The sequence below is a fragment of the Strongylocentrotus purpuratus genome, unplaced genomic scaffold (genome assembly GCF_000002235.5).
Source record: "Strongylocentrotus purpuratus isolate Spur 01 unplaced genomic scaffold, Spur_5.0 spur5_scaffold_6, whole genome shotgun sequence".
NCBI lineage: Eukaryota > Metazoa > Echinodermata > Echinoidea > Camarodonta > Strongylocentrotidae > Strongylocentrotus > Strongylocentrotus purpuratus.
In genome coordinates this window covers 39,848,677-39,981,575 of record NW_022145612.1, presented here as the reverse complement: position 1 = coordinate 39,981,575, position 132,899 = coordinate 39,848,677, and the positions used below count along the sequence as shown (strand labels likewise).

General features: G+C 37.3%; 8 protein-coding genes across 12 annotated transcripts; 6 read left to right on the top strand and 2 right to left on the bottom strand.

The window, feature by feature from the left end:
- Positions 1-25,485: 25,485 nt before the first annotated feature.
- Positions 25,486-28,096, bottom strand: LOC586966 (ubiquitin-like protein 4A-A). The gene is made up of 4 exons (XM_786722.4): positions 27,794-28,096; positions 27,209-27,314; positions 26,511-26,709; positions 25,486-26,084 (listed from the first exon to the last, which is right to left on the bottom strand). The coding sequence occupies exons 1-3, from the start codon at positions 27,845-27,847 to the stop codon at positions 26,636-26,638; spliced, it is 234 nt and encodes a 77-aa protein (XP_791815.2). The 5' UTR covers positions 27,848-28,096; the 3' UTR covers positions 25,486-26,084; positions 26,511-26,635.
- A 4,812-nt stretch (positions 28,097-32,908) lies between these two features.
- Positions 32,909-41,376, top strand: CBF-A (CCAAT-binding transcription factor subunit A). 2 transcript variants are annotated; one of them, NM_214520.1, is given in 9 exon segments: positions 32,957-33,037; positions 35,556-35,656; positions 36,280-36,422; positions 37,124-37,191; positions 38,233-38,362; positions 39,022-39,094; positions 39,375-39,442; positions 40,290-40,291; positions 40,294-40,475. In NM_214520.1, coding segments are annotated over 8 exon segments (591 nt in total). In that variant the 5' UTR covers positions 32,957-33,037; positions 35,556-35,565; the 3' UTR covers positions 40,310-40,475.
- A 2,239-nt stretch (positions 41,377-43,615) lies between these two features.
- LOC594000 (pre-rRNA-processing protein TSR1 homolog) lies at positions 43,616-69,768 on the top strand. The gene is made up of 22 exons (XM_030999899.1): positions 43,616-43,748; positions 46,448-46,518; positions 48,000-48,083; positions 49,470-49,585; positions 50,149-50,341; positions 51,778-51,848; positions 52,425-52,581; positions 52,977-53,165; positions 53,632-53,785; positions 54,872-54,990; positions 56,006-56,116; positions 56,483-56,550; positions 57,719-57,811; positions 60,349-60,493; positions 60,973-61,024; positions 61,807-61,865; positions 62,822-62,884; positions 63,607-63,690; positions 64,827-64,929; positions 65,484-65,624; positions 66,434-66,508; positions 69,174-69,768. Exons 1-22 carry the CDS (start codon positions 43,646-43,648, stop codon positions 69,347-69,349), a joined length of 2,427 nt encoding a protein of 808 aa, XP_030855759.1. The 5' UTR covers positions 43,616-43,645; the 3' UTR covers positions 69,350-69,768.
- A 2,988-nt stretch (positions 69,769-72,756) lies between these two features.
- Positions 72,757-79,378, top strand: LOC575873 (peptidyl-prolyl cis-trans isomerase-like 1). The gene is made up of 3 exons (XM_775020.5): positions 72,757-72,884; positions 76,499-76,653; positions 77,522-79,378. The coding sequence occupies exons 1-3, from the start codon at positions 72,841-72,843 to the stop codon at positions 77,809-77,811; spliced, it is 489 nt and encodes a 162-aa protein (XP_780113.2). The 5' UTR covers positions 72,757-72,840; the 3' UTR covers positions 77,812-79,378.
- A 1,968-nt stretch (positions 79,379-81,346) lies between these two features.
- LOC577441 (EKC/KEOPS complex subunit TPRKB) lies at positions 81,347-84,080 on the bottom strand. The gene is made up of 4 exons (XM_030999901.1): positions 83,846-84,080; positions 82,667-82,789; positions 81,852-82,025; positions 81,347-81,468 (listed from the first exon to the last, which is right to left on the bottom strand). Exons 1-4 carry the CDS (start codon positions 84,014-84,016, stop codon positions 81,382-81,384), a joined length of 555 nt encoding a protein of 184 aa, XP_030855761.1. The 5' UTR covers positions 84,017-84,080; the 3' UTR covers positions 81,347-81,381.
- A 489-nt stretch (positions 84,081-84,569) lies between these two features.
- On the top strand, positions 84,570-94,772 carry LOC577505 (methylglutaconyl-CoA hydratase, mitochondrial). 2 transcript variants are annotated; one of them, XM_777728.5, is made up of 9 exons: positions 84,570-84,843; positions 85,638-85,705; positions 86,269-86,356; positions 87,753-87,932; positions 89,228-89,284; positions 89,963-90,150; positions 92,382-92,432; positions 93,233-93,280; positions 94,307-94,772. In XM_777728.5, exons 1-9 carry the CDS (start codon positions 84,690-84,692, stop codon positions 94,382-94,384), a joined length of 912 nt encoding a protein of 303 aa, XP_782821.1. In that variant the 5' UTR covers positions 84,570-84,689; the 3' UTR covers positions 94,385-94,772. The 2 variants fall into 2 exon arrangements, with proteins under 2 accessions (XP_782821.1, XP_003723843.1); XM_003723795.3 differs by lacking the exon at positions 87,753-87,932 and adding an exon at positions 87,480-87,659 and having other exon boundaries at positions 84,572-84,843.
- A 5,191-nt stretch (positions 94,773-99,963) lies between these two features.
- LOC577570 (aminoacylase-1) lies at positions 99,964-118,763 on the top strand. 3 transcript variants are annotated; one of them, XM_011678036.2, is made up of 15 exons: positions 99,964-100,166; positions 104,382-104,446; positions 105,170-105,274; positions 105,753-105,824; positions 106,623-106,645; positions 107,426-107,502; positions 108,308-108,397; positions 109,753-109,809; positions 110,619-110,692; positions 111,403-111,452; positions 112,501-112,564; positions 113,426-113,506; positions 113,987-114,055; positions 115,673-115,749; positions 116,542-118,763. In XM_011678036.2, exons 2-15 carry the CDS (start codon positions 104,408-104,410, stop codon positions 116,753-116,755), a joined length of 1,092 nt encoding a protein of 363 aa, XP_011676338.2. In that variant the 5' UTR covers positions 99,964-100,166; positions 104,382-104,407; the 3' UTR covers positions 116,756-118,763. The 3 variants fall into 3 exon arrangements, with proteins under 3 accessions (XP_011676338.2, XP_003723844.2, XP_782880.2); XM_003723796.3 differs by lacking the exon at positions 99,964-100,166 and adding an exon at positions 100,243-100,434; XM_777787.5 differs by lacking the exons at positions 99,964-100,166; positions 109,753-109,809 and adding exons at positions 100,243-100,434; positions 109,514-109,570.
- An 8,415-nt stretch (positions 118,764-127,178) lies between these two features.
- LOC100891260 lies at positions 127,179-129,003 on the top strand. The gene is made up of 3 exons (XM_031000256.1): positions 127,179-127,296; positions 127,733-128,015; positions 128,357-129,003. The coding sequence occupies exons 2-3, from the start codon at positions 127,733-127,735 to the stop codon at positions 128,827-128,829; spliced, it is 756 nt and encodes a 251-aa protein (XP_030856116.1). The 5' UTR covers positions 127,179-127,296; the 3' UTR covers positions 128,830-129,003.
- The last annotated feature ends 3,896 nt before the right edge of the window (positions 129,004-132,899 follow it).

Sequence of the window (132,899 nt, the reverse complement as noted above, 5' to 3'; positions counted from 1 at the left end):
CATGCATAAAGCATAAACATTATTTAAAGCGCATCTGTACTAGTGTACAGGAGGGATTAGACTACCCTGCAAGGTCACTGGACATGTGGCTATCTCATCAAATCAGCTCTCAATTAACATAAGAAAAAGAGGGTCATGGGGGACCAATGGTCACCGACTATGGATTGCTTATTATATAGAGGGCGCAAGTAGCTATAAATAGGACAACTTCTTTCAATTTTAGTAGCACGCACAAACCTTCATTTTGGATGATGGGTAGATAATTATTTTTTCAATCTGCCGATTGTGGGTTTTTTTTCCAAACAAAATCGTTACAGTATACATGCCACATTATCGTCAAGTAAAGAAATTAATATTTTAGTTTTCAAACTAATTTCTAAGGTATTAGAGGACATGTGTTTTGCATATGTATTTTTTACGAGATATAAGCAACAAAATTTAGAAATTGATAAAGCTAAAAAAGAAAATTTCGAAAAATATATTTTGTTGTGTTGATATCGTTAAAGTAGGTTTTTGCACAATTTATCCCTCCGCTTTGATGTAATGTATGTTTCAATCAATACCTTAAAATAGTGAAAAACAAACTTTCTAGGTTATGGTAATAATGCTCGCTCTCGTTTTCGTTTCGCCCGTGTTCAGATGCCCCCAACGATAGATAATATGTGCAGTATTTGTTGCTTACGCAAGAGGAGAAAAAGGGCCCCTGTATGGACAGATGCGAAACTCATTTTCACACTGCCATTGCGGCCAATTGGGATGCAACATGATGAAGTATGAAAATGAAGATGAAGATTAAACTTGCTGGAGAGGAATGAAATGAGATTTTGATGGCGTGATCATCCTAGTCTATATCCCATTTTTAAGAAGTCTAGGTTTTGCCATCCTGGTTTGAACGGGATAACAATAGACCGTTTGCGGTAATATTGACATGTTTTGCTGTCCCGTAGCTCGATTGGCAGACACTTAGGAGCTACCTTAACAGTGTTGGTGCTGGGGGCGTCCTTCCAGTTCAAAATTCATTTTATTTCAGCTTCTGGATACATCACTCCTGTCACGGTACATTATCATTGGACTAAACTCTGAAACATTAAAAAAAATAAAAAATAAAAAATTCTGCATTCATGTAAGTTTACAGTTTTTCGATAACAAAAATATAAAGAACAATAAGTATTTTACTGACAATGAATCATAAATCAGCAAATACATATATATATATATATATATAAACTGTTATTTTCATTATAACACATTATACAATTATTTGTGGAAGAAGGACTGTCATTGCCAGCAGATTGCTTGATAATACGACAGCCCCATAATGGATGGATATAAGAAAGGAAACAACTTTTCTTTTTTGGGACTTTTAAAATGGATTGTTTGAAGACTACACATACCTTGAGATAATACAGAAAGATTGAAGGTTTCACTGATAAAGTAATGTGGAGATTGAGTTACATGTTCAGTTTCAGTTAGAAGTGGGATTATTTGCAATTACTGTTGGTAAATTATCAACATTAAAGGTAGTGTATCCCTTTTGCAGCCAACATCAAACTCTGTATAACTTTGCAGTAATTATGAATATGTCAAGAATGTCCTATATGTGAAATTTAAATGTTAGCAGTGTCCTATTATTCAAATTATGCAAGGAAACCGTTTACTTGCTAGACTTCACTGTCAGACACTATTGAGTGACTTACTGACTTCTTCTTTTTTCTTTGGTAATAATATACATAAAATGAGCTGTAAAGGTACATGAGCATTTGTCTACATCAATAGCACACTTCTTGTAATGCCCAAAATTAAATTGATTGAATCTTTGCGCAGCACAAAACGTACGACCATTCGGTACAAGAGTCTGGAAATCAGACTATTACTAAAATGATCGCAATCTCTAAAGTCGATACGACAATTAATGCTCGTTAATTTCCCACTAAAAGACATTTTCAAGCCCTTTCGTTTTGAGGAAAGTTTTAAATTAGTATTATCTTTCAAATGCCGTTGGAATTTAACCTTTGATGTTATTTGTCCTGCAAATGGAACATAGTACATTGTGATATTTTTCTCAATTGGTATTCCGAAGGGTTAATATGTTTAATGATAAAATCTTATATGTGAGCCTGTGAGGTATCAAGGGTCTTTATTGATTTGGAGAAAATGATGTTGATTATCAGAAGATAGTGTTTAGAAAAAAAGAAACTGTAAAGCTTGAGATGGCCCACAAGTTTCGATTATATTGATTAGCAGCTCTTTCATAGAATTTCTTCATACACAGTTTGTTCAAAATATCGTGCATTGCTTGATAATGTTTTTTTTTAGAATAATGAATTTACACTCTGTTTAAGAGCAAAACTATTCGAAAACCTCTCACGTTTGAAATAGACACTCATATTTTGATACATTTCGCTGGGAAAGTTTAAACATTAACTTTCGAGTCACAAGTGCCTCCCAGTTACTGACATTACCAATGCCTTTTTACAGTGGCGGATCCAGTTTTATCAGAAAAGGAGACTGAAATGGAGTTTTCCACCAGAAATAATTTTCAAAAGTCGCGCTCATTCTCTGAAAGTCGTTCGGCGAGGCATGAATATTTTTTCTTCTTCATTTTTATTGTTTTCATCCGAAGGGTGGGATCGACCCCTTAAACCCCTCCCCCTCCTTCACACTCTTTGGATACTTTGCCTCTAAGAGTCTAGGATGACACCGTTATCGTTTCACGGAAGCGGTTGTCTTTTCACCAAGACACCTGCGCGTGTCTCCGTTTAGTATCAGCAAGATAAACTGACCCAAATAATTGCACATCAAACTGGTGCTTTGTCTGTCTCAACGAATTCCCCCATTTTACCTGAGATCTAATTGCAACAACTTCACACTCCCTTAATACCATATCTTGTTCACGTTTTCAGAAAGCACATCAATTTCCGGGGTACGGGGATTCTTGGAAATGCTATTAAACCGTAACCTTAATAAATGAAGTCAAGTCTATGAATAAAATGAATAGGATTGGTGAGTTTCCAATCGTCGGCTACCCGCAAAAGATATTTGTTATGATTTTGTTATGATTTTGTCAATGAAAACGCGTAGCTTTTACTGCTTTCTTGCGCGTATCTGACAAAATGCAGTAATTCTCATGGGACTTTGATCATTCGTAGTAGGTCCATGCTTTGATGACAATCATTTTCTTATATCTTCTCCTCTGTATGATTATGTGGTGATGGTGGTTGGTTATTTTACCTGACTGCTAAGAAAGCATAATTGCTCGTTAGTAAGCAATCAGAGGACCGACGACTTTAGGTCCTCTCCGAGGGACCTGGTAATTAGGATAAAAGCCGTATACCAAAGGGCACTAGCGCATCGACTTGGTTTCGAACCAGGGTCGCTGGATTACTAGACCACTGCTACAACTGAGCTATCGCGCCTCCTCTTGTTAATCTTTGTTGGTATTTGCCTCTTATTCTTTCATTTTCCGTTTACAGGTGTTTCGTTTATTGCCCTTTCTCCCTCCCATTTTCCATTGCTCTTCCTCGTTTTCCATATTTTCGTTTCGTCTTTTATATATTTCATTTATTTATCATTTGTTGTGATCACTATCTTATATTCCCCTGTCATCATTGACTCTCTCTACCTTCCATACTACTCTCATCTTCTTCTGATCTTCCATACTTTCCCCTTTTCCTCACAGTGGTGGCAGGAGGTGGTATTTCCGCCGGTCTCACAGCCCCCCCCCCCCCCCCCCCCCCACCTCACCCACAACCCACACACATACCAACAAACACAAAATCTCCCTTTTAACATTTTATCCAGATGTTTATGACGGTGTTTAAAAAAAAAAATTATACCCCGAAAAGGGTACTGCAAGAATTTGACTGCTGATTTTTTTACCCCACCCAACTGAATGGGTCGTGAAATGACTTATCCGATTCAGGATCGAGAAAAAAAGTCCCTCCCCGATACTTTTCCTTGACATCAGTGTGCCCCCCCCCCCCCCCCCCCCGTCCCATTTTGGAATCCTCTTGCCGCTACTGCAAAGTCATCCATTTTTGCAAGCCGTCTTAATCTCGACCAGTGCTCTTAAATCTAGAAGGAAGAATTTTATAAATAGCTCAACCTATACCATCTACATCATGACTCTTCTATGAGTCAAGACCTGTCAGAAACATTTTTCAGAACATTTAGAAAAATAACTGATGAACACCCAAAGGGCGGAAGATTTGACATCATCACCTTCGACTGCCCCCCTCGACTGCCCCCCTCGACAGACCTTCCCCCGGTGATGGAAGATGAGTCATCAGGTCTGTCAATAAAAGCTTCCATCCCATGTCCTCGTGATCCTTTCTCCCACGACCTGCATTCCAAATAATCTCTCCCTAAAAAGCGCCATGATTAGCCTCCTCTTCAGACGTTGTTGCCTAGTGCTATTGCTTTTATGGCATATATTTATGTTATACGTATACATGACTGTGTAAGGTTGTGTGGGTGTGCGTATGTGTATGTGTATGCTGCACATGTTACAATGCAGGTAGGATGTCTCATGAGGTTGTAAAGACTCTCGTATTTTTTGACCTACATTGTGTAACACAACAGCAACGAGACATTACACACACGTAAACACACTCCTACATACTCAAGGATGTATTACATTTTCACAATTTAATCATTAATACACAGTTTATCGTAAAGATCAAATGTTTTGCTGCATACAAAGTAATTAATGCACTTTCATGTTAATTGTATTAATTATGAAATAGTTCGCAAAGGTTTAAACAAAAATTCAGGCGTTTGGACGGAAGGCCATGCACTGATGCTAAAAAAAAAACTGCCCCTTTTTATGCTAGCTTTCGTGTCGTTGCACTTAATATCAGTTCGGACAAATTCATTTCGATGTCCCTAGTGACCGGAGAGGCGAGCAAGCGAAAAATCAAGCTGTGTGCATTATCAACCATGTAGCCAGGGAATACGACCACTTGCCACCAAGCTAAAATTGTTGATCTTTTTCCTTCGCACTTGTGTCCAGTAGATGGAAGCTTGTTTTGAAATTTAAGACTTAGGGATCTTGTGTCTAATGCGAGAGATCGTGGCAACTGTAAGACTTAAATAATGATTTAACATATTCTTCTCACGTGTTATAACATGTAGTCCCTCCTCCCAATATGTTGTATGTTAACTTAATCATTTTCATGTTAAGCATCATTATGGGGGACGTCGTGGTTTAATGATTTTTTTTCTTCAATTAATTCATACTTCTGTTCGACTGATGCTGTTTATTGAGAAATATGAAAGCTGAGGACTGAAATTGAAGTTTGTGAATAAAAGAGAAAAGAAGGAAAGAGGACTGAGCTTTTAACACGATCAAACTGCCTACTATCAAAAGGGATGTTTTTTTTTATTACCGAATTGATGTTTTGATTTTTGACTTGATTTTTATTTCTGCATTTTTCCACATATAATAATTGAATAACAAAGAACAGTAAGGTATAATATATTACAAAATATACAAACAACGATAAGTTCATGTCAAAATGTTTTCTTAAACATAATTATAAACATATAATAACGAAACTTAATATTTCTATACCATATTATTATAAATTTAAAGTATTATCCGAACTATCTTTAGAAAAGTGCAGGAGACCGCAATTATAAGCGATGCATGACTATGATGGCGGCCTCAAAAAAAAATATCTTAAGGTAAACTTTAAAATGAAAATGTGATTAAACGATCTTTGTGAGTTAGTTTGTGAGTGTGCTGTGTGAGTGTATATATAGTGTGTGTATGTGTGGGTGTGCGTGTGAGCATGTTCGTCTTCCTTCTTTGAAGCTTTGTGTTTATAAGGGAGAGAGGGAGACGCTAGAACAACATTAGAAACCATAATTATGTTATATTTTAATGGAAACCCATACACGAATTCCCCTTAGTCATGTTAATAATTTAAATCATGAATCGAAAAGTGTAATGACGTTTGTTTTTATCACTGTCACGATTCATCGTTATTCATGGACATTGCTTCCAGATCACATTTTGCTTACCAATACAATCCCCTCTGTCTGTGTATTCTTATAATCTCTTTATTATTTTCTTTTCCAACCATTTGTTATCCCCTTTCATTTATTATTTAAAAAAAGATAATCTACATTTCCACCTTTTTCAGACTCAGTACCAGAATGACTTGCGAGTAGGCAAGCAAGCAAGCAAAAACAACAGCAATAAAACAACAACACCTTTACAACAACCAAATAGAACAATCGGAAAATGAATAATTAGATTCGTAATGGAAAATGATTAAAGATAAACTTGAGTTCTGGTAATGCGATTGCATTGTAAAAGAAAAGGTGTGGAATGGATCAGAAAAGTTGATCATATAGCATGTAAGTAATGGTGTGTAATGCAAGGTTCTGGAGTCATCAAAATCATCATAAATTTGGCAGAGTCTTGGTAAAGTAACAATCACTTACACAGAAAGATGTATATGGGACAACACACATGGAGTCGGGGCTAGTACTACCCTGATTTCCTTATCATCTATGCTCATCACTCAGCCAGTATACATTTTCTTCCAAAATTGTTTGGCATAAAACATTTATTTGTAATCTTGAACATTCAGTGTAAGTTTCGTTAGATTTTGTGAGAATTCATTTTCTTTTTTTTAACCAGAACTCAAGTTTATCTTTAAGCTTGAATCCTACAATCTCATGATACAGAAATCGTTCAAAGTTTAAACGTAGATCTAAAAGAGAGTGGGATAATCTGTTTGACGTCAATCCAAGGACAACCAGTATAGCGGGTCTTAGAAACTGAGATAAACATATTTTTTTAACAAAGTGTTGTTTTGAAAAGCCCTTGAAAGAAAAGTTCGGTTCAGTTTATAAATAGGATGTGCTCTATTACTATGAACTTTAGCGTTTGAAGAAAAAAACGTGGAAATTTGTTCATTAATTGTTTAAGTCAAATTTGTACCTAATTATAGGCATATTTATTTTCTACTCAGAATGGGGCATATTGGCATCTTTTCGCGAAGAGGGGGCGTTTCCAAACGAGCAAAAGACGGAAGCGACCAAACGTTTTGACACTTTGTTTATTTTCGCGAAAGTGTTTCATGTGATGACATTATTTGTATTGTACTCTTAATCGTATTAAAATTGATTCCATTTTATGGTGACTCGTATGGTTGGTTTAAACTATAAAGGAATTGAGCACTTTGCGTCATGCTTCTTCTATACCAAATAGTATTAATCTTTTTTTCAGATTCAAGTCCGATTCTCTCTGCAGATAAAGTTTTGTTGTCCCTATAACAGCTGCAGAAATTAGTATACCATATTCCACCCGCATGCATTCAAATTCTCTCACGATACAATAGACCTAATATTCTACGGCATATACTGCAAATTGCAAGTTGTCTTTCTAACAAGTATTGAAACATTGTGTGTCGTATTAAAGTCCTGGTACAGGTCACATTGTGCGTGGATGTTTACTCCCCCCCCCCTCTCTCTCTCTCTCTCTCTCTCTTCCCCTTTCTCTATCTTATAATAGACTAATATAAACGCTTTATCCTATTCGGGCGCATCCCACATTGATAATCTCTAAGCCAATACTGTCGTGTCCCATGGATTCACTTTAAACGTGCCAAACCCTACACAATAAGAATAAATTATTATTGGCGTATAGTTTTGCCGCTCTCTTCAAACTAAACTAAATCTTAGACGAATCTTAAAAAACAAAGTAATCGTATTGACGTCATATCCTTCACCCAGGAGAAACCGATCATCAGAACCCACAACATAATCGATCGTAGAAACGTGCATAGGTGTACTAATCATAATTATAAGAGCACGGTATAAGCCACATCAATAACCCTAAATACAAATAAATGATTTAAGCGAGTATCTCGATTAAACAATATAATCTACACATTAACGAGCAAAATCTGATATTTTCAAACGAAGAGACTCAGATATTGACAGCCACCCGAGGAATGGTTGTATTGTGTGAAGGGACTGGACGATGGCCTCTATCAGTACTACAATGCCGCATATTTGCATGATGTCATGATAGAAAATAAAACTATAGGCTATGCTTTTAAAGACATTAACCTTTCATATTTTGATATGCCTCTAATATACACCCCATCCATCTCCTTCGTTTAGTCAATGATACAAATATAAGCTTATTGCTCCGAGTGACAACACCTTATTGTGAGAAACATTATCGTGATGTGGGTGTTTAAAAAAAAAAAATTAATTGACATGCAGCAAGATCTCTGTATTTTCCATGAAAAGGGACATTGATTCATTCCAGTATGACGCCGTCTTCTATACCAATGGGCCATGGGAATCCAAATGCATTCATTACGAATGCTTGCATGTCGTCTCCTCATCATTAGGGACTTTTAGATTCTGCACGACGAGAACGCGGACTGCCCTTTTAAGGCAATGTGACGTCACTGCCAGTGCCTTAAAAGGACGTCACATTGCCTCAAAAGGGCAGTCCACGTTCTCGTCGTGCAGAATCTAAAATTCCCTATTATCATGTCCTAACTGACAACGTATCCAAAATAAGAACAACATTACCTCTTCCCAGGAGAAATTTAAATGCAGATCTGATGTTTGAAGAAAACAATTATTATAAGTCGTGCCTCGCTGTACGTATCTTTTATTCATGCCATTGTATCTTTTTCAATAATCCGCTACCAACAACTCTGAAGGATTGAAAAAAGTAGGAAGCTACTACACAGGGGATCGCCAGAGGGAATGTGTGAGGGCTGGAGTGGGGGGGGGGGGGGGGGCTACTCCCATTCAGAATGCTCTGGTTACGCTCCTAAACATCCAGCAAAAGTAGTCTTGTTTCCAGTGTTTTGTTAACTTTCTCATCTACGGTAGATGTAACCTTAGTGGCGAATAGTATTAAATCAGGAGAAAATGGAAACCAATTTTAAAATGCTTAAAATCTATTGACGCGACCGTCATTAGAAATCGATCCCCTCTCTGCATGCAGAGGAAAGGGAGTATGGGGATGGGGGTGGGGGCACATGCACCCTGCACCATTCACAGGGGCGAAGAAAACGCAAAAATATATATAGGGAAGAAGGAAATAAGAGAAATGTCAGATATTATTCATTATTATCTCGCCAAATATTTCTTCAAGATTCATAAAGTTTTGCGTCCTAAAATCAAGGGGCATCATTTCATATAGGATTTTTTTCTTTTTCAATACTGGTTGCAAATAGATATGCTAAGCTTTTTTTATCATAGGTTCCTCACATATTACCCTGTGTGTAACCTACCACTTAATACAATTAATTTCGACGTCTTTACAAAGAACTGATTATATAATGTCATCTGTTTTGTGAAATGTGAAACGAAAAAACTTGAAACATGAAATACGAGATAGTTAAATTTTTAAATCAGTCGGTAAGTCTAGAATAGTTTCAGAGAATTTGTTTTCAAAACGCAACAGTATGCTATACCCCTTTAATGTAATGGATTAAAGCATGGTACTGATTGAGTTTATCCAAAGATTGATGAGTCGGTAAAGGTCTCATCGGGGGTACAAGCACGGCATAGCAGTCGATTAAAACGAGGTCAATAGATCTCCAAAATACAATAACCAGTATTTTAATGCGGTCATGATCCCATCACGCGCGGTCGTAAACTAGAGCTCATAATGGTTGTAAATAATTATGTGCAACTGTCGGATGCGAATCATTTAACACGTTTTGCAATGTGTATAGGAGAGGCAGAATTTGTATTTGAAATGTATACAACATGTAAATTATGTAAAAGTATTCAAGATATTGCATGGACATTTGGAGGGCAAATTGATGTAAGCTTATAGTGATAAATAATTAGAAGAGAGGGGGAGGGGGAGAGGGGAGGGAAAGTCAAACAGAGCATGAGAGAGAGAGAAAGAGAGAGATTGAGAGAGATGGAGATAAATATACAGAACAAGAAAGAGAGAGAGAGAGAGAGAGAGAGAGAGAGAGAGGGGAGGGGTGGGTGAACGTGTGCAAATCAGCATAGAGAGAGGGCTGATTTCCTATTTGCGGGAAACACGAAGAGTATTCGAGAGAATGTATATGGAAATCTGGATGAAAAATTTATCATAAATATATATATACTTATAATATATAATTATATATTTATGAAGAGAGGGAGAGGGAGAGAGAGAGAGAGAGAGAGAAAGAGACAGAAGGAGAGAAAGAGCAAAAGAGAGAGAGAGAGAGAGAGAATAACAAAAAAAGTGGGAGACGAATCCCCATAAACGGATAAACATAATAGAGAGAGGGCTGGAATTCCTATCTTTCATGAAACACGAAGATGATAGTTACTGGAAAGACATTCATATTAGCCTTTTTGCATGTCAAGGAAAACAATCTACGCCTATATACGAAGATTAAAAAAACAAAAATATCATGCCAAAGAATGTGGAAATTTAGCGAAATGGTAATCAAGAATAATGTGCCAAATAAAAAACAATGAAATCAATCAAAATGTTACTCTGGAGGATAATAAGATATCCCAAGTTAGGCACTTGGAGACGAAAGTGAGTGTAAAAAAAAACAATTACACTTATATAACAAACGTCAAAAATCTCAGAAAATTCGGTAGCCGTTTTTATTCTCTGATAACCGTTTTGTCGATCAAACAATGACGAAAATCATTCGTTATGCGGTCATGGCGCAGTGATCATTTTCGCTTTCCGAGAAATGAAATCGAAGATTTTTCGCACGATACTCTGTCGTTTTCTGATTTTGTTTTGTTTTAGTTGCCATGTTGGACTTCAATGTCGCTATCCTATGCTTTGTATTGGTTTTCAAAATGCTCTCCAAATGCCATGCAAAATGGACATTCTATCCATGTAAAATATTGAAGCACATGAGGTAATATGGGTCACTATTACTCGCACTTTGGCTCCATCAACTTTGGTACGACGGGTACGGTTGTGAATTATAAATTGCAAATAAGAGAAAGAGAGAGAGAGAGAGAGAGAGGGAGGGAGAGAGAGAGAGAGAGAGGAAAAGGGAAGGGTAGACAGAGAGAAAAAGAGGGAGGAGACGGGGTAAAGAGAGAGAGAGAGAGAGAGAGAGGGGGGGGGCTATTACAACGAGAGAGGGAGAGAAATTCCGTGCTTTTGTCTCATAACATGATTGTATGTAACGATTTAATTTGTTTTACTGACTCCAAGGATGTATTTCAGCGTTTAGAACCGAATATGCAGACAACATAATAGACCTCGCTTAGCTTTACGATATGAACAGGGTTGGATAATTGTCTATGAAATCGCAGCTCTCCCCCAGACGACACAACATTCCGGAAGTGTGCCTTCATCATCTATCTTTCTTCACTTCGTCTGGTTCATAGTCAAGGAGGGGTACCCCTTTAGATATAGTGTTACAGGGGGGTAGTGTCGGGAGGAACGCTGTTGAAAACAGTTCGTCTGTTAAAAGCCAGAAGGCTGTTAACTCATGTATTTAATACGGGTAATTAACGCCTGTCTGGCTCTTAAAGGGGCATGTTCCCCGTATTCCAGAGGGCGTTCAAAATACGTACCCGCTGGCGGACGGTGCTAGCTGCCTATTGACACCAACAGAATACGGCTCTTACGCAGATGGCATGTTCCGAATGCCCGCACAATGCCGATTAGCGCATATACATTTGCCGAAGTAATACCAATCGCAGTTCGGCTCTAAAATTCGGCAGCTGTTTCCGCCCACTTTCGTGACGTCACGATCGGCAGCGATCAGCTGGCTTGGCGAAGGCAGGCTAGGACGCGCGTACTTTGATTGACAGCTGTATGCAAATTAGAAGTCGATCTTCGGAACCAAGATGGCGATGACTAGAGCAGCGATAACTACACTGGCGGGAACGTGCCCCTTTAAGCAATTTGCGAATAGATCAATGAGTGTAGTCATATTAGTCATGTTAACTTGATTATCATTGTTATAAATTAAATTAATCCAACAATGATTGGTTTTGAGTCATGGTCAACTTACTGACATTTTTTTAGAAGAATATTGATAAGAATTCATTATTGTTTTGTCATAATGCTCCATTAATTTTGTGTCCTCGTGACAATTTCAGTTATACATGGTATGTACCAATGTGTATATGGCACAACAATAATATTTATGTCTAAATTATGTCTCATTTGAAATATACTTTATTCATCGAAAGTAAATTTAATGCATACAACATCTTTGTAGAAAAAGAGATAAAGCTGTGAAATAGAGAGGGGAGCCTGGGAGAAAGAAGGAGAGAAAGAAGAAGAGGAGAGTGAGAGAGAGAGAGAGAAAAAAAATGGAAGATACAGATATAGATAGAGATGTAATATGGTCTCAAACTCCCACATTCGCGTTCTTAGAAACAGCTTTGATCAATTTAGAAATAAGGGGAAAAAATCGGCACGTTAATAAATAGAAACACTTTCGCTGGATCTTTAAGGGGTGTAACCAGAACATTCTGAATGGGGAAATCACCCCCCCCCCTCCTCTCTCCACACCCCCTGTGGCGACCCCAGTGTAAAGCTGTCCACTATTTTTTAAATCCTTCAGAGTTGTTGATAGCGGATTATTGAAATTATACAGTGGCATGAATAAAAGATACACACAGCGGCGATTCACGACTTATAATAATTGTTTTCTTCAAACATCCAATCTGCATTTCAATTTCTCCTGGGAAGAATTAATATTGCTTTTCTTTTGGATGCTATGTATAATTATGTTAGAACATGAGGAGGAGACGACATGCGAACCTTCGTAATGAGGATTCCCACGACACAATGATATAATAGAAGACTGCATCATAATATAATGAATCATAGTCCTTTTTCATGGAAAAGACAGATATCTTGCTGCAAGTCGATTAAACAAAATGCAAGCAGAGATAAGTTGGGTGTTTTTTAGGGGGCTATCAAAATATAAAAGGTTAATATCTTATATTTAGAACTCTATCATAGATAATTATATACATGATCTTTTAAATCTTTTAAACGATGATATATCTTATAATTTGGTATAATGACTCGAAGCTAAGCTTATAGTTGTATCATAATTCAAGGAGATGGGTGGGATGTTTTTTTAGGGGGCTATCAAAATATAAAAGGTTAATATCTTACATATAGAACTCTATCCTAAATAATTATATATCATCTTTTTAGTCTTCAACGATGATATTCCTCGGGAGTGGACAAAATCATAAACATTCCTATGAAATTCGAAATTCATACTCGGACCAAATAGTTGCCCTTGACATTCGAATTTGTTTTTATTCACCCACATTATCCTGATTATTATCTAGAAATAATTGTTACGAATTATTGATTGTGTGTGATTAATATGTCATCGCCGATACAAACGATCATTCAAAGAGGCTTGGCGGGAAAAGACTTGGCAGGGAAAAAATTGGCGGGGAAAAAAATGTTACTCAGTGAAAAAGAATAATCAACCATGAGTGGATTTTGTTGTCATCTCCAAATCCGTCTGCCTCAATCCATATGATTAACCAGTCGTCGAGTGGAGTATAGGTTGCTGAAAGAATGATATTTATCAATAATTTTAATCATTATTTCGTTGGTACACTTCTTTTTATTTCAGTCACTATTGGAAAATATTGGATTTTCAAGTTCCCCATTTAGGTTTACTGTAAATTATATATTCAAATGCTGAGTCGTAACTAAGCCTGGGAATTTTTTGCAGATTGATATTTGAAACTTGAAAGCAATGATTTTCGTCAATGAACGGTACACAGAAAATGACCAAAGTGCATATTGTTTCAAAGAATAGCTGAATAAAAATGAAAATAGACTCTAACATTGCATAAATATTTGTGACTCGTGGACTTTTTATGTCACAAATTCTTTTTATCTCTACAGCCATATTTATAGTTTAGTTGTTCCAGCCAAAATGTTACGAATGATTTATTATTTATAATTTCTATTCCATTAATTCCCCTCGCATGATGTTTAAGATTATTTCGATATGTTGGGGATATATCAGTAAAGCTTGTACAGGGACCCGTTTCACGAAGCCTTTTTTCAATGACAAATGACAATAATCAGTGAAAAATCTGCTGATAACTAATCCAAAGCAAAGATTTCACTAGCTTATAACAAAAACTGTCATTTGTCCCTGATGACAAGTTTTGTGAAACACTCCCCAGGTCTCAAGATTAAACTCGTGTATGTTAACAATAAATAATGATTAAGCAAAACGATAGGGAGTAAGTAAATAATCATGGGGGGGGGGTGGTTGTAGAATCCTCTGACCGGGCGACACAAGAGCGACGAGCAAGCGAGCAGAACCCCCCCCCCCCCCAACCAAAAAAAAAAGGGAAAAAGAAAGATATTTTTAAGTTCCATTTTGTAAAATGTAAAAATTGCTGCAGGAGAAGAGGGCAACATTTTAAAATTGGGGGGAACTTTTCTTTGGGTACTTCAATAATTAAGTATTCGAGTAGAATTTTAACCTTAATATGTGAATATGCCCAAGGTTCCGTTTCTGCAATTCAAGGGGTGGATTTTCCATTATGTGGATCCATTTTGAAGTGCATGCATACATTGAATTGTACAGCAACCTCCTCTTTCTTTTTCTACACGGAATCGCCATCCACTCAAGAGAATAATATCAGTTTTCAGAGATATTGATATGTACGTGCTTTCGCCGTCAAAACGCTGAGCAACTATCAACAAAAAAATGATTGAGAAAAGCCTATATAAAACCGACAATGACCAAATTCGGTGAATGCTGGTCCATTGTAAAATGTCCCCCAGAAGGCATTCACGCACTTACCCTTTTGCAATTAACCCAAATTCCAAGAAACCGTAAAAATAGCTGGTGTTATCAAGATAGAATGCTGAAGTAGGAATCAAACGCGGTGTCTTCATTACTTTCGACGCCGCCAATTGAATCGTAATACTAGGTTAAAACATGTATAAACTTCTTGACTCTAGGACTACCTCAGAAGCATTTACATGTGATCTATTCAATGCGCATTTTTAATTCATAATCATCAAGCCTTATACTGAGGAGAAATTTAAACATAAAGAATTTTATTAAAAGTTGAAGAGAACAATAAGTTTTTTTTAATGAAAGGTGTCATAATGATGATGATAATAATAATAATAATAATAGGGAATATTCATTAAGCGCATAATAAATTGAAAATTTCTCCATGCGCGTTACAATCATGACAAATTTGAATATATTAACAACATAATAACTATGTTCATTAATATCTGAATAAAACAAACAAATTGAAACTATGCTTGTAAGATACGGATTAAGGGACTATCTTTGCTTTATCAATGTTATTTTGTCATTCTATAAATTTTTTAATTATGTTTGAAAGTGTTCTTTTCTGGTTTAATTGAGCACGATAATGATTACTAAAAATGCTAGAAAGTGTTTGAGCGGTTGAAATAATCATTGATAATAAACATACTTTTAATTGGATCATTGAAATGGAGTTAGTCTTCTTCTGAATGGCTCCGTTTGTTTAGCAATTGCAACTATACCTCCTGGGACCCCTTTCACAAAGCCGTTTTTCAATGACAAATGACAAAAAATAGTGACAAATCTGCTGACAACCAATCAGAAGCAAGGATTTCCGTAGCTCATAACAAAAACTGTCATTTATCACTGTTAACAAGTTTTGTGAAACACCCCCTGGACTCTTACTCTGGACAGCTACACTTTCTTGGACAACTACGCTTTCGTGGACAAATACCAGCGGAAATACTACCCCTAGGACAATAACCCCTGGGCAACAATTCCCTAAAAGGAATTACTGCCTGACAGCTACTACAGCCCTTGTCCCTTGTCGTTGGCTAAGGCTAATCTGGTAAGTTTTGCATGAAGTATTGGGGGTATTTTACATTGGGGGAGGGGGTGGGATGGTCAGTGGCGGATCCAGTTGGGGGCGAGGGGCGAGGGTCCCCTCCCCTAGGAAAAAAAACAGGTAAAAATACGTTAATTTTACCTTGTTTTGGAGATGGGCCCTCTCCCCTGGCGGGGGGGGGGGGGGGGGGGGGTGCGATTTTTCAAATTTTTGAGATGCAAAAATATCAATAATTTTTACTCACTACCCCCCCCCCCCCCCCCCCCCCCCCCACCCCCACCCCCATTGAGCGAATTATCGGCTGGCGCGATTTTCAAATTTTCGGTAGCAAAAAAAAACAATAGAAAATAAGTGCTCCTTACCACCTCCCCCCCCCCCCCCCCCCTCATTGAGCGAATTATCGGCTGGCGCGATTTTCAAATTTTCGGTAGCACGAACTGGGCCCCTGACGCGGGCTGGATCCGCCCCAGGAGTTGTTATAGATAGTCCAGGGATTAGTCGTTCTGATACGCTGCGTGTCAAAATATGGCGTTTAATAATTTAATATTTCATTTCTGTAATGAACTGTTTCACCTCGTGTTTGATTTCATGCTTATTGTATTCTTTTAATAAACGCCTCGTATCAATATTGCGTTCATTTAGAATGTCAACCTGTGCCTTTAAGAGATGTTATGACACCAGTCGTGTAGAACTACATTTAGTTTCACCTGTTTATGTCTATCATCACTATGACATCATTGTAATTATATAAATGGTTTTGCTGATGATAATATCCTGAACTACGATAACATCTGGCGCAAGTGAATTTTATTTTGATACATCCAGTCAAGTTACAATGTGAAGTCACTGTCTGTACATGTACAATGAGGGTGTGCTTGTTTCTGTAAATTAAAGTAGACAGGGCGGATTATTATTTTGCGCGGGGAAAGATGTAGGATGAGGGGGGAAGGGGGAAGGGAATGATATCGGTGCATTCAATATGATGATCATGTTCAACAGTATATCAGTGTCATTGGTCGCTTATTGTCGTCTTTATCTTGTATCTCATTTTTCAAGTTCAATGTTGATGATAATATTATATATATATATATATTTTTTTTAAGTGTAAGAAGGTACGTAAAATGAAAAGTGCAACATTTGGTATCTCAACGTAATATCTTTGATATCATCGAAGTGTTCATTGTTATTGACCTTTCTGCAAGTTTCTGCTCCCAGACATTCATGTGAACTCATTTACTGCCACTGTCTTATCCTATAACACGTCGTGTACTGTCAATCCCATAACATATATACTGCCACGTCTGACATGCTGTTGGTTGACAGGCCTGTCACCTCTCGCATTCATGTCATTCGGTTCTGATACAAGTGTGCTGCTACCTGTGACGTGCGCACGAAGATAGGTGTCGTCCGAGTTTACACGCCATCGATTGCTTATATTCAAGTGGATGGCGGCATCGGTAGTATGAATGGGCATGCAGGGGCAGAACTACACCACCGAGAAGCCTTGCTGACGTCATCGAGACGAGAGATGGTGACGAAGAAATGACAAAAAAAGGGGGCACTAGCGTAGTCAAAAGGTTTAGGGCAAGGGGGCATCGCGAATGTAACATAATCCATGAACTGCATAATTATTAGGACAACCCAGGTCCCCAGGAATCTTCACAAGACCAAAGGCCAGAGATTGGGACCCAATTTTCGGTCCGAGGGGTAAAAGCGCCTGTGAAGGGCCACTTAACCGAATATTTCGGTTAAGTGGACCTTCGGTCGAACTGATTTTTAGATAACTTGTTATCACAATTCGTAAATGATACCAGACACACTGTAGTGTATTCAAGCACACTCTTATGACATAATTTTAGAGAGTGAAGAGGTTTTGAAATGTCGTAGAGAAACATTATAGGCCCACTTGACCACTAAGAAAACGGATTCAAGGATTGTACGCTCACAATCTATCTTGACTTGGTTTCGTCATGAACATCATGGCATAAATTATGGGCCTACAAAGTGGCGGATCTTAACCTTTGTTTTGGTGGGAGGCAAACATCCGAGTCCATGGCAATCTGTGACTTCAATTTCAGCTATACTTCTTTGGGTGACGGACGTACCTTTAATCATATTATTCGTCAATTTTTCTTAATGTGTTAAGTTTTATTGTATGGTTTTAATATTTCCTATTCATTTAAATTATTCATTGTGCTGTCATCAGTAACAGCTAAAGAATTTAAAGCTGTTTTTGAGAGAGCAAAATTGTTTAACCATATTTTATTTTGACAGTTTGTTGTTGTTGACAGGGAGATATCTTTTTTGTCATGCACAATCAAACATTTTGTCTATTTGGAGATATTAATTTTTATATATTTTTTTAAGAATAAATTCCAAATTCCCTTTTTCCTTTTCTCTACATTATGGAGTTTGGCATCAAAGCCTATGCTTAAAGGCAAAGACCAGTTATGGTCATGCGATTGCATTGTGAAAGAAACGTTGTGGAATCGATCAGAAAAGGTTGATCATCTAGCATCTAGCATCTACAAGGTTCTGGAATCATCAAAATGCTAAGAAATTGGCCCATTCTTCGTAAAGTTACAAGCACTATACACAGAAAGATGTATATGGGACTACCCTATATCTCTCACAGACCATGAGAGAAACAAATTTACCAAATATATGAATTAGTAGGCGATTTCCCGGCAAATTTTGTAACATCATGTATTAGTCAAAACATATTCTTTCACATGATTGGTAATGAGAGCTTCCATTTCATTTTTTGAAATTGGGGCGTTTCCAATACTGGTCTTTACCTTTAACTATTTTAAGTTCGAGGTCGAATTATGACCTAGCAGAAAAGAATAATATCCATAATTTGGTAAGCTTCAAAAATAATTTTATACTGTGAAATAAACCCTCAAATGATTAAAAATTCTTCCTTGGTTTGTAATTTGTCGGGAGGTGGGGTTGCCCCAAACCTATGTTTATTTGGCCCGTTTCCATTAATCGAAAAATCAGGCTTGAAATCGTTATTTTCAAATGGGTGTAAATCTGTTGCCAACTCTGATCAAACCAAGTGCATATAATACAAAGTTTTGGTATGGGGTCATCTTGGTTCAGATGAACATATTGGAAGCATATGCGATCCTACAATATTTCAATGATCGTTGTCGCGGTTGAAATCGTGTGATTTTACAATGAAATTGTAAATAATAGACTCTTCGTGTTGTATAGCGCCCTCTCAAGACTGATATCACTTTAGCTCTAAAACAATGTTTCTTGACTACAATCAACCGATTTGCTATTCCCGTTTGGAAATTGTATATCGGAACTGCATATCATGAGATTTTCATGGTCGCAGCTACCCTGGAAAGACCGTAGGCGTTATTTGAAATATTTGAAATTTACCGGGAGCACCGGTAATTTTTGATTATTCAATTTCTCGAAAGCAGAAGTGTTTTAGGTGCTAATTTTTCTAGTGCTTATAATACATCCACAGGGGGCATCCAAGTATATGAAAAATTGTAAAGAATCACTATCCATCCAATTTATTTTAAATTCCCCAAACTTTGCATTACCTTTAAAGAGAAGGTTCATTGATTTAAAAAACTAACTAATGTCATCATTGCAAAGGTGACACTTTGATTGGCCAAGGTTATCAAAAGCCAGTGCTTGGAAACATTCGAAGTAATGATTATTAACAATTACAAAATGCTTAGATACAGCCCCGCCATAGCACCTGAAAAGCTCCCCGGTCGCTGCTGAGATATGACGTCACATGTTGAACATGATGTGCACAAGCAGACGATGTCCCATGACATCTCACACAATTTCAGTGCCTGTTTTGTTATCTTTTCTTCAGTTATTTCTCTTACTTCAATACCTTCAGGCAAAATGTTTAATCTATTGCCTCACTCTTAACCCCGTGCATGGTATTATTTTGATGAAAAAATGCAAGGATTACAAAAAAAAAGGAATCCGTCGCTTGTAAACAAAATAAGACGCCATTGTAATTTCAGCTGTATACACCGCGGCAGGTTCGGCGTTTCAAGAGGGAACAATAATGACGTCCAGCTATCATTCCGGAGGTTTCTTAATTTGAAAGTGTGGTTTCTTTGATCGTTCATTAACCCATATCCTGTGTATTTCCAAACAAAAGAATTTAGTTATCAGAATGGGGGTCATATCCCTTTTTGAATGGTGTAAAATTCCATCACATTTATATACACTAAACTCATTATAATTTGAGAAATATAAACATTGCAATTAATATGTTCATTCTTTATGGGATGTCGTCTGCTTGGGCAGGGTTGGTTCATATTGTGACGGCATGAAAACTTTTTTTTCCGGCGAATCTCTCACATATCCCAGATGCTATGGAGGTTGTTTTATTTGTATTTTTATAAACCACCCGATATGTAGTTGACCTAAAACTTGCATAATAGCCATCTAATAGCTTACCAGTTTCTAGTAATACGCTATTTGCCGTATTTGTGATTTTCTATGAACCCGCACTTTAAGAACTGATGGTCACATTGGTAGGACTAGTAGATAAAATCTTGTTGAAATGGAGAGGGAGAGAGTTGGTTTATAGAGAGGGAGACATAGAGAGAGAGAGAGAGAGAGAGAGAGCGAGAAAGAAAGAGAGTGAGAGAGAGAGAGAGAGAGAGAGAGAGAGAAAGAGAGAGAGAGAGAGAGGTGGAGGAGGGGGAGGGATGAAGAACTACTATTTTACTCTGTCAATATGATTACATCCAATATCTTTGAACAATCACCAACTGTCTTATAAATAAAAAATGATGGGGGGGGGGGTTAAACTTTTTAAGTGAAAATCGACGTGAAAGAGCTTTAAAAGCATACTGCATTCCCCAGTTCTCCTTGATAGATTCCAAAACCATAGAGCTACCCACTCAGTCTAAATAAAACTAGTAAATACATGAATGAAGAAAGAATGTAGATGGAGAGGGAAAGAGAAAGAACTAGGTTAGAAAGAGATAGAGGGAGAGAGACAAAAAAGAGGGGTATACAGAAATCTACATAGTATTTAAAAAACAGGAAATTCATAGGAAAACCGTAGTAATTCCAAAGAATTGTATTTTTTTTCTCATGTAAATAGAACTTTTCAGTACTAGGCCTTGACAGATAAAAAAGAAGAGGGCGCCATTTCTCAACTCCAGCCACCACAGACACGCATTGTATCCTGCTCATGATTTCAAGTACATGTTCCACGTCGACCTGGAGACACTTCGTATCGCAACAAAAGAGAGACAGTGCTTTTTCATACATTTTGGTATTTATTTTGTTACATAAACATGTCAAATATTTAAACAAAAAATGAACTGAATGAGATAAGATTCTAGAAAGAAGTTAGGGTTAAGTTGACTTTATGAATAATTTACATCAACAAAACTAAAATATAATTTCATAAAACATAGGAAGGAAACAAAATTATGTTGTTCATGTACCTCCACGTTCAAGTTACTGCCATACAATATTACCCCTCGATTATAAATGACAACATATGTACGCCTATTCCCAACCTCATTCTGCAAGAAAAAGGGTGAATTTTCAATGAGAAAATATATTAATATGAAGAAGCCATAAGTCAAATCAGCAGTTCCTTAGTCACACTACCAGACCAACTCCAAACCAACTAAAAACTGACCAATTCTTTTTCATTCAAGGTACGGTAATGTAATTTTTGTTCAGTTTGATGTTGGTTTGGTTACAGTCTCGGAACTCTTGTTGTATGCCGAGGGTATAAGATCTGGGGGCGTTTCATGAAACAATCAGTCGGGGGTTTTCACCGACTAATATCATGTTCACCGCCAATTTAGTCAGCGCCGGCTAAATTTGACCAATCACAGGCCTGGAAAATAGTCGGTGACAAAAGAATTGTCGGTGAACATGATATTAGTCGGTGAAAACCGCCGACTAATTCTTTCATAAAACGCTCCCCAGATCATTTTAACAAATATTACATTGGGTTTCAATGTACAGCCTTTTGAAGGGTCAATTTGTCAAAACACAAACAAAACAAGTTTGGAAAAATAAAAAATACTAAAAATTTGAAATGTACACAAAAGATAATGTTTTGTTAATTGTTTACACTCAAGATACAAAATTGATATGGCAAACCCAATTAAAAAACTGTGCAGTATCAAATACTATCTCAGGTTAGTGTCCATCAACAATATATTAATTAGAAAACAGGAAAGAAATTCTAGAGGAGTAATATGTGCATAATGATAACATGTCAGATTGTCAGGGCTCTGTGATATGTTTATAAATCAAATAGGAAAAATAAAATGTGCTAATCATATTAATTTTTCAGGAGAACATTTTAAAAAGTCGTTCTGACATAAGAATTAATCTTAGTAGGAACTAGGGACTAATAAGTATTTTTTTATCGACTTCTTTCTGTAAGACTTTCTGAATTGTGAGGACATATTTAAATCAAGAATGTGTATCATGTGATCTTTTAAAAATTCAAATTACAAGTACTAGTGGTTAATGAATCTGTAAAAATAATGTTGACAATATATATATCCAGAGGGAAACACACACTATGAACATGACAGACAAAGAAAGCGGTCAAAATATACAGTTCCTCATTCTACCCTCAACAATTGCTATGGTAGACAAAGGAAATCTCTTCACTGCTATTATGTAAAAATGTGTAGAACAGGTGAATATGCATGTGCTGTACTACAGATTTTTACATAATAGCAGTGCAGGGATGTTCCTTTGTCTACCACAGCAATTGTTGAGGGTAGAATGAGGAACTGTATATTTTGTCCGCTTTCTTTGTCTGTCATATTCATAGTGTCAAAGAACCCAGGTCCCGGCTTGTAGTATGAACAGATAGATCAACGATTGCTTAGCTAATCTTATTCTAGAGCCAATAAACCATATGCTTGAAGCCAGTTCCAGCAGATTTGAATAGATTTGTGCCCTATGATTACGTCACTGATTGTATGTCAGACGCCTTACCTACAATGCATGTAAGGGCATGCAGTAAAGAAGTTAATGCATAGATATAGAGGGACTTTTAAGCTGTTTGGGATCGATTCACTCTAGGACACATCATTTTTATGTATCTACAAACTTGGTACCAAAATAAATGGTATTCTACCGGAATGAGAGGGGAAAATACAATATAAATGTCATCCTGACGTCTTAGTGGCTGAAAAGTGATGCAACATACCTTAACTCTAAATAGTGAAGAATATGGGATGAATCTGCCTCCCCCTCCCCTCCTCCCCCCCCCCTAAAAAAATGAATTAAAAAAAAAATGATGACAATTTGAAATTGCAGGTCTTGAAAAGTACTGAAAAGTTCTGAAAAGTACTACTTGAATTTGTTTCAAGCCAAGCGACAAAATTCATTAAACCTCCTCCTTTTTTGTTGGCAAGGCCTAAGATACATGATATAAAAGAACGTGCCACCCAAAGAAATTGAATTCACATCGAGAAAAGGCATTGCAGCAACTTGGTTAGGAATCAATCATTTTATGGTAACAAAATTACTTCAAGTACAGGCCTATCTAAACTCTTCGGTAAAGGTGTTTAAAAAAGTCATTCTATCAATATAAATACGGTCACTTCACAGTAATTAAAATATTTGTTTAATTAATTGACAAACTTGTAATGAAATGCATGTAACGGTATAATACTAAAGAAAATTGATAAAAATAATTGAACCTGGGATGTCTCCGATGGAACTTTGTATTTTGTTGTGAAAAAAAGAAGATTTCTGTTCAGGAGAATAGACCGGTTTGTTCACATTTCTACATGTATACTGTACTCCAGATACAAAGATGCAGAGGGTGCCTACATGTACTCCTTTCTTGTATGATGATGTTTATCATAATCTCCTAAAACAGAGGTCAAATCTTTGTTTGCAACTAGATTAACGAGGATTGGCCTTGCGTCCTTCATTTGTCAATGGAGGCTCAAAACAACAAGAAGTGAAAGGGAACAAATAATTTGGATCCTAAAATTTGAAGCACAGTACAATAGAAAAGAAGATCTTGACACAAGTCATCTAGCGATAGACTGGTTCAATAAAATATTCAAATTCATGGATGTTTCTTTCCTGGGGACCTAGTGACGAATGAACTACAATACTTGTGGAATCCAGTCTGCATACATTATTTGTCACTTTGTCTGACAAGCCTTGAGCAAGCCTTCAGGTTGCCAAGAACAACCTTTGTTTAAAAAGTATGCATACAATTTGAGTATGATAGTAAACCCATCTATTATAAGCTAATTCACTCAGGTACTTGCATTGATTTTGGTATTCCAATTCTGGCTAGCACAGCATCAATATTGCAGAAGCCCCGCCTTAAAAAAAAATATTGAGCAGGATTACCCCTCGTATGAAATGAATAATTTATTTAATTTAGGAGGCTGGATATCATTTCGAATGAAACACATTTTCTCTCCAAGCTATTTCTGTTCACTAGACTGTGACCCAACCCACCCAGAGGACATACCTTGTGTTATACAAAAAGGCTATACAAAATTTAAACAAAGAAAAAAAGAAAAGAAATACAATGATATATATCTGAAATCATGAACCCAAACCACATATATGCCTGGTCTAAAATTGCCAAATAGGGTTACACATTTTGAGGGTATTAAAGGGAAAGTCCACCCCCAAAATAAGTTTGTTTCGATAGAGGCAGAATAATAAGAAAATCAGGTGAGTGAAAGTTTGAGCAAATTCTGAATGAAAATAAGAAAGTTATGAATTATTGAAGTTGTGATCAATCAAATACAAATTGGCAACTCTTTGACTTATTATACGAGCTCTCCTTCATTTGCTTTGTGCATAATATTCCATAAAATCATGTTTTCTTCGTTATTGATGACGGAATATATATTTGGTCCTTGCAGGGAGAGTATAGAAACATATTTGCAATTATTATATTTAGGGCGCATGTATGGTTGAAATTTTTCTTGAGGGAAAATGAAAATTTTAGATTTTTTTAGTACTGAGCAAAGGGAAGTTGAGCTCGCATGATACGTCATAGAGTTGCCAATTTGTGTTTGATTGATCACAACTTCAAAAATCCTAACTTCCTTATTTTTAATCGGAATTTGCTCAAACTTTCACTGACTTGTTTCTCTCATGTATAAATGTACAACACCTTTCATATAATCCACATTTTTTCAGTTGGTTCAGCTTTGTCAGGATTACTTATCCTAAGATTGCATGATGATGAAACTGGTTTTTTGGTTTTCACATCTGTCAATAAATCATTGAAAAATTTCGGGCTGCTTTTCAAGCTTGCTTGCATGAAAATAACAATATTTAATTTGTTTCGCATTGAACTCTATGGAAATTTTTTGGACTCTTTTATGACTTTCGGGGGCTCTTTCCGCATTTCGGGGGCAAATTCGCCCCGAGCTACTGTGTATTTTTGGTCCATATGTGAAGAATATTGTTCCTGCAAGGTGAAAAGCGAACTGAATCACTGTAACCCTCAGGTCTCTCCTCCAGATATTAGTGATTGGGGGTGTGCAGGTGGACTACTACACCAGGGTTCCCCCCTACTCTTTACAAATAATGCAGTGGGTTCTTAACGTTCAAAGGCGGTGACACTCCTCTACACAGGGGTTTCCATTTAACATCCTATCCAAGGAATATTTTTACATTCAATTCCCTTGCTAAGAAACATACCTGCTCACTTACTATTCTCTCTTATACCTTAAAGAATATTGGTGACCACAATACAGTTACATATTTTGTTCTCAACACCAAGCAAAGGATTGTTAAAAAAAAAAAAATGAAGAAGACTATAGAAGGCATGTATTCAACCATTGCACTCCAACTCCATGTTCAACCGATGACATACAATCAGTTCTTTCTTCCTAATTTGAATACTCATCAAACCATGGATTTGTTCTCACACTCTCATGTGTGAATAAAATTAGGATTCCAGTATTCTCTTGCAACTGTTAGTACCATTTGATAGCCTAGAGATACAGCTGTAGGCCAATCGTGCCACGTCGCCAGTTCAAATGTCTTTTACAAACACACAGTCAGCATTGAAGAATCTCCTCAAGTACATCAGAGCTCCTATTTGTCCAAAAGATGGTCACCATGACAACAGACTGCGGCTTCCTGCCTCCCCTTACGAATGATAATGATGTAAAGGTGAGTAGGTTCTAGCTAGATGGTCCAGCTCTATCTAAGGCCTCAAGCTTGGACTGTGCTATCCTCTCTATGTCATCCAGACTCAGGTTGGCCATGTTTACAGAGAATTCCTGCAAAGAAAGACGATCATTAGTTTCAGCTTATATCTATCATCACCAGGCCTTTTTAATCATCTCTTTCTTAAAAACTAACATCGGTTAATAAAACGCCCACCAAAATAAATCCATCTATCATCTACAGCATTACATGTCTTTTCAAGAATGCTATAATTTTCTTTAAATAAGTTCCTTTGAGTTATGACCATTAAACTGAAGATAAAAATAGTTGTGTTCTACCTGTATATCATTTAACATTTCAAGGCTAGGCATGTTGTACCATTCTGCCAGAATTACACATTATTTTCAGGGAAGATTTCTTCATGTAAGCAAAACAAGATTTTGATAGATTTTAGGCAACAGTGTACAAACTGCAAAGTACCTATGCAATAGCTATTGAACAAATATACATTAATATGATACTTCAGCAGACACACTCACTTTCTTGAAAGATTCTAGTATCTGTTCTGCGTCGGAACTTGTAAAATGTCTAGCGAGAATCGTTGACACATGATCCCAAAGAGCTGTGCAGTTGCCTAAAGTATTCGCACTGGTTGGGTCTGCATCTATCTCTGGTCTACGCACAACGAGATGAATCTTGGTTCCGGGCCTATCTTGTAAAAATCAAGACTCTGTCCATCTAGGGGTCAATGAGAATTACACAATCCATTATGTAGTTTATTCTAATTATAGAAAAAATCTAATAAACAAACTACATATTAGTACATATAAAAACAATGATACAATAGACGGAAGCAGTGTTCGGATTATGTTTACCACATGACAAGAAAAAACAGAAGGGAGGCAAGAATAATTATTTGACAAAAACAAATTAATCAGCAATGTATAATGTTTTCATATAATTGGAGTTCATTGTTGAAAATGAAAATGAAAATAATCAAAGGGGGAAATTTCCATTAATATACAGAACACATTCAGAACTAAAAAGTCTATAGTATAGTGATGACAGAAAATTTGTGAAAAACGTTTACCTTGGAAATATACCTTGGAAGTAGGCATTTAAAGTTAAAAACTTATTTGCCTCTCGTTGACATTCGGATGAAGAATCCATATTTTGACACATGTTTAGTGGCGCTATACAGCAATTGACGAATCCTGAGACAGGTTTTCATATTTACCTGCTAATGTTTTTCCTCGGAACACTAGTCTTTGAAGATGGACAGGCACATCAAATTCTCTGGCCACCATACGCTTCACTGAGACAATTGACTCAACATCTGTTACCTGTATTTGGAATGTAAAAATTAAGAATGAGATTATAGAATGTTTACTATCAAAAGAAAGGAAGCTTTTATCATCTTTATCATTTATTAAAGTCAGCTTTAGTCTTAAAAACGACACTCCATCCCTCCACTTGTTCTTATATCGTGCATCCTCCAATCTTAATCTTCCTTTATTAACACCAAAACTTTTGCATACACAGCCCTACACTTGATGTGTCCGACTGACGACTCTCATTTTCCATGTTTTCTTATTTTGATTTCTGCACAATTACTCAAACTGAAACCTCTACTTTTAATAACTTACTTTGAATTTAATTTTCCCCCTTTTTTTTGTAGAATGTAGATCTACACTTGATCTGTGGACTTTTCAATTATATGAATTGAAAGGCAAACAAGTGTTCAGGCAGTTCAGCAATAATCATTCTTTTTGTTCTTGTTTTTTTAAAGTACAGTCAGCCAGCATTGTCAGACTTCACTTACCTCTATTCTACACTCCTTTCCTGGTGCCTGCAGTATCTTCACTATCAAAAGCATGATGATAAGCAATGAAAATTGAGAGATTTTGTTCCAAAACTAAAGTTAGGAAGGATTTAAGAAGACGTGTTTTGACTGTTCATTCAGATCCAGTCTCCCGAATTATCTACACTGTGCATTGGTCTCTTTTCTCAAGAATCACAAGTATCCAAAATTGAATAATGTTTCCTGATTCTGTGAATGCAAAGTGAAGATTGTCCCCGTCCAGTGGTGCAGCTATTTACTCCTTTATAGTTATACAGCTTCTGAGTTATGACACACTCAATATCGAAAGAACGCAACGCAACGTAGACGAATAGAACTTTAGGAGACAAACATAAATCTGAATATCTGGGACCGAAGTGGCAAGCATGTAGCGTTTATCCGGGTTGCGATGAAGACAAAATACAATTTTTTTTAATCCAAGCATGAAAATATGGTGATTATGTGATATGTGGCATTAACCACATGAAAATCTAGAAAATAACTATATCAAAGTTATGCACTTCTAAGCCATTTACGGAAAATACACTGTGTGCAGCCGCTGCACCCACTTCTCGTTTTATAGGCGCAAGATCGAGAATACAACAATAAGTAAGGTTAAGGGCCTATCATGAGCACTCGATTTCCGTAGAGTATGGTTTTTTAGAGAACTAGAAAGGAGCTCCCTATAGCTCTAGGCGAGTTTGGAAGTCGAAAAGAAAGTTATTACTATTGATCCTTTTATCGGAAATGTATACAAATATATGTAAGAAGAATGGCTCTAGCATTCAAAGTGACCTTTCCGACTGACTAGGCAATAGGCATGGTACTATATATGTCCCTAATTTGCAAGCCCAAAAATGAAGTAAAAAAAGGTCAAATTCCAATGGCATTTGAAAGACAAATCTAGAACTTTCCCTTAAAAACGAAAGGGTTTGAAAGTGGCTTTCAGTGGGAAATAACGACCATTAAAGGTAAAGACCAGTTATGGTCATGCTATTGCATTGTGAAAGAAACGTTGTGGAATCGATCAGAATTGGTGATTGATCATCTAGCATCTAGCATCTGCAAGGTTCTGGAATCATCAAAACGATAAGAAATTTGGCCCATTCTTCGTTAAGTTACAAGCACTATACACAGAAAGATGTATATGGGACTACCCTATATCTCTCACAGACCATGAGAGAAACGAATTTATCAAATATATGAATTAGTAGGCGGTTTCCCGGCAAATTTGTTATCATCATGTATTAGTCAAAACATATTCTTTCACATGATTGGTAATGAGAGCTTCCATTTCATTTTTTGAAATTGGGGCGTTTCCAATACTGGTCTTTACCTTTAATAGTTGTCGAATCGACTTCAGTGATTGCAATCACCTAAGGTACATATTATGATAAGTGCCCCTTTTCCTTAGACAAGTTACCATTTTCCTTTGCAATAAGTCCATTTTCCATTCTCATAAGTTCCATGCAATGTAAACACCCGAAAAAATTGTGAAAAGGTCTCCGATTTTGCCGAGTAGGTCCTATAGGGCCTCCTCGGCAAAATCGGAGATAAATTATCTATTTTTTATTTGGTATTATTTCAACGGGGTCAGGCCCATCAGTATAGTTGAATTATTGTTATACTCGGGGGCCTGCATAATCATCCTAAACAATACAGAAATACTGAAATTGATCAACATTTTGCCCATAAAAAAATCCCACTTTGATGCCCAGGCAACATAAGCCGATCACTATCTCATCTCATCTTTTTTTTTTTTTTTTAGATCGGGTGGGGATTATAGCCAAGTGAAATCTCATATATTCGTACCAGGCAACAGCATTCCCTACCCCTGCCTAATGCCTATATAGGCGGCGCGGATCCAGGGGGGGCCGAGCGTGCCTTGGCCCCCCCCCCCCGCAAAAAAAAAAAAAAAAAAAAAAAAAAAGAGAGAGAGAAGGAAAAGAAGGGAAAGAGGATAAAAAGGGAAAAAAGAAGAAGAAGAAAGAAAAGGGAAGAAGGAGATCGGGGGAGGACTTGCCTCCCCCTTCCCCCCCCCCCCAATAAAAAAACAAAAGAGAAGGAAGGAACGGGAAAGAAAAAAGATAAAGAGGAGATAAAGGGAAGGACAAAATAGGAAGAAGAAAAGAAAGAAGGGGATATCAGTTGCAATTTTCCCGCCAACAAGTTGTGGATCGAGGGGGGGGGGGAAGGCCCTAACCTCCCCCCCCCCCCCCCCGTCCCCGCTATAAAAAGAGAGAAGGAAGGAAAAGGAAAAGAGGAGAGCTAAAAAGGAACAAAAGGAGGAAGAAAAAAAGAAAAGGGAGAAAAGAAGCGGAGATCAGTTGCGGTTAATCCCGCCAACAATGTGTGGAGATGGGTTGGGGACCAAAATGACCCTGCCCCTCCCCCCCCCCCCCCCCTCTCAGCAAAACTAAAAGAGAGATAAGGAAGGGAAGGAAAGTGAAAAAGGAGAGAAAGGGAAAGGGAAAAAAAAGAGAATGAAGAAAGGTAGGGATATCAGTTGCAATTTTCCCGCCAACAAAGTGTAGATCGGAGGGGGGGGGGGGGGGGCACTGGCATACTGATGGGGGGGGGGGGTTGGAGAAATAGAATTCAAACGTGGTTTATTTATAATTCCATAACGGTAGTTAACAAATAATGCTGAATGAGATAATTTCCTCACATGTGTTTGTTGGAAAATGACAAATTCCTAAATTTACAGCCAGGCAAGAAAATGCTTCTTGAGATGCCTACATATCAGGGCCCGCGGAACGGCGGGGATCGGGATCCTCGAGCCCCTCCCCCATACTTTCTTTGAAAAAGTATATTAAAGAGAATAGAAAGAAAGGGAGCGAGAAAGAAAAAATAGTTAACTGCCAGTGTCACATTATAATGGGGTATCAAAATATGCTCATCTGACCATGATTAAAATTAATGCCTAAAATCCTAAGGGCTCTGCCCCCTGGATTCCACTAGGGCCTAAGGCGGGCCCTTAGATGCTCATATGACGGTCATTTAATGCCTAAACCCCCTGATTTCTGGGGGCTCTGCCCCCTGGACCCAACGCCAAATAGTGTCCTGCTAGTGTCACAAATAATAAGGTATCAAAATGCTCATCTGACCGTAATTAAACGCCTAAAATCCCTGAGCTTCTGGGGCTCTGCCCCCTGGACCCAATCAAAAGCCCTTAGGCGGGCCCCTCGATACTCATCTGACCGTAATTGAGTGCCTAAGACCCTTGAGATTCCGGGCTCCGCCCCCTGAACCCAAGCCATTAGTGACCTGCCATTGTAACAATTAGGTATCAAAATAATGCTCATCTGACCGTAATTAAATGCCTAAACTCCTGAACTTCCGGGGCTCTGCCCCCTGGACCCCGTCTAGGGCGCTAAGGCGGACCCCTGAATGCTAATCTGACCGTAAATTAAAACCTAAACCCCTGAGCTTCCGGGGCGGACAAGGTATCAACATTATGTTCATCTGACAGCAGGCGCGTAGCCAGGGGGGCGGTGGGGTGGTCCCCCAATAAACGCCGGCCAAAAAAGAGAGGAGTGTAAAGGAAGAGGACGTAGGAAGAAAAGGGAATAGACAAAAAACATATTTGAAATTCAGACAAGGATTCAAGTAAGGAGTCGAGAACGGTACAACGAATCGTCTTTTCTCTAATGAATTAATGAAACGTCAAAGCTTCCGCGCTACGCGCGGGGGAGGGCAGGGGGGGAACTTAATTCAGACGAGGATAATTTTCGGGAACGGTACAACGAATCGTCTTCTTTCTATAATAATTTAATGAAACGTCGAAAATTCCGCGCTTCGCGCGGAAGGGGGGGGGGGGGGATTGATTTAGACAAGGATTAAGAGTCGAGAACGGTACGACGAATCTTCCTCTTTCTCTAATGATTTAATGAAAAGTAAAAGCTTCCGCGCTTCGCGCGGGTGGGGGGAAACTAAATTATTTTCGAGAGCGGAACAAACGAATCGTCTTCATTCTCTAAAAAATTTAATGAAACGTCGAAGCAGGGGGAAAACTGAATTTAGACAAGGATTAAGAGTCGAGAACAGTACAACGAATCGTCTTCTTTCTTTGATTATTAATGAAACGTAAAAAGCTTCAGCGCTTCGCGTGGGAGGGGGGGAACTGAATTTAGACAAGGATTAAAAGTCATAACGGTACAACGAATCGTCTTATTTCGCTAATGATTTAATGAAACGTACAAGCTTCCGTCGCTTCGCGCGGGTGGGGGAAACTAATTATTTTCGAGAGCGGAACAACGAATCGTCTTCATTCTCTAAAAATTTAATGAAACGTCGAAGCGGGGGGAAAAACTGTATTCAGACGAGGATTATTTTCGAGAACGGTACAACGAATCGTCTTCTTTCTCTAATGATTTAATGAAACGTAAAAGCTTCCGCGCTTCGCACGGGAGGGGAAAAACTATTTTCAGACGAGTAGGCACGTACGGAAGGGGGGGGGGGAGGGGGTTAGGGGGTTGACCCTCCCCTTCGGTTTTTTATGTGTGTATTTTGGAGCAACCCCCCCCCCCCCCATTTTCTGTGATTTTTTTTTTTTTTTTTTTTTTTAATTTAAAAATAATTTAAAAAAAATATGCCAATGGCTGACCTAAAAAAGGTTACCTCACTCCCCCCCCCCCCAAAGGAACAAAATGTCAATTTTCTAATTTCGAGACCAAAAAAAAGTGTCCTCTAATCCCCCCCCACCACCCCCCCCCCCTCCCCCTCGCGCCTGAATATACCATGGACTTATGCCTATGCTTGAATTATCTGTGTTTGTATTTTTTAAAAGACGTATACATACATAGATCTATGTTATTATTAAAAAGGAGAGTCACCGCTTAGGGAGGGGTAAAAGTGTTACCCCTATATGCGATCGGTATACTCATCCAAAGACATTTATTTGAGGGCCTACCCCCCCCCCCCTTAAGAAAAACACACACACACGTACAAAAAAAAATATTCAAAATTATTCACTACTTTCTTTGTGGTAAGAACAGAACTTACTGCTTGTCTTCAGTCTTATAGGGGGGGGGGGGGGGGGGGGGGTATTCGAGTAATTGGTGCATGTGTCAATGTACTGTACGTATTGAGCGCGATCGCCCAACCAGCGTTCTTCCTTTATTCCGTGTAATTTTACTGGTTCGTCGAGGATCTAGGAGCAGAGCCGTCGAATTATTGACCAACCACAGCCCTATTGAACATTCTGGCACCAACATTCGGCCAATGGTTAGTCATTCTTGGATGGAGCTCGTAATTCGAGTATACATTTGTGTTTTTATGAAAGTCTTGTTATTTGATAGCGAATATGTTGATATCTTTTGCTCAATTTACAACGATAAGTACCGGAGCGGCAACGGTGTACCGTATAAAGACAAATCGGATGTTTTCGCTATTGCTCACTGCATGCATGCATGCAGTGCCGTTGTACATTACAGACGAGCATGTTCATATGTGTTTGCGTGTGTCTAGTGCCTGTGAGACTGTGCTGTGCTGTGGTGATATGAGTTTATGATGTGATCTAGAGCTAGATCTATGTTAATGTTTTCCCATGGGGGAATTGAAAACGGAAACAAATTCAAATCCAGATCTAGACTATGTTGTTAAATTCATATTAGTCTAGGCCTACTTTAATATCTCAGTTCGGGAAATGTACGATTTCTGCAACGTTGAAGAAATCGTACATTTCCCGAACTGATATAGACTCTAGAGTGAGAACGATACAACGATACAAAATTAAGGTGACGTCTAACTTTTAGATCTACTCTTCTAGATCTCATCTAGAGTCTATCCAATAAAAATAAAAATTCCAAGGTAATCAAGCACGTAGCCAGGATTTATTTTAGGGGGGCGGTAGTGAGCACGCAAAGTGTGCGAATCACTTACAGAGCACGCGTAGCGCGTTTCTTAGGGGGTGGGTGCAGGGAGGAGGGAGTTTCCCCCCTCCCGTGCGAAGCGCGAGAGCTTTGACGTTTCATTAGATACTAGAGAAAGAAGACTGTTTGTTGTACCGTTCTCGACTATATACCCTTGTTTTAATCAAGTTCCCCTTCCTTCGCGCATAGCGCGGAAGCTCTGACGTTTCATTAAATTATTAAAGAAAGAAGATGATTCGTTGTACCATTCTCGACTCCTAAAAGGTAAAGACCAGTATTGGAAATGCCCCAATTTCAAAAAATGAAATGGAAGCTCTTATTTGTGAAAGAATATGTTTTGAATAATACATGATAAAAATGTTGACGGGAGGAAACCGCCTACTAATTGATAATATTTGGTAAATTAGTGTATCTCTTGCCTGTTGAGAGATACAAATGCACGTGTCCGCGCACGTGGTGTAGTCCCATATACATCCTTCTGTGTATAGTGATTCTAACTTTATGAAGACTTGCCAAATTTCTTATCATTTTGATGATCCAGAAACCTTGCAGTAATCTATGCTAGATGATCAAACCTTTTCTGATCGATTTAACAATGTTTCTTTCACAATGCAATCGCATGACCATAACTGGTCTTTAGCTTCATCATGTTTGAATCAGTTTGCCCCTGCGGAAGCTTTGATGTTTCATTAAATTATTCGAGAAAGAAGACGATTCGTTGTACCGTTCTCTAGTTTTGAAAATAATATATGATCTCAATATGCAATCCTAAGTTTGCAGTTTTGCACACCAAAAGTCTACAGTTTATGATGACATAAGGAAAACTGAAATACAATTAACCTATAAATTAAAGGCACAGTATTTTCATGAAATTTATACAGGAAAATATCTCAAATGCAAATCTGATTTTACCAATGTTTGTCAATTCAGTCACATTTTTTGAATGCATGCAAACAAGTTTAGGGGTGACAATATTTTGGGAATTTAATTTTTTTTAACTTTTGATAAGGCCAAATAACAAAACAACAATAACAAAGTTCTTGATCCACTCGCCTCCATTTTGGCCGCCGCCTCCTTTTATTACTAATTACTTTTCAGAAAAGAAGCACAAAAAAAACGCTGTGAAAAGCCTGTGATGTACATGTACATTTTGTATAAAAACCTTCTATAGTCGAGCTGAACACATGTACATTTTTCACTGTTTCTGAATTTTGAAACTTGCCTAGCAAGTGAACTTAAATGATACAAATCATTTGTTTTGTCAAACATTGCATCAGTATACTCAAATGGCACAATATCTGTGAATAAATATACCTTGGCCAGCCCTATTTAGCATGGTGGCCATCTTGGAATAAAATAGCAAAAAAAATGAAAAATAGTAAAGCGCTGCCTCCTCCTTTAAATTTCTCCTTTTTTGGGGGGGGGGGGGGGGGGGGGGGGGGGGGGGGGTAGTGAGCACTTCAATTTTTTTTTCTTACTCAACTCGCCCCCCCCCCCAAAAAAAAAAAAAAATTCATACGATCTCCCTCGAAGCAGTTCCACAAAGTTGACAGCCCTACGTACCTGCTTCCGCTGGGTAGGCTTCGCATGTAATCCACTTTATACACTTGAATGAGACGCGATGATTCAGTGGTAGAGCAGTGGTTTCGTAACCAGGAGGTCCTGGGTTCGAAACCAAGTCCATGCCCTTTGGTTAAGCACTACATGTTATCCTCATTACCAAGTCCCTCGATTGGAGAGGACTTAAAGTCGTTGGTCCCCTGGTTGCTTACTTACAAGCATACACATGCTTTCTTAGCAGTCAGGTAAAACAAATCATCAAAAATATATGTACAGTGTTGGTAATAATTTGTTTGTTCTTCCTGTTGCAGATAAAAGGAAATGGAGACAACAGAACAAGGAGATGGACAGGTGCTGAGTATGTCCAGTGATCAATTTCTTACTAGCGGCTTATATGGGCAAACTTCTGCAGGTGTGTACATGACATGTACTTGTTAAGACCTTTACCGTATATAATTAATTTGAAACGTTGTTTGAAAGATTCTATATTTTATAGTTAAAAGTTAGGAAATAAATGAACTTGACATTTTGAATATCTTATTGTCTTCCTGAATTGATATATCAAATCCTGAACAATGACAGAGATGCTTTGAAAAAAAGACACCCTTTTTAAAGTTGGAGGTATATTTAGTGTATTGGTGGGGTGGGAGGTGGGACCTGATATACACCATTCAAGAATATAGGTACCTATTTAGTATAAGAAAAACACAGTTCTTGTGTGTAAGAGAAATGCAGTGCACTTCTAAATTCATAGTGAAATTTCTACGGTTTCTACTTTACTGCTATTATAGTTCACATCACAATTGAATACATGAATATAGGTAAAATGAAGGAATTTTGAAAGACATAAGAGAATTATCTCAATTGAGGTTGCAGCTTTTTAGTGCTGTAGTTGGAAATCTTAAAATTCTGTTCTGGTCTGACTTGCTTACTCTAGATCTATAATGGTTTCCGGAATAGGAACCAGTTAGTCTGTATCACGAAAGATGGCATCGCAATGAGAATTTCTTTTCGATCCCCCTCTGTGGTTTTTAGATGATAGCTTGCCTGGAGTAGCAGATGATGAAGGGCCTTTAGAAGAGAAAGGAGCCTGTTCACCTCTGAGAGAACAGGACAGGTTTCTACCCATTGCTAATGTCGCTCGTATCATGAAAGATGGCATCCCTAAATCAGGAAAGGTGAGTTTATTAAGGTGCTACTAAAGATTTGGTTGCAGTAAACTTACCAATGAATGCCGAGAACAAAAATGGAATGAGGAGAAAGTGAGAGGAAAGGGGGCGTGCAAAAGTGGAGGATGGGGCCCCATCACAACCTCATCATAATCAATGGTCTTGTTAATTAGTATTTCATTCACCTTGTAAGAATGGTGCTGCTCCCTTCCCCCCCCCCCCCCTCCCCTCCTCGCCCTCATGTATGCTGCCAGTCCACCCTCAATACAAAGATACACAGAAGCTCTGTGTCTTACACTCATCGGAGTAAACAACTTAAAACGCAAAGCCAAAGCTTTGAAAGCAGGAAAGAATGAAACAAAAACAAGCAGAAATGTCAAGTTATGATAAATCTGCTGATAGGAACAGCATGTTTTCTTATTTATTAGTAACAAGTTTGCAGTTAATCTGGATCTTCGTTTTAAAGCCATTCTTTGCAAAAATTGTGGTACTCAGAGTCTGAACAGAAATAAATGGCATAGTTCAGTGTGGTTTTGTCCCAGAAGAAACATGTTCTTTGAAGCCAGTAAATGATGTAGCAAATTTATTAAGACTTTTCTGTACTGACAGAAATATGTGGAATGACACATGATGACATCAACGATCATTTTCTTTACTCTTGTAGAAAAAAAATGCAATCGTTCTCTCCTGGTTTTTTCTTCTATCTTCAGATATCCAAGGAAGCTAAAGAATGTGTTCAAGAATGTGTATCAGAGTTCATCAGCTTTATCACAAGCGAGTATCCTTTTTACATACAAAATGGACAGGTAGTGATTGCAGATAATGATGATAGATTTATCATGCATGGTCCTAACTTATTATTGTTTTTTTCTCTTCTTCTTCAAACTCTCTTTGCCTACCCACTAGAAGTTTTTAATATTACATTTGGTTTTATGTGCAGGTTTACCACTCGTCTAGAGTGGGTAAGGGTTATTCAGGCCTGATAAAAACCCAATTCAAATTGGTTTTCTGATTTTTAAAATATTTTTTCCCAATTTTTTTTCTTCTTCCCGATTTTACACACACTTTTTTCTTCCCTATTTTACCCTGATTTTCCTGATTTCCCCCTTATTTTCTCTATTCTTCCCTATTTTGCCCTATTTTTCCCCAATTTTCTTAGTCGAAAGGGGGAATGTTGCTAGATGCCATTTTCCCCCCGCGAATCCTCTTCTTTCTTTTTTACTCAAGGGTGGGTTATTCAACTTCGAAACTGTTGAAGATGCTATCAAACATTTTGGCACGGTTGTGAAGCCAAAGCCTCAAGTAATCTTTCCATACCAGTCAATTACTTTGCTGCGTACTGCAATGCATTCAAGGATATTGCATTTTGCGCCGCAAGCTTTCATGACTTCATTTCCTCGAGTCTTTACACATTTTTTTATACCAAATTTATAAATTTTCAACCAAAGGGTACTGCGCAGCATCAAAAATGGCCACGCTGTGCACAGCCAAAGGAACATTTTATTTGATTAGTTAATTTTGTCATGATGACTAAGTTTAAAGAATTACCTGACTTTGTTTATGTTTGAATTTTTAAAAGTGCTAATTATTATGCTGCACATTATCTTCTTCTTTGACAAGGTAATTTGATTTTAAGCATGACATTGTACTTTCATAGTACATGTATACACAATTTACCTTGTTAATTACATAGACAGACTCTCCAGTTTACTGCACATGACTTCCTCTGTAACATTCTCTTTATTACTGTTAAAGAAATTTTGTTATGCACTGTTTTGTAAATTGTAATCTTATTACCTTACATCAAGATTGTTTGTAGAGCCAGTGAAAGGTGTCATCAGGAGAAGAGAAAGACAATCAACGGAGAAGACATCCTGTATGCCATGTCAAATCTGGGATTTGACAATTACGTTGACCCACTGAAATCCTACCTCCAAAAATACAGAGAGGTGAGGCATCATTTATTTCACTACGATCATCATCAACATTCTCTTCATCCTCATCATCATTACAAATCATCATAATTTTCAACTTTAACATCCTCCTCCTCCTCCTCCTCCTCCTCCTCCTCCTCCTCCTCCTCCTCCTCCTCAATGTAAACATCAACAACAACTCCATGGAAGTGATTTTTTACACAAATTATTGTCAAATCCGATGGGTTTTTTTCTTGGTTCTTACGAGGTGTACCTATTATTCTACCATTCCTGTGTACAATATCAGTAAGATTTTGCCCATTAAGGCATACAGTCAATTCCTGTTGTTGTTTATTCGTTATTTATTTTTCACGAAAGAGGAAATAAATAGGCAATGATGTCACTTTCTGTATATATTGCAATCCCCATTCCAGCATCAAAAGATTATTTATGATGATGCTTGAAAATGAAATGTTATATACATGAACTTTTGAAGTATTGTACACAAAAAAAGAAATGAATTATAACAGTCAGCATGTAAAAACTTCATTGGAGGCTGCAAATGACTTCTTGCATATTTTATAAGGTTGTGTTTTAGATAGTCAGGTATGGGGGGGGGGGGGGGGGGGGGAGAGCACTATTCAAATTGAATCTCCAGTACTGATGTACCTGTTTGTTTGTCTATCTCCTTGCAGTCAATGAAAGGAGACAAAGTCATCCCTCAAGCTAGGCAAGATGAACTTGGTGATATGTCTGCTGATACATTTGGTGAGTTTAAGGCTATCTGAAATTACTATGGAACTTAATGAAGGTACTTTGTATTTAATTTTTGAAAGTATGTGTGAGAGTCAAGAGTAAAAAAGAAATGCAATTTTACTGCCATAATGTTATCATGCATATGTTTTATGTGTAATTTTACTTTGTCACTGATGTATACTCTGTTAAAAAAAAACTGCGATTCAGCTCTCATTAATGAATTAAATGAATTAAACCATTTTAAATTAAATTAAATTAAATCAAATAATTTGTTATTGTCTTCTGTTTTTAGCAACTGAATTGATGTCAGGAGACCAGGCGGGTACACAAGTCTACCAGCAGTATCCATCCCAAGTACAGGTCAGTACACAGGTCAATACCCTCCGAGCTCCTTCCATGCTCCTCCTTTCTTGAATGGCAAAAAGAAAGATAGTGGGGAAAAAGAGAAGAGGAAGAGAGGGACAGAGAGTAGAAGGGGCACTGGGTACACATGTTTTTACAGCTGTGATTCCCTCCCTCCCTTCCTCCGAGCTCCTTCCGCGCTCCTCCTTTGTTGAATGGCAAAAAGAAAGGTAGTGGAGAAAAAAAAGAGGAGAGGAAGAGAGAGAGAGAGAGAGAGAGTAGAAGGGGATTTAACAAAATAAGATGTCACAACCCCTTCTCACATCCTTCCTCCTAATCAATGGCCTTATTTCATCCACCAAGGGATATCGATGTCCCCAATTTTCCTGTACTCTCTCGATATATATCTAAACCAAGGTAACATCACTGTATGTGCTGATCCCTGACACTTACCCAGATTATTAGCAATACTATTTCAGGCCATCATCAGCTGGTATGTTGGTGCAACATTGCAAACATGTAGTTGGGCCGACATCTCTTGTTCACTTGGCTCGAAAGGAACAAATTGACATTGGACCAAGGTTGGCACTATATGATCTAGCCAAAGTTAGCTTGATTATTGCAACCATGACAATCAAACAATATCAAGTCCCAAGCCGCCCAACTTAGTATTGCTGTCTGGACACTCATTGACACATGGGCTTTACCAATCAATTCTTATTGAATGGATGCTTATTTCTGGTATTCAATTCACAGAGAGAGGTTTAGATGAATATTCTGATGTGTGAATATTAGTTGGTTCAATGATTAGAATGCAAGTATTTGATTCTGTTCATGTAATTGATTTTTGCCTATTCTTTTTCAGATACAATGACCTTTACGTGATCCTTGATTGGTGGTGTGCTGCCAATTTGATCATCATCACAAGTCGGACCAACACCTTGAACGCAGTTAGCTGTCAGATTCACATCTCAGACTGTATCTTTTATACAAAGAAGTCTATACCCAGATATTGTATTTTTACCAACATGGATTAGCAGGCATGGGGCTGACGGCATTTATCTCTTTGGAGTTGGATGGGTTAATAGCTAGAATAGACAAATTTTGTTGTGCACTAGGTAGAAAGGCATGAGGAAAGGGATGCTTATGCTTTTGCTAATTGTACTTGTATGTCAGGTAAACCTCTGGAAACTCAATTTTGCCCAGTTTTGGGAAGCTTTGATCTTGATGCAATATAATAGATTTGGAATTTTCATTTTTAATAAGGGCTCTTAGTTTTGGGACAACTCCATTAACATCCATTGTGTGCACGCTTAGTACAGAACACTATTTGATTGTATATAGTCTAGCTTCAATTCTTTTGTCTCTTTATTCATGTGAGATATTGATGCTAAATCCGTCATCACCTCTTTGATTGAGAAACAAAGACATGTTGATACTTTCACAAAGGTTTTTTGTTGTCATGAACATCATTTTAGATGGAAAGTCCAAAGAAATTTGTATAGTATATCATATATGAGGCAATGCACTTTGAGGTGGAATCATGCTCAAGTTGAAAGTCATTTTTTAATTCTTTGAATCAGTTATGATTTATGATCTATTCGACATTTTTAGCATGAACAAAAAAATGTCTTACTTTACAAATTGTTCAACTAATTCTAGTTCACTCATGAGTCTCAGGTTAATTCCAATTTTTATTTTTTTCATGACTTACTGGTATCACAAACTGAGTTTTTCTTCAACATTAATGTCTTTGGAGAGTTTTGATAAGATGTATACAATGGCAATGTTCGAAATGGGTTTACACTATGGATTAATTTCACACAGAATATCATTCTGAAACATAAGGCAAATTGCTAAACTGAAATGTTACATCATGTTTTATTTGGAAAAATTGAGAATGGTGCATGTTCATTGTAGAAAGAAATAAAAGACTAGAGCAGTAACCAGCATTTACCTGGATTATTGTGATTTTTTTAAAGAACAATTATCATTCAACTGAAAATTGAGATTAAAAGTTGTTTTATATTGTATTTGGCCATATCTAGAGTATCATAGTTTAAACTCTGTTATATGTGCAGTTCAGCCAGAAAATGGTAACTCTTAACACTCACTTTTATCTCAGCTGGTGTATTTGGATGAGAGAAATCATGGGCTGTATATTTTCACAAGATGCCCCAACTTAACATGCCAGTAGAATAAACTGAATTTACCTGATTGTTTTTAATGAAATTTTCTTATACTCGATGAAACTGCATGTGGATAGGAATAGGATGGGAATACATTTAAAGCCCAAGTCCACTCCAAAAATAACTTACTTTCAATAGAACCAGAAAAATCAGACAAACCAATCAAAAAAGTTTGAGCAAAATCGGACGACTAATAAGAAAGTTATGAATTTTTAATGACATGAAAAAATTGGCAACTCACTCATGAGTCTGTGACGTATGGTCCTCACTATCCACTAATTATTTTCTTTATATTGATAATATAAATTTCCTATTTTCACCCTAAGAATCTTATTTCTTCACACCAGCATCCAAGTTAGATTGTTAGTAATAAGTTTTTTGTGTGGATGCACAAATAAAGAGTAATTTTTGTCCGGTTTAATCATGAAAAATTGAATTTTGATAAACTATTTATATAAAATTCAATAATTATGAAATACAATATTCGGAGAATAGTATCAATTCTTCAAAATTCATTTAAAAAATTGGAAATGTCATGCACGCAATATGATACAAATCATATAACCTGGGCAAAGGCATGGGGAAATCAAGTTTTTGGGGGATAAAAAGGGAAATTAATAGGATTAAACTATATAAAGCAATGGATAAGCTGTGAGGACATGACGTCACAAACTGATAACCATCTTGGCAATTTTGTGTCGTGATTCTCATTGTTCCATAGTTTTACAAACTTTTTCAAAAATTCATAACTTTCTTATTAGTTATCCGATTTTGCTCAAACTTTTTTGATTGGTTTGTCTGATTTTTCTGCTTTTATTGAAAGTAAGTTATTTTTCGAGTGGACTTGTCCTTTAAAGTATCTACCGGTAATCAAAAAACCTGTAGATGATTGTTTGTTTATCTGTATACTGTAATTGTTGTTTGTTTTCTTTGCATTCCTGTTGTAATTGTAATTTTTTGCTGTTTACACATGAAATGAAATTTGAACGAGATAAAGTCATGATGTATATATTGTACATACCGGTAGTATATTCTCATGTTTTTTGTTTTGTTTTTTTGCATTGTATTTGTGTAGTGTTTCATAATTTGGGTGTGGCTAATTTTCAAGGAACAGTGGGAGGATTAGAGAGTGAGAGAGAAAGAGAGAGAGAGAGAGAGAGAGAAGGGGAGGGAAGGGAAGGGAAGGTGGGAGAGAGAGAGGGAGAGAGAAATGAGCAAGTGGGAGAGAAGGAGGAAAAGGAAGGTGGGGAGAGAGAGAGAAGGGAAAGTGAGAGAGAGAGAGAGAAGAGGAAGGAAAGGTGGGGAGAGAGAGAGAGAGAGAAAAGAAGGTGGGGTGATGAGGAGGAATGAGATCAGAGTAGGGTTGCATGATGGGCCGGTAGAGGCTTCAAATTCGGAAAACACAATAACGGTATTAAAATAATTTTATTAAACTAATTCGTTGTCACTGGCTGTTTGGCGTAGCAACAAACGGAGTAGAGTCTTTTTTGTAGTTGGGACAGGCAGTCGGATAGCTGAAACATATATGGCAATTGCAACCATTCCTCGCGTGATATGTACATTTAAAATCTAGATTTGGGATCAGGAAGGGGGGGGGGGGGGGGGGAGGGAGGAGAAAGAGAGAAAGGGGATGTAAACATCAACTTCAAGTAAAACTTCTTAATAAATTGCAGCAAGTTTTCAACTCCAAAGGCAAAATTATAAGGCAAACGTATAATTAATGATGACCTATTTTGGTTTTCTCATCAGTTTTTTTCTTCTTTCCATCCTGTACATGCGTGTACATGCGGATGCCCCCGTCAGAGAACCCGGATCTGCCACCTCTATGATCATATATTGTGTTGGCCTAATGACAATCATAACCCCCGGCAGGCCCCCCCCCCCCCCCCCCCCCCCTCCCCCCCCCCCCCCCACATAAGCTGATTTCATTTTTAATCGTTCTTTCTGGAAGTGAGGCTAAATCAATGAAGTTTTTAAAAATATGAATAAGTCTTGGTCTAAGAATATGTAATACACGTGCATACCGTGCAAAATGGCCAAAACATCGCACAAACCGGGCCCTTTAAAACAGCAAAATAAAGGCCATAAAACTGGACGGCATCGCAGTAAAGGAAAAATTGACGTAGAATTAAAAGGTAAGTTACGAGAATGACATTATGTGGTAATATTGTTTGCGAAATAATACATTTTACGTGGTGAATCTGAGACTCTGATTTCCGGTGACATGAAGGCCCAGTCCCACACATACAGATAAGTGTGGTAAATTATAGTTGTAATGTTCAAAGTTTCAGTTTTGTTGTTCATTTTGTTGTATTGTTCTGTTCTCGGTTTTTTAGGGGTTCCTATGCATATCTCTATGCTAGGACCTGATCAGAGACACGTCTTGAGTAGCAAATATGACTGTGAGTGCAGTGAAACACTGAAAGTTCTGAGAAATCATGACCAGATCAGATCTAGATCTATTATTATTTTTTAAATTTAAGATAGACTAGACTAGTCTAGTCTAGTCTAGGCAAATTCATGCAAAAAAAATATATTCAAAAAATTGACTTGAAAACACATCACACAATTAGTCTAAACCGAGTCAGGAGCAAATTTGAAGAAATTATATTTTTAAATGTTGTAAAACCAAAGATATAAGAAGAAAACTGACCAAGTGCAAGTATCTGTACTAAAAATCGTACATGTAAAATTGGTCGTAGACATTCGACAGCTGAATATGACGCGCACGGTTGCATTACGTGCGTTCTCGAATCCAATATTGTACCTCACACACACAATCTCGCCATACCGCGAATGGTCCGTCTTGGGGAGCTAGCCGGCTGAGAGTTTGCAGCGATACCAACGCAGCTTCGGAGCTCCGCAGCGCGCCATTTTAGCGGGACTCGGAAAGGTTTGCGATAGGAAGGCAGCGGCCTAGCTTTTTGCCCAAACAACGCTAGATCGGCTGCTGGCAAAATGAAAATAACTACGATCGAGAACATCGTCGGTTTCTTATCTTTTCAGTGAGATAATTCTGAATTCTAATTGAGACTATATAATAAATTAAATCGACAAAGAAACCTCGGTAGAACTCTTATAACTATACAAAAGCTAGACCGAAAGCTTCAGTCTCTATACCGTCGGTTGTTCCACTGAGACTACGTCTGGCTCCACTAGACCTCCGGTTATAGAGACAGAACGATCGCCTATGCCAGCCTATGTTGAAGATATCACGGCTAGATTTTAGCCGTTAGGCTCCTCCCACAAACAGGAAAAACTGTGCGCCATCTACACGTTCGTAATGGCGTTATCACAGTTTTTCCTTCATAATCATTTTTGCCTTCGGCGTAGACTAGAAGGGATGAGATTGACGGCAGCAAGAGTTTAACACGGCTTGCAAGATTTTCAACATGGATGTCGATTTTGACCCATAATTTCCTTAAAGGGACCATTAAACGGATTATTTCAATCAAGTTAGTAAGTGGAACCGATGTATTATAGCCTAGGCCTAATGTAAAATTGGATATGCACGAGGTGAAATGACATTTTGGGGGATTTTGGCGGCATAACAATACGGCCGTGGCAAGTTTGTTCATGTTTGTGGGAGGGGCCTAACGGCTAAAATCTAGCCGTGATATCTTCAACATAGGCTGGCATAGGCGATCGTTCTGTCTCTATAACCGGAGGTCTAGTGGAGCCAGACGTAGTCTCAGTGGAACAACCGACGGTATAGAGACTGAAGCTTTCGGTCTATACAAAAGCTTGTTTATTTCTTCATTTGACATTTTGTTTTCGACCATTTTTTTGTGCGCGAGTCAATGTAAACTATGTATTACCAAACTTTCAACACGCAAGGAACGGGGAACACTCGCGGACCTCGTAACAAATTCGTTGCACAAAAAAAAAATCAAGGGTGATTTTGAAGCAGTGAAGAACATTGGCGCTGCAATGCGCAGAAATATACTTGAAAGAAACTTAAAAAATAATACCTGAATTTTCAGAAAATTGTATTTGTATTAGTGTACCTAGATGTGACTTGTTTATTAATCAGATTTTATGAAGATTTGTCGGGAAAAAATGTCAATTTTTCCCGTTTGGTGGTCATTTCTAGGCTAATATTTTAAAAGTTGCATCAGTAATGGGCCCGATGTTTCTCTTATCGTATGTAATTTCTTCATAGATTAAACATAGGATGGTTAAGGGTAAGACCAGATAACATTATAAAAAAGATATATCCTTCCACCCTCCCATATCCAAGTTTTGGGCTGATTATTGCCGACCCACCGCAGCAAGGCCATTCAGATTTTCGTACGCGCGCAAAGCGCCCTCTAGTGCCCCATGAATGTGCCTATTTAAGAAAGAAAAACAAAAGGAGAAAGAAAGAAAGAGAAAAATATATAGAGGTCTAGATCATAGAGAAAGAAAGAGACAGAATTGAGAAAGAGCTATTTAATAAAGAGTGAAAACGTGTCGTCACTCTCGTGAATCATGAATGATGAAAATAAGAAAGAAGAAATTTAGAACAAAATAACAACATTTGCTTCCGTTTCGTGAGCTGGGGGGCACATCTTCTTTTTATCATGTTTACTTGGCAGTTTTGCACATTTGCACTTGTGTCTTTTAAAAAATGAAACACAATAAAGACCTAGATAAAATAGATAGATGATTAGACAAGAGTGACTTTACCAAACACAACTTTGATGCCAAGTGACAGAATGGAAGTACTTGATATATCACTCTCACTAAATCATTACTTCTTCAAATATGCACTTGTAAATTTTGTCACTTTCTTGAGAATTTGATAGTCATTTTAGAATGGTCATGGTTGCTTTTTTTTCTCTCCATTTCCCAGGGAGAGTAACTGCCAAAGCCATTTCAAAGAAATGGAAGAAGGAGCTCAGCAAGGCCGGTCGCAGAAACAAGGTTCGTCTAATAATCATCAGAAGTTAACTTCAAGCAAGACGTGAATAATATATTTATAATAATGTTTCTTTCATTGATAGGAACTGTTTGAATGAGAAGTCATTATAATGTCAGGGAGTAAATAAACAATTATCAATTTGAATAATCTTTGTTTTATTATGCCTCAGTTACGAAGTAGCCGGAGGCATTATGTTTTCGGGTTGTCCGTCCGTCCGTACGTCTGTACGTACGTCTGTACGTACGTACGTCCCGTTCTTGTGATCGCGTTATCTGAAGAACCGATCGATGGATTCCTGCCAAACTTTGGTCATGTATGTATCTTGCAGAGCCGATGAACTGATTAGATTTTGGGGTCACGAGGTCAAAGGTCAAAGGTCACAGGGCTCATTAGGTATGCAAAAACAGCTCGTGATCGCGTTATCTGAAGAACCGATTGATGGATTCCTGCCAAACTTTGGTCATGTATGTATCTTGCAGAGCCAATGAACTGATTAGATTTTGGGGTCATGAGGTTAAAGGTCAAAGGTCACAGGGCTCATTATGTATGCATAAACAGCTTGTGATCGCGTTATCTCAAGAACCGATTGATGGATTGCTGCCAAACTTAGGTCATGTATGTTACTTGCAGAGCCGATGAACTGATTAGATTTAGTGGTCATGAGGTCAAAGGTCAAAGGCCACAGCACACATTATGTATGCAATAACAGCTTGTGATCGCGTTATCTCAAGAACCGATTGATGGATTCCTGCCAAAATTAGGTCATGTATGTTACTTGCAGAGCTAATGAACTGAGTAGATTCTTGGTTCATAAGGTCAAAGGTCAAAGATCATGGGCTCATTATGTATGCAAAAATAGCTTGTGAACGCATTCTCATTAGAACTGACAGATGGATTACTATTTAACTCAGGACATCTTGCAGAGCCAATGAACTGAGTAGATTTTAGGGTCATGAGGTCAAAGATCAAAGGGTCATATATGTATATGAGAAATTGCTTGTAATCACGATATTCTGAGAACCTGTCAATGGATTACAATTGAACTTGAATCCAAAAAATTTCTTCTGTTTTGGTTTGTAAAATTGCTCTATGACGGAGGCATCATTTTCGACTGCGCGCAGTCGAATTCCATCTAGTTGTAATATATGTTGAAATAGTCCAGCCAAATTTACACTGTCAGGACGGCCCAATCCTTTTTAAATTTGCCTTTTCAAATATTTTGAAAATAATTTGTCCTTTTTATGTAAAAAAACATTGAAAAAGTGAATTAATAGAAAAATATAATCATTTTAAACAATACTTCTATGATATTGCCTGTATGTAAATAATATACAAGTTATTTTGTTTTTCCCAAATATATTAAATTGTAATTACACTAAAACATTGAGTTTGGTTTTTACCTTTCTCCCACTATATTTCTGCGAATACATACATGTATGTATAAACCTGCCAGCCTTTAAGTAAATTTTTGTTTGTTTTGCAGGCCCTCCAGCTTCGCAAAAAGAAAAGAGATGATCTTCTCAATCAGAAGAGGATAGGGGGTCAAGAGGCACCTCCAAACTTAGTGGTAAGTTAGGCAACACTAGCAGTTATGAAATATTAGATAAAACTTCCTTTCTAAAAGATAAAGTTGAGTTCTGATCATGCACTTTCGAAGGAAACTGTTTAAAAGTGATTCGGAAAGGTTGATCATGTAGCACAAAAGTATTGGTATTTACCTTGATGTTTCGGAATCCTCAAAAAGCTCAGAAATTATTTTCACCTTTCCCAGAACTCAACGTTCTCTTTAACTAGATATGTATGTTATGGTTTCATTCTGTAGAAATTTTGTAATGTTTCAAAGATAAAGTTGAGTTCTGGTAATGCGATTCCATTGTGAAAGAAAAGGTGTGGAATGGATCAGAAAAAGTTGATCATGTAGCATGTAAGTATTGGTGTGTACTGCAAGGTTCTGCTTCTAGAGTCATCAAAATCATAATAAATTGGCCCAGTCTTGGTAAAGTAACAAGCTGTACACAGAAAGATATGGGACTACGCAAATGGTGTCAGGCCTACTTACCTTGATTTCCTTATCTTTCTATGCTCATTACTCAGCCAGTATACATTTTCTACCCAAATTGTTTGACAAATGACATTTATTTGTAATCTTGAACATTCAATTTAAGTTTCGTTTGATTCTGTGAGAATTCATTTTCTTTTTTACCAGAACTCCAGTTTATCTTTATTTTTGAAATCTATTCATTTTATGAATAAAATGTGTATATTTTTATAATAAGCTATTCAACAATAAAAATGTAGACAATAAGGAATAGACCTACCCATTATTGTATCTTTGATTTTACATGAGAAAATATTAATGTTACTCATGTCGTAATTGTGATATACCTTTCTTCTGGATGATCTAAATCCATTAGCTGGTATTCTCTGATGCAGACTAACTTTAGCTTCAGAAACACAAGTGTCAACCCCTCCCATCCCTGGTAGTTGGGTTTTCTGATCTTATTGTGACTCAGATGACCAGTTCCTAATAAATCCAAGAATGGGATTAATTTGATCTACTGTATTGATTATATATATAGGAGGACTAAGAAGGCAAGTTTTTGCTTGTGGATAATCATTCAGGAAAAGTTATAGCTTTATAGCATTGTATCCTAGAGACCAGGATAACTGCCTTACTGAAAGGCACTGGTATACTGCCTCTGTCTAAAACCCATGACTATATGGTTCAGTTGGTGTTATTAATCTATAGTAGAGACACACTTCTAAAAATAGCCACTAATATAATGTAGCAAACGTTGCTAATTTAGACACCATGTTTTGCATACAATTAGGGGTAGGGCTAGGGTTGGTCTCTACTACTGCTTTAAAAATTGTCTTTGTCTGGTTCCAAGATATCCAGAAATAAATTATGCAAATTAGCAACCCTCTCATTAATTCCACCCCTTTATTACAGATGGTGATTCCCCTTCATGGAACCATTAACGTTGATCAAATTATTGGCTACTTGAGGGCAGCAGACAGTGATGCAGTGGAGTATCCAGGCAACAGTAGTAATCTCCTGCATATTTGGTAAGATAATTTTTGCAACAGTTATGTAAATCTTTACTTTATTCTAAAGGTTTATTTGAAATACAACAACTATCATATTTGGATTTGGACTATGTTTACCAATTAGTGTCAATCTTTTAGGTATATCTTCAAGATTTGATAGTAACTCGTCTTACATATAAAATGCCTATATCATTTTGATGACTTCATTTGGTAGAAGGTTGGTACCAATGATTGGAATTAAATTTTTTTTTAGAAAATTGCACTTCGCATTATTCAGTGCCAGTTATTCTTTCACGAACCTCAGTCTTTAATTTGGGAATAGATTTGGTGAGCCGATTGCTAAAAAGAAATCTAATAATAATAATAATAATAATAATAGTGTAAGCTTTATTTGTTTGTAAACACATGTTTATTTATAAACACATCCATTTCAAATTTATATCTTTTGTTTGAAAGCATTGTCATTTCCACCCTGTCATACCTAATGAATAGATGACCCTACTACTTTGAATCATTGATCGAGGCTATTTTTGTATTCACATATTGACTTCATCTTTTATGCAACTCTTACTTTTTTGTAGCTTACCTCGCTTCAAGAAGAGATTCACCATAGTTGTACCCTCCACCAATTTGTCTGCCATCTTGGATACAGCTAAGGCTGCTGACTCGGTGCTCTGTCTGGTTGACCCCACTCAATGCTGGGACGAGTGGGGTGACCTCTGTCTTTCATGCCTGTTTGCGCAAGCTTTGCCTTCAGTGACATTTGCTACAAAGGTATGTTCGTGATTTTGAATTACATTGCATTGTCTATCGGACGTCTTTTTCAGTTTCTTTTCTTTATTTGATGTAGATTTCCAATGATATCAAGTTGAAATTTGTCTACTACATTTATGGCTTCTTGATATCCTTTAAAGGTATAGACCAGTTTTGGACCCCTCCCCCTCCCCTCCTCTCAAAAAATGAAATGGAAGCTCTTAAAGGCCCACTGCACTACTTGTAGCTACTTGCGCCCTCTATATAACAAACAATAACTAATCGGTGACCATTGGTCCCCCATGATCCGCTTTTTCTTATGTTAACTGAGAGCTGAGTTGATGAGATAACCACCTGTCCAGTGACCTTGCAGGGCAGTCTAATCCCTCCTATAAACTACGGCAGATAAGCTTTAATACAAATCATGTGAAAGAATATGTTTTGACTAATACGTGATGATACAAACTTTGCCGGGAAACCGTCTACTAATTGATATATTTGGAAAATTATTATATCTATCCATACCGGATAGATATCGCGCAGGTGACGCGTAGTCCCATATACATCTTTCTGTGTACAGTGCTTGTAATTTTACCAAGACTGGGCCAAATTTCTTATCATTTTGATGATTCCAGAACCTTGCAGTACACACCAATACCTATATGCTAAAGGATCAACCTTTCAGATTTATTCCATAGCGTTTCTTTCACAATGCAATCGCATGACCAGAACTGGTCTTTACCTTTAAGACAAGTATTCTGTTTTCTATCAGTGTCTGCCAAAGTCATGAAGAAATCTAAAGTGCGCCAGAATAAAAAAGATCACTCTCACACAATTTTGTCCAAACTGACAGAAGTATGTTTTGGGGATTATATTTTGTTACGAAGGAGAGTCCTGAAATGATTGTTAGCATTTGGAAACTTTTTATTGTGCTTCGTGCTTTGTATAGGAACGTATACATAGTGTCTTTTTTAATCTGCTCTTCAGCTTGAGATTGTATTAGATTTAATGATATGATACATGCATGCCTTAAAGGGATTGGGTAACTTTGTCTCAGATTCTGAAACAAAATCCTGGATTTAGCTCATGCTGCAATGATAACTATAAACCTTTAGGTCAATCAGGAACCCCAAGACTTTTACAAGCTGATCGCCTGTCTTATTATCAAGATATTTATGGTTGGAAATCGAAATTTAAAAACGGTTTTTATAACACTACAGTCTATTGGGGGAAATGAGTATGGTAAAACTGGTCACTCAAAGATTTGTACTTTTTTGAGGCATTTCATGATCATTTTGAAGCGCAATTTTTCTAGGGCTTCAATATTACACTTTATCACAGACACTGATAACACGTAGGGCCATGCATCTCAGATTTAACATTGTTAAATGATGCCTATAATATCTTTTATCTCTTTTTGGTCGCACCTTAAATATTTCGTGCATTCTACCAAACAGGGGATGAGTGATGTACCAATTAAGAAGAGAAATGATGTGAAGAAAACATTACTAAAGCAAATAGAAAGGAGGTAAGTCATTGAACATATTTCAGAAATTGTTTGGTTTTAAAGGAATAAATAGCATAATCTGATGATGAGATCTTGTTCATGTTACAAATGAGTATTGGAAAATTAACACAATTGGAAAGTAACACAATTAGTTTGACATTTGACGGTATGGTTGTATTTAAAGTTGCAATTGATTTGATATCCTAACAGTGAATTTGTAGAGTATAGTGTGATTATAGCTGGTTCCAGTTATTATATTTGAAACACAAGACATATTAAGTAAACTGTTGTATTGGTAATGCTTTGGTGTGGCATAAACTGATTGATCAATATTGGTGTATTGAAGCATAAAGATGTCAGTACAAGAAACTATGTAATCTAATTTCAAGCCAGATCATTTTTATTTTAAGGACTCAACAGATATGTGCCACGCTTGTGGTGTACATGAATTTCATTATTAGGAGTTTCACAGAGTTAAATGCAATATTTCATTTGTGAATTTGAGTATTGTCATATGACCTCACAAAATTGAATTGAATTGAATGTCTGTAAGTGTGCCTGCATGGACTATCAACAATTCTAATCTCCCAATTTCAGATTCCCGAGTGGCAAGCTATATACAGTAGACACTGAACAGGAGAGTATCTTACTACTTCGACACCTAGCAGAGCAGAAACTCAATACTATAAAGTGGCGTGACCTACGACCTCATGTGTTGGCAGATGATGTGACTTTTGAACCCAACAAAAATGAGGTATGCTTATCTTCTACACTTTCAAGGTTAATTATGGCAATGACATCGTCTAGGTCATATTTGAGGGGTTTTGTGAGAACCCTCAAGGTCTCTAATTATGCTGAGGTATTATTTCAGGCATGCATAGAATAGGTCCAGTGCAGGTGATATGCACCATGACAATATCTTGTGTAAACACATTGATGCAGTTAAAGATTTCACCAGTGAAAATTCCTTTGTCAAAAAGTTCTGTTTTTCTTCTGTTTATGAGCTCTGTACGTTTGGATGAGTTGTTATTGGGAGTAGATATGTAAAGTTGGTAGAGAATTGAATAGATGCGTGCAACTATCTACAGTGTCAATTTGCCACTACAAATTTCTAATGCTGAAGCTCTTTCAACCCACTGTGGAACACAGGATGGTAAAGGAACTCTTAAAGTGACTGGTTTCCTGAGAGGATCATGCCTGTCTGTCAACGGTCTCGTTCACCTGCCTGGCTTTGGAGAATTTCAGATGAATCGCATTGAAGCTCCCTCTGACCCTTGCCCTTTGAACCCAAAGAACGTAAGGAGAAAGGGCAAGAAAGCCGAGGATGGCATGGCTGTGGTAAGTCTATCAGTTGACTTGAAATTTGGCATCTTGTTTGATAGAATGAAATTAATGTATGAACGAACATGAACTCAAACTGGTTGTGTTAATTAACTTCTAACTGAATTGTTATCCTCAATAAAAATGCATGGCAATTTGAATTGTTATGATGTTACTATTGATTTCTTGAAAATTTAAAAAGATTTGAGAGCTAGATGTCAGATACAATAAACTCATATTCTGATATAATTAATTCATATTCAGATATAATTAATTCATATTCAGATACAATAAACTCATATTCAGATACAATAAACTCATATTCAGATACAATAAACTCATATTCAGATACAATAAACTCATATTCAGATACAATTAATTCTTATTTACAAGTACGATAAACCCATATTTGCTTGAAAATAACGGTAATGTGATAGCTATAAAGGTAACTGCTATTGCTGCTCCTGGTGGTTCTATTTTTCAGGAGGACGATGAAAATGAGACAATGGAGGAAGGTTCGAAGCTACTTGAGGTCGTTGACCCTCACAGTCAAGAATCACTGCAATCAGAGGCCGTACCTGATCCTATGGAGGGAGAACAAACATGGCCGACTGAAGAGGAACTAGCTGAAGCTGAAGGTAAGAAAAGTACAGCCTTGTATTCGGGCAAGTCCAAGCTATCTTGTCCCATACATTACTGACCACATCTAAGATTTTAGTATGTGTGATCATTGCTTTAAGTTATAGACACAAAGTAGTGGGCCCTCATGGGGAATTCGACACTATTCGGGTGTATACCCAGATAAAAGATGTTGCCAATCACCAGGATTAGCCTTCAGTTTTATGACAAACAAGCCGTATGTAAGGTATTTACATTTTTCACTTATTCCCCCAGACAGTAAAGTCATTATCTGCACCCAAAGGCTCTCTGAGAGACTAGGGGGTTATTTTTGTATAGGACTACGGGTTCGCTGTGTTCTGATTAGTACACCCATTAATGGTATTTCCACCAAGTCTGGGCTCAGCGAATTATGGTTTTATTCACGTGGAAACTGACGACCCTCTCCTTGTAATAGCCATACTAGAGCTCAGATCCGGCAAAATATCAGATGGAGTGACACGTTAAATGTTAATTTAGTGCAACGTATGGGACACAAAATGACCAGAAACCTTGGTTCTGCCCATTCATGAAGAAAGATTAAGTTGAAGCTGGTTGAACTGGTTGTTCTGCTGATTTGTGGAGAGCAAGTGCCAAGAGCTTTTAATTGTCTGCACAAATTAATGCAATACTGTAACAAACAGAATGAAAAATGAAAATAGTCATGAAATTCAAATGAGAAATTGATTTCATTATGAAATGATTTTTGTTGGTTTCAGTAAGAGAGTTATGGTGTTTTTGTTTACAGGTTGAAGTGGTTGATACTTGGTTCACCATAAAGCAGTGGACTAAATCTACCCACTTAGGGTCTAAACCTGGACTAAAGTTAATACTGGTAGTTTATTTTATGAGTACTAGCTTTTGACTCTGCTCATCCATCTGTGACGAGGATGAGAGTAAATGAAACCCATGTGAAAATAATGGTTTAAACAGTTCTAGGCTTCTTCTGCATTCTAAGAAATGTTTGTATGATTTAAACCCTTTTTGGAGACATTATACATTTATATTCCAAATATGGATAACAATTGATATGCCCTTCTTATACTTTTCCAATGTTCTTCCTCTAGCTGCCTTGAAAGAAGAAAAACCGGAGCGCATCGTCAAGAGGGTACCGAAAGGAACATCAGACTATCAAGCTGCATGGATTGTTGAGAGCGATGGAGAAGAAGAGGAAGATGAGGATGAGGTAACAATCTAGTGAAGTATATTTATATGAAAAAGGAGAGCCTGTTTGCTGTTGAAAGTATTTAAAGGGCTCTGGGGGAAAAATTCTAAAAGAAAATCATGAAGTTCATCGTGGGTAAAACCCCTCCAATTCAGACATTTTCGAGCAAAGTTATGAAATGACTGTTGTCTACAATGGTATTTAAGAGGAATATCATATCAAGTCATCAATAATCTTAATGTTTCATTGAGACCTGTACAGTTGGGCATTAAAAGTGTGTTTTGAGTTCATGTGAAGTTTATATTTTGTAAGAAGCATTTCTCATTGCTTTCATGATGCTTTTGCCATGCAAATGCTTTTACAATAAGTTATTAAAGTTCATAGCCTGTTTTTTTTAGATTAATCATGTAATATATTGTATAACCGATTGTTGTAAAGCGCATAGAGAATTTATTATCATGTGCTATATAAAAATGACTTTATTATTTATTATTTCTTTGACTAAAAAAAAAAGAGTGAAACTACCTTTATTATGACTCTTTCCATGACTGTAGATGGCCCTTAAATTCCACTGTGCAACCAATTTTCTAAACAGTTGTCATTAATGAACTCTCAAGTGTAAGACATTTTACTTAAAATTTATTTCTTGGGTGTTAAATTGGGCTTAAGATATATTCCATGGAAATAGAATTAATACAGGCTAGCTCCCCTGTCTCAGTGGAAATGACGTGGCAATTCTCAGTCCAAATTTATTGTTCACACATCCATATTTCTTGGGTGGGATTAGCTGCCCATGGCATAGAAGGTTAAGCATCTCTTTACACATATGAATAGTGTAAATATACTCCTGTATTCTAGTAAAATTTAAACCTGAAGCTGGGCTCAAGCTTTTGTTCAAAAGCAGGTTCAACAAAGGAAGTTAGTCTAATTAAGTTTTCCTTTTGTTAGACATGATCTTACCGGTAGATCCAGGGTCAGGTTTAACCAATTATAAGCGTACAGTCCTTTGAGTATTATGTTTGTTTGCTTTTGGTAGGAGAGTGATGATGATGAGGAGGAGGATGGGGATGCCATGCTACCGGAAGCGGAAGATGCAGAATCCGTAGACGAGGATCCTTCGGAAGCAGATGATATGGAGTTTGAGACGGTTTGTAGATTGCTGTAAAACCACAAAACTTTCATGTGCATGAAACTGTTTGCAAGTGTTTTTAAATCATGAAAAGTTCATGCCATCAAATATTTTAATCATAAATGTTTTAAAAGATGTATATTAATTTACTGTTCATAGATGATGATTATAATAATTTGCAATTTTCTAGGTGTAAACTTTTTTTTGACTCACACAGTAGTGATACTCTGTACAATACCACAGTCAATAGAGAAAGGTGAAGCAATCACAACCAAGTTTGTTTTGGGATTATGAGCGAAGAAAATTGTTGTTGACAATGGTGAGTTTTAGGCAAATGCATATAAAGTGTTGAATTCAATTGGTGAAGTCTTTTTTTCTTTTCAGGTGAGCATCAGTGGTGGAAGCAAGGAGAACTATGACGTCCATTTTGACGAGGAGGAAGAAAAGACATTGTGAGTATTTTGATGTATGTAATGTGTAAGAGCTGATTGTACTTGATAGGGGTAATACCATCAGGGGCGGATCTAGGGGGGGGTTGGCCGTTTAAACCCCCCCCCCCCCTCCCCTTGGGGCGGCCAAGTGAAGAAAAAAAAAAAAGGGAGGTAAAAAGAAGAAGTAAAACGGAACGATTTTTGAAAAATCCTGGATCAACCCCCTCCCACCCCCCCCCCCCCCCCCCCCCCCCGCTCTTTGGCAAAAAGCTAGATCCGCCCCTGACCATACCACGTGTATACTGTGATATGGACTGTAATACAAGGCCTCGCCTAAAAAAGAGTTGATATTAGTCGCAACTATGTACATAAGAGATAGGGGACTGCAAACTTGGGATTGATTAGAGGACTTGCGATTGATCCAAATCAATTGCAACTCTTCATATGACGGTCCATGTCTCATGGGCCATCTCTCTTTTTTAAATTACAAACTGGACAAAGTGGCATACTATGTTTGTGTGTTCTGGTTTTCCCTTGCAGTTTCATATCAAACTTTCAAGGCCCGAAGCATTCAGCATAGTGTCTTGAGATCAGCTTACACTAGCCTACATGTATGATATTAGGTACAAAGCTTAATGGATCCTAATATTTCCTATTCTCTTAATAATCGTGGATTATGAGTGCATATCTGACAAAGGCACAACTGTTCATTTTAGGCATCATTTAACAATTTTAAATCTGAGATGCATGGCCCTACGTGTTATCAGTGTCTGTGATATGGTTAAAAAAATGGATTGGGTATCTTTCTCTCAGATTCTAAAATAAAAATCCTGGATTCAGCTCATGCATTTTAAAATTGTAAAACTGGAAACATTGTTAAACAATGCCCTTAAATTACACTGTCGGCACCATGTGTACTGTGCTAACATGAAAGTGTGCTGGGCAATGACAAAAATGGAGCAGTCATGATTGCTTTCTGAAGTCCACACAAATTCCTGGGTTAGAGAGTGGCAAAGTGTAGATGAGTGCATTGACAGGTGTTGGTACCATGCCTGGGATTAAGCTTGCACCAGGAGATCTAAAGTCCATCAACTTATCCATGAGATGGCAAGGCATTCGTCCCTTTTTGTACCTAAACATTTACAAATAGAATTCTCATTGGTGACTCATTTTCTTGTTGTTTGAACAGGTTAGAGAAGTACAGAGAGGAGAGGAGCCATGTTATGTTCCCTGATGAAGTCGATACTCCCATGCATATGTCTGCAAGAACAAGATTTGCTAGGTGAGTAGTAACGTTGAAGATGGTAGATTGCAGGTGTAGTATGTGGTAGGTACTGGACAGTAGTTAGTAGATGGTAGTGGTAGATGGTAGATTGCAGGTGTATTATGTGGTAGGTACTGGACGGTAGTTAGTAGATGGTAGTGGTAGATGGTAGATTGCAGATGTAGTATGTGGTAGGTACTGGATGGTAGTTAGTAGATGGTAGTGGTAGAATGTAGATGGCAGGTGTAGTATGTGGTAGGTACTGGACAGTAGTTAGTAGATGGTAGTGGTAGAATGTAGATGGCAGGTGTAGTATGTGGTAGGTACTGGACAGTAGTTAGTAGATGGTAGTGGTAGATGGTAGATTGCAGGTGTAGTATGTGGTAGGTACTGGACGGTAGTTAGTAGATGGTAGATTGCAGGTGTAGTATGTGGTAGGTACTGGACAGTAGTTAGTAGATGGTAGTGGTAGATGGTAGATTGCAGGTGTAGTATGTTGTAGGTACTGGACGGTAGTTAGTAGATGGTAGTGGTAGATGGTAGATTGCAGGTGTAGTATGTGGTAGGTACTGGACAGTAGTTAGTAGATGGTAGTGGTAGATGGTAGATTGCAGATGTAGTATGTGGTAGGTACTGGATGGTAGTTAGTAGATGGTAGTGGTAGAATGTAGATGGCAGGTGTAGTATGTGGTAGGTACTGGACAGTAGTTAGTAGATGGTAGTGGTAGATGGTAGATTGCAGATGTAGTATGTGGTAGGTACTGGATGGTAGTTAGTAGATGGTAGTGGTAGATGGTAGATTGCAGGTGTAGTATGTGGTAGGTACCTGATGGTAGTTAGAAGATGGTAGTGGTAGATGGTAGATTGCAGGTGTAGTATGTGGTAGGTACTGGACAGTAGTTAGTAGATGGTAGTGGTAGAATGTAGATGGCAGGTGTAGTATGTGGTAGGTAATGGACAGTAGTTAGTAGATGGTAGTGGTAGATGGTAGATTGCAGGTGTAGTATATGGTAGGTACTGGACGGTAGTTAGTAGATGGTAGATTGCAGGTGTAGTATGTGATAGGTACTGGATGGTAGTTAGTAGATGGTAGTGGTAGATGGTAGATTGCAGATGTAGTATGTGATAGGTACTGGACTGTAGTTAGTAGATGGTAGATTGCAGGTGTAGTATGTTGTAGGTACTGGACGGTAGTGAGTAGATGGTAGTGGTAGATGGTAGATTGCAGATGTAGTATGTGGTAGGTACTGGACTGTAGTTAGTAGATGGTAGTGGTAGATGGTAGATTGCAGGTGTAGTATATGGTAGGTACTGGACGGTAGTTAGTAGATGGTAGATTGCAGGTGTAGTATGTTGTAGGTACTGGACGGTAGTTAGTAGATGGTAGTGGTAGATGGTAGATTGCAGATGTAGTATGTGGTAGGTACTGGACTGTAGTTAGTAGATGGTAGTGGTAGATGGTAGATTGCAGATGTAGTATGTGGTAGGTACTGGACGGTAGTTAGTAAATGGTAGTGGTAGATGGTAGATTGCAGATGTAGTATGTGGTAGGTACTGGACTGTAGTTAGTAGATGGTAGTGGTAGATGGTAGATTGCAGATGTAGTATGTGGTAGGTACTGGACGGTAGTTAGTAGATGGTAGTGGTGCTGGTAGTGAAGATGGCAGATTATAGAAAGTATAATTGAAACAGTTGTCGTCGTGCCATTTTGGCAAAGTTATTGCTCCCATGCAGACAAGATTGTTGGGTGGTGGGGAATCTGACTGTCAGTGCATGAAGGAAGAAGATAACAATTCTCATAATTAGTTTGTTATGGAAGTATAGTAATGATGATAGCGTGATCAGTCCTGGAATAGTAATGTGATGATAATTGGGAATTATTAAGGGATTCTCCAGTTAGAAATAACACTTAACAGTGTATTATTACTTCGAACAGTCTGTCTCTGGTTTCAAATAGAATGCCATTCCTACTTGTCAGCATATAAAATGCCCACACACACCATTCGATCCACAATGATATTCACATCCCATCAGGGTACCCACTTTGTAAACCTGGGTAGAGAGAGGCAGTGTAGATACCCGGTACATCTTGCACAATGTCTCTGAGTGTTATACCAGGGGGGTGTTTCACAAAGATCCTTAAGTAGAACTTAACTCTAAGTTGGACTTAAAAATTATGGACAGCCATTGGAGTCTTTAAATGAAATATATTCAAAAGCAGAAATTCAAGTATTTTAGACTTTTTATTAATTCCACATCCAGAACATGAAATCTCCTTGATGATAGAAAATATGAATGATTTCAATAAACAATGAATGCCTTTCAAAATAACTTTTACAAAATATTTTCAAAGATGCTAATGGCCTTCCATATTTTTTAAGTCCAACTTAGAGATAAGTTCAACTTACGATCTTTGTGAAACACCCCCCTGGATTCTAAATGATGTGTACACTTCCAGTGAAGTTTTAAATCTTCTTATCTTTGACGGATAATTAAATTGAAGTAAATAAATGGCCCAAATTGTGAGGTTAAAGACGAGGTATGACTTGTTTCAGGTATCGCGGTCTGAAGAGTTTCCGATCATCACCCTGGGACACTAAGGAGAACCTTCCTCTGGACTATGCTAGGATATTCCAGTTTGAAAGCTTTGACAGGACCAAGAAGAGGGTGCTATCTACAAGGAATGAGGGGCTTGCGGAGGTAAATAACAAAGTCAAAATATTTATTGAATATGAACCTGCTGTAAAGGAAGCCTGGAGGAATGAAATTACATCATAGTTGTCTTAATTATCTTATATGTAAATTGGGCACAATGGACATCGGCGGAAGTTTGGATGCAAAAAAAATTCATTTAGAAATTGGAAACCAAGTATAATGTTATTAAAAGAATGCTTGCTGAAGTAAAAATATTTAGAATTCATAAAAGTAATGAATCTCTTTATAGTTATTCTAATAGTTCCCAGACTTTTTATGAAATATTTGTGACATGTCATACCAGGTACATACCGGTATTTAATAAGCCGATCGTTAATACAATGCGGTGTTGAAATGAAACATGATGCATCAGTCCCAGAATTAAAAGGAGAAGACAAAGGGTAAAATGTATGTGGACGATTTGCACTGACTAGCTTGAAAGTGAAAGTAATTTAAGAATATTTTATCTTGCTTTTATTGTATAGGTTGGAAACTATATCACAATCCACATAGAAAATGTACCAAGAAGTGCTTTTGGTAAGTTTATTTACTCTCTTGATCATATTCATACAGTCCTGTCCATCACATTACATAAGTGATATGGGGGTGTTTCACAAAGATACTAAGTCGAACTTAACTCTAAGTTGGACTTAAACATTATGGAGAGCCATTTGTAGCCTTAAAATAAGATATATTCATAAGTGAAAATTCAAGTATTTTAGACTTTTTATAATTCCACATCAAGAACAGGAAATCTCCCTGATAATAGAAAATATGAACGATTTGAATCAACATTTTATGCCTTTTAAAATAAATTTTACCAAATATTTTCATAGATGCTAACGGCTTTCCATAATTGTTAAGTCCAACTTTACTTAGAAATAAGTACAACTCAGAATCTTTGTGAAACACCCCCCTGGGATCTATCCACAGATGTCAGATATCTTTATCTGCATGTTGTGCTATCCTGCATTGTTTATTTGATTTTGATGACATAGGTATTAATGTAACATAAAAGAACTATGGCCTTATGATGATCAAATCATGAAAATGTGCTAACATAACAAAGAAGAAATATGACCTAATGATGTTCAAATCATGGATAGGTGTTATAATAACATATAAGAGAAGAACTATGACCTAATGATGTTCGATTGCGTACCTAAGTACATAAGCATTGTAAGTAATAATTTCTCTAGGGTCTTGTTATTGCCCTCGATTCTTGTGGCAGATTCTTTTCCAGTATTACGATTGATTTATTGTCATACTTCTATTAATGTGGATAAAGTTTAATTTAAAATTATTTGTTTTATCTATAGATGATTATGATCCATCCCATCCACTCGTTGTGTTTGGTCTCCTGCACCATGAACAGAAGGTAAGTGTGTGATATAGAAAAGTTTGTTTTGCTTTCGTTTATAAATGTCTTAATCGTAAGCTTCTCCTGATAAGGAACCCCCCCCCCAAAAAAAAAAAAAAAAAAAAAAAAAAATCATTCATTGTTAATAGGTATTTTTTGTAATTATATTTGAATAATATTTGTTGTCCTTATTCAAGGCTCCACACTAACTCTTTCGGAAGGGGGTCAGGTTTAAATTTTTTTAATGAGGTGTATGTAAAAATCTTAGAATTTGGGTGTCCAGACGTAGATTTGTTGGCGCCCATGTGTCCTGTGCTCCTGTTTAGTGTTGAACCCTGCCTTTTTCATCATTCCATATTAATCTGATTTTGTGATATTCTCACTTATAATCCCTTTGAAATTGTTATTTCCTGATTTAAATGCATCTCTTGATACCAATTTTAAAGGTAATACAAAGTTTTGGTATGGGGTCATGAATTTGGTTCAAATGAACATATTGGAAGCATAATTCAGTGGATGTTGTCCCGGTTGAAATCGAGTCTAAAGTTATGAAATTGTAAATAATACACTCTTTATGTTGTATAGCCCCCTCTCAAGGTCAAGATATTAATTATGCTATACAACAATGTTTCTTGACTAGAATCTACCAACTAGCTATTCCCGTTTGGAAATTATATATCACAACTATAAGTATTCTGAGATTTTCATGGTCGCAGCTACCATTGTATGGCCGTAGGCACTATTTGAAATGTAGCAATAATCTCTGAGCAGTGTTCTCGAGGCTTGCCCTTTTCTTTAAAAAAGAACTTAACAAAACTTAGAATGCTTGTAGAAAGTTTTGTGTGAGTCTCTTAGTTTGCTATGCAAACTCCCTATTAGCATGCACATATACAGCTTTGTGAGTTAGAGGCAGGAACCCATTTCCCATGATGTATGTCATGTGTGTGAATGATATCTTCTCCTTTTTCCCTCAGATGTCGGTTCTTCACTTCACCCTGAAAAGACATCCAGACTTCACTGAACCAATCAAGTCCAAGGTCAGACATATTGCTCTTCAAATCCCTCGAACAGATTCTGTGCTAGCTCTCCCACAAACACATTCTTGGTTCATTAAGCGAATGGGGTTAAAGATAAAGACTAGTTATGGTCATGCGATTGCATTGTGAAAGAAACATTGTGGAATTGATCAGAAAAGGTTGATCATCTAGCATATAAGTATTGGTGTGTACTGCAAGGTTCTGGAATCATCAAAATGATAAGAAATTTGGCACAGTCTTGGTAAAGTTACAAGCACTGTACACAGAAAAATGTATATGGGACTATGTACACGTGCGCGACACGTGCGTTATATCTATCAAGTCCAAATAGATATAATAGTTTACCAAATATATCAATTAGTAGGCGGTTTCTCAGCAAAATTTGTATGATCACGTATTAGTCAATATTCTTTCACATGATTGGTTGTACGCAACATGAAAAGGAATTTTGCAGTAAGATAAAATCACTGCTTTACACAACAGTAGATGATTTACGTTCCAATTTGCACTACAAATAACATTTACATTACAGTCTTTGTGTAAGTTGTCCTATTCAGATTTCTCAACCTATTGACAAGAGTGAGTTTCTGTAGTCGTATAAAGTTGCATCTCAGAATTATAACATTACATACTCTATTTTTTTGTATGTCAATAAATTCTAATCATAGAGGTAAATCCTAATTCAGAGGTATGTTTTTTAACCCTTTTCCATGTTGCTGTAGGACCGTCTTGTGTTTCAAGTTGGTTACAGGCGATTCTCAGCATGTCCGATCTTCTCACAGCACACATCAGGCAATAAACACAAGGTAAATTATATATCTCATCTCCTTGTTCTCTCACCGTTCACGAATAGATGTTACTCTGTAAATCGCTTCATCTGTCTGCTTCATCTGATGTTAGTACAACAGTTCATGAATGGCACAAACGAATATAGACGTCCAAAAGCTTTTTGTCTTGCACTCACCAGAGAAAATCAAAAGAATGGTTCTGTATACTTACCAACCATCTCTTTAGTTCATGAATGCATTCAATCTCCTTTTATTTCATGAAATTTGTTTGCTTGCTTACCACAAATCATCCCAAGCTTTTGGTTATAAAGGAAGTTTAAACCTGTGAAAATGCTACAGTACTTCTCTTCATGGATCAACACAAGGTCTTTTACGTTTTAGTGAACTATTTATTGCTATCTTTGCTGCTTTTATCTCTTTATGTGAATTCTAATTATTCTTTCTTTAAAGTGACTTTGTAACATTGTTGAAGGTTGATGAAAAAAGTGCTTAATTTTTGTATAAAATGTTACTTACTATATTCCTTCTACTGTACTAACCCTCTGACATGCGAAAAATCCTGAAAAAATTCTCAAACCACAAAGATATCTATGGTTTTCTTTGAAGGCGTCGATGTACGACACCCTCTAACACTGATTAACAGTAAATTCTCCCAACCATTTTTTAATTTCCCAACCGTTTTTCCATGAAAAAAAGACATAAAACAGGCTATAAAAAATTTGTCAACACTTAAATGTCTGGAATGGAATGTAGAGCCATTTTATTGCTTTGTGACGATCTCAATTCACCTAAAATGTAATTAAATTGTAATAATATAGTTGGGAGAATTAAGGAATCGATCAGATCAGTTTTTCCCAATTTGTACCATGAATAATGGTCCGTTTTCACTCAAATTTTCAGATTATCTTAATTGTACATCTAGCATTGAAGTCACTACCTTAGCACCACTGTCTCTCATCTGAACAATGTTACCAAGTCCCTTTAATACAGGATACCGGTAGTCAACTAATCTCCTAACTGTGTTCTTACAACTTAAGTCTCTCAATTCGGATGTTGTCAAAATGGAGAGTGAACCCAAACCCTTTCATTTGACCTTTCACTATTGATGATGAATTTCACTCACATATCATTTTTCTTGCTCTCTTTGTGCCCAGTATGAGAGGTTCTTTCCTATGGACGCATTAACAGTGGCTAGTGTGTTTGCACCCATCACCTTCCCTCCTGCGACGGTCCTAGCTTTCAAAGAGTTGGCGGATGGTAGGTTGTAGCTCAGTTTTGAGAAAAATATTTCATGAGTTGCAGGTCACCGATTTTAGGTTATTTATTGTAATCTAAATGTGTGGAAGAGTCACAAAATTATATCTATATCTCTTTGAGTACAAACTCGCTTTCAAAGAGTTAGCGGATGGTAGGATTTAGTTCAGTTTTGAGAAGAAAAAAACACTTTATGAGTTGTAGGTCATGAATTTCAGGTTATTTATTGTAATCTACATGTGCGGAAGAGTCAGCAAATTGTAATTATATCTCTGTGAGTACAACCAAATAACATACTTCTCCATACATGTTCAGAAGAAGGATTCAAACATCAGCTAACTTTTGAATGATGTGAAAGGTTTTCTCCTAGGTAAATTGTTGTATTGCTTAGATTTCTTTGTTATATCTGTATTATATAATATACAAATTTGGATATTTGGTATACGTCAAACTTTTGTAAATCAAGTTGATCTTGATCATCTTGTATCATCAATTCTGGATCTCTCATAGTGAGGAGATGATGATTTGATGATTTATTATCTTGATGTATTTTGTAGGATCCCATCAGCTTGTAGCAACAGGGACAATGCTAGGAGTGAATCCCGACAGGGTAGTGGTCAAGAGAGCAGTCCTCAGTGGTCATCCGTTCAAGATCATCAACAGAGCGGCTGTGGTCAGATACATGTTCTTCAACAGAGGTGAGTTAAAAACAAGACAAGAATACATCATCTGTAGCTGCCAAACATTCCATTTTCCCGTACCGGTAGTAATTTTTTTCCCTCCAAATTACGGTATTACGTTTTTTTCTTCATAAAATGTTGGTTTTTTTTTTGGTTTTTTTTACAAACCGCACGTCAAACAACTGCCCTAAAATGTTATTTTGATCACAAATTCAATAGAAAACTATCGTTAAAACATACTTGAAGAGAAAAGTATTCTCAAAAAGAATGAAACGCCAATAATACGAAAATAATAACAACAAAATACTCGTAAATAAACTGTAGGTCCTAATATGGAAAAAAACAGCATGAGGAATGGACATTTCTGCATTGGAAGTTTCGTTTTAATGGATTCCTTTTTTTTGCTTGAATTTCCTCTTTTTTTTGCCATCATGGTTCCTTTTTTGGGTCGTACAAGGTTGGCAGCTCTGATCATCTGCCGAAACCCCAAAAGGCAATCATTCTTATGGTACTTTGAAGCGTGCACCTCCTGCCATCCTGGCTCAAGATGATTCTAGATGATTCTAGAACAAGTACCCTCCTAGTTCAACTACCTCCCCCCCCCCCCCCTCCCAATCCAGACATCTACTTATCTCGCTTGAATATTTGTATGACTATTAAAATTGTTTAAAAGGGATAGGCATGGAATAGATTTTTGATCACTCTTTATTCTTCCTGTACACAATAGGTTGTATATATATTCTTTATATTTTTCTTTTATTATATTCTTTTTTTCACACTCCAAGATTATATAATTTCAAGTTTTCCTTTGCTTTCATCATTTACAGAGGACATCATGTGGTTCAAGCCAGTGGAGATACGCACCAAGTGGGGCAGAAGAGGGCATATCAAAGAACCGTTAGGTAATACAGTCAAACCTGCTTTAACGACCACCTGTCTACAAAGACCACATTTTTTAGTTTCCCTTGAAAATGGTTTCTCATTGAAACATGTACTAAAGGAACCTGTCTACAAAGACCACCTGTCTTCAAAGACCACCTGTCTACAAAGACCACTTTTTATGTTTCTTTGGGCGGTCACTATAGACAGGTTTGACTGAAACTATAAGAAATGTTGACTTAACATTCTTGAATCCTCCACAATTGCTTCCTTTGATTCTTGGTATAATATGTTATTTGTACATGGCATCTTACATTTATGTTTATATGCTGAAGACTAAATATCACTATGACTTTCTTTGCATGCTTGAAGTTTTGTTTAAACTTTTCTTCTGTGGTTATTCTTATAAAGAAAATTGAATGTGTAGCAGGATTATTATGCAGCAAATTATGATTAGAAAAATGATTTGATATACAGGTATAGCAAATTTCACCCAAACTGTAATAGAGTTTAATATGCATTCGGACTATCAAGATAAGCTCATGCTTCTTTTCGAAATTTAAACTGAGTTCATGAAGTATGATAGTTGATACCATGAAACACTCTTTGTACCAAATTTTGAAAGGAAAATAAGGAATTCTGCTCAATTTTAAACTTTTTGCATAAAATCTGAGTGTTAAAGGTACTATGTCCCTTTTGCAGCCAACCTCAAATTCTGTAGAACTTTGCAAGAATTATGAATATGTCATGAATGTCCTATCTGTGAAATTTAAACGTTAGTAGTGTCCTCATATTCAAATTATGCAAGGAAACCCGTTTACTTGCTAGACTTCACTGTCAGACACTATTGAGTAACTGACTGGCTTTTTATGCCTCCGCCACCGAAGGTGGTGCCGGAGGCATCATGTTTTCGGGTTGTCCGTCCGTACGTCCGTACGTCCGTCCCGTTTGACCGTTATCACAATATCTCAAGAACCATTTAAGATTTAAACTTAAGACTCGGGAATAGTATTTATCACCATAGGAAGACGATCTGATTAGATTTTGGAGTACGTAGGTCAAAGGTCACCGGTCACAGAGGTCAACTTATGAAATTCCTTGTATTGAGTTTGTTAGCGCGATATCTCAAGAACCATTTGAGATTTAAACTTCAAACTTAAGGATAGTATGTATCACCATAGGAAGACGATCTGAGTAGATTTTGGAGCACGTATGTCAAAGGTCAAGGGTCACAGAGGTCAACTTATGAAATTCCATACATTGAGATTGTTATCATGATATCTCAAGAACCACTGGAGATTTAAACTTCAAACTTAGTGATAGTGTGTATCACTATAGAAAAACAATCTGATTACATTTTGGAGCACATAGGTCAAAGGTCAAGGGTCATAGAGGTCAACTTATGAAATTCCATACATTGAGATTGTTATCATGATATCTCAAGAACCACTGGAGATGTAAAAACTTCAAACTTAAGGATAGTATGTATCACCATAGGAAGACGATCTGATTAGATTTTGTAGCACGTAGGTCAAAGGTCAAGGGTCACAGAGGTCAACTTATGAAATTCGATACATTGAGATTGTTATCATAATATCTCAAGAACCACTGGAGATTTAAACTTCAAACTTAATGATAGTGTGTATCACCATAGGAAGACAATCTGATTAGATTTTGGAGCACGTAGGTCAAAGGTCAAGGGTCACAGAGGTCAACTTATGAAATTCCATACATTGAGATCGTTATCGCGATATCTCAAGAACCACTGGAGAATTTTCACTTCAAACTTAATGATAGTATGTATCACTATATCATAATATCTCAAGAACCACTGGAGATTTAAACTTCAAACTTAATGATAGTGTGTATCACCATAGGAAGACAATCTGATTAGATTTTGGAGCACGTAGGTCAAAGGTCAAGGGTCACAGAGGTCAACTTATGAAATTCCATACATTGAGATTGTTATCATGATATCTCAAGAACCACTGGAGATTTAAACTCCAAACTTGTTTAAATTGCTCTATGGCGGAGGCATCATTTTCGACTGCGCGCAGTCAAAATTCCATCTAGTTTTCTTCTTTGGTAATAACATACATGAAAAGAGTTGTAAAGGGTACATGAGCATTTGTCTACATCAATAACCCACTTCTTGTGATGGCAAATATTAAACTGATTGAATCTTTGCGCAGCTTAAACCGTGACCATTCGGTACAATTGTCTGAAAATCAAGACTATTACTTTTGGGCTCTATAGCCCTAAAGTCGATTTGACAACTAATAGTCGTTATTTTCCCACTTGAAGACATTTTCAAGCCCCACCTTTTTGGGGGAAGTTCTAGATTAGTATTATCTTTCAGATGCAGTTGGAATTTAACTTTTTCATTTTTTTGGCCTACAAATGGGACATAGTACCTTTAAATTTTCATTTGTATATCCCTGTAGGGCACTGCAGAGGATTTCTTTTGTTTAGAAGGCTTCATAGATGAATACAAGTGATCTTTCAAATTTTCATAACTTTTAATGTACAAATAATATTTTCCAGTTCATGTGGATATTGTTTTCCTGAAATGTGTACCGGTAAGTGTATACTGAGTACCGGTGGACTTTCTTTCTACTTTTTGTCATTTGTGAGAAAGGTGTAAATGCAGCTAAACATTTTTTTTCCTTTTTCCCTTTGTTTTTCTAGGCACCCATGGACATATGAAGTGTATCTTTGATGGGAAGATGAAGTCTCAAGACTGTATAATGATGAACCTATTCAAACGCATGTACCCCAAGTGGACCTATGATGCAGTGGGAGTAGGCACGCTTCATATAACTGCACCAAGTCAGCACTTCACAGATGACATGGAGTCCCTGTAAAGTCCTATTCCTAGCTCACTCCCTTCATTTCTAATTACCCATTGAATAACTTAATAACCTACATATTAAAGGAGGCATGTTGGTTCAGTGGAAGAGCGATGGTATTGTAACGAAGGGGTCCTGGGTTCAAAACCAAGTCAGGCCCTTGTGCCTGTCAGTATGAAATACATACTTATTCGTAATTACCAGATCTCTTTGATAAGACTTGCAGCCATATCCTTTGTTTGCTTGTCTACAAGCATTTACTGTCTTACTTAATCCGTTGAATTCTGAATTCTCTCATTCCCATAGACTTAATACATGAATTATCCGGTTTCCGTAGGCAATGGGTTAAAGATAAAGACCAGTTATGGTCATGCGAATGCATTGTGAAAGAAACATTGTGAAATCGATCAGAAAAGGTTGATCATCTAGCATATAAGTATTCGTGTGTACTGCAAGGTTCTGGAATCATCAAAATAATCCAAATATATCAATTAGTGGGCGGTTTCCCGGCAAAAATTTTATCATCATGTATTAGTCAAAACATATTCTTTCACATGATTGGTAATAAAGAGCGTCCATTTCATTTTTTGAAATTGGGGCGTTTCCAATACTGGTCTTTACCTTTAATTGGTCAGGTAAAATAGAGATGTCATTTTATTCATTTGCTCTTACCAGCTCTGATTCTTGTTTTTTTTTAATAATGAGATTTACAAAAGACAGATGATGCAATGGAAAGAATATATAATGAATATATAAAAAGCGCATTTAAATACATTATAATGAACCTTCTGATCCATAATATCTCATGATTATGATTGGCATTTAATATGTTTTTATAAATCTTTTACATGATTTATCTTTCAAACCAACAAACTTTGTTTTGAAAAAATTGATGCATCACACACTGTGTGTGTGTGTGTGTGTGTGTATTTATTTTTGTGTGATTAGTCTAAACAGGAAAAGGATGAAGATAAACACACCATTCATGACATTTCCAGCATTTGTTTTGCAAAATAACATGGTCTACACTGTGGTAGATTATTTAAAGTTTTAAACAATATTTTAATTATTATTAATATATTCAATTTTTTTTAAAGATTTCACAAGCCTCTCTCTGTCTAAGTACATACATGTGTATGTATGTTTTAGTTTTAATCAAGGAGGAATGTTACTATGAATGTAATAGTAATACCAGTAATGGTTTGTGTAAAATAATCATGAGACACCTGATTTTAACTAGCTATTGTTATTTACACAGTGAAACCCTATAGGAAATGATCTTATTATTTGGTGTGAAACCTTGTTATATCTGGGCGATAAAAAAATAGAATACAAAGAGTTGGGGCTACCAGATACCATTTTTAAATGAAAGGTTGTTATAACAGTGTTTGTATCGTTGTTCCACCATATTTGATGTATTTAAAGCTGTGATGAGTCAGTTACAGAATATCATTGAATTGTATTATTGTAGACATATGCATGCCTATGTTGACCCCAGTTTCAGATTAGAGAGAGAAGAAGAGTTATTTAGACATCTATAGCATGTTGAAGTTTCATACAGTATTTTATCCTGTCATGGGAATTGTATGCTGCACAAACAGCAGCCATGTACAGTATATTGAGAAGAAAATAAATTCAGTCAACAAATACTGTTTGGTTAACTTACATTTTGGTTATGTCTGTTCTGTTTTTAAATAAGTCAGCTCATAGGCATTATCTGCACATGGGTATATAGATAAAGATAATTTGTACAAAAGTGCAAAACCCATCAAGATGAATGCTGGATACAGCTTCATGAAAGTTATGTATCATTCTGCATTTAGACACCGCCAGTAGGCCTACATTCTATGGAACGAAGGTGTTTGATTTTTCTCAAGAGGCAAATAAAATTTATTTGTTAAGCACCTCCATCACTTTGGCAGTGATTGTTCTGAAATATGCACTAAGTGGGACATCTCCATGTGTAAAAGATCTTTAGATATTAGGGGACTTTTGTACCGTGTGCTATCTATGAACAGGTCTATTGTATTTATGCCAGAAATTTATAAATACCCCAAAATCTCAACATTTCCCTCTTCATGAGAATTCCTGTCCATTTTCCTGTCTTTGTTCCTGTCTTTGAAGTACAAGTCCACTCCAAAAATAATTAATTTTCAATAGAAGCAGAACAATATTGGACAAACCAATCAAAAAAAGTTTGAGCAAAATTGGATAACTAATAAGAAAATTAAATTTTTTTGAAAAAGTATGTAAAGCTATGGAACAATGAAAATCACTACACAAATTGCCAATTTGGTTATCAGTTTGTGACGTCATGTAATATAGTTTAATCCCATTAATTTCCCTTTTTATCCCCCAAAACTTGATTTCCCCATACCTTTGCCCAGGTTATATGATTTGTATCATATTGAGTCACGGTGCTTGACATTTCACAAAACCCCCGGCCCCCCCACTCAGTGTTATTTAGGGTACGCATATGCTCGTTCCCTCTTTTTGAAAGCACCCCCTATCTGAGGACTGCCAACTTTTCCGAACCCCCCTTTTGCGGGCTTTTTGCGGGCTTTTCCTGCCTTGGAGACCCCCCTAAATTCGGAAAAATGCTAGATTTACCCCCATAAATTCTGAATAATTTCTCAGGAGTCCAAAGAGATGAGAGAAAAAAAGAAAAAACACCCCCTTTTTAAAGAAATCCCGGGTGAAAAGTCAAATACACCCCTTTTTTTACAATTCTCGGGCCGGACTTTGTCGCACGAAAAGTACCCCTTTACCGGACATTTTGGCAACACGCATGCGGTCATTCCGACCTCGGAGTGGGGGGGCCGGGACAAAACCTCTTATGAACTTTGAAGAATTGATACTATTTTCTGAATATCGATTCATAATTATTGATTTTTATATAAATAGTTTATCAAAAATTCACATTTGTCATGATTTAACTGGAAAAAATTTACTCTATATTAGTGCATCCACACAAAAACTTATATCAATCTAACTTGGCCGGATGCTGGTGTGAAAAAATAAGATTCTTAGGGGGGACATGGAAATTTATATTATCAATATAAAGAAAATAATTAGTGGATAGTGAGGACATGACGTCACAGACTGATGAGTGAGTCCCCAATTTGTCTTGTGCTTTTCATTGTTCCATGGTTTTACATACTTTTTCAAAATTCATAGCTTTCCTTATTATAGTTACCCTATTTTGCTCAATTTTTTTGTTATTGGTTTGTCTGATTTTTCTGTTTCTATTTAAGGTAGGCTAAGTTATTTTTGGAGTGGACTTATCCTTTATTCCTCAATCATCTCCATTTTTGAATCCCCCTCTCTTTCTCCCTCCCCCCCCCCCCCCCCCCCCCATTCAATCAAACCTATAATAACTGCCGTCTGGAGAGCAGGCTAACTGTCTTTAATAAAAAAAAAAACGATGCGTCTGAACACAAAACTATACTTTGGCGTTTGGATCAAAATTACTGAGAGTACTGACCACGTTTTACAGTCCAGAAATCATGTCTTCAAACGTTAATCCTCCAAAAGTATGCTTAGAAACAAGGTATGGCATGTATAATGATTTTTGTCCAGATTTCGAGAGGAATGAAATCAAGCTTCAAAAGATTTTGATGATTTTAAAACGAGAATTATAATTCCAGCCCCAGACGTTTATTTTAATGTTGGTGAAAACTGAAAACGTGTGTTTTAGTACTGTTAGTGTTACGCCTTACTGTGTCTGTGTACTGTGTTGTTGTTGTTTTGTTTTATCTTTTTCTGTGTGTGAGCCACTCGTAGTCGTAGTCATGGTAAATTGGTCATTTACAAAATGAATATTTACGCCAAATTCAAGTTGGGTCTAATTGCACTGGTCTAACTTAGACCTAGGCCTAACAATTTTTAATGGAAGCAGAAAAGAGAAGGGGAAAAAAAAATTGGCGCTTGTTCAGAAACGTATCCAAAATTTGGCCTGTAACTCCGGCGTGGAGATACCCTAGATATACTATTACTAAAACATACCCAAGGCAAAATGAAGTAAATATTCATTAAATTTCCAAATAAAGATCACGAGTTAAAATTCGTTATGTTTTAGGCTTGAGTCGGTACGGTCGATCACACCGGGACCCGACCGTTGCCGTCGGGTCCCGGTTTCGTTTTTTGAGAACCGGCGCTCCGAAAAAAATAATGAAATATGTAAGAAATTGCAGTTTTGCACACCACTAAAATCAATCCACCCTAAAACTTAAGTATTTAATTGTTACCAATCGTATTCTAGCTCATCCAGAATCAATCCGAACTGCTGATAGAAATATGGGTTGCAAAGCAGTTCGCCTCATGGGGTTGTTGTTGCCAGCTAGCTGCTAGCTAGCTATTGTACTGGCCGAGTCTCTCGGCAGAATTAATAAATCAGGTTGAAAGAAACATTAATGTTTGAATAATAAAACGACTTTCTAAAAAGTACTTCTTTACAACATACCGATCGAATAATTTTTAAAAGACAAAATATATATTTTTTCTTTGATTTTGAACACCGCATGCTTCTTTTAAAAGCTGAAAATGACTTGGTAATCACAAGAAGTTTCGATACGGATAGCTGTTGCAATGCAAGTTCAGACTAGTCTCGGAAAAATGCGCAGTGCTCCTTGTTAGCTATAATGCGTGCCAGAACGAACCCAAACAAAGACGTGATCGTAACGAGAAAAAAAATCATTAAAAACTACGAGAGCACAATTGGAAAGACAACTACTCAAAATTATCGTAAGCAGATACATAACTTGGAGGAAGAATACAATAGTTGTCCAAGAAAAGCCACATAAATAGTGATATTTAATGAGTTACTATAGGTACAATCATTATCGGAAGGGCCTGCTGCATTATATCTAAACGTGTTTAAATTGAACACGAGGCAAATACCGCCCTCTACGGTAAAAAGCAGTATAACAAAGGATTTGAGTATTTGCAGCAGGCCCCTTGCGATAAAAATGTACCCAGTTACTCCTCGATTATCACAATTTCTGTGGCATTTCTTGGGCGATTATTGAATTCTTTGTCCAAGTTATGTATCTGATTATGGTAATTTTGAGCAGTATATCTTTCCAATTGTGCTCTCGTAGTTTTTAATGATTTTTTTCTCGTTACGATCACGTCTTTGTTTGGGTTCGTTCTGGCACGCATTACAGATAACGAGGAGCACTGCGCATTTTTCCGAGACTAGTCTGAACTTGCCTTGCAACAGCTATTCGTATCGAAACTTCTTGTGATTACCAAGTAATTTTCAGCTTTTAAAAAAAAGCATGCGATGTTTAAAAAAAAGAGATAAATATTAATTTTTGTCTTTAAAATATTATATGATCGGTATATTGTACAGAAGAATTTTTTAGAAAGCCGTTTTATTATTCTAACATTCATATTTTTTGACCAGATTTAATCAACCTGCATAAATCAAAATGGCGGCTCGATTGTAGTCTTTATATTTTTGCTCGAGTTTTTTTACTTTTAGAGGCACGATAATGGCACTAAACATCGCCAATCATGGATGAATATAATGTCAAATGGAAGAATATACCAATCTGTGCCGAGGTATGCATGTGTTGATTTATTTGACTGATAAAAATGTCACTTTTAAGGGACATACTGATGATATGCGCTTTTTATAGAGGCAAGTGACAAATCCTGCGAGCTGATTTCGGGACACCGGGTCCCGACCGGTGCAAGGCCGTCGGGACCCGGTTTATGAAAATCCCGACATGACTCAGGCCTATTATGTTTATTACCTGTTTCGTGTCAATTTTCTTGTTATTTTTGGAGTATTTTTTTGGATAAACGTTGAAATTAGTATACACTTTTTCACAGGTTTCACGGCAAACCGCTGCACGATACAAGTGCATACCGATGCAGGCGAGCGTGTGCCTGTGTAAAGTTATCTACCATAATATTACCGTAATTCATACGTTCACGGGCCCAATTGTTGAGCAGCCAATCATCAAAAAAAGGCCATCATAAGCCTCAGTTTGTGTTCTGAAAATGATATGTGGGGAAGACAAAACATACTTTCAAAAAATCAGAAAACACTTCAATTTAAAAAAACAAAGTGTTGAGACTGCCAAATCATGCACACTATGGATTAAGAATATAATATGACAAAGTTCACAATAAAATATGCAAAAATTTGGACTCATCGAGGTGAAAATTCAGACAAAATTTTAGCTTTCTAGCGGTAGTCACAACCAAAATCGCAGTCGTAAGAAGCTGCAAGTATGTGGGAAATAGGTACGCACGTAAGTTTGCCAAATAACCACATCACTTAAAAAAAAAACATAATATCAATCCACCCTTGCCAAAACCAATGCAGCCAGCTCACAGCCTAAAATTGAGGACACCTTACGTATATTAAACCAAGTACGTCCACAAGCGCGCCCTCTAGTGTTGAATGACGAAAACTAATATTGGGTGTCTGAATCGTGCACTCGGTTTTGTGTGCTAAAATCCTTCCCATAGAGATTGCACATATCCCTATTCCCTATGCAGTCTACGTGCATTGCGCGCTCATGCAAAATTGGTCAATGTTTTTATTACCAAATAGAGTTTCAAACCTTTACGGCTCGTGGTCCTGAAGGTGGTACTCAATTAATGAGGTGTCATATGAAAGAGCAGGTTTTTCTCCATATACCCCAAAGGGGCTCGACTCGGAACTCTAAATATATCTTGATCAAAACAGCGATTTAAACTTTATTTTCATCGTAGCTCCAAGATTTGCCACCTTCATGAATTGAGCCCCCGAGGCTTAAGTTGGGCCAGCTGTAATGAATATATTCATGTGCTTAGTTTTTCGCTAGCCCCAAGGGATCACAAGCAGTTACATTTGAAAGTACCCTTCCCCCATCTTTTTAATCAGCTAAATTTGCGCGACTCTGCTCAGCCCAAATCCATGGTGCCAGCGTGTAAAATCTGCACATGCATATGTATTTCATGCTGCAGTCACATTGTCTGTAGTCTTGTTATACCCGATTAACCCCAATTTAGTCAGGCCACAGGAAAGACACGTAGTCTCGTCAGTCTACACTTCCTTTAAATGAATGTTTATGTATGAGCATAGATCTACATGTACTACACTCTAGGTACTTCAGATATTATCTCAATAACTGTACACTATTTTTTTGTTAATTCACACACTTACAGTATGGGAAAGATTTCTGTGGAACTGTACTGGAATCAAGCTCCGAAGACTTGCCAAAACTTTGCAGAGCTAGCAAGAAGAGGATATTACAATGGTGTCAAGTTTCATAGGATCATCAAGGATTTCATGGTACAAGGAGGAGATCCCACAGGAACAGGTATTATTCAGAAACATGAAAGTCATTGTCATAAAACTATGTACTATGCAATACATGGAAATGGTAATTGTATAGCTGTGAATACATTTCATTTGAAATTCAGTCAGTCATGTGTATACAAGAGGATAGGGAATAGTTGTATAAAAGTGATAAATCAGTTGTGAGATTTCTCATTTTTGTTATGATCATGCTAAGGGAAAATAACATAGTGGCATTGTTTATTCTTATTTACTACACAGCTGTTGAGAATTACTTGTGGACAGTTTCCCTGACCATGGGACTGTATAATACTCATCATCTCAATATGCAGTGGGGAAAAATTACACCATTGTTTCAAGACTGATGAAATACTGTATGCTTTCTTTTTAATTGAATAAATTATACACATATCCTTCAATCCTTCTTATATAGTTTAATCTAGATTAGAACTTGTTAATATTGGGATGTTCTTGTGTTTGGCGTTGGCAGTTGCTTTACATTGGTGATGCAAGAAAACTCATGTACAGAAAAGGAATCTGTAGATCCCCAAATGTTTAGGGAATGGTTCCTTTATCCTTATGTTAGCTAACCCCTGGAGGTTTGATGTTAGATCATCTGTTCCTTCAACGAATGCCGAGTTTGCAATTTAAAAAGCTATTACACAATTAATGTTATGGAATAACTTGCCATTTGAAGTCAGGAAATCACCATCTGTGATTATCTTTGAATCAAAACTGAAAACACATCTTTTTAATTAACTGTAAATCTAAGCATATCAGGAGCTCTTGTAGTGCAGTAGAATATATACTTAATGTTGGATAGTTTCTGCGCTCTATAAATGTATTATTATTATTATTATTATTATTATTAATGTTTTGCTATCTTCCAGGGCGTGGCGGAAACTCCATCTGGGGGAAGCAGTTTGAGGATGAGATCACAACAGACCTGAAACACACGGGGGCTGGAGTCCTGTCCATGGCAAACAGTGGACCCAATTCCAATGGAAGCCAGTTCTTTCTCTCCCTGGCCCCCACCCAGTGGCTAGATGGCAAGCACACCATATTTGGACGAGTGAGCGACGGAATCAGCGTCCTGAAGCGTCTAGGCATGGTCCAGACCGATATGGATGACAGACCTAGAGTGGACATTGCTATAGTGAAGGCATACCCAGAAGCATGATGAACACTTATTTCATAATAGACAATTGTTTCGAGGATATACTCCATATGCTCGAGTGTGAACCGAGGGAGAGAAGTTGAGATTTATTCATGTGCTCAAGATGATGGTTTCAACTGGTCATTTGGAATGGAAGGATCAATGCTGTGTTGCATCTGGATGAAGTGTTGTCCGTCACATCAATCTAGAGCTTAAAATGGTATACCTCCATTTGATAGGTTGAGGGCTTTCATTCCGATTTGACGGCAGGGTTACTAGAACCATTGGTCTGTCCTGGATAAGTCCTATATCAATCCTAGTTCAGAACCTCAGGTCCAATGTATTCTGGAATTACTTCAAAAAATCTGTCCTACCAGTATTTTATTAAAATTTAGAACCAATCAGTCTTGAAATCATTGATTTGTACGAAAAAATCTTGTCAAAAAATAATGTTAGCATGTGAATAAACATGAGAAAGACGTTTTGTCAAGAAACCACCAGTATTCTTATTTTGCTGTTTTAATAGCATTTCATTTGAGAATATAGTTGTGAATATTTGGGAAATTTCAAGTTTTAAGACTCAATGTCAGTGAAATAAATAAGTTTTTTCCAGCGTCTAAAAAGGAAGAGAAATACATGAATAAGGAGAGTGGTTCCTTCACTATTAATTTAGAAAAACATCATTGACATCAAGAAGTGCCAGTTTCCAGGCATTTGCCTGATTTTTGTTCATGCACTGTTATTTTTCTGTTTTGGGCATATTTCCCCCTACCCTCATTGTGTAATATGTATGGGCCTTTCTACATTTATAATCGAGTAGGCTCTTTTAAGCTACTTTTTCATCCCTGCCGATTAAGGCTTACCGGTAAGTGAGGGGAAGCACAGCATACCCAATCAGGAATATGTAGATATATTGGAGAATTCAAGATCTCTAATTATATAACCAGAATCTTTAATGAATTAACAACCGTTTTTGTGGAATGAATTTTTGGCTTGATGGTGTTGTGATTCAATATTTCTGTGAATCTGGACCATGCGAGAAATATACAAAATTTGCTGGTTTCACAGTATATTAAAAACAGTGTGATTACGTAGTAGTTACCTCGATATAATCAGTACATTTTTACTTCTTTAGTTTTAATGTTTCATTAGGCAAATATAAAGTGATAAAGAAGGCAGCTGACAAGTGTGAATAAATGTAATTTCCTAAAATTTCTTCTAATAAATGGTCTTTACACATTTCCAATTTTTGATCAAAGATATTTCAATGTAAAGTCACTTTCTGAATCTGACCATTCAGGAATTCAAAATCTGGAAAAGTTGTAGAAATTAAAAACTCCCATTTACAATGATTTTTAATCATTCTTGTTTTTTTAGTACTCTTCTTTGTACAATCGTGCATGTATACTTTGAACTGTACAGTACAAAGGAAACTTATTAGAACGAGGAGAGGACCATGGAAATTATCTGTTTATAACAGGTGTCTTGTTAAATAAGGGATTTAAAAATGAAGTTGAGCTGGTTCCATCAAAATGATCTCATATTGTCGAGTACCATAATTATATCAGAGCTCTTTTTACTGATTTTCAAATTTCCACTGCATCCTTGTCTTTATTTCTCCACCTTTTGTAATAAATGAAGAATGTAAATAATTTTGATGTCAATTTGTCTCGACTCTTCTGGAAAAACACAGTTAAAGAAGAGCAGAAATTGGATGGAGAGTGCTGTATCTGTTCAAGTGAAATGTGTGAGTGGAGAGAGCAGAGGAAAGAGAGAAAAGAAAAGAAAAAGATGGAAAGAGGCATTTAACAAAGTCAGAGAACAAATGTTGGTCTTTCATTTAAGTGTAAATTATCTCTGTTTGCCCCCCCCCCCCCCCCACCCCCCCCCCACACACACACACACCTTCTCTCTCTCTCTCTCTATCTCATTTTCTACCACTTCACCTCCTGTCTCAGACTTTTCTTTTTTTGGTGGGGGAGGGCTATTTATAATCATGTTTTCTATTCATTTTCTGTTTCTCCCCCTCCCCCTTCTCTCTCTCTCTCTCTCTCTCTCTCTTTTCCTCTCCTAGACACCACATGTCATTTCGGCATGACAATAGACCTCTCCCTTTCTAAAATAATATAATGTTGTCACCCAAAGCATTTTTATTTCACCCAATCTTTACACCATATACATATACAGAAAACGTTGAATGATTGCAGTGACATTATTATACATTTATTATACATAAATAACCTACGCCTCAATCAAAGATTTTGTCATTAATTACACATTTTTATTTTCAATACATTCATTCTTCTTTACTTGCGGATTACAGTGAGATTATGATCACCTAAAAAACCAGTAGTATAGTGAATTTTTGCTACTCAACTCCATTTATGTCTGGTTGTCATCATCAAATATGTGTATACTATACATGAGTATATCAGTGGTTATCCAGCATAGGCTGGAGCTGGCTTAAAGGGATCCAGTAACCTTGTCTCAGATTCCGAAACAAAATCCTTTATTTAGCTCGTGCTGCAATGATAATTATAAACCTTTAGATCAGTCAGGAACCCCATGATTTCTACAAGCCGATCACCTGTCTGATTATCAAGATATTTATGATTGGAAATTGGCAAAACCAAATTTTGCATTTTCCTAACAGTTTGCAGAACACTACAGTCTATTGGGGAATTAGAGTATGGTAAAACCGGAAACTCAAAGATTTTTTCTTTTTGAGGCACTTCTTGATCGTTTTGAAGCGCAATTTTTTTTAGGGCTTTAATACTACGCCATATCACAGACACTGATAACATGTAGGGTCGTGCACCTCAGATTTAACATTGTTAAACAATGCCTTTACGGCCCCCTACCCCTCCCCCTTTTAGGAGGAGCCATCAAATGCTGTATCTCAACTTCAGCCAGTTTCTGTGTCGTACATATGTATTTTAATAATACATGTAGCAACAATTGCCAGGTACCCATTTGCAACCGAGTGGGGAGCCATTGCAAAAGTGGATTAATGTCGTGACAAAAGACTGTTAGTGTAGGGCTGGGATTTGAACCATCAAAGGGAGTCAAGTGCAGGAACTACATGTACTGCACCTTTACACAAATACAAGAAATTCTAGAGCATTTCAAAATGTATAGCCTAATTTGGAGTAAATATCAATAATTCAACATTTCCTCTCCAAGCTGTACAAAGACTGCCAATGGTACTAGCTGTAGGTGTCTCATCGATCAGCAAGTTCTCAGCCACGCAAAATAATGCTTGTGATCACTACCAGAGTGATCACATAATATGGCCTAAACCGATCTACAAAGACTATTAAGAACAATTATAATATCAAAGACTATAGTTCAAACCTCCCTAAAAAGTAGCACAGTCATAGAGTCTCAAATATACATTTATGACTGTTTACGCTTTCAAATAAAAACATGAATCTTTGATGCATCCACGTCTTAAGTTCGATATTCTCATCCTGTAGATCCCGATGTCAACTTGCAGAGTCCACCAACATTGTTGATATAGGCCAAAGAGATCTCCTGTAGTTGCTATTTAGCAACAGTAAATTCTTGTCCAAAAATTGGAAATCATTTGACTTGTCAGGAGAGATCACTCGATGCCATTTTGCAAATCACAGCATCTTCTAGAGAACCTACTGAAAGCTCTGCTTTACTGATAGAGTATTTCTACAATAATGAGAAGAAAAATTAGAAACATTGTGACAGTGAGATGTTATGCTTGCAAAGTCTCTTTAAAGAAATTTCATTCAAACTTAATCAAATTAAAAATATACTTGGTTATTTCTGCTACTTTACATCTTAAAATTCTGAACAAAATCTTAATATGAATAGAGTATCAATACAAATTCAATGTTTTGGAACATTCCCCCCACCCCCCCCCCCCCAAAAAAAAAAATCACTACCACCGATGTGTCAGTAGATCCCATCGCAAACATGTGACTTAATTATGATTTTTGTATTTTATGTAGGCAACTTGGATAATTTTGCTGTTGTGTCAATATCAATGAGAAAAGAAAAGAAATACTATAAGTACATGTACATTGCAATACCTTCTTGATCATGATTTCATCTGTATGTGTAGAGAGTTGAGCTAGAGGAACACAGACCCCTTCAATCTTTGCAGCAATGCACTTCAGCTTGGTTTGATCAGGATCATCTAAAACAATCACTACCACCGATGTGTCAGTAGATCCCATGGCAAACACCTTAAAGGATTCACTGATCTGTAAACAATGGAGAGATTGAGTTGCTTGTTTCAGTTTGAGTTAATTTGCATTTACCATTGGTAAATTGCCAACATTAAAGGTCTGTATAGTTTACAAGCAATGGAGCAATGAAAATACTATTTTATGGATGCATATATTTAGTCATCCCTTTCAAGGGCATTATTTAACAACGACAACACAATTGATGGGGCCTATGGGTATCGAGCGATTTGAGCCCCCTCAACTCCTAAGGCCCCCAGAAATGAAGGGAAAAAAAGCCACAAATGTTTTCTTCTGTAAATGGATCATAAAGGATATAAATCTCCTATGGTATGTGCTCACATTATATTAATCAAAAAAAGATTTCACTATATTTTTTTTTTACCCTGTACTCAATTTTATTATACCGGGGTAGGTTGATAAAAAGGTCCTTTATGATTGGTTCCAGCAGTCCCTGGGGGGGGGGGGGGGGGGGGGGGGGGGGTTCAATGCCCCTCTCTCCCCCAAAATATATTATTGAATATGAAATTAGCATTATGCAGAAAATACCAGCAAGAGCCTTCCAACCTCCCCCATTCCCCCCCCCCCCCCAAAAAAAAAAAGAAGAAGAAGAAGAAATCATTCATCTAGAAATGCTCCTGAATTACAGTACAACTTACATTAGTGGATGGAGACAGACTGTAGATGATTTCGGAATTAACCGTCCTGGTTATTGCATGGCCTGTGGCATGGACATGGAGTGCCTTGTTCACTGCTACCATTATCTGGAATGGGCTCACCAACTAGGGAAGAAAGTATAATACATTATCAATGAAAGAAACCCGCAGAATGGATCGCAATACATCAAATTTTCACAGCATTATTTTTCTGGTCCGAAGTTAGACACTGGCTTTATAAAGTATCATTTAACATCTCTCCTCCCCCCATCCCAACACACCCAAACTGATTTATTATTCATTTTCCAACTCTATGGCCCAAATTCACAAAGGAGGTTTTTGTGCGTCATCTGACGCGTTTTTACAATAAAAACGCGTCAAAACGTGTCATATGAAACCTAGTTTGTCGACAAACCTCCTTTGTGAATTCGGGCCATAGTGTCATGACCATTCAAACTAGCTCATAAGTTGTTTGTTTTTGTTTTTTGTTGTTGATTTTCTATGTTTCTTTGGACCCTTTCCTATTAAAAAGGCAGTATAGTATTACACTAATGTTGAGTAATGACAGATGAACTGAAATTCATTTTTGCAACATTGTCTTTCTCACACTGCTTGCAGTCTTTAGGCTGCATAAAGCCCTTTGAGTTTGAAGATGATGAAGAAGAAGAAGAAGTAGAAAGAAAAAAAGATGGAGAAGAAGAAGAATAAGAAGAAGAAGAGGAAGAAGAGGAAGAAGAAGAAGAAGAAGAAGAAGAAGAAGAAGAAGAAGAAGAAGAAGAAGAAGAAGAAGAGGGAAGAGAAGAAGAAGAGGAAGAAGAAGAGGAAGAAGAAGAAGAAGAAGAAGAAGAAGAGGGAAGAGAAGAAGAAGAGGAAGAAGAAGAGGAAGAAGAAGAAGAAGAAGCGGAGGAAGAAGAAGAAGAGGAAGAAGAAGAAGCGGAGGAAGAAGAAGAGGAGAAAGAAGAAGAGGAGAAAGAAGAAGAGGAGAAAGAAGAAGAGGAAAAAGAAGAAGAGGAAGAAGAAGAAGAAGAAGAAGAAGAAGAGGAAGAAGAAGAGGAAGAAGAAGAAGCTAGAGGAGAAGCAGAAGAATCAAAGCAGGAGGATGAGAAGGAGGAGGAGATGAAGAAGACTAAGAATTAGGAGGAAAATAAAAAGAAGAGGAAGAAGAAGAGAATTACTAATCACCATTTTTGGAGACAGCATCACAGCATCAAGCTCTTTGTTGATCAACATTGCCTTCAGGTCAGTGACATTCATCACATCTTCAAACAATGCAATTGTTCCTGATGTCTCTGGAAACAGCTCCAGTTGAAAGGTAAGCGAAGGAAGGGATACATCCTCAGCGGCCGTCATCATTCAAATTATACCGCAGCGACCTGGTAAAGTAAAAGAATAATTATTCACACCAAAAATCTGATCAGCTGTATGTCGTGCTATACCACATGCATATAAATTAAATACTGTCACTGTCAGGTAAATCCTTGTTGAATACAATTATACCGGTACACAATAATATAAACTACCCATCAAGCCACTGCAATATCCGATCAGTAAACTACCAAATCTTTTTTGTGAAAAAATTTCAACAAGAACTAGGTCTATATATCATCTAGTTTGGAATTATTAATGCTCCCATGGCTATACTATACTTCGATCTGCATTATTGCGTAAAGTTTCAATTTCCTTGATTTTATTGTCCACAGACAAATAATTAATACAAAATGTTGTTTTCCATTGGTGTAATTAACATATGCATCTAAATGTTCAATAATGGGTTGAGAGCTAGAATTACATGTACAGATGTAGACAATGTCGCGTCTATTCTCTTTCCAGACTTTTTTCTACTTTGGGAAGAATCTGGAAAATTACCTAGGTTATAACTAAATTCTGCTTTCAGGTCGATCGTTCATTCACGCCAAGCCGCGCCACCACTCACTGCACCGCAAGTCAGAACGTCAACATAAATTTGTACTTTTGTGTACAAACCGCGTTCGTACACACGTGGTACACAAAGATCCTAGAGTAAAAAATGGCGACTCATCTGACAAAGTTAGTCCGCATCGCCGGTGGTTTCACTGGTTTAAATTCAAAGATTTTAAACACCAGGCGGTTGCTGGTTCCTGTCTCTCGAAATTTCAGCTCCCCTGCAGATGACCTGAAAGTCAGCTACCTTGATGATGGAGGTAAGTTTAATTATTTTTGATTTCTCTTGACGTGATTTCTCTAGGCTACCCTGGTGACTCTATGTCGCGACTGTACCCGGTACCCGCGGGGCGACCATGGCCCTGCCCTGGCCCTGTAGTTTACCCGTGGATCTTGGTGTGCTGTCGAGGGCCAGGGGGTGTGGGAGTGGGTGTGGTTGTGGGTGTAGTTGTGGGTGGTGCAAGCATGCAATATGCACTGACTTAGACCGAATTATATAAAGGGTGGGAGGGGTTCCTTCTTAACATGGCTGGCTTTGCACCCAAGTCCAGAAAAAGCGTAGAAAGGGTGTCTTTTTTGGCTAAATGTATACGGCGTCATCGACAAATTCCTTTAAAAAGAGTTATTTTTAAAGCACTGATCGCACAAAAACCCCAAGATTACGTAAGATTACATAACCATCAATTTCACATGAATCATAAATACAAGTTTTTGTGTGTTATTTTTAAAACAACAAAAATTATTTCATTTGACCTCGGTCAAAGGCCTAGGTTGTACGAGTTGAACGCATTAGTTACAAATGAATTAGGTATGAATGACACTGCATTCAATTAATTACGATCATTAAATTCAAGTTACAAAAAAAATAACTTTGAAGGCTGAAATTTTTTCTTTTAAACTTGTGTACTGAAGATGTGACGCCTAGGTTTCAAAAGGAGGAGGGGCATGGTCATTTGTGCCTACCCCTACCCCCCCCCCCCCATCCCCACCCCAAGTCCACCACAATCTGTGTGCAGATTGAGAATGACCTGTTCTCTTACATTTTGTTTTGAAGGAATTGTTGTACTTGGAATGAACAGACCTGCAAACAAAAATGCAATCAGCAGAAATCTTTTAAATCTGGTAAGTGTTGATTTTGTTTATTTATATATATGTACATGTATATATATTTGTGTTTGTTTATTTGTTTGTTTTTGTGGAGACCTTTCCTCTGGCAAGGTTAAGTCTTTCTGCTTATATTAGTTGCCATCTTTAACTTTGCTTTAAATCGTTGAGGGGTCGGTCCCCTTTTACTTTCCCTTCTATAGACAAGGTTGTCCTTGAGAGGATCAATGTTGAAAGCTTATTTGTTATGATCACAAGTGTCTATTCATTTATTTCCATGTTTAACATGCTTGCATTATTGTTAAGTGCTCTTTTTATTCATTGATAACAAGAATCACATTTGTATTCATTTTGTTTTTTGTATAGGGCTGAATGCTACATTTCAAAAGCAATTTATATTGTAGGTGTTCCTTGTCAAAGTTTGGGAAGCAGTGAGAAGTGAAATGATCTTTGAATGATCTCGCTTGCAAGATATCACCAGTCAGGGAAAAACATAGAAATGTAACAGGAAAAGTGTAGCAGGTATTTGAATAAATATATTGCAATTATTTTGACCTCTTTTTTTTTTTTCTTCTTCAAAGTTTGAAGATGCAGTTGCCAAAGTCAGGTTTGATAATAATGTGAGAGTACTCATTATAAGGAGTGAGGCCCCTGGAATATTCTGTGCAGGTGAGTTTGATAAAATAGTTATTTATTATTATTATTTATTCATTCATGATAATAATAATAATAATAATAATAATAATAATAGCTTAATAGTCCACTCCAAATTTTATTAAACCGAAAGGGAAATTCTTTTTGCCCAATTGATCGTGAGCCCGGCAGCCACTGAGCAGCGCCAGATCGACATTGCTCTATCCCTTATTGTTGAGCGCCAAACAAGGTAGCAGCAACTCTCATCTTTTAACGTCTTTTGGTATGACGCGGCCGGGGTTCGAACCCACGACCTCCCGGTTGTGAGGCGGACGCTCTACTGACTGAGCCAACACTCCGGTGTTAATTTATTATTATTATTTGTTGTTGTTGCTGTTGTTTTTGTTTGTTTGTTTGGGGGGGGGGGTAGAAGTTGAATAATTATTATAAATTAAAAAGTTGGAATTCAAAGAAAAAAAGTTAGTAACCCATAACCTGGTTACCTGGGTAGGGTGGGGGGGGGGATCTCATTTGATATTGGCACTTAAACTTAATTATTAAAGTCTTTGAATTTTTCTCAAACCTTTCTGAGAAATCGAGTACATGATGTAGTTTTGTATAGACATTGTTCAGACTTCGGTACATTTACTCCAATAAATGCAATATTTGATGTAATTAATGTACTCAATTTAAATGTGGAAAACCGCCATATTTCATGTGGGAGAGAGCACCATACACGTACCTGCCAACAATTTTGTTTTCCAAAGTTCTTCCAAAAGGCAGTAATATGCATATATTAATAGTGTGTATTTGTGTAACTTTATCTAATTGATTTTAAGAAGTTGTAAGATGAACAGGATCTCTAACCATCATGCCACTCTTCAAACAGATATGTGCGGAATTCATGTGAATGTACTTCTGCTCACTTGGAGCAGAGAGCAGTAGCCTGACAAAAGGGTGAAAAAACACCCAAAGAGCTAAAACGAAAGGAAAGGGAAACAAAACAGAAAAAAAAAGGATGAACAGATAAAATTCATGAAAATATTGTGAGAATATCTCTTTTACAATATTAAAAAAAGGGAGAGAGAGAGAGCTCCCATAACCAAAGATGTATGGTCACAACTTGACATGCCCCTTTAATTGCTGCCACTCTGACCAGGTGCTGATTTGAAGGAGCGTGTCACGATGGCTGAAGATGAGGTGGGTCCGGCCGTCAGTCGCGGGAGGCAGCTCATCCTTGATCTTGGTAGCCTTCCCTGCCCCACCATTGTAGCACTGGATGGGGTCGCTGTTGGGGGTGGCATGGAGATGGCGCTCAGTTGTGACATTAGAGTTGCTTGTAAGTGTCCCCATGACAACGCATTTAGTCATTTGTTATTTTTAAGTCACTAAACCATTACAACTATTTATCCCATCACCTTCTTTTTTTTAGGAGCCGATTTGAAGGAGAGAATACAGATGACCCAGGAGGAAGTTGGGCCTTTTGTTGCCAAATTACGGCAGGCAATCCTTTCCTTTGGGGACCTTCCAATGCCAACCATAGTGGCCCTGGATGGCGTTGCCGTGGGCGGTGGCCTAGAGATGGCCCTGTCATGTGACCTTAGGGTTGCTGGTGAGGTGGATTATAACAAATATTAATCCCTTGCTTTACTTCAAATTTTTGTTGACTGTTGCCTGCTTTCCTATCAACTAGAGTTTTCATCTTAATCCCCCCTTGTTTTTCCTGTTCCTGCATATGGGCTTGGTTGATGCATTACTTTTTCATTTTCTTCTTTTTTAAATTTTGTGCTGTTAGCTTTGCCTTTGTTTTTCTGTTCATCTTGCTTTCAAAAATCCACCCAATATGCTTTGCCATTTATTGAATTAGTAACTGTTACATGCAGTTAATGACATAAAGTCAGTGTTAATCACACGATCATGATGTAGAATTAAAAGTTGAAATGATCGACTTTCAGGTTTGCATGTGCTCCATTGGGAATAGGTCAAAGGTATTTTGAGTTGTACTCCCACTGTATGATCTCATAATGATCCCTTTCTTATCATGCTGAACTTCTGACTATTAGTCTGTGCCCTGGACTAAGATACTCTATCTTTCATTCATTAATGATTGATATCTGTTTTGGTTAATACTGTCGTTTGTAAAATCAAGACTTGACAGTTTTAAAAAGAGGTACATAGACTTTGGTAACCGTTCAATGTTCATAATCTTTCACTTGCTTACTCATTAATTATTGAAACATGATCATGCATTTTGTATCAATCAGAAAAAAGATTAATCATCTTTGCCGTGGATAAGATGATGTTTGTATGATAAATGTACTATATATATATACATATATATGTAAACAATTCAAGGCAGTCTATATTCTTTCCTTATCATAAATTAGCTAATATGCTTGATGCTTTTTGAATGGAAAATGGAAGATGGCACACAAATTTCAAATACATGTATGTATCCTTTATATGAATACCGGTATATAAAAAATAATAAACTTTGGAAGTTTGGGACCGTGTATGTCAAGGCTAGGTCTTCTATTTTTAGGTCCATTATTTTACAATACTTACATGAATACTCGTTAAAGTTAATAAAAAAAGCTAATATTATAGAGCTCCTTTAAAAAACAAACTGAGAGAAAAAGGAAGAAAAAATAAAAATAAATGAAAAAGAATAGTAAACTCAATGAAAGTACACATTTATTGAAAACGTTAGTGAAATCCTTACACCATCTCCTATTTACAATTAGTTTATGACACTTGAAGCACTTTATGATTTGATAGGACCCACCAACACAGCCTATCCCGAATACTAGAATGAAGTGCACAAGATAAATAAGCGGAAATTGTCATTTTGTTAAAATGAAATTTATTCTAGTAACTGTTGTTTTTCTTGATTTTAATCTTTTTCAGCTTCGTCTGCTAAGATGGGTCTAGTCGAAGCCAAACTTGCCATCATCCCAGGTGGAGGTAGGTTTGTTAAACTGTAGATGGGATAAAAGAAAAACGGCCCTTCCCATCCTCTCGAAGCTATGCCACTGTATGCCCTATTAAAAGCATGCCATTTCAGACATCTGGAGATTTTGACACACTTCACTACTCTATATGCCTCTAAGTAATTGAATCATCACTGAAACAGTGCATTTTTGCAGTTTGTGAAAGATTCTTGATGTGAAAATGGCAAGTGTTAACATTTCGTAAAAGATTCATGTCATAAAAGTTGCAGGTTTTACAGTACAGTGGAGACTCGTAACAGGGACATTTGGACCATGAAAATTACATTGTTGTATCAAGTATCTTGTGAGGGTAACTTTTTTTGGAAAGAATATAAAGAGCTTGGACCAGCTTCATTACCTTGTTATAGCAAGTAGAGGTGTTGTGGTCCAGTGGATAAGTCTCTGGACTGTTAACCACAAGGTACTGGTTCAAATCCCTGTCACAATATTAACTTTCTTTGGCAGGACATTTTATCTACATTTGCCACAATCCACCCGGGTGAAGCTCGGTTAAAAATTTCCAAAGCCCTTTGGAAGTGCACAGGAACATTATATCATAATGTTTTATCCGCTATACAGGAATGGATTATTGTCATTATTAAGTATTTTAGCACTTTGCAAGTTTCTGCTGTTCCTCCCATCTTGAACCCAGGTGGAACTCAGAGGTTACCCCGGCTAGTGGGCCCATCCATTGCCAAGGAACTCATGTTCACTGGGAGGGTTCTAGACGGAGAGGAGGCAGCACGCATCGGACTGGTCAACCACTGCGTTGAGCAAGACGATAGCCAGGAAGCCGCGTACAAGCGAGCCTTGGAGCTTGCTAGAGAGATTGCAACTCAGGTTAGTGTTTAGTGGATGAGTGTGCGTAATAGGGTTTTTACAGATGTGCATCAACCAGATGTGATTATTAATGCCTGGGACCGACCTTTGACATCACCATCAGAAAGACGTGCTGATAAGAGTCAGTTTTTAGGTGAAGACAGAGAGCTGACCATACCGTAGGCATTATTGCTAGACCAACTCGTATCTCCCAGCTCACATCCCTCAGAAATAATGGGACATTAGTCTCAGTACCAGGCTGTAGTTGGCCAAGTCCAATCTGTTGTGCCATGTATGTTATCACCCACATCTAAGATTTTTATGCCTCCGTTACGAAGTAGCCGGAGGCATTATGTTTTCGGGTTGTCCGTCCGTCCGTCTGTACGTACGTCTGTACGTACGTACGTCTGTACGTACGTACGTCCCGTTCTCGTGATCGCGTTATCTGAAGAACCGATTGATGGATTCCTGCCAAACTTTGGTCATGTATGTATCTTGCAGAGCCGATGAACTGATTAGATTTTGGGGTTACGATGTCAAAGGTCAAAGGTCACAGGGCTCATTATGTATGCAAAAACAGCTCGTGATCGCGTTATCTGAAGAACCGATTGATGGATTCCTGCCAAACTTTGGTCATGTATGTATCTTGCAGAGTCAAAGAACTGATTAGATTTTGGGGTCATGAGGTTAAAGGTCAAAGGTCACAGGGCTCATTATGTATGCAAAAACAGCTCGTGATCGCGTTATCTCAAGAACCGAGTAATGGATTGCTGCCAAACTTAGGTCATGTATGTTACTTGCAGAACCGATGAAGTGATTAGATTTTGGGGTCACGAGGTCAAAGGTCAAAGGCTACAGCGCACATTATGTATGTAAAAACAGCTCGTGATTGCGTTATCTCAAGAACCGATTGATGGATTGCTGCTAAACTTAGGTCATGTATGTTACTTGCAGAGCAGATGAACTGATTAGATTTTGGGGTCATGAGGTCAAAGGTCAAAGGCCACAACGCACATTATGTATGCAAAAACAGCTCGTGATCGCGTTCTCAAGAACCGATTGATGGATTCCTGCCAAAATTAGGTCATGTATGTTACTTGCAGAGCCAATGAACTGAGTAGATTTTTGGTTCATAAGATCAAAGGTCAAAGGTCATGGGCTCATTATGTATGCAAAAATAGCTTGTGAACACATTCTCATTAGAACTGACAGATGGATTACTATTTAACTCAGGACATCTTGCAGAGCCAATGAACTGAGTAGATTTTAGGGTCATGAGGTCAAAGATCAAAGGGTCATATATGTATATGAGAAATTGCTTGTAATCACGATATTCTGAGAACCTGTTAATGGATTACAATTGAACTTGAATTCGAAAAATGTCTTCTGTTTTGGTTTGTAAAATTGCTCTATGACGGAGGCATCATTTTCGACTGCGCGCAGTCGAATTCCATCTAGTTTTATATATCGTGTGATTTTATTGGTTGCTTAGCCTTTCTTCAGCACGGTTCAGACCAAATATGAAGTAGAATGAAAAATTCTTTTGTAATTCCATAATAGATATACCGACTGGCTGTTTTTCTAGGCTCAAGGGGACGTTGCATTCTGCCACGTGCCTCAGGGCCCGAGAGCCAGTATAGAAACAGCCAGGCCTCCAATATCAAAGCAGTCGATATATCTTTTATATACCGAATTGACTCAAAAATCTACCAAGAATTTTTACCTTATCCTTTTCTTGAGTAAAGATTGGTTAAAACATCACAGAAAATCTGAGACACTGTCTGTTAATCTTTCGCGGGAAAGATGACTGAATATTACAATCATTTGGGAATCGCAGACAAAAAGCACTGTTTGGTATTTGCGCTTGCACATAGTAAGTTTTAACACGTAAACCAATGGGGTTCTCATCAAAATTTAGCTATTTTCCCGGTACCCTGAATCTTTGGGAATCTCACTCATGAACTATTAACCCCTACTGGCATTGTTCATTTCTTTATGATGGCTAAAACCATGACTCCAATTTCGACCAATCAGATGGCTAGATTTCTAAAGAGAGGTATATAAAAATAGAATAAACTAGTTTCCCCCATCACCCCTAACAAATTCTTTCTTTCTAGGGTTTTACTTTAATGAGTGCAAGGCAAACATTTTCAGTTTGTCTCTGTTGTAAAGCTATGTTTTCATATTTTCAACAACAACAAAAAATGGTTATACAAATAAATAAGAGAATATAACTTGTTTTGTCTGTCCAGGGTCCCATTGCTCTGAGAATGGTCAAGAAAGCAGTAGACAAGGGTGTAGAGGTAAGTAATGGCTTCATTATTCAAGGTAGTTTTGGATGTTTTAAAGGTAACTAACAACACTTTTGCGATATATTTAGATTTTGGATCATGTAAATGCAAAATATTTTTGTTATATATTTTGTTTAATTAATTAAGGATTAGAAAGCATCATGATATACATTGTACATACAGGTACATCTTAATAATTTGTATATATATGCCTCCACCTTGGAAGGCATTATGTTTTCGGGTTGTCCGTCCGTCGGTCCATCTGTTGCTCTTTTACCATATGAATATCTTGTTACTGTGGTAACTTGAAAAGCATGAAAGCAATTCGAACCAAACTTAGATGAAGTATCTATGAGCATGCAGGAATGAAGTAATAAGACTTTGTGTGTGAGAGGTCAAAGGTCACAGAGTCTTTAAAAGTGTTAACAAGTATCAGAAAATATTTTGTTACATACTGCGAAAACTTGAAAAGCAATTCAAACCAAACTTGGCTCTTGTATGTATGAGCATACATGGATGAACTAATTAGATATTGGTGTAAAGGGTAAAAAATTCAAAATTTACAGGGTCTTAAAAGTGTACTTTCCAAAAATACCTCATTATGTTCTGTGATAACTTAGCTAACATTGAACCAGTGTTAGATCAGACTTGGCTCAAGCATCTTCTAGCAAGAACAGATAAATGAAAAGAGTTTGGGTACATGAGGTCAGATGTAAAAGTTCACAGGATCATTCATCAATGAACATACATATACACGGAGGCGTTGCATTCCTTGTGTTGTATCTTATCTCTTCATTGCTTGTACTCTACAGGTGGATTTGGCATCTGGACTTGCATTTGAAGAGGCATACTATGCTCAGGTAATAATGAAATCATCTTGCAACATTTTTGGAGTTCTATAATCACTTTCAATATTTTCCAAATAAAAAAATATTCCTTTCACATCTAATTTCTTGTAAAAAAAGTTATTTAAAAGTTGTAATTGCAATTTGTAGGCAGTTCTTGGAAGGACTTTTTGGCTGAGAATTTGATTATTTTTTGTTGATTGAAATCTTGCCTTCATAAATTGTTGGTATGTGTAGCCAAAACTATTGAAAATTTCCCTGAAAATGGCATGTATAATAATGGTATGTATGAATTTTAGGGAGTACAGAGCTTAAGTTTCCTTAGCCATTATTTGTAGTACACTTTACATTGATAACATAAACAAATATGGTACCAAACTTTTGTGACCATATGCAGACTACCAGTCTGGAAAGCTATTTACTTTGTTTCCTCTGAGCAGATTGGTGTCCACACATTCGGATTTCATAGCAACTACCTGAATAGGTAGACTTGTCTATGAAAGACTAGCACAAACAATTGTTTTAGATCCAGTTGTTGCTTCACAAAAAACTGGGGTAGTAATCTGTTAGCTGCTTTTAGTGGTTTATTTGTCATTGAAAAGTGCTACATCAATAGACCTTTTTCAAAATGTCTTCAGTGACAAGCTATTACATTCACCTGTTATATATCATTGTATCTCAATAGTCAGAATTAAAATTGCAAACATTAGTTGTTGCTAGGTTGGACAATTTTTTGGCTTCCCCACGTAACAACAGATGATGTATGAAATTTGTATTTTATTTCAATACAATTATTGGTAACAAGTGATTGAAAGTATTCATAATGGAGAACTTCAAAAGACGTATGCATTAAATTTTATTACATTACAAAATCAGTCTGGGGTATGATTTGATGATATGATTTGTTTTCATTGTAAAATTCCTTGCTGTGAAAAACATCAATGATCACAAATAATGGGCTATCAAATGTTTATTACAGCTGATGTTACCTTGGTAATTTGTACATATAGTTTGCATAATTTGCCATTGTAACTCTTGCAGGTGATTCCAACCAAAGATCGTATGGAAGGCTTGATGGCATTCAAGGAGAAGAGGAAGCCAAATTTTAAAGGAGAATAATTCATTTGACATGCGAAAGCTACCCCATTGGCATGGCGATTAGCGACGACCAGGGTATCGGTCACAAGAAGAATGATTGATTCTTGCAAACGTCATCTCAATTCTCTGCTCTGGGCCTGTGGCCAGTTTCTAGAAACGGTTGCAAGTCTAAAGTTCATGGACATCTCATAAAAAAACAATTTAAACACCCGTTTCTGTTGGTTGTCCACAAACTTCGACATGTGATGAATTTGAGAAACTGGCTTCTGACAACTATGGATGGATCAGGGTTTTTTTGATAAATATTTATCTAAAGTCAGATGCCATCATATTGCCATTCTGATGAGATCAAAGTATTCAGAATGATTCGTCCGATATCTTGACGCTATTCCATTGTCATGGCGTCGGGGTAGGGGTAATGTAGACTCAAATCAGGATCTGTTTATACATTGGATGTTTTGTCTACTGATATGACTTTTGAACAGAAAATCACATCACATGTATGGAGCAAGGTGATTTTGGAGGATACCTAAGAAATTATGTACAGGTTGAGGGAATAATTCTCATCCCATTTTGATTTTGTGATTTGCTTCAAGAAGCAAACGATGGATCATGTGTGCTACTTGATTAATTATATTTCATTGTGATCATCATGCATTCTAGTATGTCATTCAAATTGTGGTCTTGACATGGTTTAGATTGCCAAACACCCACGAAATACTTGAAGTTCTGATTGATTTACTGATCACCCACTATAAGATATATGTCAAAATTATATTAGATTATGGTACCGTAGTTTCATACATAATTCATGGGAGATTGTTTTTAAAAAAATCGTGATCCAATGTTATGACTTTGTATACAATGTACCTGTTTAGTGGTAATGATATGTTTTGAAATTGTCCATGAAACCTCAGACAATTTAAATCATATATTAGTTATGTTGTATATGAGAAAGGCCATATATAAAGGAATATGGAGAAAAGTAATTATTATGGAGTACATGTATTCAGTATATAATAAAATACGTCCTTTGTAATGGCAATACTGAACTTTGTTTGACTATTTTCAATAAAGAAACTGAATAAATATTATATTATAATCAAAGAGTGCAGTTCAGTTATACTTGAATACTACTCCTGTACCCAAGTATTTCAATGAGTATAAAATGTGTTACCCCATTGCATAAATAAGCACAAAATAGTGTTTGAAAAATATAAGCAAACAAAACAAAGAAAAAAATATCAATATTGCATTCAGAGTATGGGAGTGAGTGTGAGAAAAAGAGTGAAAGAAAATTAGAGATAGAGGGAGAGAGAGAGAGAGAGAGGAAGAGAGAGAGTGTGTATGCGTGTGTGTGCGTGTGTGTGTGTATGAGTGCAAGAGAGAGAAAGAAAAAAATAAAAGAAAGTGAGTGAAAGAAAAGAAAGGTGAGTTCTGGCAGTGGCGGATCCAGGGGGGGGCCGAAACGGCCGCGGCCCCCCCTATTGGCGGCGCAAAAAAAAGAAGAAAAAAAGAGGAAGAAAAGAAGAGGAAAAAAAGGAGAAGAGGAGAAGAAAAAAGGAGAAGAGAAAAGAAGGGAGAAGGGAAAAGAAAAGGGAAGAGAAGAGAAAAGTGAAAATGAAAGATAAAGAAGAAAGCCCAACTCCCCCCCCCCCCCCCCCCCCCCTCCCTCCCGCTCCGGGGTCGGAGGGACCGAATTTGTGTTCCCAAAAATTCCGATAAAGAGTTACTTTTTTCACGCAACAAAGTCCGGCCCGTAATACACAAAATCCGGCCCGTACTGACTTACACCGGAGATAGAGTGGTACGTGCTTTCAAAGAGAGGGAACATTGTGCGTACCCTATACTGAGCGGGTGGGGGGGGGGGGAGAGAAAAGTCGGTGAGAAAGGGGGAAAGACAAGGAAATGGCGCTAAGTGACAGTAGCGACGGATAAGGGAAAACTTGAATCGGGAGATTTGGGGTCATTCCAGAAGGCTTGGCAAACGTTATTGAATAGAGGGGGCCGGGCCTGCCGCATAAAATCTCGAGCCGCGGATTCAAAGTTAAACGTAAAAAACAGCCCCTGCGCTACAAAGGTCATCACTCTTTAGTGAGAAATTTGAAAAGGGCACAGTATTTTTGATGTCTTTTAAAAAGAAGCTATATACTCAACAGTCAAATTTTAAATTAACGGTAGGGCCGCTTCATAACTCTTATTTTGCCCTTCATTTGGATTCAGCTCATACCAACTCGCTTGTGCTTGTATTTGAACTCATGTTGGTAGTAATCATGGACAGGGGCGGCAATCCTGGGCCCGATAGGGAGACATGTCCCCCAGGAAATTTAGAAATATAGCTAGAAAGAAACATAGCGGAATTTTCTAGAATGCATAATTTCAACATTGCAAAATCTCGCTTGGTCGCTACGCCCCGGCCCTCGCCCGATTACACAAAACTATATTGAAAATAGAGAACGGTACAACGAATCGTCTTCTTTCTCTAATAGTTTAATGAAATGTCAAAGCTTCCGCGTTTCGCTCGGTCGGGGGGGGGGGGGGGCAACTGAAATCAGACAAGGAATGGTAAAACGAATCGTCTTCTTTGTCTAATAATTTAATGAAACGTCAGAAGTTTACGCGCTATGCGCGGGCGGGGGGAAACTGAATTCAAACAAGGATTAAGAGACGAGAATGGAACAACGAATCATCTTCTTTCTCTAATAATTTAATGAAACGTCAAAGCTTCCGCGCTTCCCGCGAGAGGGGGAAAACTGAATTCAAACAAGGATTAAGAGACGAGAATGGTACAACGATTAGTCTTCCTCCTCTAATATTGTAATAAAACGTCAAAGCTTACGCGCTACGCGCGGGCGGAGAAAAACTGAATTCAGACAAGGATTAAGAGTCGAGAATGGTACAAAGAATTGTCTCCTTTCCCTTATAATTTAATGAAACGACAAAGCTTCCGCGCTTCGCGCGGAAGGGGGGGGGGGGGGAAACTCAATTCATACAAGGATTAAGAGTCGTGAACGGTACAACGAATCGCCTTCTTTCTCTAATAATTTAATCAAACGTCAAAGCTTCCGCGCTTCGCGCGGGAGGGGGGGGGGGCACTCAATTCAGACAAGGATAAGGAGTCGAGGACGGTACAAAGAATCGTCTTCTTTCTCTAATAATTTCATTAAACTGTGAAAGGCCAAAGCTTCCGTGCTTCGCGTGGGAGGGAGGGGGGGTGATTTTAGTCAAGTAATAAGAGTCGAGAATGGTACAACAAATCTTCTTATTTTTCTAATAATTAATGAAACGTTATAGCTTCCGCGCTTTGCGCGTGAGGGGGAAAACTGAATTTAAACAAGGATTAAAAGACGAGAATGGTACAACGATTCGTCTTCTTCCTCTAATAGTTTGATGAACCGTCATAGCTAATGCGCTACGCGCGGGCGGGGAAAAACTGAATTCAGACAAGGATTAAGAGTCGAGAATAGTACAAAGAATCGTCTCCTTTCCCTTATAATTTAATGAAACGTCAAAGCATCGCGCTTCGCGCGGGAGGGGGAAACTGAAATCAAACAAGGATTAAGAGTCGAGAATGGTACAACAAATCTTCTTTTTTCCTCTAATAATATTAATGAAAGGCCAAAGCTTCCGCGCTTCGCGCGGGCGGGAGGAAACTGAATTCAGACAAGGATTAAGAGTCGAGGATGGTACAACAAATCTTCTTCTTTCTTTAATAATTAATGAACTTCAAAGCTTCCGCGCTTCGCGCTGGAGGTGAAAAACTGAATTCAGACAAGGATTAAGAGTCGAGAATAGTACAAAGAATCGTCTCCTTTCCCTTATAATGTAATGAAAGTCACATCTCCCGCGCTTCGCGCGGGAAGGGGGCGAACTCAATTCAGAGAAGGATTAAAAGTCGAAAATGGAACAAACAATGAATCATCTCGCGCGGAAGGGGGAAAACTGAATTCAGACAAGGATTAAGAGTCGAGAATAGTACAAAGAATCGTCTCCTTTCCCTTATAATTAAAGAAAACGTCAAAGGTTCCGCGCTTCGCGCGGGAGGGGGAGGGGGGGGGGGGGAACTCAATTCAGAGAAGGATTAAGAGTGAAAAATGGAACAACGAATCATCTTTCTCTAATAATTTCATTAAACTACGAAAGGCCAAAGTTTCCGTGCTTCGCGCGGGAGGGGGAAAACTGAAATCAAACAAGGATTAAGAGTCGAGAATGGTACAACAAATCTTCTTTTTTTCTCTAATAATATTAATGAAAGGCCAAAGCTTCCGCGCTTCGCGCGGGCGGGAGGAAACTGAATTCAGACAAGGATTAAGAGTCGAGAATGGTACAACAAATCGTCTTCTTTCTCTAACAATTAAAGAAAGGTCAAAGCTTCCGCGCTTCGCGCGTAATGGGGGGGGGGGGGGGGAGGGGATAGAAAACTGCCCGAATATGAGTTTTTGATATCTTTTCTAGTTTATTTTGGTAATAAATAACACTTTAACAAAATACATATTATGCTCAAATTGTTGCTCGGTCGCTTCGCTCACTATTTCGAATTGTGAAACCAGAAAATTACTTTTCGGGCAAGAGGCTATGCCCCCCCCCCCCCCCCCCGATGAAAATGTCAAAAATTGTACCGGTATGGTGCTTCTAATAATTATGACCTTGTCAGTATTGGTATGTTGAGTTGAAAAAACGGTCTGCGCAATTTTCAGATTTCCGGCCCCCCCTATTGGAAAATCCTGGATCCGCGCCTGGTTCTGGTCTATCATCTCAAGTAAAAGAGCACTCGAAAGTGCAATTTTCCATACTTCTTGCTTTCCAACTAAAACATGTCCTTGACAAAATAATATACCCGTTGGAGGTTTTGTCCAATCAAGCAACAACTCGTAGATGCTCTACATGCTTACATTAATGACTGCATTGACGATTTGACGTGGAATATAATTTAATAATCTAATAAGACGATAGTATTATGTTTAATGGATATGGCAACGTCTCAGAAAACGACCTAGGGTGAAAATTCAAATGTTATTGATTTGTTTTCCAAGACTATACAAGTTAAATGGGATATGGCAACGTCTTGGAAAACAATCCGGGGTGAAAATTCAAATGTGCTCGTTTAATTTGGAGAGCCGTAGACAGTTTCCATGAACTATCCTGACAAATTGATCTGCATCGCCTATTAAAGAAAACACATAGATATTTAAATGTGTGAGATAACCCCAGAAAAAGCAATATGATAAAACCAACGAAAGAGGCAAGAATGAAAAGAGCAGAGCCGAGAGAAATCGAGAGAGGAAGTGAGGGCCGGAGGAAGAAATTTTGCTAAAAACAAAAATTGTACAGAGGAGTTGTTACATTCTTTTTGTCCCGGGGGTTATTAGCGGAATTAACTTTTATTGAAATTTGCTCAGATGAATGGCAGCATCAGAAAAGTCAGTCAAACGTGAAGATGGAAAAACAAATCAACGAGGCTAATCAGCTATACTACATCGTATCATTGCTATTTCAGTATGCACCCTGAACGAGAAAAGGAAACTCACACAAAGGGGAGGAGCATGTTGATAGAGGGGGGGGGGGGGGGGGGGGGGGGTGTTGGGAGGAAACCCAGGATCACAATTTTACCTCACTGACCTCGAGAACGTGACAGAATGACACACCCCTTTGATTTATGGAAGGCTGAATTACATATTAATATGTTTTCAAAACTCCTTTTCAACGAATACTTTATATTTCATTGCTTACGTGAAAATCAATATAAAATGGGAGCTCAAAAGACTGTCACACCTGTATTATTTCACACACTGAGACAAGTAATGTAAGTAAGCAAAGTATGATTGAAATGTTGTGAAATTATTGTAGTCCCACGAAATCGAGGTACGGTACGGTACACATGGCTGTCCATAAAAATCATGTGTACACATGCTAGCCCTTGACATTGACTTCAATTCTCTGCATTATTTTAAAAGATTTCACTTTTAAAATGGCTGCAGCAGCTAAACGATCGAAAATGCAAGAAAATCAAGCTGTCACTAACTTCAGAGAGTATCTAAGATTCAAGACGGTCGAGCCAAATCCTGATTATGGTGAGATAATTTGACTTAAATAAATGATCGTAAAACCTGTGCAGGCTTTTTTTACCACTTTCGGTACATACGGTACAGCTCAGCTCAGTCGGCGATCCGCGGGCCGCGGACAGTGCATGCTCGATATGCTGGTATCTCTTTGCTCTGATGCTGAGGCTCCAATCCGGAAGGACACCGGCTTAGTGAAGTTAGTCCTGACTCCTAGCCCGCGCCCGGCAGCTCTGGCAGCGCGGTATAGCCCATACTAGGGAGGCCAATGCCCGGGCGTAAGGCTTCTACACCTACGATTTGTGCGCTCGTCGCCCACTTCAAAAAATTAGCAAAGGGAAAAAAATGATGTAAAAATAAAAATTGAAGAAAATATGAAAAGAAAATACAATTATACATTTTACAACATACCTATAATCACGGATCTGTAACAGTCTTTCACCATTTGTTGACAATCTTGCAGATTTTGACGTTTTTTAATCCAATAATTGTGGTTGCAGACGACCTTGACGCACTCGCACCACCGACTAAGAAAATCCTAGAGGGCGTAGAGGTTTGCTCACTAAAAACCTTCTCATTGGCAGAAGGTAGACCCTAAAAATATGGGATCCGTTTTGAGTAAAGAACTTTTGATAGAGATCAACATTTCAGATGTTCACAATTGCCACTTCTAACAACTAGAAAATATAAAGAAAAAAGATTATATCTTTTTAAATACAGATTTTTACAAACTGAACATTCGAAAGTAGATAGAGTACGATGTTTCTGTCAATCTTGCGTTGGTTTGAGCCCTATAGCTACATCCATCTCAAAATGAGAAGGAAAACAGTGAACAGTGACGTCATTGTTCGCGCCAAAAATAAAGGGTATTGCGACATAATCTGAGCTCCGGTCAGATCGTGCGCAAAGCGTAGTCTTATTTATAGACCCTAGTACCTTATTCTCACAGCACTAGATACGAGTGTCGTGCAGTAATGTATGAGAAGTGTTAAAAAAGATATTTCAGTAAAAAAAAAAGTCTACGTGAGCAGTCTATACTCCAATTGAGAATTGAAATGAAAGCCATGATTTGAAGGTGTGTGTTGTATGATACATGGTTAGTGAGTGTGTATGTTACGTATAGCGAAAGGGAGAGAGAGAGAGAGAGAGAGTGAGAGAAATATTAGTACACGTACGTTGCATGCATGGATGTGCGCTATGATTGTGTTCGCTGCAAGATGGATTTTAATTGGACCTCGTAACTTCTCGATCGTTGATAATAAGGAATACTCATGAGGAAATCAAATTATTGGAATACACATCTAAGGTAAATATCAATGAATTATATATATTTCTTTCCTTTTTTGAACCATCGTCTTCGGCTCGTAGTAGTAGAAGATGTAATCGTTCGCACATTGATGGCTGGACTTCAGCCTGCATCGGGGCTTGCCTGTGTCGGTGGAGGGATCAACTAAGAAGAAGAAGGTGTGTACGTGTGCGACCGATTCAAGGCTAGCCGCTGTTGAGTGATTGCACTTTCGCGCGAAGTTTTAAACTTCATCATGAACTTTGTCCCTCGGGCCTGTCTAATTATGAACGTAACTTTGCGACATGAAATATAATTGTTTCAAGGCTCTTACGTACGGAAAGGCGTAGAAGGAAATGGCTACAAACCAGCTGGATATCTCCTATTTGATGGAACCTATGGAGTCGGCAGATGGGTGGATTTTCTTAGTGAAAGTAAATGCTTTCTTTTAATCTTAGTTTTAGTATAAACAAATTAGTAATTAAAAAGTTAGATTTGGGCATTGGCCTCCCTACCCATACAGTTCCATCCCGTCCCATGTAGACCTTTAGCGTACATTTAGTAGGGAGCTAGGCCAATACCCGGGCGTAATTAAGGCTTCTAAGTTCTACGCCTACGATTTGTGCGCTCGTCGTCTAATTCACAAAATTGGCAGAAAGAAAAAAACAAAATATTGAACAAAATAAAAAATTAAAAAATACAATGGTACAATCCCCAGTACAATGTATGTCAATCTTGCGTTGGTTTGAGCCCCATAGCTACATCCATCTCAAAATGAGAAGGAAAACTGCACTGTGACCAGTGATGTCATTGTTCAAGCCAAAAAAATTGCCATTACGCCAAAATATGAATATGTATGAGCTTCGGTCAGATCAGGCGCCAAACAAATATAGCCTAGTCTCACACACAGTACCTTAATCTTGCAGCACTAGACACGAGTGTCGAGCTCGTGCAGTAAATCATATATGAGAACAGGGCGCGACAAACCCGCTTGCCCGACGTCCCGGGGCAACCAAATTGAGCCGTCGGGCAAGTAAATCAAATTATCACTTGCCCGATTCGGGCAAGTGATACTTTTACAGTAATTTCCTAGTGTCCAAGAACTCTACCATTCACCCGTCAACTTCTTACCCGTCGTCAAAATCCAGAAGCAAAAAAGCGATCGTTCCGATTTCGAAAAAACTTCACAGACAGCTAGCCAGCTCAGCTAGCTCAGCGCGCATGCAACAGTGACACTTCAAGCCATGAATGCCGCTCCACCTCCACGCACGGCCGGCCGTGAGCTAGCTAGAGACAGCTAGCGCGATCGTACCAGCTGCGAGCTTATTCGCGCTCTCTCTCTCTAGCTCTGCAGGCCGCACCGACAGGCCTTTGCTATTCTCTGATTGCCGATTGGTTGAATCACGCCAAATATGACGTCATTATTCTAGGGAAATGAACACGTGCGAATCGGAATGGAATAAACAACAGGGATTTTCTAGTAAGTACAAAAAGTCAAATGTTTGATATTTATTCATAATGACTGTTAATGATTGTGAACATATTATTTAAAACTCGCTGCTCATATAAATCAGATGAATGTTTTTGTCTCGTTTTCAATTTATTACTGCGGTCTCAAGATCCGACCGAGCGAGTCATTTTGATAATAGTATCGAGACCCCCAGAATATAAGCCGTTGTTGTTTTGTTTTCATGGTTTTAGCGACGTTGTTTAGTCTAGTTTTCGCATACTTATCCGAGATTTATCGTAAAATATCTTCAATATTATTATTTAGTAAGAATTTACAAATTTTGGCATGATATTTATAGCAGTGAATGATGAAATAAAAATGTCCGTACTTTATTTAAAATAGTTGATTACCCATTATTTACATGACGTTTCTTGATGGAAGAGTTGACCCAAATTATTAACAGCTGAAAATTAGCCTACGTTTCCAAATGACAGCGGCTTGCACAGACACACACGTGCGTTGATCAGCTGTTTTTTCTCGATTGTGCTAGTAAACAAAAAGTTTTGGGCAAGTGGAAATATTGTTTGGGCAAGTAAATTGAAAACCCACTTGCCCGACATGGCAAGTGGTGAAAAAAATTCTTGTAGCACCCTGATGAGAAATATGTTAAAAAAGATATTTCAGTCAAAAGTGTCTACGTAAGCAGCTAGGTCTATACTCCAATTGAGAAATTGGGACGGAAAGTCATGGATTGGAACATGTGAGTGCAGGATACACAGTTTACGAGAGAGAGAGAGAGAGTGAGAGAGAGAAAGAGGGATATCCAAGTATGTATGCGATATGCATGCATGTACTGTATGTAGTATCATTTGGAAGATTTGGAAGAGAGGGGGTGAAAAAGAAATGTTAACAGTGCAATAGTATTACCGTACTTGCTATTGAAAACTTTGCATCAATGGCATTTTTAAATAGAAGCATACATGTGTGTCCTAGACACAAGGTAATATCATATCACTTGAGCAGCACTAACGGCTCCTCTCTATATTTAGATACAAACAGTGATTCATATTATTTATTCATCCATGTTTATTTCATTTACATGAAGCTTGCAATGCTCAAGCTGGAAATCTTTTTCTTAATGTAGTCATGTGACTCTTGCAAGCCTTCATTATTAAATTTTATTAGCTTGAAAATAATTGAATTTTATCTCTTACCATTCCACAGCTGGTGCTAATGCTTTCCTGAAGCGAATGGGAGATGAACTTGGTCTACCAGTGCGGCTTATAGAGGTTCGCAACTTTTTTTTGTTTTTTTTGTTTTTGTTACCTTTTTATTAACCTTTTTTTTTACCTGCATGTAGAAGTTGTACTTTTGCTATGGAAATAGATTTTTTTTTTCTTCTTTAAAGTAATCAATTGATCTTTTTACGTAGAGAACAGCAAGAGCCTCTTTTCTTTCTTGTTTATCTTGAAGTAATTCATTCCATTACTGTCAGTGAAATAACTTTTTTTGTAGGACTTTAAAATTCATTTCATTTTTTTCACATTGAATGTAGCTATGAGGAAGTTTCTTCCTCTTTTGTTGGCCTTAAAGAATATTGAAATGAATGAATATAATATTGCCTATATATCTGGTACATCAGATAATAATTTATTTTGTTTGCCATATTTCTGTGTGTTTTCCTCACTGCATTTCTCTATCATCCCCCTTGCTTTCTGTCTGTCTCAGTCTTTCTTTTTTATTGCCCGTCTCTCTATGTCTACTCCCCTCTCTCTCTCTCTCTCTCTCTCTCTCTCTCTCTCTCTCTCTCTCTTTCTTTGAACACAATATGATAATAATAGTTATGATAATAATAATAATGCTAATGATATTGACAATAATGATGATACTAATAATAATATAATAGAATTCTAATCTATACTAATCTACATAATCAAAGGGATAGCTTAGTAAGGCTTTAATAACTTGCATATTGATATAATATTTGTCAATCTATTCCTTTTATTTTACAGGTTCATCCTGGCAAGATAGTGGTTGTCATTACATGGGAAGGGACACATCCACACCTCAAAAGCATTGTCCTTAACTCCCACATTGATGTTGTCCCAGTCTTTCCAGTAAGTTTAGCAGACTGTCTTCTCTGTTTAAATGTGATAATGGGACTAATTTTATTTTTATTAAAGTAAAGGGAAGATTTGTAAGGATGGGATTATTTAATATGTCATTTTTTTAAAAATGAAACGGCATATAAAAAACACTTGGATCTATCAATTCAGAGCATTCATGCACCAGATTACAGAGTCACTCAGATGCATATATACCTTCCCCATTTATATAGCCCTATAGCTAGAGAAAAGACAAATGTTGATTAATAGGCCAATTAGCCAGATATATGACTTTCTTCAGAAATCTGTGGTATTACGTGCCCCCATAGTTTGCAAAGTTTTGACCTTTTGAAAGTAAATTTATCTCTACTCCCATTTCTTTTGTCACTTGTGTGCGATTGCCAGCTCCAGTTGATAAATGCATATCAACTGGCTTTCATACTTGAAAGCATTTTTTATTTTGTGTTTGTTTTTTCTCATTTGATGTTAGGAACACTGGGATTCTGACCCATTTGAAGCAAAGAAAAAGGAGAATGGAGACATCGTTGCCAGAGGATCCCAGGTGAGACCTAAGTTTCTAGATCACTGCAAATGCAAGGAACCATGTTATATCATCATGTTATTTTTTTTATCAATGCTAAATTATTTGTTTGCCCAAAGTGCTAATTTGCACAATCGCTTGTTTGCCACACATGCCAGTGGACACAAAATAATGAAAAACAATTAGCAGAAGGATTGCTTTGTGCTATACAAAAGCTTTGCAAATTACCAATTTCTGGTCCTGATTAGCTACAAGACAGCTGTTTTAACATCTTCATAGATAAGTTATACACTTGTAACATTAACATAATCTTGAAGCCTTTGGTATACAATAGGAAATACAGTTGTGAAACAGGGGAACCTTTTACCGGGAACATACAAACAAACAAAAAGAGTTAAAGTGATTTTGTATTGACTTTGTTTAGCCAAACTATACTGCAGAAATTTGGTTGGATATCGTCATCGGAATCCATCAACTTATACCTACAAAAGATCTTAATCTTTTCTATAATCTATGTTGCCTTGCCCCCAAATCATAGCTCATCATACTGTATATAAATGTTTTGTCCCATTACAGATGAAATATTAATCAGCAATACATGGTGCAGATGATTCGAAAATTTATCAATTAATGCTTGTGTTTCATTTTCACTTTCCTTTGATTCTCTCACTATACATTGTTTCTCTGCGTCTTTCTCCCACCCCCTCTCGTTCTCTCTCTCTCTCTCTCTCTCTATCATTCTATCACTCGGCCTCTCTCTCTCTCTCTCTCTCCCTCTCTTTCTCATTCTCTCTCTGTTTCTATTCTATTATCTCACAGGACATGAAATGTGTTGGCATTCAGTAAGTTTTCCTTCAGTTCCAGTGTAACTAAATTTGGTATATAGTTGGTATACCTGAAACATTTTTTATAAGATCAAATCTCATTATTTGATATACGGTACATTCCTAGATTGTGAATTCATCTGCTCAGTCAAAGCAACACTTTAGAAATGGAATTTCAAAATTTCAGGCATTTTTCTTATTCTTATTCTTATTATTCAGCATATATGTGATATAGTTATGTCAAAATTGGCAGCTCACATAAATATCATGCCTTCTAGATCAGTGTAAGTGTAACGAATTAGTGCATTTTTAAGGCTTTTGTTAAAAAAAATTTAAACCCAATTTTTGCCACAAAAATATAAAGAAATATTGAGAGTTAAATTTGCTAACTTGCCTTGTTTAATAATAATCATTTTGATAATTCCAAAACATTGCAGTACCGGTATACACAAATTCTTATGTTCTGCATGGAAGTGAATGGCACAAGAGGGAAAGGAAGACCAAAGATTTCTTGGAAAGATAGGGTGAACAAAGAAAGCATTAGGTTTGGTCTAAATGAGAAGGATGCTCAAGACAACAAGAAGTGGAGGGAGGGAGTGTCATCATGGCACGAAAGTCAGTAACCCCTCGTAAGAGGGAAAATGCTGACTTCGATAAATGATGATGATGATTATCAACGTTTCCCAAAAAGCTTCCAGGCTGTCTCTTTCACAATGTATCGGTAGGACCAGAATTTAGCTCTATCTTTAATTTCCACTGAATTGAAAGTGTAGTGTAAGTTCTTGTCTTTCTCTTCAGGTACATTGAAGCTGTCCGTAGACTGATGAAAGCTGGAAAGAGGTTGATGCGTACAATACACATGACATTTGTGCCAGGTAAGATACTTGTTTATTAAACATTGAGGCTGTATGTATCTAAGGCCACCCATCGTACAAAGCTATCATGCTTCGTACAATAAATGCACTCAGCCTCAACTCTAATGCTGGTATTATATAATGAACTATTTGCCCGAGTCATTTGTATATTATGAAGCTTCATGGAGATGTTCTCAGTACAGATTTTTCTTTATGATCCCCAATTTTCATGATCATGATTATTACTTTATATTGAAGTACATTTACTGTACATTTTTTGAGAGAAAATCTGTTTCAATCCAAGCTCTCACTCTGTCAATGAAATTAGCTTGGAAAATCCAATATCTTAGGGTCAATAATAAACCCAATCTTATCAGTTGTGGTACATGAAGTACATGGACTTTGACATTGTTCTTGAATGAATATAAAAATATGTATTTCTTTCAGATATATGTGACATTTTTGTTTCCTGAGCACTCGTTTTTGTTGTAACAGCGTTGATTAAAAGCTGCACACAAAAAGTGATACAACAACACATTTTAATATTGCTCCTAACTATTGATGGGTCATGTGATATCGCAATGGCCATCAGTAAGTATTTTTTACCTTTAAGGTGGCTTACTCAAGTAAAATATTCAGATGTAATCTGAACAAGACTTGATGGTAAATAAAATACTGACATAATTCAAATATTTAACTGAATTTGGGCCATGGATCTTGTGGCTACAACAGAAACCTTTGCAGCTTGCCATCTCCATTTTCAGCCCTTATACTAAGGTTCTATGCTTCTAATATCCTTGTCTTTTGGGTTTGGTTTGTTTTGTAGATGAAGAGATTGGTGGAAACCTTGGAATGGGTGAATTCACAAAGACACAAGAGTTCAAGGACCTCAATGTTGGATTTGGGCTTGACGAAGGTATAGCATGAAATTTTTTTACAACTTATTTGCATACCAAATATCTCTATTTTCTATAAAATACTCATAAATGCATGTTTACTTCCAATCAGATTCGATTCAAAATGTAAACAAGATAAGGACACAGGAAAAAGATACGTGAGGAAATTTGTATGGGTAGAATTTGCTCTTTTTAACATTTTAAAGTATCCTCATATAACTGTTTGTAATGTGTTTGATTCAATTTATCTCTAGTCTTTCTAAGGTGGACAGTGGGGATAGAGAAATTTGTATATCAACTATTTAAAACTAAAATCTTTGAGGATGAATATGTTATATTAGGAGGCATTATGTTTTCAGGTTGTCCGTCCGTCTGTCCGTCCATACGTCCGTCCCTTTCTTGTGATTGCGTTATCTCAAAAACTGATTGATGGATTCCAGCTAAACTTGGGTCATGTATGTATCTTGCAGAGCCAATGAACTTGTTAGATTTTGGGGCCACAAGGTCAAAGGTCACAGGGTTCATAATGTATGCAATAATAGCTCTTGATCACATTATCATCAGAACCTATTGACGGATTATCATCAGACTCATGACATGTATGTATCTTGCTGAGCCAATGAACTGATCTAATTTGGGAGTCATGAGGTCAAAGGTCAAATGTCATGGGTCTCATTCTGTATGCAAAAAATAGCTTGTGATCGCATTTTCATTAGAACCTATTAACGGATTATCATCAACCTCAAGATATGTATGTATCTTGCAGAGCCAATGAACTGATTAGATTTTAGGGTCATGAGGTCAAAGATCAAATGGTCATACATGTATATGAAAAATAGCTTGTAATCTTGATATTCTGAGAACCTGTTAATGGACTACAATCAAAATTTAATTTTAAAAATTGCTTCTGTTTTGGTTTGTAAAATGGCTCTATGGCGGAGGCATCATTTTCAACTGCGCGCAGTCAAAGTTCCATCTAGTTTTTTTCTTTAACATGTTAATATGATGAACTAGTATTGCTATATTGCACCTGGAAAGTCATTGAAATGGGATTTGTCTATTTAAACATTGTAAACATCTCAATCATGAGCTTGAAAGTAGAAGTACGACTTGTTGTTGTTTTTGGTTCAATTTAGGGCTAGCCAATCCAACTGAGCAATTTTCACTCTACCATGGAGAAAGAGCAACATGGAGTGAGTAGAATTGGTCTAACAAGAAAAAAACTCTCACTATATTCCAACCACTTAATGATACAGTTCATACATTTGTGGGTGTATATGTGGTGTTGCTACCTAATTTTCTTCCTAACTTCCTTTCTTCCTAACTTCCTTTCTTATTCTAATTTCTTATTTCAAAATCATTCTGAAATTATCAGGACTTGCCAACCCGACAGAAAAGTTCAGTCTTTATCATGGAGAACGGGCCATTTGGTGTAAGTAGTTGTATGTGTTTGAGTTCATACAACTCAAACATGATAATATATATGGATGGGTGTATGTATGTATGTATGAATGGTTGTATGTATGTACAGTCAAACCTGTCTATAGGGACCACCCAAGGGAAACACAAAAAGTGGCCTTTGTAGACAGGTGGTCTTTGTAGACAGGATCCTTTAGTACATGATTCAATGAGAAACCATTTTCAAGGGAAACAACAAATGTGGCCTTTGTAGACAGGTGGTCTTTGTAGACAGGTGGTCACTAAAGCAGGTTTGACTGTATATGAATGTAGTGTTTGATCCCGGGATAAAGTTAAGTAATTTTATCTTTAGTTGAGCAAAACCCTGGGTAAAGAAGACATACCATTATTATTATTTATTATTTAATCGGCTTGAAAAGCCAAAAACTGAGTACAATACTCATATAAAACTGACATAAATTTTGAATTGTATAATGGTCCAGATGCCTGAGAATAATGAACAAAGATTCTGTCTCTTCTGAACTTTTCTTGCTTTACCATATTGCATTTTACTTGTTGGTGCTAGGTGTAATAAAGATCCTTACCGGTATATTGCATGGTACCATACTAAAAAGTTCTAAATCATTACTAATCACAAGATTAACAATCTTTAAACTTTTCTACATTGTTCATGACATGAAAATTCTTTTCAGATTTATGACTTTTGTACTAGAGAAATGTAGCAATGAAAGAAGAAAACATGCAAGTGTTGCCTCAGTTTGCCAATTTGCCATTTATGGTTTGCCATTTTTATTGATTTTTGTTTGTTTTGTTTTTTGGCAGGGGTTGAAGTGACCTGTGTTGGAAGGCCGGGCCATGGATCTCAGTTTATACAAGATACTGCTGCTGTGAAACTGGTAAGCTGAAACCATGTCTGCCCATTGGTTGATCCCCTGTCAATGTGTCCTCAAGCTACTGAAATCCTTGCTTCTGATTGGTTATGAGCAGATTTGTCATTGATTTTTGTCATTTGTCATTGAAAAAAGGCTTTGTGAAGCGGGTCCCTGATCTTGCATGCAGGTCAACCAGATAGCCTCTATATTTTATAGGATTATCCTGTTATTTCCATTATTATCAGACCTTCCTGCCTGCAGTGCCATTTTTTTCCAATCTTTTCCAAATGTTAGCTGATGATGATATTTTCTTTTTGTTAAATTGAGTGATTTAAAGCAAATCTAATTGGTTTTATAACTTACAGTTCACATTGTAGTTGCTATAGTAGTTCAAGATTATTAGTAATAAAATCATGTGGGCATATCCACAAAAAGCACAACTGTGACATATGGACCCTTCAATGTAACATAAACCGGTACTATCTATACCCTTAATTATTCAGGCACCTGTTATAAAAAGACTAACCAGATTAATGCAATTATTCATAATTTTCCACCTGACAAGAAAAATATAAGCTAGATAAACAACATTTCTAATTTATGATTTTGCACTTGCGAAAATGTCCCCGTCCAAATATGAAGCAGCCATACAAATGTACCGGTGCTATATTATTTTTGGTTGACATAGTATTTATTTTGTGTTTTTTTTTCTTCTTCTTATTGTTGTTTCCTAGCAAAAAGTCTTGACTGCATTCTTGAAATACAGGGATCAAGAAGAGGCACGGTAAGCAATTATTTTCATCTACACCGGGCTTAAAGGGATCCGGTAACTTTGTCTCAGATTCTGAAACACTAACTAACTTTTTATGAATATCTGGAAAAGAAATGAAGCATACTGTTTATAGTTTGAAACTTTTTTTCAAGAAAAATGTGTTTAGAGTAGGATTTAAAGTGTACCAATCACCTGAAAAATTACTTGTATAGCTATAATGTATATAATCAACCTAAACAAACTTTACCTGGTATTCTATAGGTAAACCTTTAAGAAGTATGAAGAAATTAAAGGATACAAGACCTATGTGAGTGCGTATGTGTGCATTAACAAGATGTATTACTGTTCGCATAGATTATATTGAAATGGCAACATTTTTGTAGAAGTCATGTTTAAAGCCCATATTTTGAATACAGTATAGCCACATGGAAATTCTTCAAGTCATGAGCACAACATATTTTGGTGATAGTGTTGTAAATTGGAATTTATGTTGTAAATTAAATAGGAATTTTGTGGTGCACAGATGCCCCCCCCCCCTTGCTTTAGTTAATGACAAATTGTTTCCCCCCTAGAGGAATTCCTATTGAACCGTTTCCCTCCTTTTTGGGGGTATCTCTATTACTCAATTGGAGTACCCCCTAAAGGGATTCTCATTGAACTCTTTGCATGAGTGCATTTCTTTTGTGTTAGTGCTAGCATTGGTGAATGCTATAGCAGGCAGGCAGCGATTCTAAGCTGTGTAATGAGGACTGCAAACACATGTACATTTGGCCTGCTGTAGGAGGAAATGTGGCCAGACTTTGTTTAAAGTCTGCTGTAATTCTACGAGCTGTGGATATGGAGCTTGGTAGCATGCATTGTCGCTATTGTTTAGCGTTATGGCTAGTATTGGCCAAGGGTGTTTAACGATGAGAAACAATAAAGTACAGACTCTACTGCAGAACTTTTGACTCCGGATGCACTATTTTGTCGTCAATGATCTCGAACTCGAACCCTTTCAAAAGGTACACTTATTAGAGTCAATGCTAGTAATTTTGATTTGTGCTCTCTCCTAACACAGAGCAAAGAAGAGCGGTGTTACTGTATTAGGAGATGTGAACACTGTCAACTTAGTCAAGTTATCAGTAAGTCTTAGCATAGAGTAGCAATTCTTAACCACAGGGTGCACACTCAACATTAAGAGGTTTACACACAACTGGTCTGAAATCATTGGGAAAGGAGCCATTTTATGGCCATCAGTATTGAATCTGTAGACAGTGATTTTCTAGATTTAGTGGTACTGCATGTTGTGAAAATATCTGTGATATCTGAAAATCAGGGATGCTTTGCAGTATATAAAATGTGTGAGATGTCAAAGGTTAAGGAATGCTTCAGGGAGGCAGACCCTTGAGCCTTCCGTAAGTCAAATTTTTCATGTGAACATCCTTGAAAATGCCTCAAGAAGGAGGCTTTTTGATATGATATTTTCCTCTTTTTTCCATTGAATGGTCTGGGGTCTTACTAAAAGCCACCAAGATGTACAAGGGGCAGTTATTGATGTACTAAGATTAGAAGTAGTAGTAGTAGTAGTAGTAGATGTAGTAGTACTAGACATAGGAGTAGATGTAGTAGTAGTAGTAGTAGTAGTAGTAGTAGTCGTGGTAGTAGTAATCGTAGTAGTAGTCATGGTAATAGTAATCGTTGTAGTAGCAGTAGTAGTAGTAGTAGTAGTAGTAGTAGTAGTAGTAGTAGTCATATTAGTAGTAGTAGACGTAGTTCATGTAGTAGTAGTAAGGAAAACAGGACCAAGTCTGCATGTGTATTAAATATTCTTGAAAGACTTTGCTTTAACAAAGAGCACCAAGTGCTTTATCACATACAACTTTGTATAACACTATCATCGAACTGTCCTTGTGTTTTCCTAACCAATCTCATTGTGTTATTATTATTGTTGCTGTTGTTTTCAGTACATAGTGTTCATAATTTCTATCTCTATTGTGTGTTAGGGAGGAGTTGCCAATAATGTTGTGCCCAGTGACCTCACAGTTCTCTTTGATCTACGTGTCTCTCCATACACGACCCCCGAGGTAAATATACTCATCGCTTTGTCTGTAATCAAGATTTAAAACTACACCATACACTCATCCAAGAACAGGCTGAAATTGCACAGTCGAAAATGAGAAGATAATAGGACCCCCCCCCCCCCCCCCTCTTGCCCCACAGACACACACTACCCTAATAGTTAATGGGTTGCCTTGTTAAGGTGCTTTTAACCCTTTCGCAACAGAAAATATTGATTAACAAAGAAATTAAGGCAGGCCAAAAAAAAATAGGGAAGGAGGAGGTGACGAGAAACTAGATTTTATATTTATTTGGCCTACCTTGGGATTCTTAGATCCTACACTAATGAGGTAGCATTTCTAGACTAACTGCCTGTATCTAAGGAAGCCATGAATTGTAGATATGGAGTTTCACTGTACTTTATTTGTGTGACGTGTAAATTTGGATTCCAGTTTCAGTCCTTATTTATGGTTCTTATTTCTCTGTTTTATCTGATTTTCTTGTAGGATATGGTGAAGAAACTAGATGAACTGGTAGCATCAGGCGGGCCTGGTGTTACTTATAAACTACCTCGGGTGAGTCCAAAGATTTAATCAAACTTATTCATCTATTGATTCTTATAATGCAAAGGGAACTTACCCTAAGTTGAGTTTTCAAGAATGCATTGTCTGCAATTTGTTAAATTTTTTAAATGACTTGTGGCTTATTACCAAGCAAAGCAAGATAAGGAAATAAGATAGTATTTCACAAAGGGCAACACATTAACAGTACCAAAATAAAAGGAACGAAAGGCACATAGTATTTAAATGATTTTGTTTTCTTTTTTCTTTTTTGATTGGGCCTTAAAGGCCCACTGTACTACTTGTAGCTTCTTGCTCCCTCTATATAGAAAACTTACCCCAATCGGTGCCTGTTGGTGCCCCATGATCCTCTATTTCTTATGTTATTTGAGAGCTGAGTTGATGCGATAGCCACCTGTCAGTGACCTCGCTGTGTGGTCTTATCCCTCCTGGCCAAACTAGTGCAGATAAGCTTTAAGGCAATTCAGTCATAATTGACTATTTATGCCTAAATGGGATATGTTATCAAGTTTTTATACTCCATCCTCAGCCTGAATTTTACAAAAGAATTGAATCTTAGAAATATTTTTTGGTTCCAGAGAATGTAAAATCATTATATTAATTAAAGATTGGGTATGTGTATAACCTACGTGTTTAAAACCTTGGCCCAGTGACACAAAAATCAAATTACAATCAGAAAAAAAAACTATTTTATCTCTGATCTTGCTGCAATTATAATAATAGTATCTCACCAAACATTGTATCTATCTTACATTATTGGCAATTTATTGAAGGCGATAACATTGTTTTTAGGGGAACAATTAATGGGGTCCTGGGGGGTGTTTCACAAAGACTAAGATCGACTTTAAGTTGGACTTAACTATTGCTGTTCATGAATGCCACTGTTTGCTCTCACCATTATGATCTTTAGATGATATCTTTTCTTTCAATTATGCATTATAAAAAAATGTTAATTCTATAGATTTGTGACCATGGTTTGTACGTCCCTTGAGAGACCAATGCCAGTAAATGGTGAGATCAAACAGTGGCACGAACGGCCAGCCGTAGTTAAGTCCAACTTAAAGTCGATCTTAGTCTTTGTGAAACACTCCCCTGGTCTCATATGACACGCCATGACACTCCCTGTTCTTGCCTTGTTCTTGCCCAGCAGGCGAGTCGAGCCGACGGCCTGTTGATTGGTTGAGCACTCGTGTGCCTCGACCAATAGGCCTTGTCCGTTATTGTTCTAATTATTTGACCGCTGGTCCACCCGTAGAGTATAAAACACGCTTGCTTACAATATATTTTATCACCTGACAAAGTGTAGCAGCGGCACATGAAACGTCATGATCTTTTAGATCTCTTGGTGACCATACATTGCGAGACAAACAAACGTCACTAGCGATATTATTTTCGATACTATATCCGCAATGAGTAATATATTTAGCATGAAATGATACTTGCCAAAAGGTGAAGGAAAGAGCTAAAGACAGAAACAAACAGAGTGTTTTTCATGTTTAAGTCCTATTGTACAGCAGAGCACCAGAGAGAGAGAGAGAGAGATAGAAGAACGTAGTTATATCCCTCGTGTCTCACTTGGAACTCTTTGTCATTGTTTTCCATCCATTGTAGAAAGGAGTCAGCTACACAACCCCTCTGGGTGACGATAACACCTGGTGGCAGACATTCAAGAAAGCATGTGCGAAAGAGTAAGTGAAAAACAGCGGAGATGGCATGACTGATTGCTTGCCAATAGCGATGAACCATCACAATCAATACAAATTTCATGCAGGTTGATTCATGTAATTATGTATCATGTAATGAGATCAAATTATGCTTTCTCGTCATGTAAGATCATAATGTCAACATCTTCTTAAAGGGCTATCCAACCCTTTTAATAAGTTGATTTGTATGAAAGCAGAAAATAACAGAAACAGAATGGCAAAAGTTTGAAATGAATCTGACCAATAGTAAGGAAGTTATGAATGTTTGAAGTGTGAGATCACTATCTATGCGAATCTCAAATTTAGTAGTTCGGTCAGTGGATTGTAGGCTGTTTAAAAAAATTAAAGGTTATCCTGTCGATTGAAACAAAGTTCTGTGAAAGACTAGTTACAGTGCATCATTTTAAACAATGAAGCATGAAGAACAAGGCACAATTTAACTTTCAAAAGGATTTAAGACCAAAGAAGCAAATGCGTATGGCCTGACCTACTGTCGCCCATATTGGTCCCTAAAGCCCAAACTTGGAACAAGGCGATTTTGACAACACTTTTTAAGGACCCTGGTGATCATTCACTCGTGGCAGAAATATTATGAATAGAGTATCATTGGACAGAATTAGGAGCTACCAAAGTTGAGTAGACTCGTTATTGAAATGCCCTGTACAATTACTAGTAACAGATGAATGAAAGATGTTCCGGTATGCATTAGATTTGGTTACATTACGACAATGGTCGATTTGTAACAAGCATTTTTTTGTTGTGTTGCCTTGATAACAGGAAAGCGGAGCTACAGGTTGTGATTTTTCCAGCAGGGACCGACAGCAGGTACATCCGAGCCTTGGGCATTCCTTGCCTGGGTTTCTCACCCATGAACAACACTCCGATCTTACTCCACGATCACAACGAATACCTCAACGAAGACGTCTTTCTCCGCGGTATCTCCATATACGAGACCATCATCACCGAGATTGCCAACGTGCCTGAAGCTTGATTTGGAGAGAATATCAAATTTATATTGTTAACCTAGATTGCAGGGGTTCTAAACTCATTTGTTTGCTCTCTCTATGCATTTGATGCATAGTTTAAAGAGAGCAGCCAGAATATATTGTATATTTGATTTGTACTAGGTTTTTTTTGTATTTTTTAAACTTTTTTAAAAAGCTTCTCTGATTCAGATAATATACCCTGTGATATGTAGCTTTTTTCAAAGCATTTGACCATCAGCACCCAATAGTTTAGCATATAAATCCCAGTGACATGAATAGCTTATAAATTACAACATTGTATAGATCTAGATCTAGGAAGGTTTTCTTTTTAGTATTTGTGTTTGAAATATACTTTCAGTTTTAATCAAATTGTTGATATTTTCAATCAATGCATACCTGACATCCTTTATTGAGACGATAATCTACATTTGCAACTTTCTAACCAGAAGAGGTTGTCATCAATATTGTTATATAAAAGTATTATCTTGCGAACTAGCTGTGTATAATTATGTGCTTAGAATATGCAATGAAATTCTCTACCTCTTTTTCTTGAATATATTTAAATGAGAAGTAAAGAAAAAAAGGAGAAGTGTGCTTCGCGAAAATGGTCAGGGGCAACTAATCATACATGTACCATCTATTCTGAACAGGAAGGAATGTGAACATAAATCTCTACAAAATAATGAAGATATTGCACAACTTCTTATTCTCATTGCCAGAAAATGTGTCGATATGAAGATAATATGTAACGCGGGTACTTGCCCCCTTTTGTCCATCGACCCATTTGTCAAGTGCAAGAAATTTGTTGGTTTCAATTCCAGAGGGCAGGTGGCACTTGCCCCTTCCCAATGATTTTTTCTATTGTGTGTAAAATGGAATGGATGATGCCAGTCGATTGCCCCACTCCCGCTTCCACTCAAACCTGAAGATGTCTTAATGCTTGTGGCTTTGACAATTAACGCTGTAGCACAATGGTTGTATGTACATTCAGCTAAACTATAAAGTAAGTAGGCTAAAGGGGCTTTCACACCGGACCATAGATAGACTTGTGTAGTGTTGCGTACCGACTATGCTGAGCGTATGCTACCCTAAGTTGGCGTACGTAACTATACGCAGAGGGATGCAAAGGGGTATGCGAGATGGACGCAAAAAATTAAAAATGTTTATTATTTTTCACGTACTTTTGACGTAGACACTAGACACAGAAAGTACGCAAACTCTACGCAACACTACGCTACTTTACGCCATGCCTACGCAATATAGTACGTTGCTCTACGCCAGTGCGACGAAGCAGTAAAAACTTGCGCACACAGAAAGCAACCGTACGCAATCGTAAGCAAACCTGTACGCCAGGCCTACGTAACGGTACGCAACCCTATGCCTATTATACTTAATCGTACGCGTAGGTATACGCCAAATGCATACGCTGCACCGTAGGTGCCTATGCACAGGGTACGTAACCATACGCAATCGTACGCCAGTCTAAGCATAACATACACAGGGACTACGCCGAGACTACGCCGAGACTACGCCAAAGTAACATTTTTTCATGGATACGCAGTCTAATTTTGGCGTAGTCGGTACGCCACACTACGCAACTCTACGCAGATCCGGTGTGAAAGGGCTTAAGAAGTGAACTGAAAATTTTGTTTTTGTCTGTATGGGTGTGTCTGACTATGAGTCAATAGTTCCTTTTTTGTTCTTATCACCCGCAGTGGTTGTCTTATTCTTTCCAAGAATGATAAATGTATGGATTGATTTGCTACAAACGTTCAAGTTTAAATTAGTTACATTTGGTTTCTGTTTTGTTTTTTCTAGATTCTTTATATTATTTCTTACACATGAAATATTACTAGTGAAGTGGCTAATCGTACAGTAGGTGACTATATTATGTTTTGAAATAATGGGTGAAATTTGCTATTAAATTCTAGAATAACTGTTTAACTGATTGAATAATTGATTGGATATGTTTTCTTCAACATTACAAAATAAATAAATTATATCTTGGCTAATTACATGTGTGGGTGCTCTTCCATAGTGTTTAGTGTAGACCAGCTCACATTCATTAATCACATTACTATTTTAATAACAGCTAATGTATACTTTGAGTTGCAGGGGAGTATTGAACAATGACAAGCAGCATACTCTCCTGAAAACATTTTAGGTGCTTTCTGCATCGAAAATGTCAAATGGCACATTTTATGGGTCTTGTACTTATGGTAGGCCTACTATGCCACTTGGAATTTAACCCCCCCCCCTCCCCCCCACATATGACAATTTATTATAATTCAATTCATTAAAACAATTGTTGAATATATTACAAACGAATAGGATCATTCTTGAATTTGTTGTAACCTTGGCTAACAAAACTCAAAAAATAGTGTAACAGAGATAATTGAGTGCAAAAGTCAAAATTACAATAAGCAGGAATGGCAAAAAATAATGTACTACTGCATGTCGATCCTTCTGAAATATAATACAGAGATGAAAATAGATTAAATTACTAGTTAGGGAGAGGGTTTGCAAGAGAACAAGACTATGGACTGGAGGAAATGTGGAGGAGACAATTTCCACGCCCCGCCCCCCCCCCCCCACTCCTCTCATTTATCTTCTCTCCCGTTATTATTATTAATTTTGTTTTGGTGATTACATTTAAGGTCACATGCCCCCCCCCCCCCACCCTCTCCCTTATGGCTTGGCCACTTTTCAGGAGTTTTTTCTGTGGTATGGTTCTTCTTTATTTTCTTCATCTTAATGATCAAGGTTATATGTCAGTAAAATCTATTTTCAAACTAAACAGGGTCACTATTCATAAAGAAATAAGGACCGTTAATCATAAGGACCGCTATTCATAACGTGAGACGAGGGTCGCTTTTCATAATACGAAATGAGGGTCTCTTTTCATAATACACAGAGAGGGTCGCTATTCATAAAACGACGAGAGGGTTGCTATTCATCATACGAAATGAGGGTCGCTAGGAGTAGGGGTTCGCTATTCATAATATGAAATGAGGGTCGCTATTCATAATAGGAGTAGAAGTTCGCTATTCATAATATGAGAAGAAGTTTGCTATTCATAATATGGAATGAGGGTCGCTATTCATAATGGGAGTAGAGGGTCACTATTCATAATACGGAATGAGGGTCGCTATTCATATTTTTTATTTTATTTAAAATGGTTTATTTTATTAAAAAACATTAGCGGCCCGATAGCCGAATTGCAGTTTCTTTTACAAAGTATACATCGGTGACTAAGTAAGTTTACATGTAAAACATTATGCACGGTAGCAACTAGCATTATGGTAGTAAAATTGGAATTCTTTTTTACATATGATATATAATTGTGCTTCAACGACCTTGGCAAATTGCTTGATATACAGAAATCTGAATTGTATTACTATATTTGCAATAAAATTATATATTGAACTTCTACAATATATGAATAGTAATACATTTTGATATTCAAAAGAATTAAATGAATTAAATTAAATGTTTTAGTTGGAAAATGCATAGCCAGATGGGTATGGTATGTTTATGGTGTTTTCTTCAGTAACAGAAACGGAGACAACAACAGAAACCAAATCCAGGAATTATAAAATCAAATAGATGCTACAATGATTTAAACAAATTATACATTTTAGGTAAAATGCAGAACATTTTGTATTTGGGCCAATTAGTAAAAGGTACATGCATGTAGAATATTGCATAAAAATAAGATAAGTTTTGCATAAAAACATGGGTAAAAGGTTGCAATTGTAGTATTCGATATAATGTGCAGCATCTTGGGAACTATTAAAAAGTCAAACATGATTTTGTACAATTAAATCTTATTTAGTTAAAAAAAAAGTAAAATTCTATAGTAACATTATTCAAAAATGCATTCACATGTCACCCTTTCATTTAGGAAGTTATATCAGACAAATAGAGAGAGAGAGAGAGAGAGAGAAAGAAGGAGAGTGAGAAAAGGGAGAGAAAGAGAGGAGAGAGAGAGAGAGAGAGGGGGGGAGGGCCCGGCCCCCCCCCCACTCAGTGTTATTTAGGGTACGCATATGCTTGTTCACTCTTTTTGAAAGCACTCCCTATCTGAGGACTGCCAACATTTCCGAACCCCCCTTTTGCGGGCTTTTCCTGCCTTGGAGACCCCCCTAAATTCGGAAAAATGCTCAATTTACCCCCCCCCCCTAAATTCGGAATAATTTCTCAGGAGTCCAAAGAGATGAGAGGGAAAAAGAAAAAACGCCCCCTTTTTAAAGAAATCTCCGGGTGAGAGTCAAATACACCCCCTTTTCTTACAATTCTCGGGCCGGACTTTGTCGCACGAAAAGTACCCCTTTACCGGACATTTTGGTAACACGCATGAGGTCATTCCGACCCCGGAGTGGGGGGGGGGGGGGGGGGGGGGGGGGGGGGGGGGGGGGGGGGGGGGGGGGGAGGGGAGACAAAGAGTGAGAGTAACACGACAGAGAGCTGGAGAACAAGAAAGCCATGAAGAGGGTCTCCCCGCTCCGCAGCTAGCACAGCACTGACAAAATAACAATATACAATATTTTGGGATATAGCCTGCCGAGCTACTAGTACGTAGATACAGCACTTATTTCGCATAAATTATCAACACTTTCATTTTTCAAAGTATTAAAACAACTTCCAACAAATTCTGTCTGAAAATCATACATATATAATGTTTTTATACCTCTTAACATTAATCATGTGAAATCATAACTAATTAAACTTTTATGCCCTAACCCTAATTTGCCCGGGTTTTAAAAAACAGAGATAAAACTGAATCAGCACTAAACTTTGAAAAGACCCTGTGGCCACCGCAACTTAAACTTTGATGCAACAACGTCTCTTACCTATTATCATTTTTTTTTAGTTCACTCTTTAAAAAGAACTCCATATTAAAAAAACGTGCTAGCTAGTGTGCGGTCCTTGGAAAGCTAGCTTCCCTCTACACACTCTTATCTCGCATCCTCTCTTTTCATTTTCAAATGAAACACCTTCTAAGCAACCCCAGCCCCCCCCCCCCCAGTGTTATTTAGGGTACGCATATGCATGTTCCCTCCTTTTAAAAACACCCCCCTAAGTCCGGTGTGTAGAGGTCAGTGTACGAGCCGGACTTTGGTGCGTGAAAAGTACCCCTTTGCCGGACATTTTGGTAAAAATCACCACTTATTGCGGTATAAACAACTTTTGCCAGCTATACGATGTGACTTGAGAGAGTGAAAATAGTGGAGAACAATGTGTTCGTCGAAGGTGAAACTGGTAATTATTCATTACTATGAGCGTTTAGCAATCTGACTAGATATGGCAACGGATTGTTTCTAATTCTATACCGTGTCATTTTGCATGACATAGAGGGTCACTATAATAGGAGTGGAGGTTCGCTATTCGTAATACAAAATGAGGGTCGCTATTCATAATAGGAGTAGAGGGTCGCTATTCATAATACGAAATGAGGGTCGCTATTCATAATACGAAATGAGGATCGCTATTCATAATATGAGTAGAGGGTCGCTATTCATAATAGGAGTAGAGGTTCGCTATTCATAATACGAAATGATGGTCGCTATACATAATATACTTATGTTCGCTATTCTTAGTAATAAAGGTTCGCTATTCATAATAGGAGTAGAGGTTTCGTATTAAATAAACGAGAGGAGAATCGCTATTCATAATAGGAGTAGAGGGTCGCTATTCATAATACGAAATGAGGGTCGCTATTCATAATAGGAGTAGAGGGTCGCTATTCATAATAGGAGTAGAGGTTCGATATTCATAATAGGAAATGAGGGTCGCTATTCATAATACGAAATGGGGGTCGCTATTCATAATATGAAATGAGGATCGCTATTCATAATAGGGGTAGGGGTTCGCTATTCATAATACGAAATGAGGGTCGCTATTCATAATAGACTTATGTTCGCTATTCATAATAGGAATAATTAAAGGGTCGCTATTCATAATAGGAGTAGAGGTTCGCTATTCATGAAACGAGAAGAAAATCGCTATTCATAATACGAAATGAGGGTCGCTATTCATAATAGGAGTAGAGGGTCGCTATTCATAATACGAAATGAGGGTCGCTATTCATAATATATAGTTAGGGTCGCTATTCATAATAGGGAATGAGGGTTGTTATTCATAAAATTAAATAGGCCTAAGCAATATCCAAAATGCTTATAACAATGGGAAATATTGGACTAAGGACACCCCCAAAGCGATACATGGCCCTGAATATTTGTCTTGCTTTTTTAAGTAGGTATATTTCACCTTTTATCTTTGATAATTATATAGAGACATCTCCCGTCCTTGTGACGGAAAACAGGAAAGCATGAACACATAATTATAATCGTATCGTAATTGTAGTTAGTTAACTTATAAGGACTGAGTTTGTTATTTCAGAAATTGTAATTGTTTATACGACAATTATGTATTTGTAGTTTGTTTGTTTGTTTTTATTTCCGAAATCCATATATATAAGTTTTTTTTTTAAAAACATACATATAAAACACATTTCAAACGATAAGAAAGTAAGTAAATGTGTAAAGTATAGACAAACGGTTGGATAGCCCATTATGGATTTGTAGAAAGTAGCTTTTAGTAGGATTTATGGACCTACAAATTAAAAAGTTGCCATGAAACAAGATAGATAATTACAGAACAAACACGTTTACACACCACTTTTCACATTGAGAACAGGAATATATTGTTGTTTGAAGATTTATACGATGAATACAAAAAGTTAATAAGAGTGTACGTAACGAATAACCCAGAAATTATGCATCATTATTATCTTTGATTAACGTGTGCTATATACATCTTTGACTTGTTACATGAAAATAATTATATGGTATGCTTTTGTCGTAAATTCTACCAAAATCTTAATCTTTGCACCGTCAGTACCAAGTTCAGTCAATAAATGTCCTGCCAACCACAGTAATTCTATATATTCAACAGTGGCGGATCCAGGGGGGGGGGGGGGGGGAGAAAAAAAATCATGTAAAATCACGTGATTTTTACCTTTTTGGGGGGTTGGGCCCCCCCCCCCCCCCCCTGGCGCTCAAGGGGGGGGGGGGTGCAAATTGAAATTTTTTTGAGGATCGAAAAAAAAAAATGTGCTCACTATCCCCCCCCCCCCTCCCCCCCTCCCCCCCCCCCCCTCCCCCCCCCCCCCCCCCCCCCCCCCCCCCCCCCCCCCCCCCCCCCCCCCCCCCCCCACTGAGCGAATTTTTGGCCGGCGCGTTTTTCAAATTTTCGGGAGCAAAAAAAAAAAAAAGTTGAGCCCCCTCCCCTAAGAAATCCTGGATCCGCGCCTGATATTCAATATACACCTGAATGGGTATTGAATGTCCGCTTTCTCTTAAACGTATGTGTTAACTTGTTCAGATTAGGGGGTACTGGTACATAAGTACAATATATTGGGATAAATAATTACACAGTAACAAGTGAGTGCTATGACTTTGGAAGTGTTTCTGGGAGCAAGATCATTTTCACCTACATGAAGGCATATTATAGATAATGGAATGCTTTGCAAGATTCAAGATAACAATAACATTCTCCAAAGAAACATAAATCACAATAAGCTTAGACACGATCATTCAGCATGGGTGAGAGAACAGCCTTAGTGAACGTCATTGCCGACTATTACAAATAAATTTGTGTGAGCAGCCATCCTCGATGATCGTAGTCCTACAGAAGTAATGATCCTCGTTCAATGCAGAAAGTTACGAGCTAAAATTAACGAATACCCCAAAGTGCATGCTTCCACGTAAACAACTTATTAATTTTGCAATCTTGAATTTGTCAGATCTCACACTGCTGTGTAACAATTTCTTAAACGAAGCATAATGACATATCTTAAATATATCATTAAAAAAATTGCATGGGGTGCTTCCCAGGGCCGCTTCCCAGGGCCGCTTCCCAGGGCCCTGAAAAAAGAGTGAATTATATCTTACCTAATTACATGTGTGGGTGCTACATGATCTTCCATAATATTTAGTGTAGTCCAGCTTACATCTATTATTCACAGTACTATTTTAATAGCAGCTAATGTATTCATATACCTGTTACAGGGGAGTATTAAACAATTAAAAGCAGCATCGAAAATTTAATATGGCACATGTTATGGGTTTTGAACTTATGGTATGCCATTTGGAATTTGAAATGGTCTCTCTCTCTCTCTCCCCCCCCCCCCCTCCCCTCTCAATTTAAATGTTGTTGATTATAATCCAAACGTATAGGATCATTCTCAATTTGTTTACAACATTGGATAACAAATATTAAAATATTAGTATAACATAGACAAATGAGTACGAAAGTCAAAATTACAATAAACAGGAATGACACAAATGAATGTACTACTGCATGTCTCTTCTGAAATATTATACTTATTTTTTTACAGTTTTTTACGCCTTCTTTAAAAGAAATTTTTAAAAATCGGATTTTAACGGTAAACGGCAATTAAAAAGGGGGTTGAGAAAAAAAAAAGGAGTGCGCACCACCCCCAAGTGCAAAATCATAAATTAGGACATTTGTTTATCTAGCTTTTATTTTCTGGGTAGGTGGAAATTTATGAATAATTTCATTAATCTATGTAATTAGTCTGTTCATAACAGGTAGGGCCTACCTAAAAAAATTACGGGTATAGATATAGATGGCCTAGTATAGGTTTAAGTTATATTGTAGGGTCCATGTCACCGTTGCGTGTGCTTTATTGTGGATATGCCTACATAAATTACTAATAATCTTCTATAATAGTAAAACAAAATATATACAAATCTTTCCCAATCCCTCCCTACGAGACGACCCTATTCCAAATACAACCACTTGGGAGACAGTGAGCATGTGATGACAATAAACGGAAAACTACTCCCACAGACAATAACCTCCAGGAAAATTACCCCCCCCCCCGTAGACAATTACCCCCACCCCTGAAAATTACCCCCTATAGAATAATAATAATAATAATAATAATAATAATAATGATAGTAATACACTGTTTTTCATAAAGGTGGAATAATTATTTTCACCCCAATTTATGGAATGATTTTGACAATGATTTATTCCTAATAGATCTAAATAATAGTATACATTCTCAGATTCTATTTAATAATAATTTGCGAGTGTTTGTTATGCCTGACTGAAAGAATGTGTGTGTTACTACGCTAATCAACTAGGGGACCTACGTCCTTAAGTCATACCTGAAGGTAATGAGGATTAATGCCTCACAAAATGGCACTAATATAGCTGATCGACACGGTTTTTATTCTGGGGCCTCACAGTAACGAGGCCATTGCTTAGCCACTGAATCATGAGTGTACGCAGCGGGGGCTAGGGTACGTCGCCGCCCCCACAAATACAAAAAACAAACAAAGAAAATGCAATAAATAATATTGCAATTTCCCCCTGTCCCCAACAAGGCAAAATTCCTCTGTAGGACCATGCTTTATGGTTCAAGGCATGCACACATACAGGATTTGTTTTATTTGGGGGGTCGGGGCAAAATGCAATGAATTATTATTGATAATTTATTGCATTTTCTTAGTTGTTTTGTATTTATGGGGGCGGCGACGTACCCTAGCCCCCGATGCGTACAGTCATGATTCAGTGGCTAAGCAATGGCCTCGTTACTGTGAGCCCCCAGGAACAAAATCGTGTCGATGTGCTATATCAGTGCCCTTTTATGAGGCATTAATCCTCATTACTGTCAGTTGTGACTTAAGGACGTAGGTCCGCTAATTGATTAGCATAGTAGCATACACATGCTTTAGCAGTCATGCAAAACAAACACTCACAAATTATTTTCAAATAAAATCTGAGAATGTATACTATTATCTAGATCTATTAAGAATACATCATTGTCAAAATCATTCCATAAATTGCCAGGGTAAAAATAATTATTCCACCGTATGACCAACAGTGTAGTTCGTTCTTTTAATTGTAGCGCTGTTCAGGATTGCAGGCCCTCTCAAAGCCCTTACAGATATATATTATTACACCGGTCATCGGCTTCAGGCTTACCTCACACAATGTATGCACATTATTGACTCCCTGTGGAGCATTCCAGCCAGGCGTCACGTTTACTATACAGCGCACACTTGCTCATCCAACCACATTAACTTTCGCATCAAAAATTCATAACTTTCTTATTAGTTATCCGATTTAGCTCAAACTTTTTTTGACTGGTTTGTCTGATTTGAATTTTCTGCTTATATTGAAAGTAAGTTATTTTTGGATTGGACTTGCCCTTTAAGGCCACATGCTCCCCTCCTGTATAGCTCGGCCACTGCTCAGGAGTCATTCTACGGTCTGTGATTTCTCCTTCCGTTATGTCAGTAAAATCTATTTTTAAACTAACAATTACAACTGAAGTGAGACTAAAGCGTGACCTCGGGGAATCCCCGTTCTGATCGTCGACCGGCGGCGAGACTGAACTTGCACATGAATGTACTATTAATGTACATGATATACATGCAATGTAACGTGGAAAAGGGATATCGAAGTACGCACGTGCAGGAGCTTCAGAACAATTGGACGTGGCGTGACGGTGAGTATAGCTATTTTCATAATCCCGTTTGCATACGATTGAATAACCTGAAGTCTATTGTGTGTAAAGGAAGAGACGGTGGCGCATCCAGGCCTTTGGCTTTGAGTCAGGAGGGGAGGGGGGGGGGGGGCGATCTGGAAGTGTTCATCTAAACAGTTTACTAGTTCAGCATGTATTTCTCACTAGATATTTAGACACAGGCCCGTCGGGAAGGGGGGGGGGGGTGCGAATTATATATTTTTGTTATATTGTCTCCTTTTCTTTCAAATTTCGATTTCCACGTCCCGACCCGTATACCATACACAAATTTGTTTTTATATTGGTGTTACAAGGGGTTTATGATCCACATTCACAAAATTAAATTGTACATTGGGCATTTCTCTTTTTCGTTCTTAATAATCTTGATTCTCATTCTGTTATTTTCATCTATTTACAGATGGAGACACCATCCTCCATGGCGAAACCAGTTACAATAGGCATCTGCACGTCAGCATTGAGGTCTAACATCGAGGCTTTCATGGAAAAGGTTTCAAGTCTGACTAATGTAACAGTCCGATTCATTGAGCTACCGTACAATGATCTGGACAGCTTTCGTCTTTCAAGTGCAGAACTTGATGGTCTGATTATCTGTCATTCTATCAACAACCGTCGCTTTGCAATCACAGATGTTATGGATGCACTCTATGACAAGTTCCTGCCTCATGTCAAACAAAAACTCGGTATGAACAATACATAGGATCTTTTGACCTCGTACTTAATCAGCTTTAATTTCTTTTGTTTACGATAATGATAATTCTGATCGAAAATTGTGGCAAAAATTTAACTATGAAGTATCTTTTATATAGGGATTTTATCTGGGAACTGGAGGTAAAAATGTAGATTTGGATGGTAACTTTAGAATACATGTTTGGTTATTTTAAGGTAGGGCTCATAATGTAATAGGTGTTTCTTTCTGTGTTTCCTTTTTATTGTTTTCAGTAGCCAAATATATGTTAATGTTAAGACTGTTACATATTGTGAGAACCTGTCCTTAAGTGTCATGTTATATTCCCTGTTACAGGAAAGGACAACGTCTGTGTTATTGCACATGACTTTCCATGGCCCATGGCCGGGTCCTCGCATGAAAATCATATCCGGATCAAAAATACCTACATGGACAGCTTCCGGAGCAAACAATTTACAACCTTTGAGTGCTCCAAACTGGCCATGATCTGTGGTAGACTTGACACTCAGGTGGACATGGACAAAAACGATTGGACACAGTTTGAAATCTTTGCGCGTCAGTGTCAAGTTCAGCCAAAGCCATTTCAGCCAAAGCCATCTAAAGGGATAACTTTGGGGATTATAGGGATTTTCATAGGTTTCGGAATTGGCTGGTATGTTATCAATCGTCCAAATATCGGGACAAATACCCTCATACAAATGTGTAATACTACCTCAGAAAATTTTGTCCAATTTTCCCCCATCAATTCCATGTTGTACCATGTTGACATGAGCACCATGCTTCTAAAGCTTACTGCACCTCTTATGTGATCTAACCTTTGATGAACAATACCATTAGTCGCATTCAGAAGGGCAGATCCGGGATTGTTTATTAAAAAGGAACATTGCCCGATCTTAATATTTCTGAAGAAGAATTGGGGAAACCCGCCATTCCTCCCAAGGTCCGAAGGTGTTTGCGTTTGCGTGTGTGTGTGTGTGTGGGGGGGGGGGTCCCGGAATATAATTTTAGTCCTTAATAAAGTTATCTCCTCGTTTCATTTCTCTTTTCTTTTCATTAGAAAGGTGGGGGTGAGTTGGGGTTGTGACTGTTTCAATTTTCTTTAGATCACCTATGGTATCTTTTGATTAGGTCTACGGATCGTAGCGCATGCATCCAGTTACATTGTTGTGTTTGATTGAAGAGTTAAATAAATTATTTGTTCTGTTCATAATTTTGTTTGAACCAGTATGTATACATATACTCGTTTCATTTCTTTTCGCATTGTATTTATTTCCACTATACCATAAAGTTGCCAAAGCTGTTAAAGTTGATAATTGTTTGAGTTTATACATGTTATCTCAAAGCATTCTCTTCACTGTAAACTCACCTGCCCCTACAAAGTAATACATGTACATTAATGACGGTTGAAGATATGTCAATCTATCGGTCACTTGAATCTGGTGTCACCACTTATCCGTCTCCATGGCCTTGTGGTTGAGGCAGTGGCACTCTAAGCCAGAGACCCTGGTTCGATTCCCTGCAAAGACATTTTCAACCCTTGCAAACTTTCAAAACGGGGGATACCGATGGGGATCTTTGATTTAAGCTACGCAACAGTTATATATTGTCTGTTTTCTTTTCCATTCTATTTGAGGGAATGGCACTTTTTTTTAAATATATCGCCAATAACTAAAGGAAAATGACCTTTTCAAGGTGGGAATAAAAGGTTTACCAATGACAAACAACATTAAGCCCAAATAAAGCGTTTTCAACCTGGGTGCTGCAAGACATCTTTAGGGGTGCCCCGTTAGAAATAAATCAAAGATCTACTTGGAATTCATTTTGAAATAAACGTAAATTTCGTGAAAACAAAGTATTTGAAACGAGTACCACAGTGATGCAAAATGAAACTTCTGTAATATATTTATGATCAGGATGACACTAAACTTTTTATTTCATAAAGGGATGCCATGACTATAAATAAAAAAAAAAGTTTAAAAAAGTTGTCTTCATACATGTACACACGCTAGATGTCATTAGCAACACATCTAGATGTCAGTAGCAAGACATCGAAATCAGTTAAATATAGTAAGAATATACTAGTGCGACCTTTTCTCTCCTACGTATCTTCCTTTTTCTGTTAAGAGGTAGTAATGATGACGATGATGGTGTAGTTGATGATGATAATAATAATGATAATAATGATAATATTACACTTTGTTTTTTACCTCTTTCATGACATTATTGTGACAATATTGTGATATATTAAATTTGCTACTGTGTATTATCTATTTGTGTATTATATTTTGTTCATGTGCTCTATGTAATGCAGACAAACTGAATTTCCAAATGGACCAATAAAATTAATCTGAATCTGAATCTGAATCTGAATCTGAATCTGAATCTGAATCTGAATTTATCTTCAGAGGTAAAGTTTACATCTTCTCAGAACTTTACTGAACAATCTAATGAGTCATGGAGATTGCCCAATACAGTGCTGATAAGATATAAACTTATAATTTATTCATTAAACGAGATTATAAAAACCTTTCCAACTCTATGTGCAACAGTGTAATAATAATAATAATAAGAAGAAGAAGAAGTGGAAGAAGTAGAAGAAGAGGAGGAGAATGTCTTGTTTACCCTTACAGGGTAGCGTCATCGGGCCCTTTAAAACCATCGCAAAAACTTCCCCTATACTTGAGTCATCTCAATGGCCCTTTACGTCATCTTTTAAAACACGCAGACATTATTATGACATCTTGAATATTGTATTCAAATATATTTTAAAGGCAGGATATTCGACTGACAATATTGCTCACAATGTCCCGATATGTCGACAGCCATGTCCCATAATGTATCACAAACTCATGACGCACGTGTGATGATGCTTGGGTACAGGAACCGGAAATCGTTCCATGTACGCCTTCATCGAAAAATGGCGCAATTGAAAATACATTCGGCTATTAAATATCTTGCCTTCAGGTACAACATGCGAAAGAAAATATTCCAAGAAGTTTTTGGTGGATTAAAGATCATTTATTTACTTCTTTCACTCATTAACATTTCAATCAATTTTTAGTTAGCAATGTACTAACACATTGAACACCAATCAATGTCATGAAATATAACAAATGTCTCAAAATCTACTCTTTATATATTTTATTTCAAGTTAAGCAACACACAGCAACCTTCGATTTTATGATATCCATTCTCAAAAGATCTATTAATATTGCTTTAAATGTCACTTTTTTTCCTCCACACATTTAGATTTTTCATATGGCCACTGTGCCCCTCTAAAAGAGATACTAAAGACACTAAATCACCATATTCCTTTTGGTAAATGACATCTTATTTCTAAACAGCCTTTTTGTAATGAAAAATAAGGTTAATTGCCACGAAATGTCCAGGCTACAGGCATAAGCATACTGCGCACTTATGCTATTCAACGCGCTCTATTCGCAACATTTGGAAAAAGTTACATCTTACAAAAAAGATAATACGTTGTTATGTTTTGCTTAATATGATCATTGTTAAATGCACAAGAAGATACGGAGTCACTACTTAAAATTACTTATAAAATTTTAACGAGGGTTAAGTTGCCAATCAAAATCTCGTTGCAATTTTGAGACACCTTGTATACCTTGTTATTGTCAAAGAAAAAAAAAATCGACGATAATCTCGCATTATCATGCTAATTTTAGTACTAAAATAGGCTTCAATAATTGTTAGATAAGTTCGTACGCATCTGGATTTATGGATGTTTCCTGATTAGATGTCGGTCAGTACTAGACTTTTGATCAATCATACACAATAACTTACAACCCACGACGTAGCCAGGGTATATTGAAGAGGGTTAGCAATAATACCTTGGGGGAGGGGGGTGATCACCGATCTCGAGTAATGATATAACAATGCCATCGATTAGAGAGAGGGTGTATAGGAGGGGTCCTATCATCAACTTGACCCTTTCTCTTCCATCTTCCTCTCTCTCTCTCTCTCTCTCTCTCTCTCTCTCAGTGTCTCATTCTCTTTGCGTTCAATTTGGCCAAATACCCCATCTGTATTATGCAAGATAAGAAACAGGAGAAATCTGACAGGAAACGAAGATAAAAAACTTTGAAAGAAGAACAAAACAGGTTTAATTTTTGATATCATAAATGTAATGGACAGAGGTACTTCACTGATGTACATTATGGAAATGCAAGCACTACTTTAAACAGAGCTTTGTCATTCCTTGCTTATTTTTCCTGATTGAGGGGTCATATGAAAGGGCAGAAACTCAACTTTCTAGAAATGTGATTTTCTCCTTGAAATTAAAATACCGTCCGCCAAATGACTTTTTGGTTTCCTCTTTTCAAATTCATTTTAATCACTCATGAGTGAAATATTATCATATGAGTTGCATCAAATGCAAGAGGAGGATCTAAGCTTTCCAAATATGTGTCATTTATCATTAATAAATGTGATTAAGTTACGATAAAACATCGATAATAAATTATCGGTTTCGTTTTTTCTGGGACGCACTGTATAAGCCTATCAGCATATAATAATAGTAGCTTGCCTGATGTAGCGGTATTTTTTTTTGGTGTATAGTATGTTCTGGCTGCTGGGGGGCTATAATGCTTGACATAAGGGTTTTCGTCTGCAATGTACCTCGCGCGCTCCAGGGCGCTTGGAGTGTGGGCTTTTAGTGCGTTTGCTTATGTTTATAAATTTTCACAAATACATTTTGTATTTGTAGATAAATTAAATGTGTCGTCCTAAAATATATTCATGATATTCGACACTTTCGTTGTGTCCGTTGTGTTTTGCGTATTGGTGCCTGGCTTTGATTATCTAGTATCCATAACAGTCATTATGAGAAAACATCCCTAACCGACCAATTCTATCAGGTAAG

Coding starts and splice junctions, on each gene's coding strand:
- LOC577441 (XM_030999901.1), bottom strand. CDS start 84,016: ATGATGACGGCCGCTGAGGATGTATCCCTTCCTTCGCTTACCTTTCAA. Junction 82,790..83,845: donor TGATGCTGTCTCCAAAAATG/GTGATTAGTAAT, acceptor TTTCTTCCCTAG/TTGGTGAGCCCATTCCAGAT. Junction 82,026..82,666: donor GTCTGTCTCCATCCACTAAT/GTAAGTTGTACT, acceptor CATTGTTTACAG/ATCAGTGAATCCTTTAAGGT.
- CBF-A (XM_030999858.1), top strand. CDS start 35,566: ATGGAGACAACAGAACAAGGAGATGGACAGGTGCTGAGTATGTCCAGT. Junction 35,657..36,279: donor ATATGGGCAAACTTCTGCAG/GTGTGTACATGA, acceptor TGTGGTTTTTAG/ATGATAGCTTGCCTGGAGTA. Junction 39,095..39,374: donor TATGTCTGCTGATACATTTG/GTGAGTTTAAGG, acceptor TTCTGTTTTTAG/CAACTGAATTGATGTCAGGA.
- LOC100891260 (XM_031000256.1), top strand. CDS start 127,733: ATGGAGACACCATCCTCCATGGCGAAACCAGTTACAATAGGCATCTGC. Junction 128,016..128,356: donor TCATGTCAAACAAAAACTCG/GTATGAACAATA, acceptor TCCCTGTTACAG/GAAAGGACAACGTCTGTGTT.
- LOC577570 (XM_003723796.3), top strand. CDS start 100,332: ATGGCTGCAGCAGCTAAACGATCGAAAATGCAAGAAAATCAAGCTGTC. Junction 106,646..107,425: donor ATGAAATGTGTTGGCATTCA/GTAAGTTTTCCT, acceptor CTTTCTCTTCAG/GTACATTGAAGCTGTCCGTA. Junction 109,810..110,618: donor TGGAGAACGGGCCATTTGGT/GTAAGTAGTTGT, acceptor GTTTTTTGGCAG/GGGTTGAAGTGACCTGTGTT.
- LOC594000 (XM_030999899.1), top strand. CDS start 43,646: ATGGCCAAAACATCGCACAAACCGGGCCCTTTAAAACAGCAAAATAAA. Junction 52,582..52,976: donor TTGAACCCAACAAAAATGAG/GTATGCTTATCT, acceptor TGTGGAACACAG/GATGGTAAAGGAACTCTTAA. Junction 54,991..56,005: donor AAGAGGAAGATGAGGATGAG/GTAACAATCTAG, acceptor TGCTTTTGGTAG/GAGAGTGATGATGATGAGGA.
- LOC577505 (XM_777728.5), top strand. CDS start 84,690: ATGGCGACTCATCTGACAAAGTTAGTCCGCATCGCCGGTGGTTTCACT. Junction 89,285..89,962: donor TGCCATCATCCCAGGTGGAG/GTAGGTTTGTTA, acceptor TCTTGAACCCAG/GTGGAACTCAGAGGTTACCC. Junction 92,433..93,232: donor CAGTAGACAAGGGTGTAGAG/GTAAGTAATGGC, acceptor TGTACTCTACAG/GTGGATTTGGCATCTGGACT.
- LOC586966 (XM_786722.4), bottom strand. CDS start 27,847: ATGCTTTTGATAGTGAAGATACTGCAGGCACCAGGAAAGGAGTGTAGA. Junction 27,315..27,793: donor GAAAGGAGTGTAGAATAGAG/GTAAGTGAAGTC, acceptor TTCCAAATACAG/GTAACAGATGTTGAGTCAAT. Junction 26,710..27,208: donor CCGAGGAAAAACATTAGCAG/GTAAATATGAAA, acceptor ATTGACCCCTAG/ATGGACAGAGTCTTGATTTT.
- LOC575873 (XM_775020.5), top strand. CDS start 72,841: ATGTCTTCAAACGTTAATCCTCCAAAAGTATGCTTAGAAACAAG. Junction 72,885..76,498: donor AAAGTATGCTTAGAAACAAG/GTATGGCATGTA, acceptor ACACACTTACAG/TATGGGAAAGATTTCTGTGG. Junction 76,654..77,521: donor AGGAGATCCCACAGGAACAG/GTATTATTCAGA, acceptor GCTATCTTCCAG/GGCGTGGCGGAAACTCCATC.